The following is a 140,667-nucleotide window of genomic DNA, read 5'->3' on the forward strand; positions in this document are numbered from 1 at the left end:
TTATTTATAAAACAACAACAAAAATCTAGAATGGATGGGTTGGGGATTTAGCTCAGTGGTAGAGCACTTGCCTAGCAAGCGCAAGGCCCTGGATTCAGTCCCCAGCTCCGAAAAAAAGAAAAAAGAAAAAAAATCCAGAATGGAGTTATACCCCAGAATCTAGCCGCAGGACTAGCCAGGACCACAGCAGGCAGCCATATTCGCACCACCTTTCCCTAAGCCCCGCCCCTGTGCCCTAAGCCCCGCCCCTGCCAGAGGCAAGATGGGGAGAGGGTTCTGGGCGCAGCAGGAGCCGCAGGGCTTTGTACCCTTGAAGCACAGGGAATCACTCAGATGCAGCAGGGGTCAGGCAATGCAAAGCTAACAGGCCACTTCCACTGGCAGAATCAAGCTCCAGTGTACATAGCCAGTCACCTGGACCTCAGCGCAGTACATCGGTGACAGGAGAGGCTGGGACAAGCCCTGTAGGAGGGCTTACCAAGGGCTACAGAGTCTACAGGACAGAAAGGACCTATGGGATCTGTGGTAGGGACATGATGTCAAGGAAAAGGTAACAGAGGAAGGAAATGTACCTTTCCTCTGGACATAATCCCTGGGCACCGTGTCCTGTCCCTCGGCTGTGTGCCCAGTTCCTGGGGGAGCCATACACTCCACGGCTGATTATTCTGAAGGCCTCATCCGTGGCTTTTCACACAGTCGGGAATCAATGAATGCTCTGTGGCTGTGGCTTTCCCTTTGCTCTCCCAACCGCCCTAGGAGCTCCTTCCAGGGTTGAGTGGTGTGAACCTTGCAAAGGTCATACCGAACGAAAAGCAATCACCAAGGCAACAGTATCAGGAAGTATGGTCTCTGGGCGGTGACCAGGTCAGGAGACCTTCCCAATGGGCCAGTGCTCTTCCAAGAGAGGTAAAAGGGCCAGACCTAGCAGTGCATGCTAGAACTCAGAGTGCTGAGGCAGGAGGATGGTAAGTTACAGACCAGCCTAGCAACACAGTGAGAATCAAAAACCAAGGCTGGGCATAGTGGAGGCTCTCTGTGAGTTTGAGGCCAGCCTGGACGTCATAGCAAATCCCAGGCCAATGACTGTGGCACTGAGAGACCCTGTCTTTAAAAAAAAAAAAAAAAAAAAAAAAAAAAGATGAAAAATAGGGGAAAAAAAAGAAAGAAGATGGAATGGAGTCTACAGATGGATCAAAGCTGCCTGTGATCTTAGAAAAACAGGAGCAGGAAACACGTGCAGCCCGGAGGGCCACACATGGGCAGGCAGATGGGCGGTGAGAAGTCTGGTATAGAAGAGGGAGGGGGAGCCTTCGGGAGCAGTGGTGAACAGAGAGATCTGAGAGGGCAAGCGAGGGTCAGTCAGTCTCAGGGCAGGAAAGGGGGACCAGGCACAGCAGCCAGGAAGGGGAACCCCAGGCCAGAACAGCAGGGCCCTGACCTCCCAGGAGACTGGGTACAGATGGGTGGGTTGAGGCAGCTGCTCAGGTAATAGTGAAAGCATATAGGGCCCTTTCAGGGGCACCAAACACAGTGGGGACTCAGAGATGCCAGGAAAGGCCAGGGTGGCCGCGCATGTCCATGCTGCAAGTCTTTAATCCCACTCAAGGGAGGCAGAGGGAGGTGGATCTCTGTGAGTTCAAGGCCAGCCTGGTCTACATGATGAGTTCCAAGACAGCCAGGGCTACACAAGAAACTCAAAACAACAACGAAGGAAGGAAGGAAGGAAGGAAGGAAGGAAGGAAGGAAGGAAGGAAGGAAGGAAGGAAGGGAGAGATAGAGCATCCCCGATGCTGGGATGGGAGTGGGGGCATGGGGAGGAAGATTTTCAGAGGGCTGGACGCAGTGCAGGAAGTTTAAGGCAAAGTACACAGGGATTGAGGCAGAAAACACGGGAGCTGAATAAAAGTGACAGGGCCACCAGACGCTGCCCAGGAAGGAGGTGGTGGAACCTTAGCAGAGCCTCCCCAAGCGCAGTCCTAGACTCATCGGTCCCCCAGTGCACGAACCATACATATGTGAAAGACCCCCATATTGTGCGCACGCTTGGAGAGGCAGCTGCAACCCAAGCTCTCTGGGACTCTGGATAGCTACCCAGCAGGCTTTCCCAGACAGGAAGTGTGTGGAGAGTAGCAGGGCTCCCCGCTGGGGTGACTCAGGCAGCACGCACAGCTGTGGGAGGGGACAGGCAGCTGGGCAGACTACATCAGACTTCCTGGAAGTGTTCCTCACTGACATTTCTGAGGGCACACGGCTTCGGAGTCACCTCTCCTGATGACTTCAGAAGGCTTTGATGGCCACACCCGGAGCCCACACCTCTCACGCACACGTTACCCACCACTCCCTCACCAGAGCATGCCCGTTCCTGACACACTGCGGAGTACAGAGAGGGCTTCCTAAAGGCAACAGGAAGTGATGTAATCCCAGGAGACCTGCCAGGCCTTCCATGCTCTGTGGGGGAAAACACAAGCATCAATTTCTAAATGAACCAATTGTGATGGCCGGCCAGAAAGTGTCATGCTCCAGGAGACCACAGACTTCCGTATAAATGCATCCACACTCGAAGGGCTGGCAAGCGAGACGCTCTAACACCACAGCGGGAAAAGTTAGTGTAACGCGCTAGAATTTAGTAAAAATTACGAAACTGAGGTCCAGCCAGACGGTTCCTCAGGTTGAGAGGCTGCGAGGCCAATGAGAGGTCTCCGTCCCCGAGACCCTTACGGTGGATGGAGGGGCTGATTCCTGTAAGCTGCCCTCCGACCTCCACACACATGCAGTAAATAACATATAATAACCCATGTCAGCCAGGCATAGCGGCTGACACCTTTAGTGCCAGCGCTCAGCAGGCACAGGCAGGTGGGTGCCCAGGAGGTCAAGACCAGTCTGGTCCACACAATGCGTTTCAGGACAGCCCGGACGGCATGGTGAGACTTCATCCCCAAACCAAACCAAACCACACCACATTAACACCAGAACCATCGACCAACCCTCTGTGTGTGTGTCTGTCTGCCTGCCTGCCTGCCTGCCTGCCTGCCTGTCTGTCTGTCTACCTGTCTGCCTGCCCGTCTGTCCTGGCAGGCTAACACATACCTGTCATCCCAGTACTCAGGAGGTAGGGGCACAAGTATCAGAAAGTCACTGTCAGCCACACAGCAAGTTTGAGGCCAGCCTGAGACACATAAATCTAAAGCACACAACTGCCAAAAGCAGGCCAGGGAGGGGGCTTCATGGTGAGAGCTGGGCCAGCTGGGGGGGGGTCATGGTGAGAGCTGGGCCAGCTGGGGGGGGGGTCATGGTCATGGTGAGAGCTGGGCCAGCTGGGGGGGGGTCATGGGGAGAGCTGGGCCAGCTGGGGGGGGTCATGGTGAGAGCTGGGCCAGCTGGGGGGGGTCATGGTGAGAGCTGGGCCAGCTGGGGGGGTCATGGTGAGAGCTGGGCCAGCTTGGGGGGGGTCATGGTGAGAGCTGGGCCAGCGGGGGTTGGGGGAGGGTTTGATGGTGAGAGCTGGGCCAGCCAGAGAGGGTGGGGGTGTTGGTGCCACTCTAGGGGGACACTTTTCCAGGGCTTCCGAGCAGGAGCACCAGACCCTCAGCAGCCCCTTCATCCACAGAGGGCTTGTGATGCCCGGGTGGTACCGCATAGCCCTGAATCCTACTGAGCTCGGCCACATGGGACCCTGGGCAGCCTCTTGTTGCTACTTCAGCTCAAGGACATGCACAGCACAGTTGTGTGAAAGACACACGTGAGCATGCTCAGAGGGGGCTGCTGAGACCATGGAAGCTTGTCCAACATCCCCAGTGAGCTCTCTGGTGGCTTTCAATGAGTCTGCGGCAGGATTTCCCAGGAAGAAAGTGTAGAAACACCCCCACATATAAAACCCATAACACTGTTTAACGTATAAGGCAGGCACAGAGAGCCCCTTGGGCTGCAGATACCGAGTCTGAACAGTGTGCAGATGAGTGCAGCTCCCCACACAGAACGGCAGGCACACTCAGGACATGCTGCGGGTTCTCACGGATCTTATATCGTAAAGGGAAACGGTGAGATTGTGACATTTGCGGACAAATGGATAAATGGGAATCATTAGGTTAAGTAAAATAAACCATTCGTAGGCAGGCAAATAAGGAGCTGGATGAAGTGGAGGCAGGGGTTTGGGAGTTCAACCTCATTCTCTCCTACAGAGGCTGTGGGAGAGCGTTTCAAAAACACAAAAAGTAAGGGGTTGGGGATTTAGCTCAGCGGTAGAGCGCTTGCCTAGCGGCGCAAGGTCCTAGGTTCGGTCCCCAGCTCCGAAAAAAAAAAAAAAAAAACCAAAAAAAAAAAAAAAATAGAATCAAAAACACAAAAGTAAATAAATTAAAAGACAAGACAAAAAGGTTGCGGGCCAGCCCGGGGTGGCCACCTTGCCCAAACAAAAAATCCACCCGGGCCCCCCTACAAAAAAAAAAACCAAAAAAAAAAAAAAAAAAGCTAGTTTTCTCTTGTGTGCAGAGTCTAGATGCAATCAAAGTATAACCAAGGCTGTGATCAGGAAGAAAGTGATGGGGGGCAGAAAGGAAGACCATGGGGAGGGCGAGGACCATGGGGAGAACGAGGACTAGCCACAAGGAGGGGAAGGGATGTGGGGAGGAGGTAAGAACAAATTAGATTGTCCTGAACTTATAAAGACACCCTAATTAAACCCGTTATTTTCTCTGTTTGCTTCAACAATACATCAGACACAGAGAATGGTTAACAATGGTAATTAACAACACAGAATAGTGAGTGCAGGAGCGTAATAAAATACTGTGGCTCCTGGGACATTCCATTCGGTTCTTTCCTAGCAGGGAGAATGAAACTGTAGACGAGGGACCCTGTAAATGCGGGTGAGAAACGGCTTGAGTGTATATGAGTAGAGCCCGTCAAGGAAGACCAAATATCCCACACCCCTCTTCTGCTAAAACCTCTCATCCAGCCTTGATACAAGGGCTTGTGCCTGGTCTTGTTGTAAGCTACTTGTCTGCCACCCAAGAAGCCCCCTCTTTTCTAATGGGAAAAGGAGGGAGAGGGGAATGGGAGGTGGGGCAGGGACTGTGTGGAGGGAGGTCAGGACATAATATATGAGAGAATAAACACAAACAAACAAGTTCTTGGGGCTGCTGGGATGTCTTCCAGAGGACACAAGTTCAGTTCCCAGTACCCACAGCTGGCGGCTTACAACCACCAGAAACATAGCCCCAGGCGATCCAAGCAGTCTGAGGGCACCCACACACATATAACAGATGCAGACACGTATTTAACACTTTCCTTCCCCTCTCCCCGCTCTCTCTCTCTCTCTGTCTGTCTCTCTCTGTCTGTGTCTCTGTGTCTGTCTCTCTCTGTGTCTCTGTATCTGTCTCTGTGTCTGTCTGTCTGTCTGTCTCTTTCTCTGTGTGTCTCTCTCTGTGTGTCTGTCTCTCTCTGTTGTCTCTCTCTGTCTCTCTCTTCTCTCTCTTCTCTCTCTGTCTCTCTCTCTCTCTCTCTCTCTCTCTCTCTCTCTCTCTCTCTCTCTCTCTCTCTTTCTCTCTCTCTCGGTCGTCTGTTGCCCGGGCTGACCTTGAACTCACGGCTTTCCTGCCTCTATCTTCTCTTTGCTAGGACAAAGCTACATCCAGCTGTGTTTTAAAAAAGAAAAAGAAAAAAAAAAAAAAATGAAAAAAAACAAAAAAGCCCAAACTATTCTTGGGCTAGAAAGCTGGCTCAGGGCTTGAGCGCTTGTGCTGCTGCTCTTATGGAGGACCTGAGTTTGGCTCTCAGCGCCCACATCCAGCGGTCATTGTCTTTAAAGAGCTCCAGCCCTGGGAGGCCCGGTGCCCTCTTCTGGCTTCCGTGGGCACTCCACTCACACGCCACACACACAAAATAAATGGTACGGATATTTTTAACAACTACACCCACAGTGCTCGTAATAGAACTTTCACACAGCTTTCAAAACACTGTCCCATTTATGTGCAGTGAAGGAGCCAAGACGTTTACAGACGATCACGTACCAGCAGTCCCTTTACAGGAAATGTTCCAGGGGCACACAGGGAGCTTGGCAGTTGCCGGGGGCTGGGCTGGGATAGACCCATGGGGATGTGAGACAGAGACAGAGGGGAGATGTATCAGCGAGATCCCCCCAAAGAATATCCACTGAAATAGTGAACCATGGTGATTTTGGGGAAGGTTCTAGGTAATTTTTTTTTCCTTTACATTTCTTATTGTTTCCCCGCTGAGGGAATTAGGCTGCTTTCCAGGGAGTCAGGCCTCTTTCTGAGATGCCTGGGGGCTGTGGGAGGAGCCACTGACTGCGAGCCAGTCTACCCACCAATCAGCAAGGGGCTTCTAGTTTTGTGGGCCAACGAATGGGTCGGGGAGCTAGCTCCCCAAACTCCCTGGAAAATACGCCCCGCCCGCCAGGCCACGTGTGGGAACTGAACCCCCAACCAGGCACCACCTGGCAGAGCTGCAAGGCTGGTCAACCTGCACATCTGCCTGCAGCGTGAAGCCATGGGAGGCTCCCACCGACTCCAGCACTGCAGAAGGGGAACTCCGAAGGGAAATTCCACCCTGCCTGGGGGCAGCGCACAGATCCCCGGGGCACAACCTATCTTGGAGGGATCTTGGCTGCTAACGGCAACTGGCACAATTCCCATTTTGGAGGGTGAGGGGGGAAAGTGGCAACACAGGAGCCAGCGATCAGAAAGGGACTAGCTCGACACGGGTGATGGAGTGTGGTGGCAATCATTCGGCTCTGGGTCCAAATCCCAGCTCTCCATCGCTCAAGCCTGTGTGGGGACTGAAGATGGCCACACACCCTTTGCCGCTCTTCTCATTGAGAGGTAGAGGCTGTTCCCATCCTTGATTTCGGACGGGCCTGGTGATGGTTGACCTCAGAAGGTTGCTAAGGTAAAGACTCTGGAGCTGAGCGGTGCCCACTGTGAGGGTGGCCTCCGGAGGGAGTGGAAGTCATGCAGAGACGGCCTTGGCAAGGCCGGGAGCAGAGCCCACAGCCAGGCCCAGGCACACCTCGGAGTCAGGAGAACCCAGCAGGCGGTGCTCAGCCAGCTTCTCTTGACAAGCCGGAGGCCTGGCTTCCTCGTCATTACTCGGGGAAGGCTAGCTCTGATGGCATCTGAGTCTCAACAGCTGGGGAGGGATGTACAGCCCTGTTCCCAGTGACTCGCTATGCCAGTCGGCCACACGGACAGCCTCGTCCCTACTACTGCCATCTTTGTTGGAGGGACCTTAAAAGTCAGCCTCCCCCACCTCCCTCCAGAATCCAGAGGAGAATCAGGACCCTGTCGCTCACAACTTCCCTGTATTTCCATGGCACTTGCCACCAAAAGACATGGCTTTCAAAGCCAGGCAGACACCAGCACTGTCAGCAACCCAACGGCTGTGTGAGCACACGTGTATCTTTGAAGCCATTTCCGGGGCTGCAGAGCATCAGTCTGTAATACCTTCTTGTGGCTGTTTCAGTGAGAGAAAGTAGAACATTAGCCAGCACTGGAGGGAAGTCAACAGTCATCCAGGTCACTGGAGATGTCCCTTCGCTGGGTCTCTTGCTGTAATTCTCTCCTTGGATACTCCAGCAAAGCCAGCAGTTTCTAGTCTTAGGCGACACACGTCATATTAGTTTCCAACAATGGCTCCACCCTGCAGCTCAGAGCAGCCCTGACCCACGCCGTCCACACCGAAGCCTGGTCATGACGCCAATCTTCAAAGTACAGAGATGGCTCAGGCTCAGCAGTTAAGAGCTCTGGCTGGGAAAAGGGCTGGTGGTCAGGCTGGGATGCGGCTCGGTGGGTACAGCGCCTGCCCTGGAACGTATAAGGTCCAGGGCTGGATCCCAGCACTTATGATGCCATGGGCCTGTTCTTGCACAGCAGAGGCAGGAAAACGAGGGGTTCACTGCTAACTTCAGCTACATACTGAGTTTTGGGTTAGTCTGGAATACATAAGACCTTGTCTCAAAAATAAAGGGGAAAAAGGCAGACTTGAGATGGCTCAATGGGTGACCAAGTGTGACAAACTGAAGGAATTCCATCCCTGGGACCACCCACATAGGAGGAGAGAACTGACTTCCACAGCTGTCCTTTGACTGCCACATAAGGTGCTGTGGTATGTTTGTGTGTGTGCACAAACACATACAAATAAACATAATTTAAAATTCTAAGGAGTAGGGGTTGGGGATTTAGCTCAGTGGTAGAGCGCTTGCCTAGGGAAGCGCAAGGCCCTGGGTTCGGTCCCAGCTCTGAAAAAAAAAGAACCAAAAAAAAAAAAAAAAAAAAATTCTAAGGAGTAGACAGCAGGGTTAGAGAGATGGCCGTGGTGAGGAGCCAATCCAGCCAATCCAGGCGACCTGGGATTGGTTCTCAGCACTCATGTGGTGGTTCCCAACTGTCTGCAGCTGCAGCCTCAGGGGATCCGCCTGCTTCAGCCCTGCATGGGTACCAGGCATGCGCGAGCTGCACAACTTACATGCAGGTAAAATGCTCGTGCATATAAAATAATTCCTTTTTTATGTAGAGATCCCCTCACATCCACAGGAAAGCAGGGACGGTGTACCCACAGAGGATGAGGCCACTGTGGCAAAGGAATGAAGAAATGCTTTCTGGCCGGCAAGGATGGCTGAGACATTCCAAGTGAAGCCCGGGTGGGGCAGGGAGCACAGCAGCCGCCAGGGCAGGGAGCACAGCAGCAGCCAGGGCAGGGAGCACAGCAGCCCCCAGGACAGGGAGCACAGCAGCCACCAGGGCAGGGAGCACAGCAGCAGCCAGGGCAGGGAACACAGCAGCCCCCAGGACAGGGAGCACAGCAGCAGCTACCCCAAGAGCACTAAGGTCAGAGTAGGGTCACACAGGGGTGTGTCCTCTAACCCAGCACTGGGGGGCTGGCAGAGGCACGGGTCACTTCAGTTTGGGTGAGAAGGAAGACAGAGGAGAAGGGAGTATGTCCTTGTTCCTGTGTAGCACTAGCTCAGGACAGAGGGCAGAATGGTGGGTTCTGGGGCAGACGGGGCTGCAGGGGGCAAATGGGAGTGAAGGTTTAATGTGTAGGGTTTCACTGTGGGAACTGTGAAAGAGTCCCGGGGGTGGAAGGTAGACGAAGGCAGACACTATGGACATAGTCACAGCTCCTTAAAAAGGACTAAGATGAAAGGCTGCACAGGGCACAGACCACGCGAAAGCCTCCATGCACGCGGATGCTCACAACGGAGGAGGAAAGATGAACAGGAGATGAGGGAGAAAGCACCCCAAATGTCCATCACTGGCAAACAAATGCGCACTAGAGAAACAAACGCCCGTGACTCTAGCATGAGAGCAGTGGGTCTGTCCTGAAGCCGTCTGTATTCGAGGCCCAGTTGCACAGAGCAGCTAGGGTAGAATAGAGAACTTAGTGAGCAGTAACTCGGGAGTATTGGCAAGAGGTGGATTAACCACAAGGTTACACAGTGGCCCAGCTGATTAAGGGATACCAAAATACAAAGGCTGTGTGTGTTCACTCGGGAACACAAATCACTGAGGCCGGGAGCAAACCTGCCACCGCTGAGATATATAAACAATTAATTCAACACATAGGAACAGAATGAGGTCGGGGCTGGCCTGTGGCTGTTCACAGAGCGCTCGCCTGACATTCGCGAAGCCCTGGGTTTCATCCCCAGTGCCACATAAAAACCAAGCTTAGTAGAGGGATAAACCCAGTATTGGGGAGGCAAGGCCAAGGTCACCCTGGCTTGGTAAGGAGTTCGAAGCCATCCTGGGTTACAAGAGGCCCTGCTTCCAGAACCAGGAGTGGGCACCAGCACAGAGTAGGATCGCACGGGCAAACTGGAAACAGGATGCCAGGCCAGCTAGTCTGGAGCACACAGCCTGTGACAGAAACAAAAAATCCCAGACCTGAGGTCAAACTCGATTAAAGACAGCTAGTCTGCCAAGGCCTGTACTGTGAAACTGACCTCAAACCTGCACACAGAGCGTGTGCCCCCCACACATACACACACACACACACACACACACACACACACACACACACACACACACACACACACACACACGATAGTTTTTCAGAAGCCAGGTAAGTGGCCGTACGACCCTCACATACAGAATAGAGACCTATGAGGGATGTGAGACCAGTGGCATGGGGTGGGCAGGGCCTTTGGGGCTTACCTCTCGGAGGTATGGGCCTGTTTTGGGGTAAGGCAGATACTGTGCAATTACATGGTAGAGCTAATCACGTGATATATTAAAAATCACCTTAAATTGATGAGTTTTATGTCAGGCACATCTCAATTCTAAAATGCTAAAACATATTAACAGAATGGACTGGGTGTGGCCCTTGGGGAGACACGGTGGGCAGAATCAGGAGTTCAAGGCCATCCTCTGTTACACACTCAACTGCAGGCCAGCCTGGGCTACCTGGGACCAGTATCAAAAGACTACACTACAGAACAGCTCATAGTGTGCCCTGCAGTGGGGTGACCCAGAATGTGCTCCCGTCTGTTCCCCCGAAAGTGTGCTTGTCACCCCCTTCCTAGCTGTCCATCTACCCCTTCCTTCTTCCCTCTGGCTCAGCCCTGGGCAGAATCACAGCCACCTTTTCCTGGCAGAACACCACCTACTTAGACCTGCCAGGGACCATCTGGAAGCCAAGATGCCGGCCCCTGAAGTCACCCCAGACAAGCTGCCCAATGGCTAGGCCTGCGGTTACTTACAGCCATGTGTCAGCCGAGGGATGCGGTTTCACATGGGAATTTAATTATAGCTCTGGAGGGAGGAGGAGGGAGGCGGGGCAGGCTTGGAGGGGATGGACGGCAAGCCATTGCACTGGGCCTGCAGCGTGCACGCAAACACACAGCTTACGCTAAGTGGAATCCTGGCACAAACCAGGCACAGGCCACCATGGCACACAGAAAACCTGGCCGAGTTTCGCTCGCTGCCCTGCTTGCTGGAGACCCCAGTCATCTGGTAGGCTCCCTGGGAACATCACTCCCAGGTCTCTCCCTGGCTTGGAGTTTTTCCTGGCAGGGAAGCTGAGTGGATCTATAGATCTGAGCGGTCCCCCACCTCAGTACCACATTCAGCTCTCTCTCTCCCTACTCCCGAGGAAGCGTGACAGCTGCTGCCAGGTGGAGAAGGTAAATGTGGAGAAACAGAGAACCACCATGGAGGACTACGGCAGGGTAAGGTCCATGGCGGCCTCCTCCTGGTCAGCAAGAGCTCCCTGCAACCCTAACTCCTTCAACGGCTGCCCAAGAGGGAGCAGGGGACCAGGCCTCACCCTGTCAGTTGGCCACACTTACTCAGCCCAGAGACCAACCTTCCATCTCAGGTTCCCCTCTTCTGAGCCCCAAGGAATGCTTCCTCAAAGCTATGAGAGAAAACCTTCAAATCAGAGGGGGAGGGGGACCTTTTCTAGATTGGCATGGAAAGAAATGGGAGTGAACAGGAATAGCGCAGAAAGATGGGGTCATGAGAGTGGCCGGCGAGAACAGGTAATGGAAGCGGGTATATTCCATACATTACATACAGTGGGTGAAGATGCCCCGGGAACGCCATTGCTGTGTGTAATTATCATATGCTAGGAAAACACAAACGAACACTAACCAGGCTTACACAGTCTGCGAGACTGCAGCCACAACTGGCTGCAGCTACCTCACTGTCGCTGATGGAAAGGGGAACGTCAGCCTCAGCCCTAAACAGAGTCTCCCAACTCCCCATCGACCCAGCCAGCAGCACATGACTTCTCTACTGTCTGAACCCTCTGCATGCAGCTTCCCGGCCTCGTCCTTAGCCAGAGGTGGAGCCCAATATCCTCAGGCTACAGGATTTCCCTGTAGCAACTCCCTGCTTCCCTTGGGAGGGGCCCTGTGGGGTCCCCAGGCTGTCACCAGGCGCAGGGTGATCGCACAGGCTGCTGCTCTCTGTAGAGGGTGCAGTACTAAGCTCTGTTCAGCTCACCCAAGGCTGCACGTCCACCTGCAGTGCGGGGCCATGTGGGGACAGCCAGGGTACAGGATGGACAGAAGGACAGCTGCTACCCCACGGAAGGCACAGTGACCTGCACAAGGCCACCCAGGTAGATCCAGCTTAGCTCCTGCAGCTGCTCCTGACCACCACGTCCTGTTCCCCCCAAGTTCCCAGGCAGTGAGCTAGAGTGACCGGTGCCTGAGCGACTTCTTGCTCAGAGTCCACAGAAATGGGAGTGAGTGCTGCTCAGCACACCTGTCCCTCCAGCCTCCGGCCACCGGACCTGAGGTCCCTAGGGTCCACAGTTTACAGGCCAGTAAGAACAGTTCCCAGAGACAAGCCAGAGCCCCTGCCATTCCTGCTTTCTACTCTGGACCAGAATGGGAAAACAGAAACAGAAAAGGGTGCTTAAGCCAGGTGGACAGGTGAGATGTCTCAGTAGGTGGCGCCTGCCACCAAGCCTAACCACCTTACTATAACCAACCCCAGGACCCACAGAGCAGGAAAGGATTGACTCCTGCAAGCTGTCTTCTGACAGCCACACAAGTGCTATAAACAATTAAAAGTAAGGTATGCCAGGGCAGGCACGAGGGGGCAAGGGAGAAGCAAACATGAGAGAGGAGTCGGGCCTCTACTTTAGGGAGGGCTGGCATCTTGGAGCAGGGCAGGCCCAGGCCCCATACTGCTTCCAGTCTCTCCTCACAAGCCTGAAGTCTAACTAGCACATTAGCCACACACCCACGGAGCCCCGCTGAGGGGACACTGTCAGGACAGGCAGTCACTGAACGAAGAACAGAGACTCTGAAAAGCTCAAAATGATCTCAGACTCTCAATACCCTGCCCTTACAGGCTGCAAGGGGCAGGGGTGTGTGGAGGAGGGTGGGGTTGTGGAGCAGGTAGGTGGGTGCTGCCTGGCTCAAGGGAGAACCTGATGAAGGCGATGCCCTCTTTCTCCTCTCCCCAGACGAAGACATCCTAGCCATCTTTGCTTTCCCTTCCCTTATGACTTAGAGCACAGCCTGAGCCCTGCCCCCCTCCCGACAAGGCTGGCCCTCAGTTACTTGTGTTTCCCTGGGTGTTGGAGCGGGTCCAGGCAGCCACTGATCACTGGGCCTCCTCTGCCTACTGACTGGAATGAGAGCCTGCAGGAGGCCTGCCAGAGCGCTGCTTCTGCTCAGTGACCAACAAGGGGCTGACTGTTCTCAAACCAACACCAGTCCAGTGACTCAGACAGGTGATTTCCACCTAGACCAATGAGATTCGGCTGTCCATCCCTCCTAGGAAACATTCACGGCTTTCATCAGTCGGGTTCAAATCCCAGCTGTGCCCTATCAGCATGCATGTCTGTCTGTCTGTCTGTCTCTCTCCCTCTCCCTCTCCCTCTCTATCTCAGGCACACACGCTCACACGCACGCAGGCAGACTCACTCATACATATACACACATGTTGACACAGACATACACACACACAGACCCACTGACACACACACTCACTCATACATAGACAGACACACACACACTCACACACAGACACACACTCAGACACACACACACACACAGGCAGAGTATAAACACACTGAGGTGTGGAAGTGCACACTGAGCACTTAGCCCAACGTGGACAGGCACTCTCCACCCAGCCACAGTAGCCACCAACAGCTTTGGAGACTCAAAACAAGCAGCCCAGCTCCTGAAGTCACCATGGCCCTGGCAGGGGCCAGCCAGAGGTGGGAGAAGGGAGCTCAACTCAGTCCATCGAGGGAGGATGGTCGTGCCCACAGGGAAAGGCACAGTGAACCTGGGCTTAAATGTCCTATGCGTGAGTGCTCCTCTCAGACACAGCCACCCTATGGAGGCAGCCATACTGGGTGTGGGCTTGCCGAACAGCTCTGTGGCCGGGCACTGCAGGGCTCCATCAAGGAGCTGCACTCTGGGCAGATGTCACTGCTGGTGAACAGTGACCCCCATCCAGGGCTGGCTGCACTGCAGATCTCTGACTCCTGACACACCTCGGCGGACACACTGATGGTCTCACGAGGTCAACAGAGAAGATGGGAAAGAGGGAAAGTGGAAACTGCCGTCCCAGGGAAGCCGCTCGCTCAGGAAGGCATGGCCTGTTCATGCACACTATCATGCCCTCAGGGGTGTGAACGCTCACAAGAGTGAACAATGAAAAGGTGGCTGGGCTGACAGGATGGCCACCTGACAGCCTGAGTCTGAAGTCCCACTCCCATATGGAGGAAGGAAAGAACCGACTCCCACAAAACGTCCTCTGATCGCTACACACATGCTATGCCCATGAGTAGGACATTATCAATCAATAACCAAATATCTCAACTGAAAAAAAATAAGCATGTGGTCCTCACAGTGGTGGGGTCAGGGTGGCCATCCCACTCCACACTTGTAGGGCCCAGGCTAGCCCTGGTTGGGCACACAGATGCCAGCAGGGTCAGGCGGTTAACCAGACCACAGAGGAAACTGTCTACAGCTGAGCACACACAGCACTGGGCCAGGGCAAATCACACTGTGTGCTACACTACGCTCAGCATAAATGGCACCTGCTCCAGCTCACCGGCTTACTTAGCTGAAACCTGCTCTTGGTCAATGGATTATCAACGGTTTCCCTCACAAACCCTGCCCTGTCCCTCCTCCCCTCTACTCCTGCTGGGGAGCAGGAGGGGAGACCAATCCCCGGGTGAGCTGTGCTCTCACCCTGCTATTATATGCCTGCTATATATGAGATTCTATCAGAGGTGGAAAAGGGATGGGTGGGGGTTCTATTGACAACCCCTGGAGATGGGGAAAAAGGGCAGGCATAGAGGTGGTATCACAGCTGAGGCTGAGCAGGGTGAGCGAACAGTGGTTCAAGGAGGTGCCACACATACGGTGTGAACTGGGTGACACTCCTGGGTACGTACGGAGCAGCAAATATTCCAGAGAGGAAAGGAGGCAGGTGCTAGGGAGACTGACACTCAGCGCTGGAGGTCAGAAGGCCCAAACTGGTTTCCCTGGACCAAACCCAGCATGGTCGCACTTCCCTGAAGGCCCTTGGTGAGCCTTTGTCTTTCTCAGAGGCAGAGCCACATTCCTCACATTCTCTGGCCTCATCTTCTGTCTTCAGAGCCAGAAGCAGAGCACCTTGCACGGAGGTCACACGCCCGTCCTGGGCCCACTCCCTCTGCTGCCCACTAACAGGGACGCCTCCAGTGGTGCAAAGAACCCATCAGGTAATGCGGAACAATCCCTCAGCTCAAGGGGGCCCTAACTGTCACATCTGAGAGACCCACCTGGTTGTCAGATGGCAGCTACAGCCCTTCAGAGACTTACTCATCTCTTAAATGGCAGAGGCGACCCAAGGACACTCAGGGAATGCAGGTCCTGTTCGGACCAGAATCACATGCTTACTAGTCAGATGGTGGAGGAGAGGGCCTGTGTGTGTAGGCTTTGGGGACCCCTGATGAAGGAAGGGCTTTCCAGCCTCCCGAGGGCTCCCCCCGAGGACTTCACTGTAGGATCTGCACTGGCCTCAGGAAGACATCTGTGCTGACATCCGGGGCTCCCCGACTGTCCTCGGGGCTCTTCTGCCATGGTGAGCTGTCAGAGTGTTCGGGGCCAGGCAAACCCATTTTGGATCGGGGTGACAGGGACACATTCTCCCTGCAGCACACTGCCTAGGCGGTCAGAGCACCCTGATCCTCCGCCGTTAAGGGATGGGTTGGTGTGTAGCAATGTGCAGAGCAAATGTCACCAACTGTCCCAGGAATGTGGCTTCTGCAGACACCAGGCTGGAGAAGCACACAGCCGGACACGAGTGCCCTGGGAGATGGCTGTGTCCTCACTGGGACATGTTATTCTCTGTAAACCACTCTCACCTTGCCAAAGCCCCCCGGGACCTGGTGAGGTGACATTAAGGGTCAACTTCCCACACAAGGCCTACCCGTTATCCTTACCCAGTGTGCCCAGCTGGCCAGGGATACTCAGGGAAATGGCTGAGAGGTGGTCCTCAGCTGATTTGGCCCTAAGGGTACATACTTGGTGATGTCTATACATTTTGGGTGTTCACCGGCCTCTAGTGGACAGAAGTCAGAAGTCAGACACTGCTAGCTTTACACACACACACACACACACACACACACACACACACACACACGCACGCACACGCACGCACACGCACACAGGACTGACTCCCCCAATACACCCAGAAGGCTGAGGGGCTAGCCTGTACTCAAAAATGTTAAAGCAGGGGAGGGGGGCAGGATTACAGCTCTGGGCCTAGAAATGTTTAGGCATATAGAGAAACTGAGCAAACCTCCCTTCCTTGAAAATGGAGATGAGCGGGATTTTGGGTTCCAGAAAATTCCAGCACAGTGTGTTTATGAGGTGTGCGAGAGAGAGGTCTAGTCTGCTGTGCTGCCAGTTGGAAAGGTGAGTTTGTCTGTAGAGGGGAAGCCAAGTTCTCTGAGCCTCAAAGGTCAGGACTCCTGGACACCGAGGGCCCAGGCTGTGCCACGGAGCATACAGGACAGAGGCGTGAGCTCAGGGCCAGGCAGTGCCCCTGACACTGTGAGCTTCTCCTAAGCAGCCCTCCGAGGGTTTCAAAGCTGTGTCCAGATGAGCTGTAAAGAACTCAGTAACTCAGGGAGAGCTGCTGAGAAGATGTGCGGACCGGGCTGATGCAAGATGCAGAATGTGGGTCAGGAGAGAAAAGGAAGGGGCGCTGCTGTGTGCTCCACTGGCCCCAAGACTGGGTGACAGGCGGTAAAGACACTGTTCAAACCTGGCTCCCCAGTTCAGAAGTCCTTCCTCAACCTAGACCCCAGCCCACTGAGGCAGATGTACTAGGGAGGGCAGTTCCTTTTACTCCTCAGGAGACGCTGATGAAGGGCTGGGGACAGCAAACCGTAAGCCATGGTTAACTTGGCAGCCAGCCTCCTGCCTGTGTCCCTAGTTGCCACTCTCCAACATGGCTTCAGTCCTGTCTCTTCCCAGCCCTCTCCTTCCTCCTGTTGTTTGTGATGCTTGGTCCCATGGAGCCCAGGAGGGCCTCAAACTCCCTGAACTCCTGAGCCTCCTGCCCCCACCCTTCATGTATTCAGACTGCAGGTCTGTGCCGCCAAGCCGGGTGCTGTAAAGGACAGTATCCTCCAGCCACACTGCCGCCATCTTTAGGAGCTGGCCTGGGCCTGCTTCCCAAGGATCTTCACGTCTGGGCTCGTAGACTGTTAATACTCCCTCTTGGAAGTGGGTCAGGGGACGCTCACCCGAGGATCCAGACACCCCTCCCAGCCAGACGGAAGTCATTCTGCCCTGGTCCCAAGGCCTCTGGGGACATATAGAAGATGCAGGTGGAGGAGGATGGAGGGAGGGGATTCCACCCACACAGCCATGGGGGCATCGTCGTCCGCACTAGATACAGACCTACTGTGGCTGCTTTGAGAACATCCATGCTGCCGAAAACCCCTAACCCTGGCTCAGTAAGCAGAGCCTGATAAAGGTGCCACTGGCGGAATCACACCTTGCTTTGTCACTGAGACCGTGGGGGACGGGGGGGGGGTTCCAGTTTCCCAAGGACACTTAACACCACCTGGCTAGTGTCTGTGCCCGCTTTTTAAAAAAATATTTTTAAAGACTCGTTTTATGTCATGAATATGAACGTCGGGAGTAGTTTGTCCACATTCATGTCCTCACAGCAGGCGCTTCCACGCCTGGTGCCCTCAAAGGTCCCAAGAGGACATCGAAGGCCCTAGAATTGGAGTTATGGTCAGGTACAGTCGTGAGCTACCATATGGGTGCCGGGAACAGAACCCAGGAAGAACGAGTGTTCCTAACCACTGAGCCACCTGCTTCCTTGCCTTGATAGGGTTTCTCTGTGTGTACACTTGAGACAATTACTGGTGTTAAAAATTATTTTGTCTGCTGGGCGGTGGCACACACCTTAAATGTGTGGAAGGAGGGCAGACAAGCAAAAAAAAAAAAACCCAACTATTTTGTCTGCCTGGTTTTTCACTGTTTAATGAAAGGCCCAGTTTTATCCGTGCCTTAGCCTTGACAGCAAAGCTTAAACGTAGCTGCCTCTCACGCGCATGAGCCCTTCGATCTCTCCACGCATCGACAACCCTGAGGGGGCTGGAGGTCCCTCCTCACTCTCTGGGCACTTGTCTGGCTGGTGGACAGATCAGAGCCAGTGCGGGTGACCAGCTGTATCCACAGGGATGACTATGGGAGCGGGAAGACCTCCCTCCTCCTCTGAGAGCCCTGTATGGTCCTCCCCTGCCCTGCCACCTCCTACAGTATTAGTACTCCTTCTCCTCCAAAACTACCAGCGACTCCCCACCACCCAAACACCCCAGAAACACCTTCCCTCGGGACTCGGCGTCCTCGATGAACTACCAGTGTGTTCCAGAATGGAACCGATGTGAAAGTACTTTCCTTCTGCCAGTGACTGGAGTGCAGGCCAGTGACCTTACCACGGCCTGCTCTATGGCTGTGCTGAGCTCAAGGAGGTCTCTCCCTCTCCACCTCATGCCTGGGTGCCAACCTCCCTCTGATGTGAACTGGTCCCGTGACCAGAAGAATAGAGGAGATGACACTGTGATTCCTGAGACCAGGTTATGAGAGAGCTGGCTGTCTCCTCCATACATTCATCCTGGGATGTTTGTGTTCAGAGCCTAGCCACCATGCTACGAACAGCTGTTGTCCACATACACACAGACTCAGATAGACAGACAGACAAGTGTAATTTAAAACATTAAAGGTGGCTAGATTATGTGGTTCATGCCTTTAATCCCAGCGCTCTGGAGGCAGAGGCGGGCAGGTATCTGAGTCTGAGGCTAGCCTCGTCTACAAGGACCAGGACAGGGCTACACGGGGTCAAAAAAAAAAAAAGAGAGAGAGGATATCGGGGTGTTGAGGTCACGAGCTTGAAAACTACTATTCCTATGGTGATGTCAGAGCCTAGCAACCTTGTTTCCTCAGCCCTCGGGCCGCTGACTACAGATAAACCACCAACCATCACACCCTGAGCCCCTGCCAGCCCCCTGACATCGGAAGACATATCTCATGCGTGTCTTCTCTCCCCAGCCAGGCTCCTCAGCCCTGGACTAAGTCAGCTTAAGGCAGCCCCAGCCCCAAACTCTTGAGATTTGTACAGAAGCCCCTCGGGTTGCGTCTCAGTGGGAAGGCTCATTCTGAACTGCAGCCATTGAGGCTCTGCACGGACAGAGAAACCAGCGCAGCTCTCCCAGCCTGGAAGACTTCCTCCTCCTCCCCGTTTAGGACCTCCAGAAGCCTCGGCCCACCTCTTCCTCCCTCACACTCCCTTCAGAGGAAAGGGGCTAGATTCGGGTCTGAGAACTGCAGGGGCTCTTGCCCCAGACCTTCCAGAAGGATCCAAAAACAACCTGACCCTTGTGACAGGCAGCCAGACCCAGGCTGGTCACCCTGTTTGGCAACAGGAAAATCTGCAGGCTGTAAAACTCAGAGAAAGGGAAGTGGGTCCCACAAACAGACCCTGGACCCCTGAACATCAGAGATTAAAACAGGGCCAGGTTTCCCCTGCCCCCAGCAGGGGCCCACCATAACCCTGCCCGCCAAGGCATCAACACAATGACCATCAAACTCCCTGGTGTGCTCCTTCTGAGAGTTTCTAGAACCTGCCAGGCATCCTGAGAACAGGGAAACAGTATGGGAAGCCGGAGGCATTGTTAGAGTCTGCTGGACACCCAGCAGCGAAGGAAGAGCCCTGTTACTGCCCCACAGACCCGGGGGCAGGGATTAAACGACTCTATCGTGTCCCAGAGCCGGGCGCACACCTCGAATTCCAGCTCGGGAAGGAGAAGGGTGAGTTGGAGTTCTAGACCAGCCTGGCTACAAACCAGAAACAAAACAGCAACTCATCTGTTGGACAAATGGAAGAGCTTTGTAAAGGAGTGTTCAGTTAGTGACTCAACAGACACTGGCTACCCTCTGTAGCCGGCAGCCTCTCAGACACGAGAGAAAGTGCGTGTTCTTGTGGGTATGAAGGTGAGAGACTCCACACTCCTAAAAGATCTACTGAGCCGCACACACTTGACGAGCAGCCGTCATGGTGATAGGTGCAGATACCGCACTGGTGATCAGGGACTTGGTCTGGTGACCCCTGCAAGGCCAGGAGCCTGTGGAGCCTTGGCAGTCAGCCGGACACCCGAGTCAGTGAAGCGGGCTTACCTTTACCGTGGGTTTGTCCTCATCTGTCAGTGAGCAGGAGCCTCTGGGCGAGTCCCACACGCATAACCACGCTGCTGCACAGCGCTGCAAGGTAGAAAGGAGCCAGTGTCGGTAACTGAGTGGTGCCGGGGTCCGATAAAAGAGCTTAGGAAGTTCTAACCGAACCCTGGGACTCAAGAACCGATGGTCCCATATGACCTCACACACACACACACACACACACACACACACACACACACACACACACCACCCTGGGAGACTTGTCGATCTCAGACTGAGTCAGCAAATATTTCCCAATCCTGGAAGGAGCCCGCACTGCCAAGCAAGCAGACACTGGCTCTTCGGATCTTACCTGGGTGGGGCGGAAGGAGCCGGCAAGGTAAGAAAGAGGTGGTGCCTAGCACCCCACTAGCTCACAGAAGGAGAGGCCCTGAGTCACACCCCAGTCACCAGCCCTGAGTTACGAAGGCCCGAGTGAGAAGACCCACATGCCTGAAACCCAGGCCCATAGGCCTGCGAGGCCCCAGCCAAGTACCCAGCTCTCCTCTGACTCTCTGGAATCCAGCTGCTAGGGCAAGCCACTCCTCCCCTGGCTCTGTCGGCATACAAACATGCCCAGTGACATCAAGCCATCTCCAAGAAACAGCCACAGGGCAATCTGGGACGACATGGCAGAGACAAGGGCACTGGGCACAAGGCTTCGGACACAACGCAAGCCAGAACCTGGCAGGACAAACAACCTTGTGGGATTGCTGGCAAGGGAAGAATGCTCCTAATGCGGGCAATGCCATGAGGCTACTCCTGGCATTACCAGGCCCGCCAGAGCCACTAGAAGGGGTACTAGAGTACACCCACTCCACCAGCCAACATACAGAGGGCAGCAGGGCTCAGCCAGGAGTCCAACACACCTCCTGAAGAGACGAGACTCATTGTACCAGGGCATACCAGGCTCAAACCCTGGGGACTGCTTGCACAATAGCCGGGCAGCTTTGTTCTGTCCAAAATAGAGGCCTACCAGCTTCCGAGGCCTATCTCCATACTGACTATCCTACCAGGCCTTTGGGGAAGAGAATAGGGGACCACAGGTGGGGCTGGCATTTGTGCCAACTCAGCATAGAGCACTGTGATTGGCTAAGCAGAGACAGGGCAATAATAGGTGGTTTTATTATCAAGGGTGGTAGGTAGGGGGACTGAAGAGATGACTCAGAGGTTAGGAGCACTCATTACTCTTTCAGAGGCCCAGGTTTGGTTCCCAGCACCCACACAGTGCGTACCAGCCAGAACTGGAAATCCGGGAGATCCAACACTCCCTCTTTCGACCTCCAAGAGCACCAAGTACACACGATACACAGGCGGTATAGCCCAGACCTATACTCAGGTAAAACACTCATGTATAAAATAAAATGAATAATGAATGAATTAATTTTAAAAAAGGACTGTCAGGCAGAGTCTCTGGGGAAACAGAGACTGGACTAATCATTACCAAGCACTCAACTGTACTCCTCAGGAATGACCTGGGTGGGGTGGTATATCCCAGCGACCCCAGCACTCTGAAGACAGAGCAGGAAGACTGCCCTCGGTGAGGAGGCTAACAGAGTGCCCTCAAGGCCAGCCTGGGCTACACCGTGATAGTGTCTGTCTCAAATTTAGAAGGGGAGGGACAAGATGGCTCAGCGGGTAATGGCACTGGTCAACTGGCCTGATGACCTAAGTTCAATCCCGGGGAGCCACACACCAAAAGGAGAAACCGACCCCCAAAACTTGTTCTGCATGCTCACACAAATAATTAATAAATGTAAAAAGATATTTAAAAACAACTTAAAGGATGTTTCTCACAGGAAAAGATTCCTTCTAACCTCCTCCACCCTACCACCACCCCCACACACACCCGGTGCTCCATAGAGGGGCCTTAGGGATCAGAGGAGAGGAGACTAGCTCAACCCGAGGCCAGCCACAGTCCTCCTGCCTTCACAGAAAAGGGTCAGTGCATGCGGAGATTACAAAACTGTAATGTCTGGACAAGCTGGTTCAGTTGGCTCCCTGCTGCGGCTCCAGAAGGTGGCCTGTCCTAAGGCCAATTCTGGCACAAAGACAGAGAGTGCCATCCTCAAAAGAGGAGACCTAGAGACCTGGTGCCAATGTAACCGTGCGCTCTCGCTTCTGAAGTGAGAGTGGGTCAGACTCCCACCGTCTTCAAAGATCATGTGAGCTAAAGACAGGTATATGCTCTCTCCTGAGGATGCCTCCAGGGGTCCCTGGCCAAATAAAGAGGCTCAACCCCGGACCCGGCTGAGCTGTTGATCCATGTGGCTGGAAGCAGACAGCCCAAGTTCCTTTGCAAGGCCTCACTGGTGCAATCCCTCGGCCTGCCCGGACAGATACCAAGGCAAAAGCCCAGACCACACCTGGGCAAAGGGAAAGACGTCAATTGCCTCTCCCAGCCCCAGTAAATACAGCTGCCCAGGAAAAAGGGGGAAAGGCACCAGAGAACCATGTCCAGGGACCCACACGAGAGGCACATCCGTCAGTGAAAAGACATGAGAGAAACTCTGTCCCTTGTACAAGACATCAAGATTAAGGGGACAGATGACCAACAGCCCAAGGGCTTGCAGGCCCACCGTCCATTTAAAAACTCAAACGGGAACGTATTCTGGAACTGGTAAAGTAGATCAGCAGGTAAAGGTGCTTGTCGTCAAGCCTTAATGGCCCGAGTCTATTTCCAGGGCCCACAAAATCGAATGAGAGAGCCAACTCCCAACTCCAGTAAAGCTGTCCTCTGACCTATACACACCTGCACCCCACCCAACATCCACACCCTGCAGAAATAAATAAATGTAACTTTTACACACACACACACACACACACACACACACACACACACACACACACACACAAGCATTGTAGAGCCAGTACAGGGAGGAAAAACCAAGTTAAAAACCACGGTCATCCCTGGGCACAGCTTCTGGAGACTCCTCTTAGCTTATGGGATAGGGCAGTGCGTAGAAGGAAGGTAACGACAGCACAGACAGCTTTAAGTATCATGGTTTAAATACATTCCATAATATCCCAAATGAATCCTGTTTCCTGGAAGGGGAAAAGAGTTATATGAAGCCTCCGGCTAGCTACCGCTGGCACACACCCAACTCAGAGCCGTCTCTCCCCAAGGGTTCCTGGAAGTCAACAGACTCATAAAGGGGAAGTATTGTAAAGCTGAGATTACAAGGGCCTACCAACTGGACATTCCCTCCCAATACAACAAACACCCAGTAAACCCTGTGACCCGAACAAATCTGGTCAAGCTGGCCCTCAACACCCCACTCTACCACCCTTCCAGCTCAACTGAAGGTGAAAGGGAAGCCTATCGTGCACCTCTGGATTCTCCCCAAGCAGGGGGCAAAAAAACCTAGAAGCGAGGTGGTCGGATGACAAGAGGTGAAAAGGACAGGAGATCAGAGCCGAGCTAAAGCGGGGCCTCTGTCGGTAGCCAGGTTAGAAGAGGCTCGGATAAACCGGACTGACTCCCAAAATCCTGGGGAAGATGGGGAGGGATCGGACAACTGGAGAAAACAGGGGTCGGAGATGAGAAGAGAGCACTGACCGACAGGGCAAGGATGGAAGGCTGTCGAGGGAGGCAGGAAGGATCTGCAAGGAGGGCCTGGGTAGCGGGACACCAGAGAGGCACTCAGGAAGGGGGTCAGAAGGGAGGTGACATGGGGTTCCCGTGGAATTGGGAGGAGATGAAGCCACGGGGCTTCAGAGGGGTCAGGGTGGGTGGGAGGAGGCAAGAAGGCCGGCTCCGAGCCGCGACGGGGGTCCCCGCGGTGGAGACCCTGGGGGTGTCGCCTCTGCGCGCAGGCCGAGCATGGACGAGCCGCAGCCGCGCGGAACGCGGCTCTCGGAGCCCCTGACCCCACCGTCCACCTCGGCCCGGGCCGCGCTGACCTTTCCCGACCCGAACGGACCTGTTCCAGCCGCCTCTCCCGCCGCCGCCGCCGCCGTCCCGCAGGCTCCGCAGAATCCCCCAGCTCCTGTCAAAACTTTTCCCATTAATCCCCAGCTCCGCCGCGGCCTGCGGCGTCACACGCTCCCAGCCCCGGCCCCGCCCCCGGTTTTCGTGACGTCACCGCGCCGCTCTCTCCTTCCCCCACCAAGCACTAGCCCCGCCCCCTTCCGCCGGGGAGCAGCCAATCGCCGCGCCTCCTGGAGCGACTCCCTTGATTGCCATCGCTCCGCCCACCGCACGGCTGCCCCCTCGCGCGTCTGCAGCGCCCTCTGCAGTCAGATATGGGAGCAGCCTCTGAGGAAGGTACTGGGGAGAAGTTAGGGCAGGTCGACCGAGTCCAGCAAGCCTCACGAAAGGATATTTAAAGCTCGAAAAGAAGGTGGAGGTCATCTAGTACAACCTCCTTACCCTTCCTGAGAGAACTAGGCACAGACTTCTGTGAGCAAGAAGCAAAGCCAAGGGCGGCGGGGGAAGGGATAGAGAGACAGACTGTAATTTTCAAAGGAGCTCAGGAGAGATGTGGTGGAGACTTGGGAATGAAAATCCAGACACATACGTTTTACAAAATATCTATTTTTATACGTCTGGGTGTTTTGTCTGCATGTCTGTCTCTGCGCCACGAGCGTGCAGTACCTGTAGAGGCTGGAGGGAGGGGTTGGATCCCCTGCAAGTGGAATTCCAGACAATGGAGAACTTCCATGTAGATGCTGGGAAGCGGTCTTCTGCAAGAGCGACAAGCGCTCTTCACCCCTGAGGCATTCTTCAGCACCCACAATTTTTTAATTTGAAAAGAACCCCCCTTCCCCAGGCAGTGGATGGCTCAGTGGGTCATCACTTTGCCTCCAAGCCTGAGCCTTGAGTTCAGTCCCTGGGACCCACACAGCGGAAGAACTGCCTCCTGAAGGTTACCCTCTGACCTCTACACACCGCATGTGCCCGTTCATGTACACCCACACACAGAAAAGAAAGATCTGGGAGGCGTGGGGGCACTGTAACTCCAGCACTCGGGAGGTGGAAGAAAGTTCAAGGTCATCTTTCACTATGGAGAAAGTTCTAGGCCAGTCTGTGCTATGTGAGGCCCAACAGGAAAACAAACTAAAAGAGAACTTTTCTCCCATTCAAGATTTCTGTCACTGGGGGTTGGGGATTTAGCTCAGTGGTAGAGCGCTTGCCTAGCAAGCTCAAGGCCCTGGGTTCGGTCCTCAGCTCCGGAAAAAAAGAAAAAAGAAAAAAAGAAGATTTCTGTCACTGGATGTTATGGACCTACCTGTAACTTTGTCCACCTAAGCCAGGGGTGGCCTTCCCGGGGCCCAGAAGAGGAGCCTGTCACCCCAACTCGCCCCTTATCATAGACCACAGAAGGAATGTAGCTAGAAGGGAATCCGGTAGGGGCTGGTTTCATCATCGCAGAGTCAACAAAACTTGACTGGCAGGAAAGTCAGGGGGCACCTCCCTCCTCCACACCGCCATTAAAGTTACCCCTGCCCTGCCTGGCACTCCTTACAGACCATCCTCAACTCTTGCTCGCTCGATTTGAGATTCCCACACCACCTTTTCCTGCTCTGTTTCCGTGTGTGTGTGTGTGTGTGTGTGTGTGTGTGTGTGTGTGTGTGTGTGTGTGTGCCTGTGCTCACACATACATGCACTTGGAGGACAAACAAGGGTACTAAGTGTCCACCAAGGGTATATATATTTCCACGTTGTTCTTTTGAGGCAAGGTCTCCTGATGCACGAGCAGCTCTGGTTCTGTGGGAACAGTTGTCAGCGGTCGAGCCTGGACCTGCAGTTCCAGGAGTGCTGGGGACCACACCCTGCTTTTCCATGTCTGCTGGGATCTGAACTCTGGTTGCCCTGCCTACTCTTAACTTCCAAGCTGTCTCCCTAGCTCCCTTGGTCCTCTGAGACTTCAGTAAAAATGGCCTGCGGGTGTCAAAGATTTCTGCCGGTTTTTTGTTTGGATAAACTCTGGTGTAGGATCTCAGGCTGGTCCTGAGCTCCTGACCTTCCTGTCTGCAGTTCCCACGTGCCGGACTCCTCCATCCTGGGTTTATGTGGCTCTGAGTGCGGAACAAGGGCTTCACGCATGCCCAGTGAGCACGCTACGGATTGAGCCGTGTCTCGAGCCCTCCCCTAGACTCTTTTTTTTTTTTTTTTTTGGTTTTTTTCAGAGCTGGGGACCCAACCCAGGGCCTTGCGCCCCTAGGGCAAGCCCTCTACCACTGAGCCTAAATCCCCAACCCCCTCCCCTAGACTCTTAACGTTCGTTTTGAGAATGTCACACCTGCGCGTTATGAACTTTGGTCATATTCATGCTCACTCCTCCCAACTCCCTCGAGGTCCAGACAGGTGTGAGCTCTCCTATGGTTGCTGGGAATCGAACCTGGTTCCTCTGGAAGAGCAGCCAATGAGCGAACATGTGGCAGTCAGGAGGCACAACTTGTAGGAATCAGTCTTTCCGCCGAGTGGGTCCTGGGGCTTGATGTCAGGTGGTTAGGCTTGGCAGCAAACGTAAACACCCTGGGCCATCTCATCTGTCCCCCTTTTGGTTCTTAACCATCTCACCTGCCCTCTTCTCGTTTTTTGTTTTTAAGATTCATTTATTTTATGTGTATGAGTACACTGTCACTGTCTTCAGACACACACCAGAAGAGGGCATCAGGTCTCATTACAAATGGTTGTGAGCCACCATGTGGTTGCTGGGAATTGAACTCAGGACCTCTGGAAGAACAGTCAGTGCTCTAACCGCTGAGCCCCCTCTTTTGGGTTCTGAAGAACTCTGTCTATGGGCTGGTAAGATGGCTCCGTGGGTAAAGGTGCCTGTTGTTAAGCCTAAAGACCTGTTCACTCCTCAGGACCCACATGGCGGAAGTAAAGAACTGGTTCCCACAGCTTTTCCTCTGACCTCCCCATTTGTACCATGGTGGTGAACTTGTTCATGTTCATAAATATTTAAATAAATAATTCAGTCAGACTCTTTCTGATACTTGGATCACAACCTTGACTGAAACAGTATCCCCAGATCTTCCCGTTGGTTAGATTTGCCCTTGGGGACAGTTGGGTAGGGAAAAAAAGCAACGACAGGATTCTGTCAAGTTTTTCAGTCCTTTGAAGCCAGCCATTGATCTCAGCTACCCAAACCTGCCCAGAGATGCCCAAGGGCCATGTAGCTGGTTAGAGAGCATCCTGCTCACGGCTGTGTCAGCCTCTGTCCTGCAGGTGGCGACAGGTCACTCTCCCAGACCTCCCTCTTCCGCTTCTCAGGGTCAGAAGTAACAATTCAAAACAACCACTTTCTGGGTCTGGGTGGCCTCTGACCACAGGCAGCCCGGCACAGAACGCTGAAGAGCCCAGAAGAGACTCCATTTACCACTGAGGAAACAACGGAGGCACAGGGGACAGATGGCGATCTGGAGTCTAAATTCTTTGCAGGGTTAGGGATATCAGAAGACCCCAAGTTTGATCACAGCAAGGCAAGCATAAAGATTTGCCTTAGCCACATGATAGCACACATCTGCCAGCCCAGCACTCGGGAGGTAGGGGCAGGAGGAGCAGCAGTTCAGGGCCAGCCTCAGCTACACAGCGAGTTCCAGGTCATTTGGGGCTATATGAGACCCTGGCTCAACGAACAACCCCTAATCTGTTGTTGTTGTTTAAAAAATAAACAAAACACAAAACAAAATCCCAATCTCGGGGTTGGGGATTTAGCTCAGTGGTAGAGTGCTTGCCTAGCAAGCGCAAGGCCCTGGGTTCGGTCCCCAGCTCCGAAAAAAAGAAAAAAAAAATCCCAATCTCTCAGTTTTACCAATGAAGACTCAGGAGCCAGATGCCGGGATGAAAAGCTTGGGTTATATGTGTGCACTAGGGCTGAGCCACACCACAACAAGAAACAGGTTTTGTGGGCTGGAGAGATGGCTCAGAGGTTAAGAGCACTGTCTGCTCTTCCAGAGGTCCTGAGTTCAATTCCCAGCAACCACATGGTGGCTCACAACCATCTATTATCAGGTCTGGTGCCCTCTTCTGGCCTGCAGGTGCATACACGCAGGCAGAAAGCTGTATGATGTATATATAATAAATAAATAAATGTTAAAAAAAAAAGAAAAGAAAAGAAACAGGTTTTGCCAGTTCACTGTCTCTGGGTTCACAGTGGGATCAAATATCCTGCAATACCAAATAACAAACTTTATCTTACATGTGGTCGATGATTTAGATAGTACATGCCGATAATCCCAGCTCTGAGGAGGCTGAGGCAGTTCCTGGTATTTCACGTTCATAACCAGTCCGGGCTATAGAATAGGAACTTTTCACAGAACTTAATAACAAAGATTTAGAAATCCACTCATCAGGCTGGAGAGGTGGCTCAGTGGTTAAGAGCACTGACTGCTCTTCCAGAGGTCCTGGGTTCAAATCCCAGCAACCACATGGTGGCTCCCAACCATCTGTAATAGGATCGGATGCCCTCTTCTGGTGTGTCTGAAGACAGCTACAGTGTACTCACATATATAAAATAAATATTTCTTTTTTTAAAAAAAAAGAAAGAAATCAACTCATCTTACTTAGCGTTTTTCTTGTTGTGATGAAACACCATGACCCAAAATGCAAGTTATCAGGAAATGGTATATTTGGCTTACACTTCCACATCACTGTTCATCTATGAAGGAATTCAAGACAGGAATTCAAGCATGGCAGGATGCTGGAGTCAGATGGTGATGCAGAGGCCATGAAGGGTGCTGCTTACTGCCTTGCTTCCCCTGGCTTGCTCAGCCTGCTCTCTTATAGAACCCAGGACCACCAGCCTAGGGATGGCTCCACCCACAATGGGCTGGGTCCACCTCCCTTGATCACTAATTGAGAAAATGCCTTACAGCTGGATCTCATGGAGGCATTTCCTCAAGGGAGGCTCCTTTCTCTCTGATGGCTCTAACTTGCACAGTTCCACAAAACTAATATAATCTGTCAAATCTGTGTAGTCTTCAAGAATCTTTCTGACCAGGTCTTCCTTTACCTTTCTTTTCTCCTCTCTCTCTCCTCTCTTTCTTTGGTTTGCTTTAGAGTATGGATGGATGGAAGGGTGGGTCTCACTATGTGCCTGGCTGTCCTGGAACTCACCAGTCCACCCGGGCCACCCTTGAACGCATAGAGATCTGCTTTTGATTTTTATCATAACCTTCTTCCCTCCCTTTTCTGTTTTTGCTTTGGTGATGTTGTGTTACCGTTTTGAGACAGGGTTAGACATACTCCGGGGTAGCCTCAAACGCCCTCTGTAGCCTCCGATCCTCCTGCCTCACCAGCTTACTTATCATTATTGCGTGTGCACGTGAGTGAGTACGTGCGTGCGTGCAGGAGAGCGCATCTATCCTGAAGAGCAGGAGGTCAGAGGACAGCAGCGGCTCCCAGGGACTTTGAACTCCTGCCTCTCAGGGATAGTCTGCTCTTGCAAGAGGGTGAGTGGATGCAGGGATGGTCAGACTCCCTTTTGAAAGCAGAGACGGTGGGATTGAAAACACGGGAAGACAATTTCAGTCGACAGTGCTTGGGAACTGAAACGGATCCAACTTTCAGTTGACAGTGCTTGGGAACTGAAACGGATCCAACTTTCTCTCTCTCTCTCTCTCTCTCTCTCTCTCTCTCTCTCTCTCTCTCTCTCAAAATGAGCAAGTAAAGATGATTGAAGTTCAGGATGCCTTCTCCACACAGCATGGATCCAACTCTTTATATTGGACAGATTCCCTTCTCCAGTGAGAACATTAATCTATTGACCCCACCTGCTCCAATAGCCAAATCCCTCTGTGTGTGTGCGTGTGTGCATGTGTGTGTGAGTGTGTGTGTGTGTGTGTGTGTGTGTGTGTGTGCGCGCTAAGTCAGAGACTCAATAACATCAGATTGGCTTAAACCTTTTCCCTTTATCTGTATATTCACTCCTTCCACTTTTTTTTAAAAAAAAAATGATTTTGTTCATTTTATGTGAGCACACTGTCACTTCCTTCAGACACACACCAGAAGAGGGCATCAGATCCCATTACAGATGGTGGTGAGCCACCATGTGGTTGCTGGGAATTGAACTCAGGACCTCTGGAAGAGCAGTCAGTGCTCTAACCACTGACCCATCTCTCCAGCCCTCATCCCCCTCCCTTTTTTTTTTTTTGATCCTTCTGCCTCCATGCCTCCTCCTGCCCCCTCAGTACGGGTATGACAGCCCCATGTGGGGCTCAGCAGCTACCTTTCTTTTTTTTTCTTTTTTTTTTTCCTCTCGGAGCTGAGGACCGAATCCTGGGCCTTGCGCTTGCTAGGCAAGCGCTCTACCACTGAGCTAAATCCCCAACCCCAAATATGAGTCAGGATCATTATCTCTTTTTTTTTTTTTTTAACATTTATTATGTATACGTCATACACCTTTCTACCTGCATGTATGCCTGCAGGCCAGAAGAGGGCACCAGACCTGATTATAGATGGTTGTGAGCCACCATGTGGTTGCTGGGAATTGAACTCAGGACCTCTGGAAGAACAGACAGTGCTCTTAACCTCTGAGCCATCTCTCCAGCCCCAACAGCTACCTTTCTTGTACCCTAAGTATGAAGTGTTTCTCTGGGCCTACTTGTTCCACGGCACCATGATCTTCGTGTTCGTGGGACCCTGAGGGCTTTGCCAGCTTGGTAGCCCACACCTGAAATCTTAGTATTTGAGAGACCGCCATCAGGACGATGGTGAGTGCGGACCAGCATGGGCGAGGGTGAGCCCGAGGGCAGCCTGAAGCATGAATTAATAAGTAAAGAAGTGTGAGCGAGGGCTGTGCTGGAGAGGCAGCCCCTGAGCAGTGAGCGGTAAGAAGGAGACATTCATAAAGCCCTGGTTGCCATCGTTGGCTCTGCAGAAACAGAGCAGACCAGGCAAGCCCAGGCAGCCTCCACTCATAGTCCCGGTACCTGCTTCCCTTTCCTCCAGTTTAGTTATTCCCACAGCACACGGAGTTTGGACTTCACGTCTCGTCCCTCTGCTCTGCACCTTCTCACGCTAGCGGCTGTTTCCTGGCACTTTAAACGTCACACACTTCCTTGAAAGAGCATCGGGTGCACCTGCAGGAGCTGCGAACTTTGTGATCAGATATCGAGAAGCAAGCTCCGGGAGGGTGGGAACCCTTCCCCCGATAATAGCTCACGCCAGGGCGGGAACCCTGGTAACAGCTCACACCCAGCATAACGCCTGGCCCATGGTAAGGAATCACTGGGTTCCATGCTGGACGGGCTTGAGCTGCAGTCGTAGCAGTGTCCTCACATTCTAACCGCTCCACGCCCAGTCGTGCATTGCACTCGCTCACACAGCTTTCTCAGGAGCAAACCCTGTGCCAGGCATTGGGGACAGCATTGAGGAACACATGTCCTTGCCTTCAAGGACCTCCAACATTTGGAAATGAGGAGGAAGGACTTCGTGGTGAGACCTAGAAGAGGGAGAGGGAGAAGCCGAGGCTATACCCCTGAGGTAGAACTGTAGCAGGTCTTCTTGGCTTGATGAGCAAGGCCCTCGTGTCCCACAGGGCACAGGGACAAGTAAATGTGACCCACAAAAGTCAAGCTGCAGGTCCAGGGTGATGGCTCGACAGGTAAAGGCACCTGATGCCAAACTTGGTGTCTTGAGTTTGATTCCTGGTACCACATGGTAGAGAGAGAGAATTGACCCCTGAAAGTTGTCCTCTGACATCTACACGCTCACCATCACACACAGAGAGAGAGAGAGACAGAGACAGAGACAGAGAGACAGAGAGACAGACAGAGACAGAGATACACAGAGACACATACAAAGGGACAGAAAAGACACACAGAGATACAGACACAGAGACAAAGAGACATACACAGAAAGAGACACAGAGACAGATTTAGAGATACAGAGAAGAGACACACAGAGAGAGATACAGAGTGAGAGAAAAAGACAGACACAGAGACACACAGAAAGAGACAGAGACACAGAGAGACACAAATACACACAGATAGACAGAGTCAGGGAGACAGAGACACACACACACACACACACACACACAGAGACAGAACACAGACAGGGACACACAAAGAGATACAGAGCGAAAGAGACAGACACAGACAGAGAGACACACAGAGAGACAGAGACACACAGAGACACATAGAGACACATACGCAGACAGAGTCAGGGAGACAGAGGCACAGAGTCACTCACACACACACATGTACACACACGGAGAGAGAGAGAGAGAGAGAGAGAGAGAGAGAGAGAGAGAGAGAGAGAGAGAGAGAATATAATTAAATTAACTCTTGGATATAACTGAGCCTGATTGTCCTTACCTGTAACCCCAGCCCTTGAAAGACTCAGGGAGGAGCTTGCTGAGTTGGAGGGCATCCTGGGCTACACAGAGTGAGAGCCTGTCTTAATCACTACAAAGCCTTCTGGACAGCAGCAGGAGTCTTGGAAGGGAGCAACACCCCTGCTGTTTGGAAATCCCACCCAGGGAACAGAACTGGAAGAGTGCCAGGGGAGCTCTTATTTAATGAGGAGCTGACAGAAACTGGCGTAAGGCAGTGGCCACTGGCCATAGCACCACAGGGGTACTGACTTATTAAATGTGGGGGCAAATGGAGAAGTCAATGGTTCGAACTCTGAGCTATGAGGACGGGGAAGGGGGTTGTATTAGTGACCTCTGTGTCACTGTGACACTGACACAAGCAACTGAAGGGAGGAAAGACTTCTTCCGGCTTAGGTCTCAGAGGACTCTCACTCCATCATGATGCGGGCGGCATGGGGAAGTAGGGCCATCGGAGGCTGTCTACGTCTGGGAGGACAGCAAGCAGAGAGCATAGAGTGACTCTCTTCTCAGGAGGCTCAATGAGGGGACAGTCTAGACACAAACCATTCTAGAGAGAGTTACAAGGATATAAAGAACGGTGATCCCAGTGGACGTCCCAGGCTTGGGATGAGGGATATAGAAGTGGAAGCAAACTCCGTGGAGTCTAGAACCTCAAATGTCTTGTCTGGGAGAAGCTCAGTTAACATAACAGTCACTCAGCACTTAGGGTTTCGTTGGGAATGAAGTAATGTGGGTGGCCTCAGGGTAGACAGTAAATGCTCAATAAACACCTCAGACACTAGTAATGACGGTGCTTGCAACTGTGCCAAGCTCGAGCTCCGCTTAGGAAGCTACATCAGGGGCTATGATCCTCTCCATAGGCCCATGTGGGGGGATGAAGTTCACCTGTGAGAAAGTAGCAGAGCCGAGTTCATCCCACAGTCCGTGTTCCTTAACTGCCTCACCACACCTGCTGCCCCAGAGACCTAGAACTTGAACTCAAGGTGGGGGGAGGGATAAATGGAGGGAGGGAGGGAGGGAGGGGCAGGAGCAGTGGGCAGGTGTGAGCAGTTTTATTTGGAAATATGTCTCCGTGACTCAATCTGGAGGGAGGGGCGTGTGATCTTTTTTTATTTTTTTTAAGAAAAATTTATGTTCCGGGTACAGCATTCTGCCTGCATATGTGCCCGAAGGCCAGAAGAGGGCACCAGATCCCATGACAGATGGTTGGGAGCCACCATGTGGTTGCAGGGAATTGAACTCAGGACCTCTGGAAGAGCAGACAGTGCTCTGAGCCATCTCTCCAGCCTAAGGGGCGTCTTGGCCGTTCCTCATCTTTCCCAGCTCTGGCCCCAGTGTTCTTTAGGCTGAAGCACAAAACCATATTCTCAAGTATTAATATCCCGGACAGCCTCCATGGTCTCGGCCTGCTGAGAATGGCAACCTAGTCCGATCCTGGACTGGCTTTTGGTCAGCAGGTGGTAGCACCAGGACTTTACCAGAGGCGGGAGTCACCCACAGGTCTGCTGGGACCAGGTCCGTGGACACAGCATCGGAAGAACAAGGGGGTCTCATCGGAGGCTAATTTTCTGGCGCTGCATCCAGTTTCTCTTCCTGAGAGGCCAAAGCCAGGATGGGAGTCTCGTCCCCACCATTGAGGGACTTCTGTTCGCTGCTGTTGGCCGAGAGGGTTCTGTTGCCTTGGGACCCCCAGCGGGTCAGGCGCTTTAGAGAGGAGTCACGGCGGGCGAGCGGAGGGGCCTGGAAGCCAGTGAAGGAGCTGCTGGTGGTGGGACGCTTATCTGGTGGAGAGAAGAGACGGACAAAGGGGGAAAGTGAGTCGGAATGGGAGAAGAGAGGGTCGTGCCTCGGCCCTGGGAGTCCTTTGACCTTTCAGTTCCACCTCCGTGACCCGGGAGATCTGGCAGCCTCCCTTTCTCCCTCCCAAACCGGGGAAGGTTCACCTCCAGGCTCGATCGGATGCATGAGCCTGTTCATCTGGACGTTCCAGTGTTTCACGTTGGTGCTGGCCTGGCGCAACTTCCTCTGGGCAGCCTGCGGGGCAAGGTAGTGGGAGTGGGTCAGAACTGCCATCCGTGGAGTTCTGCTGTCCCCGTCAGGCTCAGAGGCCCTGAGAATCTGATCACAGCTACCCAGCTCCTCCCTAGGAAGGCTGGGCATGGCCGCGCATGCCTGTCGTGCTAGCCCTTGGGATGTAGACACAAAGGGCGGTCAAGGCCTGTGCTACATAATGAGTTAGAGGCCAGCGCGGGTTGCAGGAGCTCCTGCCCCAAAAAGGGTGGGGGAAGGGAATTTGAGAGTGTTAAGAGCACTTGCTGATCTTTGCACAGGACCCAGGTTTGGTTCCCAGCACTATGGTAACTCCAGTCCCAAGGGGATCCAATGCCTTCTTCCAGCCTCTGAGGAGTCTTGCATGCATGTTGGGCATATATATATATATATATATATATATATATATATATATATATATATATATATATATATCAACAGTCTTCACCATCATCACCACCACCATCATCATCATCAACATCTACCGAGCTGCTAAGATATGCTGAGTGCCTTTACAACCTTATCTAACTTCCTAGACAAAAGTTAACAACAGGGGTTGGGGATTTAGCTCAGTGGTAGAGCGCTTGCCTAGCAAGCGCAAGGCCCTGGGTTCGGTCCCCAGCTTCGAAAAAAAGAAAAAGAAAAAAAAAAAAAGTTAACAACAGTCAGATTTGAAACACGTTCAATGTCCTACCCAGGAACATAGGCTGGGTACCAAAGCACTCAAAGTGCTGTAGGACAAAATTCTCCTGGACCTCACAGGAGAGTCTGCTCCAGCATTCAGAGCCCTAAGCAGGGGTCCGGTGGGTGGGCAGATCCATCCCTTCCCATGTTAACATTTCTGTGTTGTCGTAGGTGGCTGTGAGCTGGGTGCTGGGGGCTAAACCTGGGTCCTCCGTAAGAGTGACAAGTGTTCTTAACCACTGGGCCACCTCTCCAGTATCTGTGTTGTTTCTCCAATGTCTCTGCCAGCCAGACAAATACATACATACATACATACATACATACATACATACATACATACTTTTTAAAAATTTATTTTTAACTGGCCTGCTGGTCGTAGAATGAGTTTCAGGATAGCCAAGGCTTCACGGAGAAGTTCTGTCTCGAAAAACCAAAGGCAAGGGCTGGAGAGATGGCTCAGTGGTTAAGAGCACTGACTGCTTTTCCAGAGGCCCTGAGTTCAAATCCCAGCAACCACATGGTGGCTCACAACCATCTGTAATGGGATCTGATGCCCTCTTCTGGTGTGTCTGAAGACAGCTACAGTGTACTCGCATACATAAAATGAATAAGTCTGGGGGCTGGAGAGATGGCTCAGTGGTTAAGAGCACTGACTGCTCTTCCAGAGGTCCTGAGTTCAATTCCCAGCAACCACATGGTGGCTCACAACCATCTGTAACGGATTCTGGTGTATCTGAAGACAACTACAGTGTTCTCATATACATTAAATAAATAAAATATTTTTTAAAAAAAATGAATAAGTCTAAAAAATTTTTTTAAAAACAATAAAAATAAAAAAATACATAATTAGGCTGGAGAGATGGCTCAGTAGTAAAAACACTGGCTGCTTTTTGAGGACCAGGGTTGGGTTCTCCCACCCACATGGTGGCTTAGAACTGTAACTCCAGACCCAGTCGATCCAACAACTAACACCTTCTGGCCTCTGTGTGCACTGTTCGCACGTGGTGCACAGACATTCATGCAGGCAAAGCACACATACACATACATTTTAAAAAGTTTTACAAAAGATTTTTTAAAAACTCCACCAAAACAACGACAATATACCAAACTAGAACCTTTTCTACGGGCATTCAAGCTCTAGGAAGTGTTTGGGGGTGGGGCGGGGAGGGATTCTACCCAGGTTTATAGCATATTGGCAAACCAGCTGCATGAGATTCGGCATTTGCATACTAAATGCCACGCATAAAATACACTGCTTCCTCTCCCGGATGAGAGACTTCAGACAGTTATTAGGCAATTTGTAGGCGATAACACAGCCAGCTGAGGATAATGCGAGTTTGAAGACAGGTCTGGAGGTGGGAGCTATGACATACTGGTTCCCCGATCTTCTACGGGTTCCCCGTCGGAATCTCACCTCCACGTCCTCGTCCGCCCTCTGCCGGTTCTGCCGCACCTCCTCCAGCTGCTGCTGGGCCTGCTGCAGGGAACGGCTCTGCAGCGCCATCTCCTGCTGAAGCTCCTGCTTCTCCTGCTGCGCTCGCTCGATGTAGCGCTCTTGCTCCTCCTTCAGATGCATCAGCTGCTTCAGCTTCTCCTCCTCCTCCTCCAGCAGCCTGCCGGAGTGCACAGGGACGTCTCAGAGCCCAGGAGGGTCCGCGTTGGCGCTGGCAGGAAAGGTTCCCTTGGCTACCGTGCCTACCTGGTCTGGGCGAGGCGCACGGCCTCCTCATCCCGCCTAGCTTTCACCTCCAGTTGCAAAGCTTCCTGCAGCCGCTCCTGCATCTCCTCCAGCTCCGCAATGCGCTGCCGTTGCCGGGCCGCCTCTTCCTTCTTCAGCTCCATCTCAGCCTGCATAGAGGCCCGGGCCTGTGGGGAGCGCCGAGCCGGTCAGTGGGATGCGGGAGAAGAAAGGCAGGCTACTGCCTCTCTCCAACTCCCCAACCCTGGCTCTCTAGTTGGGGTTTCCTGATCTGAGCTGTTCCAGACCCTGAATCTTTAGATTATTCTTGCATTGACTTTAGAAAGGATAATTAGATGCTTGCCGGGGCTGTAGCTCGGCTTGCCTAGTCTGCCCACGGCCCTGTGTTCGCTACCCAGCCTCGCACAAAACAACACCAGTTATAATTACATGTAATTAAACATTATAATATGTTCTATTGCGATAAACCAACATTAAACGAAGGTAATCCCTTCCTAGCTCCTACCCTAACAATTATAATATTATTATGGTGGGTGCCAGGGACGGCAATTATTAAAATAACCCAAAGTTATTGAACTCTTATTTTTTTCCGAGACCAAGTTGCTCTGGGTAGCCCGGGCTGTCCTGGAACTCACTCTGTAGACCAGGCTGACCTTGACCTCAAAGACATTCTCCTGCCTCTCCTCCCGAGTGCTGGGAATAAAAGCGTGTGCCGCCACCACCCAGGTTATTATTATTACTATTAATTATTATTTTATTACTTTATTAAGGTTTTTATTAGGTCGTGTGCATGGGTGTTTTGGCTGCATGTAAGTCTGTGCAGCACATGAGAGCACTACCCAGCGGCAAGAAGAAGGTGCGGGATCCAACGGCTGGCTCTGAGCTCCCAAGTGTGTGTACAGCTCAAGTTGGGTCCTCTGAGAATGCAGCCAGTGGTCCTAACTGCGGGGCTATCACGCGAGACCTACTTTGTTCTTTGAGACAGGATCTCAGGTAGTTCAAGGTGGCCTCAAACTCCCAAAGTAGCAAGGATGACCTTGAACTCTTGCCTTTCCTGCCTCCACACCTGCCTGGCTTTATTAAATTCCTTCTATCTTCCCAGAATCCTCATCCCATCCCCATGAATAGAGTTCTGGTTCCTGATACGGAGAGACTCAGTGCGTGTCTGAGCCCTCACAACTCTTGAGGAGGTGTAATGGGCGCACGTGCCACAGCATGCCTGTGGCGGTCAGAGGACAACCTTGTGGAGCTGGTTCTCTCTGCCCATCTTTTCCGGCTCCAGGAACGGAATTCGGGACTCTTGGTGTGGGTGGCAAGCACCTTTACTTTCTGAGCCAGCTCCAGAATTGATAATTCTCGATTTTAAAGTCAGATGTCTCTGTCCTTCACACGCGTCCCATCTTATGGTTCCCCAGCCTGGTTTTGCTAAAATTTAGTTCAAGTCTAGATTGATTTCATTCCAAATTATTTGCAATCACGAGGTCTTAAGCAGCTTCTTCGGCCCAAGCCCTGCCCTCAGAAAAGAATTCTGAACCAGGTCACATTCTACCAGCGGTTTTCCCTAGCCTCTACCCGGTGTTCCGGCCCCATCCCACCACCCACAACATCCAGGCCTCACTCCAACCTATTCCCCTAAGGGCCCCTCAGGCCCCGCCCACAGCATCTTTCAGCCTCTATCTCCCCTCCATCCTTCAGCCGTTGGGCTCCACCCTATCTAGGCCCCTCCCATAGCATCCTCAAGACCCTAAACTATACCCTGCATCTAAGCTTCGCCAAGTACCTAGGCCCTGCTCCCCGTCCTGTCACTCCCCTGTCACGGACCCCACCCCAACCCGCCCCAGGCCACGCCCCCCGCATTCTCCCGCCCCAGAACACGCCCTCTTCCTAAGCCCCGCCCCGCAACTCGGCCCCGCCCTCTGGACCAGCCTCACCTGCTCCGCCTCCCGCAGCTGACCCTCCAGAGCTTGTTGCAGCTCCCTGTGCTGGCTACGGCGGCGCTCCTCCTCCTCCTGCAGCAGCCGCTCCGCCTGCCGCTGAGCCTCCTGCAGCAGCTCCAGCTCCTGCAGCTTCCTCTCCTTCTCCTCCTGCAGCTGCTGCAGCCGCAGCAGCTCCTCCTCCTTGGCTGCCCGGCGCCTCTCGCGCTGCTCCCGCTGCTCCCGCCGCTTCTGCTTCAGGTCCTTGTGCAGCGACGTCTTCCCCTCTGCCTGTAGCCGGATCGCGGTCTGGATGGCTACGGGTAGAGCGGGACGGAGTCAGCCCGGGCCCAGGCCACCACCGCAAAGGGGCTCCAAGGGTCACTCGGGTGAAACGACCCAGGGCCAGCTAGACTCAGGCCCGTACTCACCGGCCGTCCACTCCTGGCGCTGGCGCGTGTCTGAGGCGCTCATCTCATACGTGCGGCTGGCAGTCTTTACACAAAACATGCAGCGCTTTCCTTCGCGGTCCGGAAGCACCTAGGAGATGTCCCAGGCCAGGTGACTTCGCTGAGAAAGGAGCCACATCTGCCCCAGCAGTGCCCCACCTCCACCTTCTTCCTCCTCCTCCTGGCTGACCATCTTCTCTGGGACCTTTCCCACCCTGCCCTGAGTATGCATGGTCTGCGGTGGATGGGTGCGTGCGAGCCATTTTCATCTCGGTATCTCTCCATAAGGTTTAGTACATAGTACATTTTTGAACCTGTGCCCGGGGCCTCAGCACCTACAACTGCTGGTCTCTTAAATGTTACTCTTCTTCGAAGGTTTGGGGGATACTGATAATACAGTGGTGTGTGCAGACAGTGGTGTGTCTGCACTAGTGTTTTCTGTCTGTCTGTCTCACCGCAGGCATCCTGCATCAGAATGTGCATCTCAGAAGCCCAGGACTGTGTATGAGACCCCCTATCTGGACTGGAGAGATGGCTCAGTGGTTAGAGCACTAACTGCTCTTCCAGAGGTCCTGAGTTCAATTCCCAGCAACCACATGGTGGCTCACAACCATCTGTAAAGAGATCCGATGCCCTCTTCTGGTGTATCTGAAGACAGCTACAGTGTACTTACATATAATAAATGAATAAATCTTAAAAAAAAAAAAAAAAAAAAGAGTGCTTGCTTACTGCCCTTGCAGAGGAACTGGTTTGGCTCCCAGCACCTACGTGGCTGCTCACACACAAAACTAAAGTTTAGGGCAGGTGGGGGGGTGCAGAGCTAAGAGTATTGATAAGGCCTTGCTAGCCACGGGAGTTTAATAATACCCAGCAATTGTGCCAAGAAGGCAAGTTGAAATTGAACAATTGGGGGCTGGAGAAATGGCTCAGAGGCTAAGAGCATTGATTGCTCTTCCAGAGGTCCTGAGTTCAATTCCCAGCAACCACATGGTGGCTCACAACCATCTGTAATGGGATCTGATGTCCTCTTCTGGTGTGTCTGAAGAGAGTGACAGAATACTCACATAAAATAAACAAATGTTAAAAAAGAAAGGAATTGAGCCACTGTGTGTGTGTGTATGTGTGTGTGTGTCTGTCTGTCTTCTATCCATGGATTCAATGGAAGCAGGTTTGGGGCTGATAGCGCAAGCCGTTCCCTAGGGGTAGCAAAAACTACACTCAGCACCCACGCAGGTCATAAGCCCCAGAGGCCATAACCTAAAATGACCATGCTACTAAACGGTCAGGGTATGTACGAAACTGACTCCTAATGACTCATGGGTATTTCCTAGGCTGGGAAGCTTCTGTGGTCAGTAGATGGTGGGCACAGCGTAAGAGACTGCAGAATGCTCGGCCCTAAAGGGGACATAGAAACCACAAACTCCCTCCCAAGGTTCAGGGATCACTTCAGAAGGGGATGAAAAACCTGCAAGAGCCTGAGGCGGCTGGTGACTACAAGGAAACATTGTTTTCTGGACATGGCACGGCAGTTTTGACGGCACACATAAAGCCTGTGCAAACCCAAGCCAGACCCGATCCCAGCAAGGAGAGGGGAGTTGGGCACACTATCCCACCCCAGGCAGCGGTGCTACTGGCAAATTGTTAGTTGCTGGGAGAGGAAGGGTTGGTCTTCTCTAAGAGTGTAGCACTTTGTAAGGTGCAAATTATCTTGAAAGATTTTTTTTTAAAAAAGATACAAAGTATCGACATAGTAGAGCAAGGGGAGGGGTGAACGGAGGAAGAGTTGGGGAATGGGAGGTGAACATGATCAAGAGAAGTTGTATGAAATTCTCAGCTATGAGAAGATCTTGGTTCAGTCCCTAGAGTCCATCTGAAGGTGGGTATGATGTCATTACAGGTGGGCATTATGTCATCACAGGTGGGTATGATGTAATCACAGCTGGGTGTGATGTCATCACAGCTAGGCATGATGGTACGTGCTGCTTTTTTTTTTTTCTTTTCTTTTTTTCGGAGCTGGGGACTGAACCCAGGGCCTTGCGCTTGCTAGGTAAGTGCTCTACCACTGAGCCAAATCTCCAACCCCGTAGTACGTGCTTTTATACTAGCACTGAAAAAGTGGACACAGGCAGATGCCAGAGATTGATGGCCACCAGCCTGTCTTACAAGGCAAGATCCACGCCAGTCTCAAAAACAAACAGGTTGCGAGAGGCGGGCGGTAGTTCGGTTGGAAAGTGCTTGCGGTGTAAGCATGCGTACCTGAGTCCTAACCCAGCATCAAGGAAAACAGCCAGGCAGGATGAGACATGTTACAATTCCAGTGCTGGGAGGCAGAGAGAAGAGAGTGCCAGGGTTTTGCTGGCGACCAGCCTATCTAAGTCAGTGAACTGGGTCCTAGTGTGAGAGGCTCTCTCTCAAAAAGTAAGGCGAATGGCCCCTGAGGATGACTGGAACACAGACACACTCATGCACACATGTGCATACATGCGCATGCACACACACACACACACACACACACACACAGAGAGAGAGAGAGAGAGAGAGAGAGAGGAACAAACCAAAGCAGTTACCTCCTGAGGATTGACACCCTAGTTTAAACTTCGATTTCCATATATATGTGTATGTACACCTACGGGAACATGTACACACACACACACACACACAAACGATCCCAGCGTTTAAGAGGTAGAAGCAAGAAGAGCGTTGGGAATCGAAGGTCAACGTTGACTATATAGTTCAATGCCACACTAAGAAACCCCGTGTCAAAGGGAAAGGGGAACGGGAAGATTGGCCGCAAAGTGTAGGTCTGAGTCAGGCCCTCGGAAGTCTCTGTTGAAGTCTAGTAATCCACCGGTGGCTTCTGCATCTGCTGGGTGGTTTTAGGATTCTAAGTGCTGACACTGGACTGGTACGGTGAAACACCAGTCTTATCATTCAGGAAACACTGCGTTTGACCCCTTACACTACAAAAGGAAACGGTGCCCACCGTTGATGAGCGTGGCCTTGGGGCAGCCAGGTGGGTGTGAGACGCATTAACCTACTCTAAGCGGAAACCTCTGCCCACCAGTCTTTTTTTTTTTTTTTTTTTTTTTTTTTTTCCGGAGCTGGGGACTGAACCCAGGGCCTTGCACTTGCGAGGCAAGCGCTCTACCACTGAGCTAAATCCCCAACCCCTCTGCCCACCAGTCTTGTTCCCAATACCGGTCCGCACTCTGCGTCCTCACCTCCACACAGCAATGCGCATCCAGGGGGATGGTGCCTCGTTTCTCCTTGCATTCCTCACTCCCAAAGTAGCAGAGGCAGCTGGGTTGCAGCTGGAACCAGCGCTCGGTCCAGTTCCTCCTCAGGTGCCCTCGTTTCCACAGATAGCCCTGCGGACAGAGGTGAGGCGGTGAGAGGCCTCCGGGGTCTCCATCACCCCGCCGGCTCCCTAGGGTCCCCTCCGGGGCTCCTGGCTTGCCGGACCTGTTTCAGGACGTCTTGGATGAGCTCCTGGTAGACTTCTTGGATGGCCATGCTGAGGGAGTCCTGCCCCACACCCCGCAGGCAGCGGCCTGAGTTGAAGAGCTCCAGAAATTGCCAGACGCTGAGCCCCCCGGAGGTCTGGGCTGATTGGGCGTCCTGGGCCAGGAGTTCCTCCAGCTCCCCGAGGCCCATCTCTAAGCTCAAGCTCCCAAGGAGCTTCTTCAGCAGATACTCAACCTGGAAGAGAGAGGGAGGCCAGGTGACCTCAGCAGACTCCAGGGCAAGGGACAAGGGCATGGGGAGGAAACCAGGAGAGAGGTTTTTCTTTTTCTTTTCTTTTTTAAAAAATATGCACTTCTTCTTCTTCTTCTTCTTCTTATTATTATTATTATTATTATTATTATTATTATTATTATATTTTATTTATTATATGAGTACACTGTCTTACTGTCTTCAGACACACCAGAAGAGAGCATCGGATCTCATTACAGATGGTTGTGAGCCACCATGTGGTTGCTGGGAATTGAACTCAGGACCTCTGGAAGAGCAGTCAGTGCTCTTAACCGCTGAGCCATCTCTCCAGCCTGAGAGAGGTTTTTTCCAGGGGTCCCACAGCCCAGACATCCTCTGTCTTCCCTGTCCTAAGACCACCTCCTCTCTGCTATAAACTAAAAGTAGGGTCATGGTGAGCTTGGTGGTACATGCCCTGCACTTGCTTGGGACACAGAGGCAGGCAGACCCCTGTGAGGGTTTTCTGTGAGGTTTTCTTTTGGGTTTTTCAAGACAAGATTTCTCTGCCTAGCTGCTCTGGCTATCCTGGAACTCGCTCTGTAGACTAGGCTGGCCTCAAACTCGGAGATCTATTTGCCTCTGCCTCCCAAGTGCTGGGATTAGAGGTGTATGCCTTCATGGCCTGGTCTAGATCTCTGTAAGTTTGAGGCAAGTGTGTTCTATATAGTATGGCCTGGTATAAAGAAATAGATAGATAGATGATAGATAGATAGATAGATAGATAGATAGATAGATAGATAGATAGATAGATAGAGAATTGGGTCAGGTGGGACTTGAGAGGCCAGGCAGAGTGGCAAATCACCACATCAGACATAGTATAAGAACTCTCCTACCTGGCCAGGGTGGTGGTGGTGCACACCTTTAATCCCAGCATCCAAGAGGCAGAGGTAGGTGGAAGGTGGATCTCTGTGAGTTTGAGGCCAGCCTGCTCTACAGAGTGAGTTTCAGGACAGCCAGGGCTACACAGAGAAACTGGTCTTGTAAGAGCAAAAAGAAAAAACCCTTCTACCCGATGCAGTCAACTTTGCGTATGAGGAAAACTAAGGAGCCATGTGGGAAGTGACTTTCCTTCAAGTCCCACAGCACACAGGAGGCAGCCAGGACTCCATTTGGATTTCTGATTCCAAAGCCAATCTCCAACCCTTGAGAGCCTTCCCTTGTGGGAGATCAATGGGACCAGGGTTGGGGGTAAGCAGGGCAGGCACAGGAAACCCATGGTAGACGAACAGGAAGTGGTGGTTGGGGTACATCCTGCTTCAGTTCGTTCTCACGGCGGCATGGACCTTTCTACTCGCTGAGGGACTGCTCTGCCTCAACTGGCAAGAACATGCTGAGAGTGTCCACACTGGCCCCAGCAACTTGGGAAACTCTCTTTACGGATGACACTCTGGGGGGACCACTGGGGGTTTAGTAGAAAGTATTCGTTCAGATCTCCTATTTCCCCCAGAACTAAGGAAGCAGAGCCCAGGCTCCTGGCCTCTTCCCCCAGCATGCTTTGTATCGTTGGAGTCTGTTTGGCTCTCCAGTTTTAAAAAAAAAATAAAGGAAACCTCTGGGGCCAAAGCCAGACTTGCTTGCCCACCTTGAGTAACTAGGGAGTTACTTACTGTCTGCACACTACTTCCCTTTCCCTGAACAAAGGACTTTTCTAGAGTACCCGTGGGCCTAACCCTGCTGTTCCATCGAATCCCGCTGCGGGATCTGAATGGTCTTTAAAAGCTTAGCAGTGTGCCGGGCCTTTATGCTGCCATAGAATGTAAACGTCTGTGGCTCGTTTTCTTCCTTCAAGAACTTGGCGGAGTCCCCCGATGGGAAATGGGTTAATGGTAAAGTTAGGGGATCTGCGAATGCCCAAAGGTACTCTGTCTTCCTCTAAGGCTTTGCCAGGGGTTGGGCCCCCAGTGACTCCACCCTCTGGCTCTGACGTCACCCTTACCTCATCCGGAACCATGATCAGCGGGTACTTGTCCTCAGACAGGAAGTTGAAGAGGCACCAGAGACGGAAAGCGTCCTGATTGGAGAGCAGGCTGTTTCCGTTGCCTTCAACTCGGTAGTTCTTCTTGGCCGTCAGTGTCCAGCACAACTCATCAAAGTGCTCCTTAACGAAAGCCCCCTCCTCCACCTGCCGTGAGGCATGCGAGTCAGCCAGCTTCCTCATCCTCGTGTGCTCTCAGATGAAGCTCCAGCCTGGCGTCTTGAGTTCGTCTACAGACACCGCCCCCCCACTTCCCCGTCCTGCCAAACCCAAGGCTGAACTCAAGTTGGCTCAGACGCTCCAGTGCTTCCCACCTTCACACCCTAGCTTCTGTGGCAAGAATGAAACTAATTTCTCAGCCCATGGGAGAGAGGAAGGGAAGCCCAGGGGATGAGAACCTGCGAAGACAGGAACAGCCGAGAAGAGTAGGGTGGAAGTTAGTGTGGGCTTAGGCAGGGAGACATAGGGAGCTTAAGAGAGAGGACAGACAATAGAGGGGAGGTGGCTGCAGTGGTGATTGGAGATTGAGGGGCAGGAACAGACAGCATAGACAGAAATGCGAGTTTCCTGGGGGAGTGGAGTGTTTGGGTAGAAGGCAGGGTATTAGGGTGCTGGGGGAGGGGCGCTCCCCCGCGAGCTCCTCACCTTGTCTAGGATGTACTTGTTGAGGTAGGGCATGTATCCTTGACTGGACACGGGGCCGTCGTCGTCATCCCGGAAGTGTTCCTCCAGGGCCACGGGGTCATGAGGGATGTGAAGGACCGTGTACAGGTTGTGGGACAGCACCTTGGACAGAGCGACAGGTTGCTTTTCTGCATCCCAATCCGACTTTGGCCAGAAGACCGAGTCCACCTGGTCTGCTCACTGGCCCATGCCCTGCCTTGGCTGAGTTCTCTGTGAGCAGCATCCTACTCAACACACACAAGCAGACTCTTGTGTCCCTCGTTCACATCACTGCCGTAGCAACCATCCCTGTCCGTCCCCAGGTGACAGAGGAGAAACTCTGAGGGCCCACTCGGCTGGCAGAACTGGGATTCAGACCCGGGAGGACACTTCCCCATTATTTTGTTGTTATTTTGTTACACATTGAGAGCCCAGGAGCTGGGTTTCAGACCACAGAGGACTCTTCCTGGTTATTTTGATACACTTCAGGAGCCCAGACGTGGTGAGATTTCAGAGCCCAAGGTCTGGTCACGAACGAGGGCTAGGCTATCTATCTGCAGGGAGTAAGTGGGCCATTCTGGGGCAGGACCCTTGACTTCGTCACTTTTTTTTTTTTTTTTTTTTTTTTTTTTTTTTTTTCCCGAGCTGGGGACCAACCCAGGGCCTTGCGCTTCCTAGGCAAGCGCTCTACCACTGAGCTAAATCCCAACCCCAAAAAAAAGAAACAATCATTTTTTTTTTTTTTTTTTCGAGCTGGGGACCCAACCCAGGGCCTTGCTTCCCTAGGCAAGAGCTCTACCACTGAGCTAAATCCCCAACCCGACTTCGTCACTTTTAACCAAAGACTCAATATTTAGGGTGCCATGTGCATGTAGGCAAGTGTGATGTGAGGAGGGGCCCCCTGAACAGGGAAGCGAGCTAAAGAAGGTTCAGAAAATGCCCGTGAGAAATGGTCAGTGAGAAATGGTCCCCCATGAGATGGAGAAAAGGGAGGAAAGGTAGCAGAGTGGCAGTGATGGCGTGTGGGGTGGGGTGGGTAATGGCTAAGGAGATTGGTGATGCTAAGACAAAGGGCTGATTTGAACTAGAAGATTTGGTTAAAAAAAGAGGGGGAAGGGGTTTTGGGGGAAATTCTGTTACAATGCTTAATCACCGACAGTGTGGTTAAAATAATGTTAAAATTAATAGTCACTTATTGGGTGGGGAATGGTAGAGCATGCCTTTGGTCCCTGCACTCAGAAGGCAGAGGCAGGAGGTCTCTGTGAGTTCCAGGCCATTCTGGTCTACATAGAGAGTTCCAGGCCAGCCATGGATACACAGTGAGAGACCCTGTCTGAAAGAAGAGGCTGCCATGGCTCCCCAGGTACCAGCCACTGCATAAAATGACCTAAAATTTCTTATTACATTTATTCATCAGGCTTAAGCCAAGCTGTAGATGCAGAGGTCGGAGGACAACTTGAAGGACCCAGTTTGTTTTTTTTTTCCTTCCACCATGTCAGGCTCGTCAGTAAACACCTTTACACACTGGGTTGTCCTTCCAGCCCAAATTGCTGTTTTAATTAAAGAAAAAGAATGTAAAGGCATCACAAGCATGGTGAGCAGACATGTAGTGAGCAGACATGCGGTCCTGGCATTTTGGGAGGAGGAAGGAAGGATCAGGAATTGGAGGCTAGCCTAGGCTACATGAGACTCTCAAAAAACCAAATAAATAATTTGTGTGTGGTGTGTGTGTGTGTGCATGTGCATGTGTGTGTGCATGTGTGTGTGTGCATGTGCATATGTATGTGTGAGTGTGTGTGTGTGTGTACTATGCTAAGGGATGATGCCAGTACCTTGCTAATGCTAGGCGAAGTGTTCTACCACTGAGCTGTTCTCCCAGCCCCATTCCTGGAATTCTGGCTGTGAGAGCCAGTAAATACCCTTTCCCTTAAACCCTCTGCGTTTCTCCTTATGACTTAGATTCAGGAAAGTTCTGGCTAATTTATCTGTGGTCCATCTAAGGGGTGTTGTTAGCTCAAGGTTCAGCATTTAAAAGTCCAGTGACTGCTTCAATAATACAGTGCAGGACACCCCCAGTCTTTTTTATTTTTATTATTATCTTTTGTTTCGTTTTTGAAATGGGGTTTCCTTCTGTAGCCCTGGCTGTCCTGGAACTCTGTAGACCAGGCTGGCCTCGAACACACAAAGATCTGGAGCCTCTGCCTCTCCAGAGTGCTGGGTTCAAAGGGCATCACAGACTGTTTAAAATGACGGTATGGGGGCTGGGGAGATGGCTCAGCAGTTAAGAGCACTGACTGCTCTCCCAGAGGTCCTGAGTTCAATTCCCAGCAACCCCATGGTGGCTCACAACCATCTGTAATGGGACCTGATGCCCTCTTCTGGTGTCTGAAGATAGCTATAATGTACTCATATACATAAAATAAATAAATCTTTAAAAAAAAGAAAAAGAAAAAGAAAATGACGGTATGGGGGTTGGGGACTTAGCTCAGTGGTAGAGGGCTTGCCTAGCAAGCGCAAGGCCCTGAGTTCGGTCCCCAGCTCTGAAAAAAAAATAAAAAATAAAAATAAAATAAAATGATGGTATGCACCTGAGAGTCCCGTCTGCTGTGTCTCTTCTCAAAGCACCTACTTGAGGATGCTTCCTGGAAAGCCCCAGCCAAATGGCTACCCTCTAGTAAGGACGGGGGGCATGGGAAGGCATGTGTGGTCTTGGATAAACCCCTTCACGCTCTGAGCCTTGGTTTTGCTTTCAATAAAATGGGCTGTAGCTGCTGTGGACTGTGAGATGTGCAGGCTCGGGTCTGCACGCAGGGAATGTGACTGTCTAGTGCGGAAAGTGGGTTTGTTGTTGTTTTTTAAAATCTATTTGTTAAAGATGCAAAAGACAGTAACAGCAAACACTAAGGAAATGGGAGCTTTAATAACCTACCACCAGCATTGAGTTAGTTTTAGATATAGTTGTGCATATAACTTTAAAACTATATGAATAGGGGGTTGGGGATTTAGCTCAGTGGTAGAGTGCTTGCCTAGGAAGCGCAAGGCCCTGGGTTCGATCTCCAGCTCCAAAAAAAGAAAAAAAAAACACTATATGAATAGATAATAATATATAAGTATATGTATATTGCATTGCCAAGGCTGGCCTTAAACTCACAATTAACCAAATATCACCTTGAATCAACGTCCTCCTGTCTCCACATCCCAAAGCTGAGAATACAGAAGTAGGTCACCATCACTGGCTACATTAGACATCTTCATAGTGTTCAGGAATCTCTCATTTTAAAATCGGGTGTGGGCAGCAGAGATGGCGCAGGTTAAGAGCACTTGCTGCTCTTCCACAGGACCTTAAGCTCAGTTCCTGACGTCTACATCAGGTGGCTCACAGCTGCCTGTAACTCAGGACATCTGAGGGGCTGGAAAGATGGCTCAGTGGTTAGAGCACTGACTGCTCTCCCAGAGGTCCTGAGTTCAATTCCCGGCAACCACATGGTGGCTCACGACCATCTGTAATGGGATCTGATGCCCTCTTCTGGTGTGTCTGAAGACAGCTACATTGTACTCATAAAATAAGCAAGTCATATACATACAAACATACATACATACATACATACATATATATGTCTTTAAAATTGGATGTGACCTTTGACCCAGAATTTCTTTTATTTTTTTTTCATTTTATGAAGGTTCATCTGACTTTTAATTATGTGATGTGTGTGCCTGTGCCTATCTACGTGTGGGTATGTGCGGATAACTGTGGGTCCCCTCAGAGGCCGGAGAAGGACATCAGTTTCCCTAGAGCTGGAGTTATACAGGCTGTGGTTGGCTGCCAACCTCGGCTGGGTCTTCAAGAGAATATGAACTCTTAACTACTTAGTTATTCCTAGGTCTTAAATACCCCTTTAAATAAAAATAACCTAGACGATGGAAACCTTATTTTAAGTATATGGGTATTTTTTTTGCCTGCATATCTGGCTGTGCACCGTGTGTATGCAGTGCCTGCACAGGCCAGCAGAGGGCGTCAGATCGTCTGGAACTGCAGTTACAGACAGTTGTGAGCCCGTCCTGGGTCGGGTCGTCTGCAAGAGCAGTTGGTGCTTCAAGAGCCATTCCTATGGTGTGTTTGTTTTAACATTAATTTATTTGCGGGGGGGGGGAGGAGGAGCGTAAACACCTCACAGCTCTTAGAAGTCACTCAGGCGGCAGACACAGATTCAGGGAGGACATCCACCGAGCTCTGGGGGAAGGGTTTGGCTTAGAAGTTCCGAATGGGTGACACCCCGGAACTCGCAAACGGGACAGCGCAAGATCATTTCATAGCACAACTTAATGACCAGGCAGAGTAATGATAGCTGTGAAGGGTACACTTTGTTGTCTAAATCTATTATTTTAACAGCTCGTGTGTGGTGCTCAGAGGACAACCTATGGGGAGTCAGTTCTCTCCTTGCAACAGGAGGGATGCCCTGGATCAAACTGGCGATGTGAGGCTTGGCAGCAGGCGCGTTGACCTGCTGAGTTCTTCCAGCCCGTCTGTTGTTTAGCCCTGGAATAAGCATTGTCTTTATGACAGAAAAAAATGGGGGAGGGGCATTTAAGACAGGGTGCCACTCCGTAGCCTCCCCGTCCTACCTCACTCAGTGTTCTGGTGCTGGGATCAAAGGTCAATATCATCTTGCTTCTTTATAGAACTGGAGTTACGAGGAGGAAGTTGTAAGTCACCATGTGGGTCCTCAGCTCTTAACCACTGAGCCATCTCTCCAACCCATTCCTGTTCCGTTTCTAGAGACAGGCTCTCAGCTAGTCTGGGCTGGTCTCAAACCCATCCCGCATGACCTCGAACTCCTGATCCTCTTGTCTCTCCCACCAAAACGTGTTCTCTAGCATGGCCAGCTTAGGCAGTGCTCGACTAACCCAACCCTGGGCCCCGTGCACACTTGCACAAGGCCTCCGTCCACTAAGCTGCGTCTCCAGGCCTGTTCCCTTCCTCGGATGTTCACTTGTATCCACCTACACATCCCGGTTTCCTCATCTGCACCCTACATAACTGACTCCGCAGAGCCCAGGGCTGGGGCTGTCAGTCGTCTGGATGAGGAGGTGGGACTTGAGGCTCTAGACGCTTGGGGCCCTCTGCACAGAGAGGCTGACCTCAGACTGCGAGACTTTCCTACGCCTGAAAGTGGGGTGAGGGGCGGGACCGGGCAGGAAAGGAAAGAGCAGGGGTGGGGCAGGAGCTCACTGCAGATCTCAATCAGCACCCCGGGGGCCAGGAGGTAGGGACTCATTATCTGAGCTTCTCAGGTAAAGAAATGGAGGCTTGGGAGGAAGTGAGGTGCCCAGGGTCTAACTTCAAGGTCCCCCATGTTGGTCTCCACGGGAGCAGGTGAAACTGAAAGACCTACCCCTCCCTGACTCACAGTTTCCAGGGGGTAGGGTCTGGGTGTCTGCATTTTCTATGTGCTGTCATCTGGAGTCCCTCAGTCCCTGACCTCAGAGTGGACAGCCCTGTGCCTATAAGGTTCCTCTGTAGGTGTGGGATGAAGCCCTTCTCCCTGGGGACCCAGGAAATTGGCTGTTGTGTCTACACTGACCATGAGAATGGAAGGTCTGGCTCTACAGTACCCAGCCTTCAGATCCTGGACCCCTGTCCGGGGAGGTGGGGGGAGGGGCGCACACAAAGCTGGAACCCCACAAAAGCAACAGGCAGTGACCTCGAAAAGCAAAAGCAATCCCTTCCCTAAACAGACTACTCTGTCAATTTTTCCTTATTGGTTTGGTTTTTCTTTCTTTCTTTCTTTCTTTCTTTCTTTCTTTCTTTCTTTCTTTTTTTTTTTTTTTTTTTGGATAGGATCTTACACTGTAGCCCAGACTGTCCTCAACTTCTCAGCAATCCTCCTACCTCAGCCCCCACCCCATCCCCGGTACTAGTGGTGGGGATCACAGGTGTGACTTCTACATAGGTTCCAAGACATTCTCTTAGAGGATACAGCCAGGCATGGTGACATAGGCCATTAGCACCTGGAAGACGCAGAAGTGTGAGTTTGAGGCTAGCCTGGGCTACACTGAGTGCTGGGATTAAAGGCAAGGTACTGTGGCAAGACCTCCCAGTCTGAGTCCACCAGGGCAGGACAGTTCTTCTCACTGGTCCCTTTCCACCGTTCACACCAAGCTAGGCAAAAGTCGAACTTTCTAAAGCAATGAAACGCAGTACAGACCTGCAGGAGGAAGGTGCTTGTCCTGATCCAGCTAACTGAGCTCAATGTCTGGGATCCTACCTGGTGGAAGGAGAGAACTGGCTTCCTAAGCTGTCCTCTGACCTTTACATGTACACTGCAGTCATCACACACACACACACACACACACACACACACACACACACACACACACACACACACACACGTAAATGCAATAACATGTAAATAAGAAGAGTGCTGGGCAGCCTCGGATAAAACAATCAGAACAGAGCAAACAAAACCAAAAAAGCAAATAAGACTTCATGGAAGAAAAGCGCGTTTCTCCCGCCCTCCACCTCCTACCCCCAGAAAAAAAACCAAACCACTCTCCATCCTCTGGGTTTGTTTGCATCTTGATTTTTTTTTCTTTTTTTTGAGACAATCCCTGGGGTGTCCTGCTTCAGCCTTAAGGACTGGGATGGCAGGTGTGACCCCACATACAGCCCCTTGGGCTTTTCTCAACCCTTTCCTCTCTTCCTCTGGCCTCAGCAGGAAGCACCAGGCTAGCCAAGGCAGCCCTCCATGAGCACTTGGAGGGGAGAAGAGGCGATTCAGACATAGCCTGATCTGGGGTTGGGACGGGGGAGAGGGTTTTCTACAGTTTCCTACCTGTCCGAAGCAGAGAGTACCAAGGCTAGGACCATCTAAACCCAAGCCCTCCCCTCATCTCTACAGGAGACAGGGTGTACCCCGCTGGTGTATCTCTCTGTCCTTTGCTTCTTCCTCTGCCTTCTGACCACTTCTCCATTACTCTTCTCTGCCTCTCCCCACCTCCAACAGTGTTATTACTTCCCTCCCAGCCCAGCATCCACCACAGAGGGCCCCCAGGAGAGAAACCCTTCCCTCACATGCAGGGGCCTTGGCATTTCTGCCTCACCTCCACGTGGCCCCAAACTCTCTGTTTGAGAGTGGACAAGTTTCCTGTGGGGCAGGTGTGACATTTACTGTTAGTCCTGTACGGTCAGAGATGTCACTGTGACTGGGCTGTACTCGAGCTGGGAGGTGCGCAGTGAGCACTCTTAGAGAATCTTCCCCAGAAATGCTCAACCTGTGGCTGCCGGGGGAGTGGGGGGTGGGGTGGGAATGGGGCCAGTCAGAAGCTAACCCAGAGGCGAGGGGTGGGGGATGGGGGGGGGGGGTGGGGGGGTGGGGAATGGGGGTGGGGGGGACTCTAGTTGGGAGGCCTTCCTGACTGATAACACCAAAAATTAGAACTGCCTGAGGGCTGTACCCTCTGCACATAGGTCACAGGGAGAGCCTAGAGAGGGGTCAGAAGTCACAGAGATGGAACACAGTGTCCAAGAAGCCATGTGGTGGGGTACTAAAGAGACAGAGTCAGGGGGAAGGTGAATGGGGTCACAGTTTCTACAGGAGTGGTATCTGGACGATCTAGTTTTCTTTCATGGGCAGAACTCAACCAGGCGGGATGAGGGGGGACTTACATGGGAAGGGCTAACCTGCCTCTCTAGGGAACCAGAGGTGGTATTGGACTCTCTCCTTCCTGGGGAAGTAGAACATCAGTCGTTAGATGCTCCCAAATCCAGCTAAGGGGGGGGAAGGTGGGGACATAACTAACTGGAGCATCTGAGTTCTTAGGACCCAACTTCAGCAATATCGGGGTTGAGATGGAGGTGGGCCTGGCCTATTCTGTCCCGTTTGCCTCCCAGGCTTCCTGTCTTGGTTGTGAACAGTGGAAGTTGTAAATAGCCCCACTCTTCTGAGGGGAGAGTGGGAGGGAGACACAGCCTCGCGTGGAGCATTAGATGAAGTATTTACAGAGACTGACTGGACCCCTAGCAGGGTCAGAGAGTTGAGGCTGCTTTTACACTGGGCTCCGGGTCTCCCTGGCTCCTGCAGACTCCAGACCTCTGGTGTCTCCCCCTACATCCCCTACCCCAACCCCAACCCCCTGGGAAAAGGACACCTACCCAGGAAGGAGAGAGAGCTGTCCAGGCCTAATGGTTTTAAGATGATAGGAGTGGTACAGTGGCAGGGGGTGCGGGGGGGGGGGTGAGTTGGGATGGGGGTGGTCACTGAAGAAGGAGTTTTCTCAGGCCTGGCTTCCCCTGCTACCCTCAGCCTGAGGTCTCAAGGCATAAGATAAACACCCCAACCTGTTGTGTTCCTGTGCTGACAGGCAGAGCAGGACGGTGAGCCGTGAGCCACAAACACTGTGGAGCCTTGGCCATGACCCCTTAGCTGGCCCACATTAGCCCTCGCTTTGCAAATGGAGGAGGCTCTCGGCTCCAAAGGGAGTAACTGGCAAGCACTAACTAACTGTCTTTCTTCAAAGCCATGAGGAAGCCACAGGGAGGAGCGGGGGTACGTGCCCAAGCATGACGCTGGGGAACCCACAAGGAGCCTAGGAGGGGGCCTGGCTACTGAAGAAACTCAGAACTTCGCGATGCCACCTCCACTGTCTAGTCAGGGTACTTGGTTCTGGACAGTGGGTTCTGGTGACACAAACCTGGGGCCTCTGGGAAGCATCCACTGAGCTCCGCTGGTTTTGTCACTCCGCGTCAGACTCCACCCAGGGCCAGGGCTGCTGGATGGTAAGGTGTCTGCCGGTAGCAAGGGCTTCCGTGGCTGACTCCCAGGGGTGGGAACTGGTGTGGTGAGTCAGCCTCCCCTGAGCCCCAAGGATGCCCCCTCACCTTGAGTTGAGACTTGGAGACCTTGCCGCTTTTCTCCACGTCCAGTGCAGTGAAGGCGTACCAGATGGATTTGAGCAGCTCCTTGCGCAGGGCCATGGCTGAGGTGCCCGCCCCGGCCCAGGGGCGGCTCTGACACCAAGATCCGGTTTCAGGAAATGCAAACGGCTGCAGACCGCAGAGAGAGGCCCTGGCGCGCTGCAGAGCGAGAGCTCCACCTGCCTGCTCCCTCTTGCTTCCAGCGCCTGGCCAGTTGTTCTAGCCACACTCCGCTTCTCACTCCTTGCAAGGGACCAGGGCTATCCTTCCCCGAGATAGAGCCCCTCCTTGGCTGGGCCTGGCTCCCTCAGACTTTAGAAGTCTGCTTGTCCCAGTACCTTTCAAGGCTCCCGGTGTTAGCTCTAGAGGAGGGGGCTTGACAGTGAGGCTCAACCTCAGAGGTCCTGGCAGGGGCAAGCCAGGGACAGCCTCCACTTCCTCAGATGTGATGCCCACATAGATCATGGTGGCCATTAAATTTCAATGAAGCTTTGTGGAGGCTAATTCTGGAGCATGCATGCACGCGCGCATACACACACACACACACACACACACACACACACACACACACACACGCACACACTCCCAGGGAAGCACCCCTATCCCCTCCACTTACACAGGGCTGACATCCAGAGTAAACAGAAAACAGGATTTGGGGACACACACTATAGCTTCTCTCTTGGGAGTTCTAAAACTTGAGGAGTTTGAGACCACCTAGGCTACAAAGAACAATTCTGCCTCAAAAACAAACAAGGCCGGGTAATGGTGGCCCACACCTTTATTCCCAGCTCTCGGGAGGCAGAGGCAGGCAGATCTCTGAGTTTGAGGTCAGCCTGGTCTAATAGAGTAAGTTTCAGGACAGCCGGGGCTACACAGAGAAACCTGTCTTGGGGGAGAAAAAACAGGAAAAAAGAAACCAAAAAACCTTAAAAAAAAAAGATCCCAGATAAGCAACAGCAAATGTGGGCTTCCTGGGTAGCCCAGGAGAGGATGCACTTATGCACCTGGTCCTTGATTTCCTGGCTCTATTCTCAGGTGGCAGGAAGGGGCTGGGGTTCATTAGAGCATCGTATAGGAGGGAGGAAGAGTCATGCCGACTCCTACGACGTTCCTACACAGCTGTGGTTAGCGGTACAGCTGTTCCTCATGAGGCACCTCCAGCACCTGTCCTGTTGCGGCCGCTCTGGCCTCTCTCGTTCTTCAGTAGGGTTCCTAGATGTCCTGCCCACTCACTGGGTTACAGAGCTGGGATGTCTGCCTGGGTACAGGCATTGGAACCTCGGTGAGGGCGTGGGGGATGGGGAGGCGGCTGGGAAGGAAGGGCTCAGGTTCCATTCAACAAAGGCAAGGCAGACCCAGAATTCTCCGGAGCCCAAGCATCACCCCCTGATCCAGCCACGGTCACTCAGGACCTGTTTGGTGTAGATGTGGGCAGAAGCCTATCAGCGGCTCTCAGAGCTCTCCTCTCCTAGGGCCTCCTCCTGCAGGGACCTCCTGCAGGGACCCATGGAGAGCCCCCTGCCTGCCTGCCTGCCGGTGGGCATTGGGGCTATGCAGGGAAGCAGGCCCTGCTGCCAGGGCCCAGTGCTGAAATGACAGAGGAGCCGGGGTGGAAACTTGCAAGTTTTATTAAATACTCAATTCACCCGTTTGCCACCGCCACCCAGAGCAGGAAAAAAAATAATTATCAAAATAGGATTAAAAAAAACCAAACCACAAAACAAATTAAACCCAGTCCCCAGCCGTCCAGGTGTGGGCCACTCTCTTGTCTCTCTGCCACAGACAAGTGAAGAGGCACCTTACGCCAGCCACAGGCCCCTGAGGAGTTAATTCTGACTGTGGTGGTGGGGAGTCCCTGGTGGGTGGCATCTTGGCCACCTTGCTCCCAGGAGATGGTTATTGCTGGGAGGCGCTGGGCTGAGAAGCTGCCGACCTTTCCCCTGGTGGTATCACCAGCCAGGGTGGAGGCCAGTCCTCGTCCACCTAGTCACCTGCTCCCTGAGAAAGGGGGTGGACAGATGTGGGGAGAGCATTCTCCCCAGGGAGGGAAGCAGGTGTCTGAGGCAGCCTGGTGACCAAGCTCAACGTCCACTGCCTGCTGCCCGGCCCTCAACTTGGGTGTAGCCCACAGCCCTTTCCACTAGAGGCCATTTCCCTGTTGCCTCATCACCCCAGAGGCCTACGCGGCCATCTTCCTGGGGTCAGCCACAGCCGGGGCCCCGTTGGCAGGGCTGCCTATGAGCATGGTGCCCTCTCCAGTGTGGTGTGGGAGCTGGTCCTCTTGGGCTCAGCAGCCGCTCTCCGTGGTTTCCAGGGTCACGGCCCCTTGCTGCATGGCAGAAGTGGCTACGCTTATGACCTCCTCCAGGGTCTGCTGATCCTCCAGCTGTGGGGAGGAACGGCGGGTGAGAGGGTGAGGCCTCCTCCCAGACCCCACAGGCCGCCTGTTCACTCCGCCTGGTCTCTCTGGGTAGCCCTGGCTGTCCTGGAACTCTCTCTCTAAACCAGGCTGGCCTCGAACTCAGAGATCCGCCTGCCTCTGTCTCCCATGCACTGGGATTAAAGGCGTGGCCACCACCGCTCTTTCCTATCAGGGCTGTACTAGAGGGAAACTCTCTGAAACTCCCTGATAAAGAGTCCTGTTAGGTATATCTTGGGTGGACCACAGGCTGCTCTGTGCCAGAGACACGAGCTGGCTGACAAAAGACTGACTAGAAAGGGCCTTGGAGAGAGTTTGCTCCAGTCTCTCTATCTCCCAGGTGAGGAGAAAGCCTTAGAGCTTGAACCACAGGTGCTGCCTCAGTCACCCCAAGGTGAAGGACTCCCCAGTCTCCCTCAGGTCCTCGGTGTAGGCAGAGGGGGCCTGAGCTCTCCCCTCCCCTCCCCTCCCCACCCCTTCCCTCACTGCCCCTCTCCTCCCCCTCCCCTCATTATCCCCTCCCTCCCCTTCCCCCCCTCCCCTCCTGCCCCTTCCTTCCCCCTCCCTCACTGCCCCTCCTTCACCCCCTCCCCTCACTGCCCCTCCCCTCACCCTCCCTCCCCTCACTGCCCCTCCCCTCATCCTCCCCTCCCCACCCCCCTCTCCTCACTGCCCCCTCCGGTCAGGATCCCACTCCCTTCCTCAACCCACCTGCACAGCGATGTGTGTTCCGTTTGCTGTGGCCAACAGTGCCACCTGTTGGTGGTGAAGAGATGCCACACTCGAGTCCTCGGTCACCAAGGCCCCAGAGGTAATGATTGTGACCTGAAAACACAGAAGCAGAAAGACCTTGTACCTGCTGCCACTGGGGCTGGGAACGGGGAAAACCACTGTGGCCACTCCGAAAGCCCGGGATTTAGAACTGATTACATTTGGATTTTTTTTTTCTTCAAAGTGCAGGATTTTCTTGGAGGCTGTCAGGGCGGTAGTGTCAGCACTGGGGACTGACCTTAGGGACTTGGGTGTACACAGCCACTGAGCTATACCCCTAGTCCTAGTTTTGTATTTTTTTTAAAAGATTTATTCATTTATTATATATAAGTACACTGTAGCTGTCCTCAGACACACCAGAAGAGGGCAGTAGATCCCATTACAGATGGCTGTGAGCCACCATGTGGTTGCTGGGAATTGAACTCAGGACCTCTGGAAGAGCAGTCGGTGCTCTTAACCACTGAGCCATCTCTCCAGCCCCAGTTTTGTATTTTTTGAGACAGGGTCTTGGTAAGCTGTCATCCAGGTCCAAGTCGCTGGGATTACAGCTGTAGGCCACTGCGCCTGTCCTGCACGCTGTCTGAAGATGTCTTTCAAAGATGAAGGTTGCTGAGGGGACTGGATTTGTTTGTTTGTTTGTTTGAGACACGCTCTCTTTGTGGTCCTGAAACTGTTATAATATAGATCAGGCTGACCTTGTACTCAGACACCTTCCTGCCTCTGCAGGAAGTTCTGGGATTAAAGGTGTGCATCACCGCACCTGGCCTTTGAGGGGGACTTCACATATGTCAGATGGCAGCTCTTTTCCTGAGCTGGACCACACACCTTGCTTAGCCCAGACTGACCTTAACGTTGTAGTCCCCCTGCCTCAGTTCTCCTGGTAGCTACAATTACAGGCCCAAATCACTAGTCCTGGCAAGGAGACTTTTTATGGTATCTTTGTCTCCTAAGAAATCTTGGTTGGTTTGGTCTGAGCATTGAATGCCCTCTGATCCCCATGACAAGGTTTTACAGAGAACAAGGAAACGGCCTGATCTTACGGGCTGAGTCTGTGTGCCATCGGCGCTGACCATGGTGACCGTATGTGTGCCAGACGTGGCCAGTTCTTCCTGATGACCGGGGATGGTAAGGGTAGTGCTTCCGTGCTGTGTCACCACACTGATGGCACTCCCCAGGGCCTGCAGGTCTTCTGGGGACAGGCTGACCTGCAGATAGGAGGGAGGTGTGCTGGAGCAGCAGGGGAGGTCCACCTACTGCCCTCAGCAAGCTGAGCTCAGCTCCCGGGCACAGGGGTGGGAGCGAGTGCTGGGCTGGGCACAGGGATGGGAGCGAGCGCTGGCTGGGCTGGGCACGGGCACAGCACAGGGCCATGGCTACAGAAGCAGCAGCAAGGCTGCCCACTGGAATTGTATTTCCCACACTTTGCCTCTGTCACCCGCTGCATGCAGGTCAGGGCCTCCACCTCGAGTGTCCTCCTCTTCACTTTATAGGAAGAGGCACACTACACAAAGAGGCATGGCCAAGGGGCAAGGTAGACTTCCGGCTTCAAGACCCTCAAGGCCTGATGTGACCCCTCTTAAGCACATGCATGGCAGTCAGATGAGGACACTGGGAGGAGCAGGTCTGGGTGACACACTGGTCCCCTCAGATGCAGCTCTCTAAAGTCCATAAAGGCAAGACAGGTGCCCGGGTGGAGGTGAGGCTGAGGACCTCAGGGGCCATTGTGACACTGCTCCACCCATCCCCAGGGCTTCTACCTGCTGGGTACCATCCTGAGTGATGAGAGCCACCTGGGGGGCCCCATCTTCCTCCGTCACCATGGCTACTTGGGTTGGGATGTCACTGCTCTCTTCTTTCACTTCCGAAAGGTAAGCAATGTGGGTTGGTTTGGGTGGGGGGCTTTCCTCGGCGGCGGAGGCGGCTAGGAGAGGAGAGCCCAGGCTGTCACCCGCTGCTGGACTCCGGCAGAGGCCTGTGAGCCCCACCTCCCGCTCGCTCGCTGCCCCCTCACCCTCTAGCTGCTGCTGCTCATACAGGGCCTGCTCGCTCTCCTCCGTGGCCTCCAGCTCGCCATGCGCGCTGCGCTTGTGCATGGCCAGGGTGGAGGTCTGCCGGTAGGTCTTGCCGCAGCTACTGCAGGTGTAGGGCTTGCAGTGCGTGTGCACCACGTGGTGCTTGTACAGGCTCGAGTACTCCGTGAAGCGCTTTCCGCAGCCAGGCACCGTGCAAACGTATGGCTTCTCCCCTGGGGACACTGGGCTGTGAGGGGGGTGGGAACTGGGGCTGGCAAGGGGGAAGCTAAGGGGATAGGGTTGGGGGACAGGGCGGTGACAGGAAAGCCAGGGGAGAGGGCAGGGGCTGAGAACTGAGACTGGGGGACAGGAGTTGGGGGAGAAGGCCTGTGGAAGACAGGAGGGCACGAGAGTGGGACCTCTGCACCCAGAGACAAGGCAGAAAGAGTAAGGGGGGCTCAGAGAAGGGGAGTGACGTCAGACACTGCAATGTTGGGGTGCAGGGTTAAGAGTCACGGGCGGAAGAGGGGAGACAGTGGGGCAAAAAACGAAGTGTCAGGATGGGAGAAATGGCTGAGAAATGATGGAGAGGTGGACAGGGGTGTGGCGCTGGAGGTTGGACACCAGAGTCACGTGCAGAGTGGATGCTTGGAGGAGATGAAGGTGACATTTCCGTAGGAGTGTGGCTAGGAGCTGTCCTACTCTACAGAGGTGGGCAAGACCCGTCAGACTAGACCCAGCTACCAAGAGCGGTGCTGCTCGCCGTAGGTGAGACAGCCATCTGGGGTGACACCCAGTCCAGCCTGGAGTGGGCTGAGAGGTACCCTGGACCAGAAGCCTACGGGAGGGCCTGTGGGGCCTGGGGAGGGTGGAGCTCACATGCCAGCTGGCCCACCTGTATGGATGCGCACGTGATTCTTGTAGTTGGTGGCGCTGGTGAAGCCACGGCCACAGTGGGGCTCGGGGCAGGTGTAGGGCCGCTCGCCTGTGTGCGTGCGCACATGTACCTTGCGAATGTTCGATGTGGTGAAGGAGCGGCCACAGCCCTCAAAGGGGCACCGGAACGGGCGTTCACCTGGGTGGACAGGGATTCGAGGGACAGCTAAGGAGGACCAGGGAAAGGAGGGAGGGCTGCAGGCTCTGGCGTCAGTGGGAAAAGCCGAGTGAGCCAGCCCCGGCCCCTGGCATGGGATAGCGGGGCCCGGCCTACCTGTGTGGGTCCGGACGTGTTTCTGCAGGTCCCCTGAGGTCTTGAAGGCTTTGCTGCACAGCTCCTCTGGGCACTTGTATGGTTTCTCACCCGTGTGAGTACGAACGTGACTTTTGAGCCCATAGCCTGTCCGTGTGAGGAGGATTAAGAGAGGCCAGTGGAGCCTCATCCCTGCCTACCTGCCTTACTTAGGGGACCTCCATCCTGAGTGACGGTCCAGGAAGCGCCACAGCCCTGGGACAGCCTCTATTCCATCCTGCCCAGGAGAAGCCTACAGTGCCCTGGAGGTACTTTCTAAGGCCAGATAGGGACATTCCGGAACTTGGGGCTCAGGGAGCCTAGAGAAGCAGAACCCGAGAGTCCTTGTTTCACAGAGCAAACAAAGCTGGAGAAGCCACAGGCCTCCATAGTCGTTAGCTGGGGCCTGCCAGAACTGATACGAGGCAGTCCTCTCCTGAGCCTGGCCTCTCCTGCAGGCCCTTCAGAGAGCACGCACCTCAGTGGTTTCTCTGTGCTTGGCCACCTTTGTAGAGGCCCCCAAGTGGATCTAGAACCCTCTGTCGCCTTCATCCAGGTGTTACCTGTTGCGAAGGCCTTTCCACAGCTGGGGAAGTCACATCTGTATGGACGGTCACCTGTGTGAGCGCGTTCGTGGACCTGTGAGGAAAAGCAAACCCGTAGCTCAGTGGGATGGGACTGGGCAAAATCCTCCCCACCTACGCCCCCTCTTTAATATTTATTTATACACTGTGGCAGACACACCAGAAGAGGGCATCGGATCTCATTACAGGTGGTTGTGAGCCACCATGTGGTTTCTGGGAATTGAACTCAGGACCTCTGGAAAAGCAGTCAGTGCCCCTAACCACTGAGCCATCTCTCCACTCAAAATGCTAATTCTCTTTCCTCCCACACTGTGTCCCGGCTTCCTCTGCAGACACTTCTGTGACTGTGCCTCTTCCCTCCAGCAGATGACATGGGGGAGGGGCCAGGCCAGTGCCAGAGCAGCCTCACAGGGAAGACGGGCCGGGCTAAATGCCTTACCTTTAAGTGATGGGCAGTGGTGTAGAGGCGGCCACAGCCCTTGTAGCCACAGCGGAAAGCTCGGTCTCCAACTTGCTGCCCTTTGCCATTGTGGGAAGCTGGGCTATCGTGCAGAACCTGAGGAAAGAGATCTTGGTCCCTATATGTCCTCCTGAGGGGATGAGAGGGAGGACACAAGACCCAGCTGACAGCCTAAGACCCGAAGAACAGAATGAACACGGTTGGGGGAAGGGGGACAGGACAGGAAGGCAGAGACCTCCATTTCCTAACACAAGCACAAAACCCTGGGAAAGGACCAGAAGTGGCATGGGGCATGCCACACCTCCTTCTGCCCCTTCTAAATGTCCCCAAACATTGTCACCAACTGGGAACCAGGGGTTCAAGCATTCTCACTCAAACCCCACAGCACGGCACAGCCCCTCATGGCCAAAGGCTGGACTCAGGTGGCTCTGAAGGGGGGGAACCAGACTGGAGCTCCTTCCTAGAAATGTATTTTTACTTGTGTCTGTGTGCATGTGTGAGTGTGTGTGCGTGTGTGCGTGTGTGTATATGTGTGTGCATGTGTGTGCATGTGCATGTGTGTGTGCATGTGTGAGTGTGTGTGTGCATGTGTGTGTGTGTGTGTGTGTGTGCATGTGTGTGCATGTGTGTGGAATGTGTGTGCATGTGCATGTGTGCGTGTGTGCATGTGTGCATGTGCGTGTGCATGTGTGTGCATGTGTGTGTGTGCATGTGTGTGCATGTGTGCGTGTGTGCATGTGTGTGTGCGTGTGCATGTGTGTGTGTGTGTGTGTGTGTGTGTGTGTGTGTGTGTGTGTGTGTGCATGTGCATGTGTGCGTGTGTGTATATATGTGTGAATGTGTGTGCGTGTGAATGTGTGTTTGTGTGTGTGTATATATGTGTGTGAATGTGTGTTTGTCTGTGTATGAATGTGTATACATGTGCATGTGAATGTGTGAGTATGTACGCATGTATGTGTGTGAATGCACACACACGTATACACACACACACACACACACACACGCACGCACGATGTGTGAGCATGCATCTGAGGCAGAGAAACACATCTAGACTGGCAGGGACAGCCAAGCAGGCACGCTCCATGAGAAACAGGGCTGGCATGCAGCCCTGGAGCAGCCCTGATGGGTAAAGGAGGCTGGGTGTTCCGGGCATCTGGCAGGATCTCCTGGGTAGCAGGGTTGCCCTGAGGGCGGCTGACCACACACACTTAGGAGGCTGGGGCTGATCAGTGTGTCTTCTCCCAGCAGGAGACCCTGCTGAGGAGGGGCAGGCACCATCATCAAGGGACTGGAGTCAGGGCTGGAGGTGGTGGTGGCAGAGCCGTGCTGACCTCGAGGCTCTTGCTTTTGATAATGTCTAGTTCTCTTTCGGCCTCACATCTGGCCATAGGGGCTGAAAGGAGATGTAGCCCGAGTGGCCTGGAGTAGCTTTGTGCTTCCTTTTGAACAGACAGCCATTCCCCTCTTTTCTCCTACAGCTTAGAAAACTAAGCTCTCCCAGCCTACAGGCTAACCGCTGTTTAGGAAACTCTGCCCGGTCCATCCAAGGCTCTGCGGTCTAGCCTGGAGCAAGCCCTCGGCTCACAGGTTGCTGCCCTCAGCAGGTGTGGCCCCAGGCCGAGCAGAGCCCATCAGGCCTCAGTTCCCAAGACTCCCAGCTGCTCTGGCTCGCAGGCCTGCTCTCTGCCTCCGGAAAGCAATCAATCTAGCACGTCTTACGTCGGTGGACGGGAGAACTAATAAAAAGACACAGGCAGGGTTTCCCAAGAGCAGAGGATTTGTCCCGGCAGCTTGAGATGGCTACGGCTCACTTCCTGCCACTCGGAAGCCACTGCGCCTTCCAGCGGCCCCCCTTCTCAGCATAAACCAGTGCACAGCTGTCTGTCATGGCCCCACTGGGTCAAAAGAAAAGGAGAGGAGAGGGAGGAGCTAGGGCAGATGCGCCGAGCCCAGGGTGGCCCAGCGTGAGCCCAGGCCTGCCACTGCTCCCTAGACAGGTGAAATTGGTTTGGTTTGAGATAGGATCTTGTGTGGTCCAGGATGGTTTCAAGCTCCTGCCTCCACACGCCAAGGAGAGGTGGTGGGCAGGTGAGACCCTACTGTCCCAAGCGGTGGCGGTGCCCGGCACTCACCTTGCTCGCATACTGCTCCAGGGCCACCACCGTGTCTGCGCCAAAGCCCTCCTCCTCCTCCGCTGCCAGGTCCTCCAATCCCACCTCTGTCTGCACAGCCAGGATGGTGCTGTCCGGCGGCACAGACACAGGGTGATGGATGTAGGCGGTGGAGCCGTCTTCCAGCTGCACAGCCTCCAGGGCGCTGGGGTCATAGCCCTCTACAGGGCACACGAGGTTAGGCCTGATGCCACACGGGGGAGACCCAGCTGAGACGCTGGCTCAGTGCAGAGTCTCTTCAGGGGCCTCATTGTGGTGACTTTCCCTCCTTGGTCCAAATGGAGCTGCCTCTCAGAAGGACGAGGCCTCCCGGGGCACACTGACTGGGCCCCTGGAGGGCCTGGTCCACTCTCCTCTTGACCCAGATTTCCCCAAGGGCTTCCTGCCCAGGGTCTGGCCAGTCCCCACCCCACTTCACTCAGTCTCAGGAGGAAAACCAGAATCTCTGCTCTGAGGGCCGGACCCACTCTGGCCTTGGCTCCCATCCCTTCGCCCGGCTCCCCAGCCCTCTTGCTCTAGTAAAGGTGGCCTCCCGCACCCGCTCCTGCACCGGCTGGTCCCGTCTGGAGCGCTGAGTCCACCCTGCCACTCCTCTTCCCTAGGCTCCCAGATCCTTAGACTGTGGACCTCGCACGGCTCTACTTAACGCAAAGTTGGGGCTGTGAAAAACTGGGCAACCCTGAATGTCTCTGAACGTGCATCAGCTAAGAACTGACGCCACACGAAGTGTGCGGTGAATCTGAGGTGTTTCTGAGGGGCTGGTAGTGTCGCATCACATGACCGCCCTGCGCCTCAGTTCTGAACTCACTGCGCACACTTTGTGTTCTGCACGCTGTCCCCACACAACACAAACCAACCCCGGCCGAGACCTCAGATCTGATTCTGTATTTTCATTTTCCCCCAGTTTCTCACTCTGAATCATTATTGTTTAATGGGAAATAACTACAGTATTTTTCTATGGTCACCGCTCAGCAAACATCAGATCAGTCTACTTTCGGATTATATTGTGTTTGTTATCGGTTTGACTTTTAAAAGCCGCGGTGTGCCCTGGGTTCGGCCCCCACCTAAGAAAAAAAAGAACCAAAAAAAAAAAAAAAAACAAAACAAAACGCGGTGTGGATTGCTGGGTTGAATTTCATAAAAACTATTCGGTGAATTCTAGCTTGGGATAGGACAGGATTTCAGCCGCCTTTGAGACGACTCCTAACATGCACTGCGGTATGTGATGGCGCCATGTGATGGGGCACTGAGCTTCAGTTAGGTCTGCAAGGTTGACGATGCACTACGGCCCCCATCTGTCGTCATCCTTTAGCTAAGACCTCAGTGTGGAAATCTGCACTTGCCTTCAATGACAATGAAGTCAGAACTGTCGAAGAACTGGGCTTTTTAAGATTAAGAATGTGTGTGTGTGTGTGTGTGTGTGTGTGTGTGTGTGAGCGCCTGTGTGAGCTTATGTGTATCACTGTGCCCAGGAGCCTGAGGGGGCCAGAGAACACTGGATCCTGTGAAACTGGAGCTCCGGCTGACGCCTCCTGGTTGTGTGTGCCTGGTCCTCGGTAAGGACAGTGCGTGCTGCCACCTGCCTTGTCACCTCTAAGACCAAGGGCTGTGAACTTCTTTATGATCCATTATCAGTTTGTATAGCAATTGCACATAACTATATGTCTAGAGATTAGTGAAATTTCTTGTGTAAAAAGGTGTGGTCAGAAGGGGAAGCAGCTGCTGCAGCCCGGTGCCCCGTGAGTCTATCTGCCTTGCTCAGAGGCGCTCGCCCTGGGTCTGCTCACTGTACAGCCATTCGCCCATGACGGCTGAGCTGTGGTGGGGCGGGGCTGTCTGCTCTGCTGTGTGGGCTCCAGCACACACACTGGGTTCTAACTCACAGAGATCCTTCTGCCTCTGCCTCCCGAGTGCTGGGACTAAAGGTGTGCACCACCGCCTATGGCCTAAATGATCACTGTTTAGTGCATTAGAAACTTCTACAGACAGACCCACTCCATAGCCACCCTGCCTACTCCAGAGCTTCTTTCTCTGTTAAAGACGACTGAGTTTCCTTCCCTTGGTTTGTGATAACGCACCAGGGTCCATGCTGATGTTCGAGTCTCCCTGCCCCCGCCTGTGGTTTGCCCGGGGAAGGTATGGGGAACGTAGGGTAAGCAAGCAGGGTTGTATCCCGGGAAGAGGGAGGGTGCTTGTGCTCACCCCAAGCCTCTGCCCGGTCGGTCCCTTCCCTCCCCAGCAGCCATGACGCCCATGGGCCCACCTTTGGGTGTGTGGTGTATGTAGGCCATGCTCCCGTCCTCCAGCTGCACAGGCTGACCATCTTCGAAGGGGAAAGACTCTGCAAGGAGAGCAAGGCCAGTCCTCCTCTGGAGCTCGTGGCCGCGAACGCGCTTGTGGGGGCTGCCAGGCCCCCCTGCGCTCGGGGTGTGCCGGGGCACCTCACCTTTCTGTATCGTCACCTGGTGGATGTACGCGGTGGTCCCGTCCTCCAGCTGGATCACCTGCCCTTCAAGCAGCTTCTCCCCTGGGGATGCGGAAGCAGGGAAGTTGGCCAAGGTCTGCCACAGGCTGGCCCGGCTTGGTAGATGCCTGTTTGGTCTCTGAGCCCTTGCCTGTGGTCTAAGCAAGGGAACATCCACCATGTTCCCTCCTTCGTCACCTCTTAAGCCTCGGTCTGGAGGCTCTGAGGGGAAACATCCTGCCGTGAAGTAGCCTTGTGTGCCACTCAGCAAGGAGCAATTTCCTTTCTTCCTCTACCCATGCCCGTGAAGACGGGAACCTCTAATCTAATGGTGATCTGCCGAGGCTGAGCTAAATGGAGAACAAATGTCCTGAAACCAGGGAGGATCCCAAATATGGAGAATTCAGATACAGGCCCGACTACTCGTTAAACACATTTCCTCATTTCCCCAGAACAGTGTGCCAAAATCTGGGCCTCCAACAGGACGTGCGTGGGTATGGGCGGTAGCTATGGTGTGCTGGAGCCGGGACCTACCTCCCGGTGTGGAGCCCAGGCTCTCCCACTGTGTGAGCCTGAGCCTGTACTCAGCTGGTGTCTCAGCTGCCTGTTCCTTCAAACAGTTCTCTCTTTCGAGTGCAGGGGCTGTGTGGACTTCGTGAGCTCACGGAGAGCAGGCCAGGCGTGTGCTCAGCCTCCACAGGCTTCAGTGTTCACTTTGGTGAGTCCGGTGTACAGTGTGAGAGACATGGGACCCAGATTGGTGGTGTTCACCTACCAGCGCTTGGGAAGTTGTAGAGGAGGCCCAGGGGGTCAAGGCCAGCCTCTGCTACAGTTTGAACTTGAAGCCAGCCTGGGCTACAAGAGACCCTTCTTCAAAAACAACAACAAACCCCAAATAAACAAAAGAAATGGAAGTGAAGGGATAGAGAGGTGTGGGTGCATGTGCGTGTGTGTGCATGTGTGTGCATGTGTGCGTGCGTGTGCTTGTAGGCCAGAGGTCAACCTTGGGTAGTGTTCCTCAACAAGCCTTCCCCTTGCCTTTCAGACAGCATCTCTCATTGGCTGGCCAGGAGCTCCCAGATTCCCATTGGCTGGTGGGCCAGAGTCCCCAGAGATCCTCCTGCCTCCACCTCCTGGCTGAGGGATATAACCATGCGCCGCCTCACCCAGCCTTTGACGTGGGCGCTGACGGTTGGACGTGGGTCCTCACACCTTATGTGCTACCTGAGCGAGCCATCTGCCTAGCCTGAGTGTGATACTGTGGGCCCATCTACAACTTACCTCACTGTCACATGATCTACGCAGCCTCAAGCTCCACCCCAGCCCGCCCACCAAAGCTTTTCTGGAGACCAGATCCTGCTCTGCGTCTCATGCTGGCCCGGGATTCCCTAACCAGACAGATGAAGACCTCAGAGTCACTGCCAGCCTCCGGCTTCAGTCTTCTAAGTGATGAGGTTAGAGGTCTGTGCAACAACATGCCAGGCCTGCTCTTCTTTTCCAGGCCTGGGAACTAAACCTTTAGCCTTTGCCTGACAGGCGAGGGCCTCACCCGTGAGCTAATATCCCTAAACTTTGATGTTTTTACACAGGGTCTTGATATGTGGCCCAGGCTGTTCCCAAATTGGCAATCCTGTTGCCCACATCTCTTGTTTTTTGGGGGAACCACAGGTGTGGGCCTGGACTCTTTTCTCTTCTCTTAGATGGGGTCTCAAGTTGCCCAGGTTGGCCTTACACTCATTACAGAGCTGAGGATAGCCCTGAATTCCTCCTAGGTTCCTGCCTTCACACCTAAGTGTGAGTGAGCCACCAGGCCTGGGTGGGCTCTTGGGATCAGGGCGGGAGGACAGAAAGACAGCTGGGGCTGACAAGTCCACGCAGGAGATGTGTTTGCCCTTTCTTTAGACGTTCCCTGATGGAGAACTGGCAGTGCAGTGAGGAGAAACACTGGCCGACTTCTGACTCAACCATCCTTGGACATTTCCCCAGCAGGGGACCCCCAAGCTCAGCCCTAGAGGGGTCTCCTCAGGTCCTGTTACGCACAGCGTGGGGGTGACTCATCAGTTAAGTAGCTGTGCACAACCTTGAATGTCAAACGCCCTCCTCATTTCCAAAGTTCTGGAAACTGTAGGAGGTGGGCCTAGCTGGAAGAGGTCAGTCCCTGAGGGTCCCGTGCTGTGTGTGTGTGTGTGTGTGTGTGTGTGTGTGTGTGTGTGTGTGTGTGTGTGGTTTTTTTCCCCTTAGTCCCTTTCTGCCTCATTTCCTCCTTCCTGTCAGCCATGAGGTGAGCAGCTCTCTCCCACCAACCACAGGCTCCTGTCTGTCGTGATGTTCTGCTCAAGCACAAGGGGCCGAATGACTGTGGACTGAACACCTTAAAACCACGAGCCGAAATAAACCTTTTCTCCCACACATGGCTTATGTAAGGTATTTAGTTCGTCACAGCAAGGAAGAAGGAACTCACACGGAGAACTGACCTGACAGTGTGGATCTTAAGTCTCGGGAACTCTCTGTGGAAGGAAGGACTTTGGAAAAGTAGGGAGAGGCAAGCCAGAGGCGGCTCAGGCTGCTATGAGCAGAACTTAGTCGGCAGTTCCTGCCCTTGTTCAGAAGACCAGGATGCCAAGAGGAAGCGGGCAGTTGAGACTAAGCTCCCGTGCTTTCAGAGGGGAACAGGCTCTAGTGGGAAATGGACCTGAGGGCCATGAATAGTACATTCTGGCAAAGAATACTCTGCATGTCCTAAGATTTTGAGTAAGGCTGAATTTAAAAGCAAGAGTAATTATTTGATGGAGGACTTTTTTAAAATTTAAACTACATTTAGTTGAGTGTGATTAAGTGCACATATGTGGGTACACACACATGGGTACACACACATGAATGCACACACACGAATGCACACAATGTGACCCAGTATGGGAGGCAGGAAACAGACCAAAGAAGAATGATGGGAGAAAGATATAAATAGAAGGGCTGGAGAGATGGCTCAGTAGTTAAGAGCACTGACTGCTCTTCCAGAGGTCCTGAGTTCAAATCCCATACATGGTGGCTCACAACCATCTGTAATGAGATCTGATGCCCTCTCCTGGGGTGTCTGAAGACAGTGACAGTGTACTCATATACATGAAATAAACAAATCATATATATATGCATATATATGTATATGTATATATATAAACAGAGAAGTGGAGGAAGCAAAGACTTAACTTTAGAAGGTTTAAGATTCTGTTCTTTTGAAACAGGCCTCCCAAAGGCAGAGACTACAGGCGTGTGCCTGGCTGCCAACCACTTCAATCCGTTCACTAGAAACCCTCTGTGGAAAGCTGAAGCAAGGGAAGTGACAAGGGTCTAAGGAGAAACCACAGCCCCACCTAGAAATCCCAAATTCTTTCTGACAAACTGCGCCAGAGGGACAGGATGCACAGTGCGGGGACAGAGAGCTCAGGCTGCAGAAGTATTCCTGAGGAAACACATCTTCAAGAGAACAATCCTAGGCCGACTGTGACTGGCCTCCAGGAGCCACCTCAGGAGCTTGCTGACGACATCGAGGGCTGTCTCACTTCATTATCAAGAAACAAAATTTTCAGCCAGGCGTGGAATCCTAGCACTCGACGCAGATCTCAGAGTCTGAGGCCAGCCTGGTCTACAGAGTGAGTCCAGGATAGCCATGGCTACATAGAGAAACCCTGCCTCAAAAAAACAAAAAACAAAGCAAAGCCCACAAACTTACATGACAAAGCACTAAACATGGCAGATGTTAATCTAAGTGCGGCCATCTTAGTGTATTGAACTGAAGGAGGGCAGCAACGTGCGCCTCATCTGAAAACCTCAAAGTCTGCAGAGCTCGGAATCACAAGTTTTAGGTCAGGAAACTGCAGGCTCCAGTCTACACAAACCCTCCAAAGCTCAGGTCACTGAAACCCGGTGTATGTCTGCTCCTAAGTACCTGCACAGGGGAGGCCCTATCTGTCCTTAAAACTTTTTAAAATCTTATTTTTACTTTTATTTAGGTCTGTGCGTGCATGCGTGCATGCGTGCGTGCGTGCGTGCGTGTGGTGTGTGTGCTCTGTGCACGTGGGTTACCTCGGAGACCGGTAGAGGGTGTCGGATCCCATGGAGCAGCCACCATAGGTGCTGGGAACCCGACTCAGGTCTTCTGAAAGGGCACCGCACGCTCCTAACCACGGAGCCTCCACACCCCCATCTGTTCTTAAGTACTCTGGAGGATGGACTTCGTCTTTAATGCTATGATTATAAACACATGCCCCGAGCGGGCTTGAGGACACGCTTACACTCCTGAAGAATCTGTTGCCTATCTGTGACACGAATTTCTCTGCGAACCCAGTGTGTTTACTTCGTGCCCACTGGTGTCAGACACTAAGGCATACATTGTACGCTGGGTGCCATGGCTGCGCCAATGTCTTGCCAATGGCAGAGACTCAGAACAGCAACATTCGCTTCAGTCAAGATGGTGACCTGCCCCTATCCAGGAAGTGCCCTAAGCTGGAACAGGAGTGTCTGAAAGCAGGAAGCCTGGGCTAGCATATGCTCATTCCTCCCTCAGGGGTTTATTCTAACTGGTGCCCTTTCTGTCAGGGGACCCTCAAAGGCACAGTCAGCTGCACCGGGTGGGGGCCGGCGGGCAGGAGAACAGGGCGGTGAGCTCCTGCGGACGGACATCTGAGGGCGCGACTCTGAGGTTCCCGCAACGCTCACCTTTGATGGCCTGCTGGACGTAGGCTGTTGTCCCATCGCTGAGGGTCACCGTTTGCAGCCCCAAGCTTTCCATGACAAACTGCAGCTTGTGCCTTCAGACATGAAGTTGGTTTCTGGTCACCAATGAGGTCAGAGATTTCCTTCTGGGTCACCAATCTGAGAAAATGGACAATGTCAAAAATAAATAAATAAATAAATAAGCAAGTTCCTCATAGTTTCTTCCTGCTGCAAGCAATTAACCGGGTCAGCCAGCAGCACACAGATGCTGTTTCAGAGAACCAAACTGGTTCCTGTGAAAAGCGTGTGAGACACACACACACACACACACACACACACACACACACACACACACACACACACAGTGTTAGTTCTAAATGGTGGGCATAGAAGCATGGTGGTCAAGACATTTGGGAAGTAAAAAATCCCCCAACTGAATGAACCATTTGGAACTCGCTTCCCATGAAAGGCTGGCAGGCAGGCAGCCCCTCGGCCTGGCTGGCTGTGCTTACTCAGACCTCATCCATTCACTGCCTCTGCTGACCTCTGTCAAGAAAAGCAGGTCCCTAATGGAATTCACAACACTCCCACTGTGATGGTTTCTATATGCTTGGCTCAGGGAGCCGCACTATTAGGAGGTGTGGCCTAGTTGGAGTGGGTGTTTCACTGTGGGCGTGGGCTTAAGACCCTCACCCTAGCTACCTAAAGTCAGTTTGCTGCTAGGAGCCTTCAAAACCAGTACCACCTGGGTGACTTTTTTTTTTTTTTTTTTTTTTTTTTTTTTTTTTTTTTCGAGCTGGGGACCAAACCCAGGGCCTGGCGCTTGCTAGGTAAGCGCTCTACCACTGAGCTAAATCCCCAACCCCTATCTGGGTGACTCTTACACATGACCAAGTACAGCTGCAGCATGAGGTACAACCTCGACTCTCTCTGAGCACAGCTTCTTTGTGCTCTCAGAAAACACCTCCCAGAAGATTTCACCTCAGTGATGCTGGTCTCTTCTTAATCACCGCTGATTTCTTAGCTCCAGCTGACCAGCATCAATTGTCACAGTAGTCCCTTCTATTCTTGACTCTGAAGCCAGAGCCACGTGGGCTGAAGCTGCTGAGTTCTGCTCCTTGCAGGAGCTGGAACACGGCCCTCTTGTTCTACTACATTCTCACCAGCTTCCTCTTTTCAACTCCTTCACTGCCCAAGCTTGGCTGTCCAGGATCCTGCTCTGCCTTGAACGCAGAGATCTGCATGCCTGTCTCCTAGATTAAAGGTGTGTGCCTAGATATAAATTTACCTAGGTAGGATCTTGCCCCAAAGTCCCACTCCCTTAATCTGCTATCTCCTAGAACACAGGATCCAACTCCATTTCACTTCCTGGTACCTCTTTAATACTCAAACTACATATTTTATATTTTTCCTTTCTCATATTGCTACACTTGTTTAAAATGCTTCTCATGAGACTAAACCAGAGAACAAAGTCTATGATGGGCGTCTCTGAGACTTCCCAATTAATCTGAGTTTCTTCACCTTAGCCTCTGGCAGACTTGAGACAAGGGCAAAAAGTAGCCACATTCTTCACCAAAATACCACAAAAACAGTCTCTGCACCACATACTGAAATCCTTCTCCACTGAAACCTCTTGGGCCAGGTCAGCACAGTTCAAATCACTCACAGCAACAAAGTCTTCCATACTCCTACTAGGATGGTTCATTAAGCCCCACTTAAAGCATTCCACTGCTTTAAAAATCCAAAGTCCCAAAATCCACATTCTTCCAAACAAAAGCATGGTCAGGCCTATCACAGCAATGCCCCAGTCCCTGGTACCAACTTCTGTCTTAGTTAGGGTTTTACTGCTGTGAACAGGCACCATGACCAAGGCAACTCTCCCTTTAAAAAAACATTTATTTTAAGTATACGAGTACACTGTCACTGTCTTCAGACACACCAGAAGAGGGCATCAGATCCCATTACAGATGGTTGTGAGCCACCATGTGGTTGCTGGGAATTGAACTCAGGACCTCTGGAAGAGCAGTCAGTGCTCTTAACCGCTGAGCCATCTCTCCAGCCACTCCCCCCCACCCAAGGCAACTCTGTTTTTTGTTTTTTTTGTTTTTTTTTTGGTTCTTTTTTTCGGAGCTGAGGACCGAACCCAGGGCCTTGCGCTTCCTAGGTAAGCGCTCTACCACTGAGCTAAATCCCCAGCCCCCCAAGGCAACTCTGTTAAGGACAACATTTAACTGGGGCTGGCTTACAGGTTCAGAGGTTCAGTCCATTATCATCAAGGCGGGAACAATGGCAGCGTCCAGCCAGGCATGGTGCAGGAGGAGTTGAGAGTTCTACAGTTTCATCTGAAGGCTGCCAGCAGAATACTGACTTCCAGGCAGCTAGGATGAGGGTCTTAAAGCCCACGCCCACAGTGACACACCCACTCCAACAAGGCCACACCCACTCCGACAAACCCACACCTTCTAATAGTGCCACTCTCTGGGCCAAGTATATATAAGCCATCACAGCTACCTCAGGGATGGCACGTCCATCTGCCCAGCGGCGGGTCATCCCTAAGTCCTCTGCTCCTAAAAGTCAGGCTACCTCTTACTCAGAGACTCCTAACCGTGTCCTCAGACAGTCTTGCCTGTTTCTGATTTATTTTCTAACAGGCCGTGAGGCTGTCCTTTAAAAAAAAGAAGCAGCAGCACAAACCTAGATCTAAATATGCAGCTTACTCCAGAAGCTGTGGTCCTTCCTCTTCCTGGTGCTCACAGCCCTGGGGCTCACCTCCTTCACCATTTATCAGTGTAACCTGGGTTCTACCCAGGGCTCTCCTGGCTTGGGGTGGCTTCTCCAGCCCCACGTGCTGTAGGCTGTACACAGGAGTGACTTGCTAAGCCCCAGCCGCATGGAGTCTACTGTAGACCCCCATATGTGACCTGCCAGGAGCCCTCAGGCCCTGCTTTTGGTCTCGTTAAGATTCTCTAAAAAGGCATTTTCCTTTCCTGCCTTCCACCGTGTGGGTCCCGTGGTTCAGACGCAGGTTGTCCGTCTTGGTTGCAAGTGCTTTTACCCACCTAGCCATCTTCATCATCTCAATTAAGGTTCCGCCAGACTGCCTACTTTAACCTTGCAACCCTCAGATGAGAGGAGGGTGTTTCTGTCACCAGGTATGTGTGGCAGAGGGCAGAAGTGACAAGCTGAGGCTTCGGGCCTCAAGGATTGCAAGATCAGTACCTCAGTGTCACTACAGCCCATCTTGGGACGTGCTGGCCTGGGGCGCTCCATCCCAAGCTAGAACAACTTGCTCACTAAGTTACTGGAATGCGCTCTGCTCCAGGGAGCGGGCAGCATCAGCAACAGCCAGCCACACACCGCTGGGAGCCAATGGGACTGCAGGGACGTGGGCGTGCTCACATCTCTACGCTCTGGTACTGTTATGTTCCCTGGTTTAAAAGCATTTTCTCTGTGTGTACGTGTGCATGTGGGGGTCAGAGCACAGCTTGAGGGAGCTGGTTCAATCCCTCTGCCATGTTGGTTCTGGGGACTAAACTCAGGTTGTCAGGGTCACTGCCTTGTCGCCCCTATTTTCTCTGTTTCGTAGTTTAGTCCTGAGACATCAAATAACTTCTTCCTCAAGGTTGCAGAGTGTGAGAGGAGGATTTGAACCCACACCGTCTGATCCAGAATGAGTATTCAAGTTCTCCACTATGCTGCCAAAGAGAGGGTCTCCTTGGGGGCTTAGAAACCCCGAGGCCACTAAACAAAATACCCTTGTGGAACAGGGGCCTGTCTACATATTTTTGTTGTTTTTTTTTTTTTCTTTTTCTTTTTTCTTTTTTTCGGAGCTGGGGACCGAACCCAGGGCCTTGCGCTCGCTAGGCAAGCGCTCTACCACTGAGCTAAATCCCCAACCCCCTGTCTACATATTTTTAACCAAGTTGTCTAAGGCTATTAGAGATCAAAGGTGACTGGCTTCTGGGAAGTCAGACCCGAGCCATGTCGTCTAGGAGTGACCCACCTTGCTCAGATCTCGGGTCCTGACTGGTCCCAAGCTTCTCTAAAACTCTCAACACCCATTCTCTTAATCAGGGAGACATTCTTTTTGGTAACCCGTTTTACTATAACCACAATACAGGAGAAACAAGGACTTGGCCTAAATAGAAAACAGGCCACAGGCTGAAGAGACAGAATGGCCTCCAGCTTCTACGGCTGGGCTTGTAGCGCCTGCAGTGACAGGTGGTTTAATTTAGAGTGTCTGCTCTCCACAGGGCTATGAAGTCTGATGGCTTACGTTCTAATCCGGGAACTATCTCTTAGAAGCTGTGCAACCTTGGGCAAATGAACGACCCTCTCTGAGCCTCATATGCTGCAGCTGAGACAGCAAACTGCTTCTTTGGTTATTGTGAGGGCTCTAAATGAGGTCCTAAACCCTGCCATTCAGACAGGGCAGGTCCACGGAAAGCGCTCTAGAATGGAGGCTAGTTCATGCCCTCATGAAGGAACTAGACAGCTCTCTGCAGAACTGGTTTCTGCCTTCATTGGCCTCCCTGTCTGCTTCCTTGCCCGTTGGCCCTGATGGCCTTACAGTCCTCCCCAGGGCTCAGGCTAAAACAGTGATGGTGGACACACCCTTCCTTCTATGTGCTGAACGCTGCTCAATGTGCTTGTGTGTACTGCCAGGCTTGTGTGTGAGGAGGCTACTGAAGCTAGGCTGTAAAGTGACTGGCCCCCTGTCCAGCCTACGTGTGGGCTTCCTCACTTCCTACTGTAAAGCTCTGTTACCTCACACCAGCCCTCTAGGTCGGCCACAGGAGGGGGAGAAGAAAAAGCTGGAGACCCAAAGAAAACCGAACCTAACCTTCTCTTCCTCCTTCCTTCCTTCCCCCTCCCTCTTTTTCTCTTTCTTTCTTCCTCCTTTCCTGTCCTGGGTCTTAAGCCCAGCATGTGGCTCACATGCTCACACACTCAGTGTTCTGCCACTAGTTGCCTAGGCCAACAAAACACATCTCCACTCCTCTGTCTGGCCTCGCATCCGCATCCGGGTGAAGCATCTAGCTTAGGCCCCTCTCCTCCTCCAACCTCGAGGTGCATACCCTGGAAGTGGCTGCCGCTGTCCCCTCACTTCCCCAGCCTTTGAGGGCCTTCCTAAGGCATGTGACTGACTTCAGGCCTTCCTAAGTCATGTGACTTTGGGACTGCCAGGCACGAGCCTTGGCCCTCATTCTCCTTCCCTTTCCTTTCTTCCTTTTGCTTAAGATATGGTCTAACTGTGTGGCCCAGGATGGCCTTGAACTTGTGATCCTTCTGCTTCTGAAGCTAAGATTACTGAGTCTTGACCCATCCAGTCTAAGGAGTGGGAGCCTTGATGGGCAGCCACCTGCCTTTAACCTGTAAACTTCAGCCTCCCTTTCTCTTCTTTAAATGATGGCTCACTCTGACTCCTCCTCCGTTAGCACTAAATTCACAAGCCATCAATGAGCAGACCTCAGAGGCTGTCTAGGCAGTTTCTGTCTGCCTTGGGCATTTCAGATTCAAGATGGACGGAGGAGTATGCGGTTTACTGGCTCCTGGGAATGGTGAGGAAGCACTCCTGACTTCCTCAGAGCAGAGAGTTCTGCTGGCTCCACTTTTAAAAACCAACTCAACCTGTTGGCTGAGTGCAGAAAACCCCCTGGTCGTGTTGTGCCAATGCATTTCCTATTGCCAAGGAACCGGGGAGGCAAGCTACTGAAAGGCTTTGCAGATGGGTGGATTGTCTCTAGGTCCCTCCACAAAGCCTGCAAAAGGCAGGAGACTGAAGAGGGCATGCGCACTTGGTGTTCTGCACTTTGCAAAGGTTCAGATCTGATCTGGCCCACATCCAAACTTCTCATGGATGGCAAACATTAGTCCAGGAGGGACAAAGGCTGGTGGGGACGAGGGGCAAACAAATCAGAAACAGATTTGGGAGCACTGCACTAACAAAATGGTTCTGCATCTGCTGATGTACACAGAAAAGGACTTTGGTGCACATCAAGACCCGAGCCTAATTTTGTGGCTCTCTAAACCATGAAGAGAAAATGGGAAATTAGTAAGAGAAAATTGTGCTGCTCAAAGCATCACACTCACACCTGCAAAAGGTGTGGTGGCTTTAAAAGCCCAGCTCATGCTCTCATGGCTATGTGGCTGCTCTGACTGTACAGATGAGAGCTAGTCACAGCAAAGGCAGTGGCCAGGTAGATCGCTTCCAGTTCCAGAGCACAGGGAATGCAGGCCCCCGCCATTATGGAACAGAGACCATTTCAACTAAAATGGAATCTTGGCTACACAATTAACTGGGTTTAATGCCTTGACCTGTGAACATCCCAAATAGTGCTCATGGCTGGATCTCACCCTCACTTTCAGTTCAAGAGTGTCATGGCATTTTGGAAGATTATACTAACTCTCAGTAGAAATGTTCGACTAATAGACAAATTAGCAGAGGTATAGACTGGAGGTAGCAGAGTATACCTTTACTTTTATTTAAATTTTCCCCCATTGAACACTCGATTAGAAGCTTCATACACTGTTATCATTCATGGTGCTGGAGGGTGCTCCCCATGCTACCAGAGGAGAAAAAGTAATGTCAGCCTCCCCTAAGCTACGAGTCCTGCAAGCTACAGTAATGACCGGTTTATAGGTATAGCCACTGGTGCAGGGGTGGCATAGTTTTGTGGGTGTAACCATTCTCTGAGTGTCACCTTTAATTCTAGCACTTGGAGGGCAGATGCTGGGATATCTCTTTGAGTGCAAGACCATCCTAGACTACAGCAAATGCCAGGCCAGCAGACGTATACAGTGAAACCCTGCCTCAAAACAAAACAAAGCCAAAAAACAAAAAAAAAAAAAAGAAGCAAGCAAACATATGAAAGAAAGAAAGAACAAAAGAAAGAAAGAAAGAAAGAAGGAAGGAAAGAAAGAAGATATTAGAACAATGATAAAGGTATTTAGCTGTGGTCACCACTGGCTTGACAAGTGGTGTTTTTGTGAAAAATGACATATCCCATCAGCATCAGGAGAGACAGGGATACCCCATTAACACCGTTTAGTAATGACATCAAAGTAGAACGATATGCAAAATCTTAATGAGGTAGAGAAAGCAGTTTTGGCTTTAGAAGGAGAGAAAAAGCCAATGGATAAAAATGCTTGTTAGGAAAATCGATAGTTGGGGAAATTTAAAAAAAAAATATAAAAATATATTAAAAACACAGACACGGGGTTGGGGATTTAGCTCAGTGGTAGAGCGCTTGCCTAGGGAAGCGCAATACCCTGGGTTGGTCCCCAGCTCGAAAAAAAAAAAAAAAAACAGACACAAACTGTGTGTGGTGGCTCACACTGCAAACCTACGAGGCAGACAGACATAGAAGGACCTGTGGACTTCAGGGCCAGCCTGGTTACATGTAAGCCAGGGCTACAGAGTGAGACCTATGTCAATAACAATAAAGAAGGGGAAAGGCTTGAGGAGACAGCGGAGGTAACTGAAAACCTACCAGCCCTGAAAGACTGTTAGGAAGCTGAGCGCCCAGAACACTGGCAGCAACCTGCACATCCAAGGGTGTGCCCTGACATGACATCTCATCTCCTGTCACGGGGACAGGGAGAGGGGACGGCCACTGTGGAAAACAGTTTGGCAGACACTTAGGTTGGGGCTGGCACAGCCTTCCCATGTGATCCAGTGGTTGCTCCTATTATCCTGAACTGAGAATACATCCACAGACGTGATCATTCAAAGCCCAAACTCATGGAAACCAAGATGTCCTCAACAGGCAAACTGTGGAACGTCCCATTGATGGAATATTTGGTTTTAAAAATGTATGTCTGTGCGAGTGTGAGTGTGTGTCTGTATTTGAGTGCATAAGTGTGTGAGCGTGTGTGACATGTGTCTGAGTGTACGTGGAGGTCAGAGGCTGGAGGCTCACATTGGTGTTTTTCTCATCACTCTGTACCTTACTTTCTGAGACAGTCTCTTGGGATCCTGAAACTCACGGGCTGGAGTAGTCGACAGCAAGCTCTGAGGGCTGGAGTGTTTCCAGCTCCACAGTGCTGGAGCGACAGGCGCACAGCAGTGCAGCCGGCTTTCATGTGGTATGGAGGCCCTCAGGCCTGTTAGTGTGCTGACTACCATGCTCCAGGAGGGGCAGGCCCAGTCTCCAAAGCTACGCCCTCAGGTGGCATCGGTGGGCCACATGGGGCGAGTGCTCCCTGGTTGTTACTTTTTTTTACCTCAGCAGGTAAGATTATAAGTCATCCTCTTATAAAGGTAAGTTACAGCCCAGCCTGGGCTACATGAGACTGTCTCAGATCGGGGGCAGGGTGGGCAGAATTCCTAAACCCCCTTCTCTTAGTCTGACTTTACAAACTCGCTCCTCAGTAAATGGGAATCAGGAGCTGACCCCAGTGTCTTTACCTGACACTTTCAATCCATCCATCTATAGGTACCTGTTTCAAAGTGAGGCCGAAATCCAACAATATCTCTCTTACTCCTTCACTGGGGATCCAAGCCATCAACTTTCCTTTTCTGGACCACTGCAAGAGCACCCCCAACACTTCCTATTAAATGAGGCTTCTACCAGTCCCCATTGCAGGAGCCAATCGGTGCCTGTCTCCACGCTGCCCCAACACAGCCAAGTCACAACACAGCAGCCAGAGGGACTCTCAGAACGATAGCCAAATCATGCCGTGTATCTGCCTGGACTCCTCTAGTGACCGGTGGCCTGTGAGACCGAAGATCTGCTTCCAATCCACTCCCCACCTCAACGGCCCCTGCTTTCCCCTGCTCGCACTGCCAGTCATTCCGCAGCTGTACTGGCCGGCTCCTCACGTTCGGGGCCTTTGAGCTTGCTAGTCTACTGTTACAGAGATAAACTTCCTTAGACACAGACACCAGGCTCACCCCTAACTTCTTTGTTCAAATGTCACCTTTTCAAAGCAGCAAGTTCCTTGCCACTCTGACTAAAACAAGAACCCTGGCCACCCTCTCTCCTCTACTTGACAGTTTCAAATGTCTTTTTTTTTTTTTTTTGGATAGTCTTCTATCCCAACAACTAAAAGAGTGCTCTGCACACAGCAGACACTGACCAAGACATACAGGATGGGTGGGTGGATGGATGGATGGACAGGCGAAAGAATGAATAAGCACCCATGCCTTCAGGATCTCCCAGTATGTTGGAAGGAGAAACTCCTTGCCGAGCCTGGCCTCTCTAACCCTCCCACTGCCTCACCTGAGGCAGTCAGCTATTTCCCACAAGAAACCACCCCTGAGCTGGGGAGAGGGCAGCACCAGGGCAACAGGTTCTAGTTGCTAGGACAATGCAAGTCCCAGACCGCAGGCACAGGCTTCTGCAGAGTGCGGAGTTTTAAATGTAGCCTTCTGATGTCTCACAAACAGGAGAGGCCAGATGTAAGTTAGGCCTAAACAGTCTGCTTAGCCTAGGTGGGTTCTGATTCAGTCATAGAAGCTCATTTGACTGGGGGTGTTTTCTGAGGAACGGGATGAAACTTTACGTAGTCATCCATCTGGTCCCCAACCCCAGCACCACACCCCCACCCCTGATGTAGATTTCTCCAACACACGCAAAAGCCGACCCCCCAACGATTTCCAACAGCCAGCTAGCGATCGGTCCTCTGCTCTCACCTAAGCAGTTCACATAGCCATTTTCTTCAAAACAAGTCTATACGCATCAGTCCCTGGCTGTTTCCACTAACACCCTTTAAAAACTCTATTCTGTGTATGTGCGCGCTCGAACCCCCACCAGCATGCCTTAGCATCCGTGTGGTGGTCAGAGGACACCATGGAGGAGACAGCTCTCTCCTGCAGTATCGGTCCTGGGGTTCAAACTTGGGTCATCGGGCTCATTACCAGCGGAGCCATCTTGCCTGGAGTCTAGTGTCTCCTCAACTTACCCAAGTGAACAACCCCAAACCCAGCATTTCTATCCACTGTCTCATGGGAACCATGACTAAACAAGGAGGCGGCTGAGTTCCTCGACGTCTGACCTGCTAGCATGCTTACTAGGGCTGTTCGAGGAGGAAGCGGCCTCAGAATGTGTTCTATCTGCCTGCAGGTGACGCAGAATTTCAGAGTCCCCTCGGTGAAGGAAGCAATGGCTGACTACCTTCGAAAGACAGGAGGGATTCTGGGTCCACTCGGTGCAGAATGAGGGGGAGGATCAAGATGTCAGAAGATAAAAGGATTCAGCCTCTGCTCTCAAGGAAGTCACAGGGAGGAGAGAAGTAGACACAGAAGGCAGACTATGTCCTAAGCAAGATAAAAGCAACCTGGGGGGCGTGATCCTCCCGAAATCCACCTTGCAGGAGCCTGCCATTTTGCCTTTGGCCCATTGTGGCCGTGTAGCCAACACTGGGATATTGGTGACCTACAGAGAAGACGGTGGGGCATATTTCTCTGCTACTCACATTCCGGCTTCCAGTGGGAGGGGAGCCAAGGGCTTAGAAAACAAGAGGACTAATTTCAGTGCCAGGGGAGGGTGACAGCACACCCTCTCCTCAGAGGATCTGCAGCGGCTTAAGAAAAGAGGCTAGGAAGGAGAGTGTGTTTGGGGAGACATAGCCAGATCTGAAGGCCTTCCAAGGGCTCTCTCCTTCCTACGTAAAGACAGAGAGACTCTCTAGCATCTGAATCCGTCAGATGTTGCTGGGGAGCGCGGTTCTTGGGACAAACCAGAGGTTTAGGGGTGCCTCTCCTACAGGACGGAAAGTAGGAGTCTCAGAATCTCAAAGCCACGGGCACTGTAAGAGCAGAGCGGGGCCCGAAACAGAGACACAACAGTCAGTCTGTCAAGATCCCTGAGGTGAGGACGTCTACTGATAGGAGCAAGGAAGGAGGAAGCAGGGTACTGTGAGAGATCAATTTCTCTTGATGAAAAGGAGAGGGGTGAGACGCTGGATCTGGACAGGGGCGTGGGCACAACGGTGGGGTCCTGGAATGGCCAGCATACAAGTGTATGAAGGGCGGGACTGTGCTAGGGCAGAAGCGACTCATTTCTCAGATGCTAGGCAAATGACAAGGTCACTAGGAGTGCTAATTTAGAGGTCTCAGAGAACAGGATGTGGCTGGGGATGGCAAAAGTTAGGGGAGGAGCTAGAACGCAGGCTGGAAAAAAAAAAACAAAAAAACCCAAAAAAAACAGGTTCCCCATAGCACAGGGGCATGTAGATTCCTCAGGCATATGCACCCCGAATGGACTGAGGGTGACGTCAGTGACATCACTGAGTGAGAGCCCAGAGCTCCAAGGGCCCACACCCGAGCCAAGCTCAGACACAGGAGCTGAGAATATAGTTTAGTAGTAGAGTGATGGTTTAGCAGGACGGCTGTTAGGGTTAACTGGGCTCAGAAATGTTACCCTGAAACACAGCAATCCGAGGGTGTGAGAACCAAGGTCTCATCTCCTCTGAAGCAGGTCATAAGACCCTCATGTGCCTTCCTGTACCCAATGTGGGGGGGGGAGCACCCTTATTTTAAGGTCATAGGTAAGAGCACAAACATTTGGGGCTTGTCATGTTACCCCACCCCCCATTCACTGCATCTTCCTGGCCACGTGGTCTCCATCTTCCCAAGCCTAGAATAAAAATGTATGGATCTGATCTGCAGGTCTTTGCCTCCTTAATTGAAAGTTTCCCACTGAGTAAGTTATGCTAAATAAACTCGGATGCTTTTCTCCTGTTCGTCTGTCTTTTGTTACAGGAGCCTCAGGGTTTTTTTAAAAAGGTATGTCCTTCCCAAACAAGGGGCAAAGGGTTCGAGGGTCACGAACAGGATGAGAAAAGTCACTGAGTCACGGGACAAAGAGGAGAAGAAGCCTCTGAGGGTCATTAGACGAGCGAATGTTGAATTTAAGAATTCTTGGAAAGCAAGGAGCAAGGGCCCCAGAGAGGAATCTGGAAAACCAGGAAGTCAGGCTATGAGAGACAATGGAGTGGGTGAGTTTCCTGGGACTGTTCGAACGTATGAATTCCAGATTCCTTTATTTAAAGCAACTCTCAGGAAAAGGCAGGGAGGGAGGGAGTGGTGACAGAAGGAACTAATACCTCGGGCCTGTGAGAGGTAAAGCTCGGCATACAATAGTTTCTGGGGCAGGGGTATCTTACTAAGGAGCTATGAAAGGTCAGAGTGAGAAGTGAGAGGCAGATGGGATTCCAAGATGGCAGCAAGTAGTGACTGGCACGGGTCAGGTGCTTGGTGTCTGTGGCGTCCCCAGCACCCAGTACAGTCAGACATTCACTAAAAACAACAGCTCTACCGTAAAGGTTTCCTGTAGGGGAGCAAGGGTCCTGAATGTTTCTGCACGTGTTACCTCAGGCATTTTATCCCCCTCACTTGGCACAGTGGAGACTAACGGGTCAGAAGGGCTTTAAATGCTATGCCAAAAGTTCCACAGCTGAAGAGCCAAGCTTATATTGTCAACATCCCAGTGAGAAGCTCTGTGCCGCACTGTTTTACAAACTGATAAGAGCCCAAACAAGGGGGACGGGTGTTAATCGAGCGTTGGGTCACAGGAATGAAGAAAAACCGTTCAGTAAAGCAAGTGGACCCCCCCCCCACCTCCGGGGTGAGGTTACAAGGACTGCATTTCTGGGGCAGGGTACAAAAAAGTTCGCTATTTTTGTCTTGACTAAGAATTGCATAACTTTAGGCTGGAGAGATGGCTCAGCGGTTAAGAGCACCGCTCTCCCAGAGGTCCTGAGTTCAATTCCCAGCAACCACATGGTGGCTCACAACCATCTGTCATGGGATCTGAGGCCCTCTTCTGGTGTGTCTGAAGACAGTTGCAGTGTACTCATATAAAGTAAATAAATAATTCTTAAAAAAAAAAAAAAGAATTGCAGAACTTTAATAGGAAGAAACATGTGGGATCACCAAACTTAATCTCATCACAATTTTGATCAGAAACTCAAGCCTGGCCTAAGGAAAGGACCTTTGCCAAGGTTCCCAAAGCCCAACATGATAGAATCTGAACGTGAACCACACACTCAATCCAGAATCCTTCGGTGCCTCAACTGATACTTCAAACTCATTCCCAAACACACTTCAGAGCCACGATGGTGGCGGAAGTTATGTATGTGTTGATTGACACTGGAGGCTGGGGGTGGTCAAAGAGGGAGGTCAGTAGGGTGAAGATGACCGTGGTGTTACAGGGCGAGGTATGTGGATGAGTAGGTGGGAAACGGCTCGAGTCTGGCTTGCAGTAGCCAGGAGAGGACTAAAAGGGTGTCCACAGAGGGTAGGTCAGGGGTCACTAGGGACTAGGGGGATCTTGGAAGCCGTGTGATGATTGTATCAGAACTGAGACTGGTGGGTCCAGAAGCAGGGCTGGGGTTAGCACTCAATGAATCAGGGGGTCACCTGGTGAGGTCTGGGGTCCCGAGGATGAGGTGTGTGTATGGGGTCAAAGTGGAGGAGGCGGGCGCGGTCACGGGGTGGGGTTTGGGAGTCCTGGGGGAGGAGTCTCCGGGCGGAATAGAGGGGCAGGGACCCTGGGTGGGGGTGGGGCCAGGCCGCCGTCCAGGGAGGCCCAGCCGCCAGGCCAGGGACCGAGGAGGGTGGGCACGACGGGCTCGGGACCTTCCCGGGGCCCCGCGTCCGCCCGGCCTCCCGCCTCGGGGCACGGTGGACCCACTCTTCCCGCGGCCACCAACCTGACAGCCCCCGAGGGCGACTCCGCCGACAGACCGCCATGCACCGGGCCCTGCCACCAGCGCCGGCCCCGCAACCCGCCTGCGCCATAGCCCGCCCGCCCGCGCGCGGCTTGCCTCGCGCGATATCCAGGTTCCAGGGCGGCCGCACTTCCCTCTCGCTCCCGGCACGGCCTCCGCCGGGCCCCGGAACCCGGATGACCAGCGCGGGGCCACGCTCCAGCCCGCCCCCCTCTGCCGCGGCGGCCGGCCTGCTTATCCCGGTTCCCGGGCCCCGGAGCCCAGGCTGCCGAGTCTCCTCGGGCGAGCCTCGGAGCTAGCTCCGCCCCGCTCTTCTCACTGCTGGCCGCCGGGTGACGCGGCCTCGCCAGCCCCGGCGCCCGGGGAGGGCGTGATGACGTCATGACGCCGGGTGGAAGCCGCGGTCGCCCTAGCAACGGGGAGTCGCTCCGCGGCAGGCTGCTCAGGAGGAAGCCATTGCAGATATCGCTAGGTGGTGACTGCAACAGACGGTGACGAGGAGCCTGGAGGGGATGGGACTCCGAGGGACGGTTCTCCCCGCGCTCTATGCAACGGCGCCCCGAGGGATGGCGCCCTGGCAGCCATCTCTGCTGGACGGTCCTCCCCCTGGGACTTCGCCCTGAGGGACTCATCTCTCCGCGCTCTGACAGAAGGTGAAGGGGCTCAGCACCCTGGGGGATTGAGGGACAGAGGGACAGAGGAACGGTCCTCCCTGTGGACGGGATGGTCCTTCCGCAAGTACTGCACTCCGAGGGTCAGTCCTTCCTGCACTTTGTGGGAAGATACCCGAGGGGTGAGGTGGGGTGGGGGAGGGACAGCGTCAAGAAGGATGGCGCCCTGACAGTCCTTCCTGCGGAACAATCCTCCCTGCAGTACTGGCCTTGTCCCATGTACTGGGGCACAGTGCCCTGGGGAACGTGACTGTTTATGAGGGTTGGTGCATCCTTCCTGTCTCCCGAGGAAGGGCCCTGAGGTTCCCCTCTGCTGGACTGGTCACCCAGAGGGATGATCCTCTCTGAAGGAAGGTTCCCTCAGCGCTTGCTAAGGAATAATCTTGCAGTACTGCCTTCCCTGAGAAATGACATTCTGATGGTCGGACCCCTGAGGGACTGCACCCTGAGTGTCTTCTCAGGTTCTTGGGCGCTCACTCATTCCTCCATCAGCACCCCCCAAACCAACTGCTCCCCTTGATTAGGTAGCAGTGTGAAGAACAAAATCAAGTGCCCCCTTTTCTTCTCTTTTTCCATAGTTTTGTCTCTTTTTTTTCCCTCCGGACTCAAACTATCTCAAGGTGGACTTGAACTTATGATCCCTCTTGCCTCATCCTGGCACCCAAACTGTAAAAGTTCTTTTATCATCTCTCCTCCAAGCAGGGAGGAATTGCGATTTATGATATTCTCAGAAACTTGAGGGAAAATGAGCTTCCGGCTAGATGAAGGGGGAGGAGCCTTGGCACGCGGCTGTTAATCCTGAGGTCTCAGAGTGGTACTGGGATTTCTACCTGGTGCCCTAGTATATCCCCAGCCCTGCTGTCTGAGCACAACAGGCACAGGGCCTTTCCAGGGTTTCACAGTTTGGATTACTGGTTAGAAATGCGGCAAGAAAGCCAGACGCGGTGGCGTATAAGGCAAGCCTGATAAACCTTGGAACCGACAAGGTGGAAAGAGAGAACCTCCCCCCCCCCCCGTCGTCCTCAAAACCACAAAGGCACAAGGTAGCGTGCACGCACACACACACACACACACACACACACACAGCTTGCACACGCATGCATGCTCACAAATGCACTCACGTACTCAGTGAAGAAATTCAGGATCCCTTTCAGTTACCTGGTGAGTTTAAAAGAGTAGGATTCAGAAGGAATATTTATGTCTGCTCAGCTCCGCCGACTTCTACGACACGGACACGCATCTCTTCTTTGCAGATGGTACTCGCGGTTCCATGTCCTCTCTGTCTCACATTTAACAAAAACTCAGAAAGCGTTTGTCTTAAGTAAAAGATGAAAGTTAGCATCTCGCTACGTAGCCTCGGCTGGCCTGTACCTTCGTCTAGGTAGATCAGGCTAGCCTCCAGCTCACAGATCTGCCTGCCTCACCCTCCCCAAGTGCTCAGATCAAAGGTGTCACTATTCCCAGCCAAAGCAGTGGTTCTAAGACATCTCAGGCCGAAGCATTGGCCGGGAGGGAAGCTGTTGTGGAGTGGGATTTTATTCTTTTGATATCGGGAGCCAGATTCAAGGCCCTGTGCACACTAGGCAGAGCGCTACGAGTGAATAAAGGTCAGAGAGGGCGCTGTCAGAAGACGGCTCTCGGCTGCTGTGGTGTATCGACCTTGGCTCTGGCTCTTGTCCTGCGGTTCTAGAAATGTAACCTTCTACCACACCAAGTCACACTCACAGGAAGTCAGCGCACATACGATAGAACGCTAGTGCGCTGACACCTCTAGCCACCAGTGGAATGGATCCTCCCCCTTGTTGAGAAATCTGTTTGGACAGTCAGGTAGAATTACATTTGTGTGAACTCGGGGCGTGGCGGCTACTGTCGTCAGGCAAAGACAGCAGCACTGCCTCGCTTGGCACAAAAGAGCAGTTCAGTGATGGTGGCATGGCCTCACCTAGCTTCGTGACATGTTAAGGAGAAAGCTCAAGATTCTGCTGGGCCAACCCAAATGACTGTTTCAGCGGCCATTTCCCCTGTCCCTCAAGTCACACTAGAGGTGGCGATCTGTCTGTCTGTCTGTCTGTCTGTCTATCTATCTATCTATCTATCTATCTATCTATCTATCTAGATATCTATCTAGATATCTATCTGGATATCCATCTATCCTGATCTGAGGCTGTCATGTATAACGGTTGGGGACCGCTTGCCTTGGCCCATAGGCAGTGTGGTGACAGTGGTAGTTGCTGACCCAACCTGAGTTTCAGAACTTTGGTGTCCAAGACCATGTTCCATTGAAAGAGCTGTCAGAAGTGCTAGGAATGGGTACCCTTCTGTTTGTTTGTTTGGTCCACTTTAGTTTTTAAGACAGGGTTTCTCTGTGTAGCTCTGGCTGTTTGGGAACTCACTCTGTAGACCAGGCTGGCCTTGAACTCACAGAAGTCTACCTGTCTGTGACTCCCAAGCACTGGGATTAAAGGCGTGAGCCACCACCGCCTGGTGGAACGGGACCCCGAACTACGAATATGTCTGAGCCACTTATATCCTGCCCAGCCTCTACAGATTTTACTGTGGTTAAGAGGAATCATACTGCAGACATTTATTTTTATTGTTTTGCTTTTGTGTTTGATGAGTATGTGTGTGAATGTGTATGCGTGCACATGCGCGGAGAGACATTAGCCGCCCTGGAGTTGAAATTTTAGGTAGTAAAAAGCCTCCTTATGTGGGTGCTGGGAACTGAACTCAGGTCCTACGGAAGAGCAGCAAGTGGTCTTAACTGCTGAGCCGTCACTCCAGCCCCAGGAGAACAATACTTTAAACAGCCACCCAACCCATCCACCCTCCCCCTTTTTTTTGAGACAGGTTTTTATTATATATCCCTGGCTGACCTGAAATGGTATAGATCAGGATCAGGCTGGTCTCAACCTTAAAGAGATCCTCCTGCTTCTGCTTCCTGATACTGGGATTGAAGACCTAAGCTGCCATACGCAGCAAAGGGAAGTTCTTGATGATGCTTTTAAAGCTAGACAGGGACAAGAATTGCCAGATATTAAAATCATTAGGAATAAGATAAACTGTGGGAGGAGGGAGCCAGTCTTGTCTGGCAGTGAGAAGACACTTTTTGAGTCTTTAACACCCCCTGCCCCCAGCTATATGTAGGATAAGCCGTTGAGGTAGAGGAAAAGATGTAGGCTAGACCTCGGAGTTTCATTTAGTATTTTAATAATATAAAAAAAGACAATACAAAATCCAAACATTCCTTTTTACAAGTTTAGATACATATTTTTCCCCCAAGTGCAAAATACTCTGTGTACCACATTGCTGCTATCTGTTGTTGACTGAGATGCTCGCTGTGTGGGAGGCGGTGGAAGGCAGATATAAATACAGTATTTTGAGATCTTTTTCTTTTGCATTAAAAAAAAAGCCATCCACGTGATAATTATTCTCTGAAAGTTCCAACTTACATAGAACAAAGTTTTGAGCTTGTCTGTCTTGTTTAAGCTGATCGCAGAACTGGGCTTCTAGTCCTTCTAGCTCTCAAAGGATTCCTAGTCGAATGAAATAATGGCAGAAAGACAGAGTGTGCCAGCTTTGAGACAGGTCCAATGTCAAGGTTTCCTTCGTGGTGTCTGCTTAAGAAAAGAACCAGGCAGGGTAACATGCTCTGCTCTCCTGCCTTGAAGCTCAGGAGCAAATACAGACCCTTAAATGTGCTATAGCTTTCTCTTACACACCGAGATACGACTTCCTAATCCATTTAAGAGTCACCTCAGACACGCACATGGAGAACCCTTCACAGACTCACTCGTAGGAGCCAGAGCCCAGACCGTACCACTGAACTTGAAGCAATAAACCTGTCCTTTCCACCTCCCGGGGAAATGAGCAGAGGGAGGCCCGATGGCAGTCCTCGAAGGGTCACCGTAGGCATAGGGTGGGCAGCTAAAGTCCAGGCTCTGGTCGGACCTCTCCTGTTACCTCAGGTCTGACGACACAAATAGAGGCAGAGGGCTAAAGAGGAGTCGAGGTGCCTGCTTGACGGTCACTCGCTCGTGGAAGTGGCTTCCCACACTGGGACTCAACTCAGGGCAGGTCTCGAACTAGGATGGATGAGGTGCCACAGTTATGTGACCCCGAAAGCACCAGAGCTCACAGAGAAGCTTCTGGGTCAGGTCACGAAGGGTTCCTGTTCACACAGTCTCCCCAGCCTCCCACTTCCTCCTGGAAACCTCTTTCGTCCTACCTGTGCAGTCCTAGAAAGTCCCTGAGTTCCTAACTCCTCATTCAGTCCACTGAGCCCCGAGAGTTGGTGCCTCAGGGCCAGGATCCTCTGTAGCTCTGCCTGGATTCCTAACTGCCAACTCGGTTGACAGCTCAAGTGCTCGCTTGATCTCCTCCATCCTCCTTGACATCAGCTAAGTCTAGTGGCTGCTCTCTCCGTATGATGGATCTCATGCGCCACTCCATCAGCCATAGAGTAAATGATTAGAGGAAATGTCCGTGCGTGTGTGATGTGTGACGGGAATGCAGAGAAGCCACACCCTAAAGGCACACATTGGGAGGCACTGTCACGGTGTGGCTTTCCAGGAGCTGGGCAAAATGGCAGGGAGAGAGGACCTGCAGTTATCCATGCTCTTATTAGGATGATCAGAGTTGATCCAGGCTGTTCTGGAGCGCTTCTGGGGAAGCACAGACATCCCTCTAAATGCCCATTCACCCCTTTGTATGAAGCCATTTAACAGCTTTACAATAGCCTCTGACCCCCACCCCACCCCGACCATGTTGGCTAACATGTCCCGGAAGCTGGCCTTGTTTGCTGTGTGTGTGAGAATGACTATTTGGTAGTTGAAGCTCTTGGCAGTTACCTAGAGTTGGACCTGAGGACTCATGGTGGCTGTCCAGGACTCCAGCCTCAGGGGAAGGAGAAGGAACGATTGGAGACTTTACAGGCAGCAACTGGGTTAAGGGTAGAGCATGGGTAGAGCCTGGGCCCGGGCACAGACGCCATTCTTCCTTTTGAAACAGTAGTCGAAACAGGCTTGAGTCAGCTCCAGGAGGCAGGCGGCCAGTGTCAGGCACAGTGTCTGCTTCTTGTTCCTTCACCAGCTTCATACATGGCTAACTGTCCAAGTTCAGGCTGCTCCAGCCTCTGGACGTCCTGGGAGCTTTCGCTGGCCATCCTGATGCTCTTCCATGGTATGTCAGGAGAGAGCATGAAGCAGGAAGACAGAGGTTGTCCCTACTCGCAGAAGATTCCTGACCAGTTCCATCTGCATCTGTGACCGTGAATCCACAGAGAGAGACACAAGGAAGGCAGCATCAGCTCAGGCAGGAAGCCTCCTGCCCCATCACTTCACGGAGCTGGCCTCCAGTGCTTTGGGCGCCTCTGAGGGCTTGCACAGCCGAGGGCTCTGAAGTTCTGGGCGGCCTCAGCTAGGACAGAGACAGATGAGATGCTCCGGCACTTAAGGCTGCAGACAGTCAGACTGCTGTCCTCCACTCCCAACACACCTCTCCTGGGCAGCTATAAATAGGGCTATGCTAAGAGGAAAAAGAAACAAACAAAAACCCCTCCCTCTAGACGACACAGAAAGACTCAAAATGATTGCACTTCTCAGATGTGGAGAGGGTGGGCAGGCGGCTTGCCAAGGGCACTCACTCACTCCTCCTGCTGCCCACAGCCTGAGGCTAGAGGTAGGCAGCTCCAGGCTGACTGCAGAGCCCATCCTCTTTGGTGGAGCCCACAAGCCACCTGGGGCTACAAGGGAAAAACAACTGTGGAGCGAGGTCCAGACCTGGAGAGCCAACAGCCAGGTTTCTCTAGGGACAGCACTTAGCAGGCTCCCCAGGGGGCCCTCAGGTAGGGTGAGGGCACAGCTGGCACAGCGGGCTGGCAAGGAAAGGGTTAGTGTCTGAGGCTGGCTTCCACTCGTTCTGCAGGGAGCTCCTTTAGGCTATACATTTTCTTTGTTTTGGGCAATGTTTTGAAAAGCTGCTTTCTGTCCTGCAGAGCTATCTGAGAGCTTTGTGTGTCTGGGGCCCCTGCCTGCTGTTCTCCCTTCCCTGGCAGGGCTTTGCCAGCCCAGCGGTATGGAAACTTGTAAACCCTACGGAGTCAGCCCCAGGCAGAGCAAGGAGCTCCACAGATGAGGACACCGACTGTGCGGGCACCCCAGGGCTCAGAGTGTACCCCAGCAGCGCAGTCGGGATGAACCTGCCATGTCAAAGGCGTCTTTGGCAGGACTCCGGGCTGGGAAGAGTCACTCTGGGGATCACGGGCTGCTGAGGGAGGAATCTTTTGGCTCCTGGCTAGCAAGGCACCGCAGTATAATGGCAGAGGGTAGAGGGTGTCTATTCCTTCACCCCTGGGGGGAACAGACAGCACTGAATGACTTTTCCAGGAGAGAGACAGAGGAAGACAAGGTAACTAGAAAGACAGGAGGGGAGAGTGCCTGGTGTCGTGGTCTCTCTCCTCCAAGAGGAGAAGGCAGTTTGTTGTCTGAGGTCGGGGTGCCAGCTCTGAGGGCCAGGGAGGTGGGAGCTCTGAAACCCGGGTCTCGGGGCCCACAGGCACTATTTGTAAGGCCTCAGGAAGCTGGAGACCTTGGAGCGCAGTAACTTGATGAAGGACTTTGGCAGCATCTCCTTGTGCTTCTCTGTGTACTTGAAGTAGTTTTGGGGGTGGGCCAGGACCTCAAAGAAGGCCTTGATAAGCTTCTTATCCTGCAGAAGATGGCAGGTGGCCGTTGTCAGCTTGGGTGGCAGGTGGGAGAGGGGAATACTCAGCAGCCCTCCTCCTGTCCAACAGCGGCTCCCTCCCACCGAGCGTGCCCAGAGGTGAGCCCTGGCCTCCTGTCCCTACCACCGGCTCCCTAGAACCCTGCAGCCCAGGTAGTGACAGAGGCCTAGTCCTCCACTGCTCAGGCCCGGCCCTGACTGTTTCCTGAGCTACAGCCAACTGTTGACTCTCCCTTCAGTGTATGCCCAGCATCTGACCAGCTTGCCATCCCCACAGCTGTCACACGGAGGGAAGCCACCGTAATCTCTCGCCTGGGCTGTTCCAATGGCGGGTCTGTTCCTTTCCTTTGTTTTATGTGATGCTAGGGTGGGGCTGAGGCCCTCATACACACTAGGCTAGTGTTCTTTCTTCTCCTAGATTTACTTAGTTTATGTGTATATCACCTGTGTGTGTGCACCCCATGCATGCCTGGTGCTTGAGGAGGTCAGAAGCGTGTCAGTGTCCCTGGAACTGGAGTTATGGATGGCTATGAACCACTGTGTGCGCTCTGGGAACTGAACCCCGGCCTCTGCAAGAAGTGACAAATGTTCTTAACTGCTGAGCCGACTCTCCAGCCCTAGGCAGTTCTGCTGTTAGCAATTCTAGTATTGCTGTAGTAGAGTTCTCTTCTATTCCATCACTCTGTGATAGCAAGTCTAGTAGTGAGCTCTGTCCTCAGCACTTTCGTTACTTGAGATAGTATCTCACTCAGTTGCTCAAAGTGGCCTTGAACTTGCTTAGTAGCTCCAAATGACCTACAACATGCCATCCTCCTGCCTCAGCCTTAAGAATAACGAGGATTAGAGGCATGAGCCACTGGGCCTGGGTTTGATGCCCTTGTTTCTATCCTTGGTCCACCGTAGATTTTTCTCCTCACAACAGCCACAGTGGGGTGTTTAATTAGTCTACTTTATGTTTGAAACACATGTTCTGTTCTCTGCTTTCCATTTGCTGAGATGAGATGCTGTTGTCTTGGGTGGGGTAATCTTAAACCTCTGGGTTCCAGTGACTCTTGTGTTTGAGCTGCCTCAGGAGCTGGGCCCACAGGCAGGTGCTACCGAGTCTGCTGCAAGTTTATTCTCTTTATAGCGAGGACAGTAGTCAGCCCCAGGAGCCACACCAGGGCCTTGTGCCTGACAAACGTTTCTCTGCCATGGATTACACTCCAGCCCTGGTTTCTTTCCTCACTCACAGTAAAAGCCAGGTCCCTAGTGTGCACGCTAGTTATGTGTCACTTGTGTCCTGCTTCCCTCTTCTCTTCCTCACCTTGTGGAAGAATGGCAGTCTTGGGGACATTAAATACACTGCACTACTGCTGTACTCACTGGCCTGGACCACTTCTTGGCCATCCGACAAGTCCTTTCAGAGCTTGCCTTCATAGGTCTCCAGCCCGCCTCTCTATAGTGCCAGGCACTGCCCCTTAAAACTCCTCTCTAGGCTGGCGAGATGACGTATCAGGAAAGGCCCTTACCACCACGCCTGACAACCTCAGTTTGATTCCCAAGACCCATGGCATGGGAGGAAAGAACCAACCCCTCCAAGTTGTCCCCTGACCTCTACATACACACACGTACACACAACCCCATGCCCTCAGAGACCCAGCAACACAGTCCTGGTTTCTAGGTTGCACACTAAGACTTCTAAGATAGTTGGGGCTTCCGGCCTCTTAACTCCACTCTAACTAAGACGATTGTACTATATTGTCCTTGTTTTGAGACAGAGTCTCACTGTGTGGCCAGGGCTGGCCCTGAAGCTGACCTAGAACTCTCAGAGATCCTCCTGTCTCTGCCTCCCGAGTACTGCGATCAAGGGTGTGTAGCCCCAGCTCCAGTGTGTTTGCACCGCTTTGTGAAATACAGTTGCACAGTGCATTTGGCTGTTTTCTTTTTTCTTTTTTTTCGGAGCTGGGGACTGAACCCAGGGCCTTCCACTTGCTAGGCAAGCGCTCTACCACTGAGCTAAATCCCCAACCCCTCAGGCTGTTTTCTTAATCCTTGGGCTCAAGTGATCCTTCCGCTTCAGCTCCTGAATAGTCGGGGCCACATGTGTGCACCTTCACAGCCAGCGACACTTGGTTTGAAATAATGGCTTGGGGCTGGAGAGCCAGCTCAGAGGTTAAGAGCATCTTTGTCCTTGCAAAGATGTGGGTTTAGTTCCCAGCACCCATACTAGGTGGCTCACATGGGTTCAACGCCATCCCCAGGGGGACCTGACCCCTCTGACCCCTCTGTGCTCACGTATACACAGTCATACAAATAGCTATCATTAAAAATAGCAAAGTAAAAAATAACAGTTGAAGGGTCTTAGTGTGCAGCCCTGGCTGTCCTAGAACTCCACAGGTAGACCAGGCTGGCCTTACACTTGGAGACCCACCCACCTATGCCTTCTGAGTGCTGGGATCAAAGGTGAGTCACACCATGGCAGGCGAGACTCACAGACCCCGGTAGTGATTGTTCCTCCATGTTAGAAATGTTTCTTTTCCTCTGGGCCTGTGATCCCACCTGGCACTTAGCTGGAAGCAGGGGAACCTGGAGTTCAAGGCCAGCCTGGACTCTTAAGACTCCGTCTCCAAGAAGTAAACAACACATCATTGTACAGTTTACCTTCTCTGCGTCTCTCGATGGACGGGCATCTCCTGCCCTCCCCTCAGGGTGATGCAGCATGCTGACACTGGCTCTGTGAGCTGGGGATGAAGAAAGTGCATACTCACAGAGCCAGGGGCAAGGCACGCTATACTTAGTGCTTTGCCTGCACACTGGTGCTCGCCCGTTTACGCCAGCACCGCAGTGACGTCACTTGCCTTTAGGATCTCCTGGTGGTTCTCAGAGGCGTACAGCCGGCCATCCCGCACTATATCTTCCACCAGCTGCTCATAGTCCTCTGTGAAGCCAACAAGGTTGGGGACTGAGCTGGGAACTGTGCTCTCCGGTTCCCTCGCAAGTCCCACCCACCCCGCCACCTCTCCTGTCCTTGCTCACCATCGTAGGTCACGTAGGGAATCTGAAAACCACGCGCGCTGTTGGCCTCGCTGGTCTTGAAGTTGATCCAGAGTTTCCTGGACCGGGCGGTGAAGGCGATGGGCCGCTCGTATGTCTGGCAGGTCTCATACGTGGTGATGGAGGATGGGGAGGCTGGCGAGGCAAACGTTAGGTCAGAAGAGTAGTAGGGCTGTGAGCCATTCTGACAGAGGCTCCCCCCGCCTCACAAACACACAGCTGGCTGCACACCCACTTCCGTCATCAAGGCTGACTACTGCACAACCACATGTGTGTTAAAATTGACATTTACAGGACGAGAACAGCAGACAGGCTAGGGTTAGACAGGCAGCAGCACTGGCAAACCAGCCCCAGGACTGGCTTCTTCACTGCAGCCCACCAAACCTGCCCCACACGTCCTCTGCTAGCTTCTGTCCCACAAGGCTCCTATCCTATTTGCTCTCATTGGTTCCCAACCAGATTCCAACCGCCCACACCCGAGCCAGCTCTGCAGTCACCCACAGTTCTTTCTCATGACCAGGACGTCCCCACACTCGTCCTCGGACGGCAGGAAGATTTCAGGGACCACAATGAGGATCTTGCGCTTGGGTGGGGGGTTGATGTTCCAGATGCACTCCACACCAGCTGGGTAGTTGCCCGGGTAGTTGGGAGACTCGATGTAGCCAGTGAACTCACCCAGCTCCCCGCCACACTGCCTATCTGCAGCCATAGCCCAGTGGGGAGAGCAAGAGAGAGATGAGTCAGTGGGGAGCCACGCTGAACAGGCTGAAGAGCTGGAAGGTGGAGAATGGACGCGGATGGTGGACCATGCTCTTCGGAGTTCTGGGTCTACCCTCTTCCTTGCCCATCCGGTGTCTGAAAAGATGCTTCCGGCCTCACCCTGACAGCTGGCCGCCGGCCCACCCACTCATCAGCCCTGCTTCTGCTTTACCACCACCCCCCTTTCCATGCACATGGCTCCAAGATCTCTCCCCACTTCCCACAGCCTGGCTGGCCGCGTACTCTTGCACTGGGCCACACTGGTAGAGCCATCGAAGTCCGTGCTTGTATTTCCTGGGCAGCGGGTGCAGAAGTTCTGGCGGAAGTCTGGCTGGTAGGAGCCCACGGCACAGCGGATACAGCGATGGATGCTAGTGTTGTAGTAGTGGCCCGGGGAGCACTGGACTGCAGGCCAGAGGGGAGAGGGCAGAAGCTGAGATGGAGGAAAGTGGGCATCTGGGCCACAGAGAGGCAGGCACATTTGTCACAGAGAATCCTGACATCAAAGACTCGCAAGTTTCTTAGGGTCCCTACCATTCCCAGCCACGGTCTAAGGCCAGGGAAGAGACTTTCCAGAGTGGCTGGCTACAGCACCCTCCTCTTCCTGCAGGCCATGAGCCCATTAGGGGACGGAAGGGAATGGCCACCCAATCTGGACGGGGTGTCGGGGTGGTTAGTCGCTTTGTATCCCCAGGGCTGGCTCTGAGAACAAGATGGAGTAGTTAGGCAGGCAGCTGGGTCTCCCCTTTTGGGGGTTAGAAGGTCGGATAACAGACGCAGGCCTGCAGAGGGGTTTGGAGATTTGTGGAGGGCAGCTGGGGACAGGGAGGCCTCGGGAGTAAATATAACCTGCTCACCTTTGGTGTCACAGTCCTGGAAGGAGACTGCCCCCTCGTGCTTGGTAGTGAGGCCTCCGCCACAGGGGAAGCACAGGGTTCGTCCTGCTTCGGGCTGATAGGTGCCACGTGGGCAGGGCTGGCAGGGCTTAAATCCATCCCCTGAGTGTTGACCAGGTGGGCACTGACCTGCAGTGAAGCAAGGTCCCAGCTCTGATGGGGTTGGCCCTGACTCACTCCATGGGATCACCCAGTCCTAGGGAGCAGAGGCTTACAAACAGGACATCACTAGGACACTGGCCTGGAGCCTGGGCCTGCCCTTTGGGAACTCCCATGCCCATGGGCATCCCAGTGCCCACCCTAGCCCATTCTGTGTTGTTTGTTCCCCTGGCACCTGCACACGTGGTGACGTTGGTGGCTCCAAGAGGCCCGTGGGCATCACTCCCAGGGCAAAGGTCGCAGGAGAGCTGCCCTTCCCTCTCCTGGAAGGTGCCCGCTGGGCATGGCGCACACTGCTCCGTCTGGCCGTGGTAATACGTTCCCTGCGGGCAGCTGACTGAGGGAGAGTCGGCCGCGCTAGCCACCCCCCATCTCCCACCACCCAGGCCTAAGACTCCCCTTCCCGCTCCTCTGGACATGGGAGATCTATTAGGGAACGAGCGGAATCCTGCTCGGAGCGATAGGGACGTCAAGTCTGTGTGCAGGAGAACTGCTGGCCCCGCCTGGTACCCTAGATTTCAGCCTGGGACTGGGAAAAGGAGGCCCGTGGACAGGGTCTTTGCTACCTCATGTTTTGAGAGCTTCACCTGAGGCAAGGGGTCCCGCTCTGCTCTGAGCCAGGGCCAAGCTGGGCTTCCCCACTCCCACCCCCTTGCCTCCCAGCCAGCTCCCTTACCACACTTGGTGCCTGCTCGGTGCTGCCCGGGTCGGCAGACCTCCACTAGCTCTGCTCGGTCCCCAGCTGCCAGGCCTGGCTTGTGGGCTAGCTCATAGTCAAGGCCGGCCAGACGCAGCAGGAACCGGTCCTGGTTGATGGACTTTCTGAGCATCTTCAGGGACCCTTTCAGCCTTCGTTCCATCCGCTGTCGGAGGCAAGTCAGCCCACAGCCAGCTAGTGATGGATGGATGGATGGACGAGTCGGAGTGAGGAGAGAGCGCTCAGAGCAGAGGGCAGCAGACAGGGCAGCCCTGGAGTTTGCTACTTCCTGTTACACAGGCCCAGAGTTCAGATGCTCCCTCCCCTTGGCTTTTCTCACTCTTTCGGATCTGGGCTGTGTCCCCTCCTCTTTGGCCCTCCACCCAACAATGTCCTTTGGCCTACCTGTCGTTTCTTCTGCTCTGACCTCAGCTTCTAATTCCAGGGTAAGTCGGGTAACCTCCTTGCCTGGAGGGGTCCGGGCCCGTCTGCCCTTGCCCTTCCGAGAAGAGTCACACTTAAGATGGATAAAGGTGACCTGGCAGTCAGAGCAGGAGGCACCACCTAGAAACAGAGGCCTTGTCAGCCCCAAACAGTAGCTCCCACTGTAGACAGAGTTCTCCCTCCTGGCTCTCAGGGCTCCAACCTCTCCTGGGCCTTAGCCTACAACAGCCTCTCCCATTTCTGCCCACAGCTCAGGGCACAGGTGAATCACTGACAGAGGGGCCGAGAGGTGGTGGGAGTTTGGTGGAAGCCATGGGAGGAAGGTCCAGACCTGGCCCCGGGATTCTGCCGCTGGCCTCCTCCGCTTTGCCTTTGTTTCGCAGATGCAGACGACATTTGGCGTCCTTGATCTTAAAGGAGGCCCTCTGCTTGACTGGTAGCACTGCAGCCTCTAGAGGGGTGAGAGACGCTTAGCACAGCCAGGGCTGGGGACGGCTGCTGTGGGAGGGCGGCTGCAAGCTGAGCCATGAGGTTTAGCTGAAGCAGGATCATGAACGCCAAGGGCAATGATGGAAGGGCTAAAGAGCTAGGCTTCGAAGCCAGAGTAACACAGGAAGTAGAGGGAAGGCAGGCCAGGAAGTGGGAGGGCTTCTGGGTAGATGCTCACCATGGCAGGAGTTGGAGATGGTGCTGTTCCCCGGGTGAATGGCTCGACCTGCAGCAGCTTTAGGGCTCGGGGTACCGCAGCTCACTGTGAATCCGTTCTCCGACTCTGAGAGAAGGGGACTATCACAGCTCTGACCCGCCCCTCAACCCCCAGTGGTCGGAGTGGTCCCCGGGAACAGAGGAGCTGTGGAACAGCCAGTCTCCCCTCCCTTCTCCCCAAAGCCCCACCCTCCCTATACCTGGTAAGAACCGGGCCCGGGAGGGGCAGGTCAGGGCACAGGTGTCCTTCTTGCCCGAGCGACTGCAGCTGAGCATGGCTTTTGAGGCTCCAGAACTACTCTGGCATTTCACTGGCTCTAGGAAGGGAAGCAAGGTCTGAGATGTGGAATCCCTCGTCTACCTGCTCCCTCAGACGGCTAGTGCGGAGAAAGACCGTCTACATGCCCAAGGAGACACGGCACATTTAAACCAGAAATGTCTTGTCTAACCCAGCTGGCTATGCTCCCCCACCCTTCTCCCCTCACACCTTCCCACAGACCCCAACCTTCCCCTGAAATAGCATTGCCAGGTCTGTCCAGCAGAGGGCGCCACACACCTGTGCAATCCTTCCCGTTCCAGTGGAGGCGGCCCTGGCCTGCCGGGCAGGTACACTGATAGCTGCCTGGGGTGTTGATGCAGCCAAAGCGGCAGCCCCCCTTATTGATGCTGCATTCGTCCACATCTGTGGGAGGAGTCGGAAAACACTGCCAGTGGTGCAGGCATAAGAGCCAGGGACTGGGCTTCGAGGGAGGAGCTGAGCTAAGCATGGTGACTGACTACCTTATAGAGACGACTGTGTATTTACAAATCTGTCAGGTAGGTAGGTCTCATGTTAAACATTCTCGCAAATATATGAGAGGGTTCTCTGGGCTGTGAAGACCTCAAACTTCCTTCCCTTCTCTACATCCCCAGTCAAAGTCGCTGTTGAGCAGGGGCCAGTCCAACCAGATGAAGGTTTCAGAGCCTTCCGCTCTCTCCCTCTCACTGAGCCACAGACTGAGGGCGGTCTCTGGGCACAGCCAAGGGAATGCAGGGTAGAGTTAGGCATGGGAGTGTGCCACCTGCAGCCGCAGCCCTTGAGAAGTGAAGGCAGGAGGGTCGGGTTCAGGGTCACCTCTGACTACACGTGTGTTCGCGGCCATCCTGGGCTCCGTGAAACCCTCAAACAAACATCTCGCTGCCAGGATGCTACTCTCTGGTACCCTGTCTCCCAGCTGGCCTTTGGAAGCTGCCTTCTGTTTTACACGTTGGATGACACATGACTCGTGCACCCAGTGGTTTCTCATTACAAGCCAGCATGGGAACATCAGACATTTGGGATGTGAAGGGGCGAGGAGCTGGGGCAGCTTGGAAGCAGGGGTGTGAGCTTCCTGGCTTACCCCCACAATGAGAGATGCCATACAGAAGGTATCCTCGATGACAGAGACACTGGAAGCTTCCCGGAGTGTTGACACACATGTGGTCACAGGTTCGATCAAAGGAGCACTCATCTATATCTGGAACAGCAAGGAGTCTGTCTTGGGGCACCTGAGCCATGCTCAGGTAAAGGACTCTGATGCTGAAAGAGACCCTGGACTAACTCCATGTCCGTGGCTGAGCACGGGCAACTCCCTCTGTGCCCTTTGTCTGGGGGTTTTGGGTTTTTGTTTGTTTGTTTGGGTTTTGTTTTGTTTTGAGACAGGGTTTCTGTGTAGCTCTGGCTATCCTGGAACTCACTCTGTAGACCAGGCTGGCCTCGAACTCACAGAGATCTGTCCGTCTCTGCCTTCCAAGTGCTGGAATTAAAGGTGCAGCACCACGGCCCAGCACAGATGTGTCAGGGTCTGGAACCCGTGGGCCATGCTATAGCATGTGCAGCCTAGCTGCAGCAGGCCACACCTGGACAAATCCGGATTGTGGTTAAAGCTCTTTCTCCCCTTGCCCAGCTGTGTGCTTCAGAATGGAGCTGGCCTGCAGGAAGGAAGGTCCTTTGCCTGTCTGCAGCATAACCCTGGCTGTAGAGACGTTCCTGTGTCTACGGTCGCTTGGACTCCGGTGTCCCCGAAGCCCTCTCCCCTTGGGCAGGCTGCTCACCCTGGCAGCTCCTCTCGTTGATGAGAAGCTTGTAGCCCTTCTTACAGCTGCATTCAAAGCTGCCCACTGTGTTGCGGCAGATGTGGTCACAGCCCCCGTTGTGTAAGCGGCACTCGTCTATGTCTGGGGACGCAGACAAAACAGAACGGAGGACAATATTGAAGGGTAGGAGCAAAGGAGCAAGATCTCTTCCTCACAGAGACAAGGAAAATCAAGGAGGGCCCTGGCCTGTCCCTTTTAACTTGGCTGTCACCTTCTGCCCCATGCCTTCCCTGCTTAGGGCATCTGGTCATTAATGACACCATCTCTTCTGATGCTGAGTCTAAGCCGACAGGGAACAAGTGTCCAGAGTTATGGGAGCAGGCGGTCACTTGAGCTCCAGGCTGCCCCACATCCCTTACTGTCCAGCTGACAGCCATTCCCAAGACTTAGGTAGGGTTCTCCTTTCCTGTCACAAAAGCTGGGCCCTGGTCATGTGGAGAGCTAAAGGGACTTACTGTAAAGGGGGCAGCCTTCAGAGAGGAGGGGCTGGTCTGAAGAGGCTGGGTAGAGAGGACTTCTGAGAGAGAGGGAGGAAGGCTGAGGACGAGGGAGATGGGGGGCCAGGCAGGGGACTGGACTGGCGCGGTCTGGAGAGGTAGTAGAGGGAAAGGGGCAGCTTCCTTCCTGAGGTCAAGTTCCCCAAGCTGGTGGCAGACGGGACCCAGGCTACTCACCACTTGTGGAGGGGCGGGGCAGGGACTTCTCTTGGCCTACCTGCCAACAGCCCTTCCCAGCAGGAAACCTCTCAACTGCAGCTGGCTGACCTGCTGCCCCTGCCCTCCCCCTTCTGCAGCTGTTGGGCCAAAAGACACAAAGAAGGAGCCCAGCACTACTCAGTCCCCACTCCTCCCCAGTGGAGGACCCGATGGACATGAGGAGTCAGCGTTTTTCAAAATGGCTACCCTCCCCTTTTCTTTCCCATCTTTCCCCAAATCCCAGCTAACTGGCAGGAGGGGTGGTGCGGGACGGAAGCCATAGGGAGAGCTAAACCAAAAGGTTCCCACATGGCAAATTCTTCTAATTATTACAACCCACTCATCTCTGCAGTACACCTAAGAGCCAGGGTGGTGGAGGAAGCCAGGACGGCATAGCATGGAGAAACGGGATGAGAGTAGGGACAGGGAGCCCAGGCCAGGGGGCAGCAGAGTGGTAGCTGTGCCCTTTGGACTGAGGTGAGAGAGGCTAACAGGAAACAACCTTAGCTCTGTCACTAAAGAGCAGTAAGAGACGTGGCAATAGAAGTATTCTCTCATCCCAGGGATGTAGAGGTCTCTCTGAGGTCTCACCTTTGCAGGTCTTTCTGTCTGGCTGCAGCATGAAACCCACAGGGCAGCTGCAGTGGACACCAGTTGCTGCATCGTGACACTTACTGTCACAGCCTCCGTTGTTGACGGCACAGGTCTCTGTTGAGGGAGAAGTGGGTGGTAATAGGGTTAGTAGCCTAGAAGAATGCCAGACTCAGGTAGCAGGGGCCTGAGGGAAGGCCTCAGCCACCTCGCTGGGGTCAGCAGGAGCATTAAGCGGAAGCTCCAGCCTCCCCTTCCTCCCGACGCCCACCCCTCACAAGTGCAGGAAGCGCTCGCTCCGCATCCCTGCCCCCTACTTGATTGAAACAAGGTGGACAGCAGTGAGGCAGGTACAAGCCAGAGCTGTCAGGCAGGAATGTGCTGGGGGCAGGGAAGCAGGAGATGAAAGCCAAAGAGGGCTTGAGCCTCTCCTGTTAGCATCAGGGCCTGCCAGGGAGCAGAAGGGGCAGCAGCCCAGTTTCTTCCTATCTCCGGGATGGGGGTGTATGTTGGTGGCGGACCATCTCCTAAAAGGCCCGGTGGAAAGAGCATCTCAAGACCCCAGGGCTGCCCATCAATCCATCCCCCTCTGACATTGCAGCCCTGGGTTCTGCTCCTTTATCTCCTTCCCAAATCCTCACGTCTTCTAGAAACAGGCTGGCTCTCTGAGTCTCTGATTTTCTGATGAGATAATTGGGGGGGGCACTAAAGGAGAAAAATCCAGAGAGAGAGGAGAGGAGAGGAGAGGAGAGGAGAGGAGAGGAGAGGAGAGGAGAGGAGAGGAGAGGAGAGGGGAAGACAGAAGAGAAAACTCAGAGCCTTGTTCAGCCAGGTCTCTCCTGTCAGCTCAGTTGGCTGAGAGGCCAGAGCAGGAGAACAGACTTAGTCGGCACTTTGGAGGGGAGTTCAAGGGAAAGCCATCAGCCCCAGGAGAGCAAGGGCCTGGCATGGGGACTGAGTGCTGTGGCTTGTCCTAAGTACCAGGCCTTCTCACTTTGGCATCCTAAGGTCTGCATGGGACAAGAGACAAGAGTTGTTCTAAGAATGAGGATCTCCAGGCTCCAAAAGAAGCCCAGCTCTGCCTGGAAGTCCTTGGCCTGCCCTGGTCCCTGCTAAAGTCCAGGCTCCCCCAAAAGTGCTCTAAGTATGGAAGGAGGGCTCCCAAGGCCTGGAGTAGCACAGTAGTAGGGACAAGATACTGTCTATGTGTAGATCTTGGAAGCATCCAGGATTTGTGCAACCGAATTCACATGCTATTCACCCCAGACTAAACCAAGAAGCTGGGCAGAGTTGCCCAGCTCTGCAGGACAGTGACTAAGTTCAAGGAGGGGGCCACAGCTCGCCCTGTCCCTCGTGCCAGGCACAGACCACATGCTAATCACATCCGAGAGAAGGAAGACTGTCATTCCCCTCCTGCAGAAGAGTGGCCCAAGGGTCTGAGGAGACAGAGCTCACTTGAGACTGGCTGGTGAGGTGACAGAGCTAGGATCTAGACTCAGGTCTACAGAACCCAGAGTCAGGTAGAAATCACCAGCTAATGCTGGTGACATGCTAACAGAAGGAACCCAAGAAAGATGACCCACAGAGAGCGTGGATGGCATCAAACTCTGATACACTCACTTATCAGTGGGACAGTGGGACAGTGGGCAAGAGGGCCCTGGCTGCACTGACCGAGGGGTGTAGAGGGCTGGGAGGAACTGGGGCAATGAGAGGCAGAGGGGGAGGCACGAGGAAGGAAAGCCAGGAACCAGAAAGATGAGCAGCACAAAGGTTCCTAGGTTCACCTGATGGGCCCAGAGCGCACACTGCCAGAGGAGCCCTTCTGGGCATGCAGTTAGTGGGAGCCCCAGCGGGTTAGCCCTTCCCTAGCAAGCCGGTGAGTGCAAGCGGAGAGCAGACATATTTACCATTAGAAACGGCCTGAGTGGGCCCGTGCTGCTCTAGGCGCCTTTCCCCTGTTTGACATTGTAAAAAAGCTGTTTAGATTTGGGGCAGGGCCCACCCCACACCCTCCACCCCGAGAGTCCAAACCACTAGCCCCATATGGTGATCCCAGGGCTCCCAAATTAGCCTCCTTCCTCAGCCTTGTCCTACCTGGTACCCTCAAAAAAAAATCAAGCCCCATCAAGGGACCATAAACCAGAGATGCCAGGTCTCGGAGAGAGCAGCTGTGGGTCCAAGCCCACACAGCATGTCAGGCAAAGGTGGCATGGGATGTCAAGTTCGCATTTCGCCACCTCTCAAATCCTTTCTCCCCATCTCCCCACTCAAACTGCACGTCCCCATAACCCCAGACATTTCCTCCTGCCCAGGCTTCAAGAAAAATGAAGTCCAAGGCAAGTAGGTTCACTCCCTCAGGGCAAAGGGAGAAGGATGGAAGGGAGCAGCCTCACTCGCTTGCTCTGTCCTGTCTTGTTAGCTGCTGCCCAGAGGATTCTCTGGGTCAGGGAAGTCAAGCTTGACAACAGGCATTTTCAAAAGGCAGCCATGTTTGAGAACATTGGAACGGAAACCCAAGAAAACCATGTGTCCCCCCCCCGGGTCTCTGTCCTGCCTCATGCATCTTCTCCCTAGGGACTGCATGCAGTTTCTTCTGGAAGAATCTGGGGCTATGTGGGTGTGTCCAGGGTGGTGGGAGGTTTGCGAAGCAGAAGAACTAGCCCTGTCAGGAGAGTAAGAAGGGGCTGGACCAGCACAGAGAAGGCAACAGAGAGACCTGAGCCTGTCTTAGGGCTCTGAAGAGGCAGAGAGCAGAGCAGGAGAGCTTAGACCTCGGCAGTACTTTGGAGCCATGTGTGGAGCCCATCTGCTGCCCTGTCCTGGGGCTGCAGTGAAGAGAGGGACAAGGGACGGACCAGTTCTTAACCTGAATTTGCCTTGGACACATGGGGCTTCACAGAGCCTGTGTGCCCACCTTCCCTTCCTCAGCCCGTGTGGCTCACCAGACACACACCTCCGTCAACATCAGTACCACAGAGCAAGCTCACACACCTCTGGCTGGCTTGAGACCCTGCCTCACCTAGCCAGAGCCCCTCCCTTCACCTCCCACTTCTCTAAGGAGATGTCCGGTAGCAAAGGGGTGAGGAATTTGAGGTTAGCTTTAAGGACTTAGCTCATTCGGGGTACCTGGAGACTGGTCAGGCCTAGGAACTCAGGGGAAGGGTCTCTGAAGGGGGGGAAGGCTGCAGCAAGGGAGGGGTGTGGGCAGCCACGGGCACAGTGGAGCTGGCTGGGAGGTGGGACTGGGGCATCAGGTGAGGGGTAAGAAGCAGGTGTGCCGGGGTGAAGAGGAAGGGGCTGGGGGGACTGAAGCCACCCTCCTTACTCAGCCCAAGGCTAACTGCTCTGGAAACATACTGTGCCCTGGCACCAGTTCCACAGTGGAGACACTGGCTGTGGTAATTCCCCCTCACCACGCTAGTCAGCCAGAGCCTGGGTCAACAGCTCAGCTGAAGTTATGGTTTCAGCCTTGGTTGGCCAGCACCCCTGCTAATGGCTGCTAAACTGGTGATGCTTCAGCATGGGAGGAAGAGGAGGGTGAGAGTCCCGGGGAGGGCAGACAGTCTGGCATGCCCTTTAGTCTCTCAGAGTGGTCCTTCAGCCTGTCCTCTTACTGGTTTCCACATCAGTAACTCTAGCACCTACATTCCACCCCCAGGGTCTCCCCCCAGCCCCACCCCCACCCCCCACCCCGCCAGGAGTGGCTTGAGTTGTTCCTGGCCCCACCCACCAATGCATGTCTTTCCGTCCGTATGGAGCACAAACTTGACGTGGCAGCCGCACCGAGGACCCTGCTCTGTGTCATCGCATGTGTGCTGGCAGCCACCGTTCCCGTAGTTGCAGGTCACTGCACAGAGGGAGGAGACCTGTCAGCCTGCTTGTCCCTCATGCAGCAGGTCTGCGTGGGGAGAAAGCCACCCCTCTCCCCACTGTGCCCCCCCAGTCCTCTTTCCTCCCACCCTGCCCTCTGGCTGCTGAGACCCCACACCCTCCTGTCCCCCACTCCCCTGCCTCACGTCTCACATTTACAGTCCCGTTGGTTCTTGGTGAGCTCGAAGCCAGGGCGGCATTCACAGGCAATGCCCCCCTTCGGAGTCTCCCGGCAAATGTGGGCACAGCCGTGGTTCTTGTTCATGCAGTTCATTCCTTCTAAAAAGGGAGGAGAGGCTGACGCTCCATCTGCACCTGGAGGCCTCAGTGGGGTGAACCAGTGTGGCTAAGGACCAACCAAGCCTGCTACTCAGAGGCTCTCAGCATCTAGGAAGGGCCCAGAAAAACTAAAACAGGATCTCTTCCCTCCAAGTGCACACTGAGACAAGAAAGCACTAGAAGATAAAACAGCCATCAGACCGAGGGTTTCTCTGTGTAGCCCAGGCTGGCCTCGAACTCACAGATCTGCCAGCCTTTGTCTACCATGTGCTGGGATTAAAGGTGTGAGCCACCACACCTGCCTAGACCACAAATTTTATTAAGCTCCTGCCATAGGCAAGGTGGCATGCTAGATGACAGGGACACAAAGGCAAATTAAACCCAGCTGCTGCTCTCAGAATATCAAACTCCGATGAAGGAATGAGCCATTGATCCAGGCTATGGAAGGGGACACAGGTGAGGCTGTCTCAGAGAAGCAGCAGCTTACAGACAAATGCTCACCAACAGAAACTTGCTTCACCTTGCAGCTGGGCCAGAGAATGCCCCAAGGTAGCTTCTGTCCATTCTGCAGACTTGTCTCTGTGTCTAACATGAAACCCTCATGCTGTGAGTCAGAGAAAGGGTAGAGGGGAGGAACCTAGGGTGTGGGACGGGGAGTGCTGAGGGAAGGAAGGTGGGGAAGAGAAGCCTGGGGACCTCAGGCAAAGGCCCTGGGCTGACCTTCTGGCCGCTGGATACAGGTGTGCTGGTTGTCACTGAGGAAGAAGCCATCTCGGCAGTGGCATTCGTAGCTGCCCATCATGTTGACACAGCTCTGCTGGCAGCCCCCATTGCCCTCTGCACACTCATCCACGTCTGTGAAGACAGGAGACTGGTGGGACTGTGGTAGCAGCATAGACTGAGGGCAGACTGAAGAACATGCGTGCGCGCGCGCACACAGACACACAGACACACACACACACACACACACACACACACACACACACACACACGTACACACAGGCCCTCCCTTAGCAAGCACTCCTTGTCCCTTGTCAGCTAAAACTTCCATGAGTGAGGATGCACCTCTGTCCAGAGCTAAGGTAGGGCGGGTAACACCCAAACCTGGCCAGCCAAGGTAAGGACTGGACTCCTCACCCACACTGAGGAGACTGGGTCTGACCCCTCCAACCTGCATTCTCTCCCCAGGGCCCACATGGCAGCCAACTGCCTGAAATTCCAGTTCCAAGGAACCCAGTGTCCTTTCCTGACCTCCACAGGCACATGTGTGGTGCACAGACATGCGTGCATGCACATGTGTGGGTACTAGTCCTGCGGAGCGGCAATGGTGCTGCACTCGGGACGGAGGCTAGCCCTGATGAGCAGCCAGGAACCAGGGAACCCGGAGATGGCTCTTTCCTCAGATAGCGGTATGGCTGAGGTGCCAAAGATGGAGGGAGTGGCCGCCGAGCCACAGGTCCTCGTGGGGCAAAGGCCATTTGTGTGGACTGGCCACAGCCTCAGCCTTCCTCCCTTCCCCCGGGCCTGGGCTCACCGCCATATTCCCTAGTTTTTCTCCTATTTTGGTTTTATTGGCAGTGTGGTGTGGAAGGGTGGGGAAGGTGGCCAGGCCTCACCCTGAATGGGAGAGGGGTAACAATAGGGTGTCCCATAAGTCACCCTGGGAGTCTCACATCTGCGTCTGGACTCTGTCCTTATCCTGGCCACTCCCCTCCCGTCCCTTATTTCTTCCTTGGGAAACTGAGGCCCTTACATTTTCTTGTTTTCCCTAAGAGTTAGAAGGGATGGTTGAGGCTATGAACCCTCACCTTAAACAGGCCTTTGTAACTCTGACCCCTCAGTACCTGCTTTCTCTTGACTATGGTTAGTCCTTGGTGATAGTTGGAGTTAGGACCCAGTGGAGGTCAAAGAACTAGAGCTGATGTTCACGGTCCCGTGGGCACCCCCATCCTGTACCCAGTACTTCAGATCCTGTCCCTAAATAGTCCCTCGGGTGACGGGAGAGAAGGTTCTTCCATAGTAGCCAAGGGGTGAGGGGAGGCAGCCCCTGGGAAGGGCCTGCTGGGGACCTGGGTGGAGGGACGGCTATGGTGACCGCATGCAGTTCTGCAGTGAGGGGGCTCCTAGGCCACGGTGCATCCAACCAATCACGTTGTTCTGGTCACTGCTGCCCTTCCCTTTGCTGACACATCTACCAGATGTATGAGAGAGGACCCCAGTTCCAAATCGCAAATCTTGTTAGAAGCTTCAGATTTTCTACGCAGGGGAAACTCTCACATGGTCTGAGTATCTCTCAAAGATGACTGGCTGCAGCTGAGTTCAGCGGCCCAGAAATTCTATCTGAAATAGATCTCCGGGACAGGTGATAGCGGGCCAGACGGAGGCTCCGAACTGGAGAGGGTGAGACTGAAGACAGGAAGGGAGTCAAGGGACAGAGGCATCCAGGGCTCTGAGGGCATCACCAGCTGCATTAGCAACAATGCCCCTGCCTCAGCACCTGCTCTGTGCTAAAGCTGCACGGGGCTTTTGGTTTTTTTTTTTTTTTTTTTTTTTCAGAGCTGGGGATCGAACCCAGGGCCTTGCGCTTCCTAGGCAAGCGCTCTACCACTGAGCTAAATCCCCAACCCCTGCACGGGGCTTTTGACACATGTGCTCCTGAAGAGCCCACACACTTTAGGACTTAGAGGGGTCCTAAACCCACCCCCGCCCCCAGGCAGTTTAGGGATGAGGAGTCAGATTCCAACAGGCTAGTTCACTGGCTCAAGGCCCCACAGCTTCTAGGTAGCAGAATCAGGATTTGTCTGAAGCTAAGTCATCCCATGCACGATGCTAAACCCGGCGCGCACACATGCTCACACACGCGCGTGCATTCACACTTCTAGCAGTGCCCCACCCCACCCCCATATTCCCTAGCCCGACCGTTTCATCCTCCCTGGCCAGTCTCAAAGGGGAGGCCGTCCTTGCTCTCTGACCGGAGCTCGAGCTCTTCTTTCCGCTTCTCTCCTGCTTCTCACTGAAAACAGCTCCTTCCACCACCCACCTAGCCTGCCTCACTCACCCAGACAGTTGTGTCCGTCGTGTGCCAGGTGGAACCCGTCGTAGCAGGTGCACCGGTAGTTACCAGGGATGTTGACACAGTCGTGCACACAGCCAGCGTTGTCCTCCCGTTCACACTCATCCACGTCTGCGCAGAGAGAGCACACAGGACATTGAAGGCCCCATGCAAACAGGCCATCTCTTCCTTTCACTTTTTTTTACTATGCCGTTCATATAAAGTTGGAAAGAGTGTCACCACTGAACTAGTACCCCCCAGGCCCGGAGGCAGCTGCAGTTCTGTGTACTGTGTCAACCAAGAGTAACATGCACTCTGTCCCCTGCAGCCTCGATTGCACTTGGACCTGCTATTCCTCTGCAGTGCATTTACAGCAAAAGCTATGCTTGCTCGTGGGCGAGTTCCCACCGGGGTCAACTGGTCCTGCCCTTCGCGCACGATCTTGATATGCTCCTGTTTCGGGGCTCTTCAGGCCTTAGTTTTGTAACTGAGGTGTGCCAGCCCCAGACAGCTATGTGGCTACAAGGCTATGAAGTGTCCCCACCAGCACGTCACCTTGGCTCTGCGATGCTCTGGTACCCACCAGAACACCGTGATCTCTGGGAAGATGCGGCTGTCCTCCTTGACCTGTATAGACTGCAAGCCTCTGGGAACCGTGGTGCAGCTCCCAAGGCATCAGAGTTAGTCTCCACTTTCCTGCAGGCTCCTCTTGGGCCACCCCCACCAGCCTCACCTTTGCAATGCTTGCCATCCCCCGTGTAGCCGGACTTGCAGATGCACTTGTATGACCGTGGGGTGTTCTGGCAGATGGCATCAATGTGACAGTGATCCGTGCCCTCCACACACTCATCTACATCTGGCACGGGCAGAGGAAGACACATTAGAACAGAACTGGTGTCTCGGGTGAGTTTTGAAGGTGTGTTCCCCAAAGGCAGAGTCCCCGTATGCCCGTGCACGCCTGAGGTCCCCTTGCATTCCTCTGAACGCTTCAGGAATTCGAGTGAACCCTCGCTGCTCAGAAATCCTCAAACCACGGTGACAGCTCCACCATGCGCTGAGACACTCCTCTTCAGTTTGAATAGCACACACTCGACGTGTCAGACATAGCCAGCCCAGTGCGGACTAGTTTATCCTTCTTAGCAGCAGACGTGGAGGGAGAGAGACAGGCACAGAGTCCCTGATGGCGACCCAGTGGGCACTGATAATGTTTTTCTAGACCCATACAGTCCAAGTTGGCCTAGACCTCATTACATAGCTGAGGCGGTCTTCAATGCCTGCTCCCTCTGCCGCCTGCTCCCCCACCCCATCGCCCAAATGCTGGGGTTACAGGCATGCCCTACCCTGCCCAGCTGCTCTCTAGTAATTAAGGAAGAAAGGGAGATGCGGCCTGTCTGGGTCCGCCGGAGAGCACGCGAGTCCTGCCTGGCACCACGCCGCCTGCTGTGATCCCAGCACTGGGGTACAGCTGCACACACGAGAACACAAGAGCAGAACTGGTGTGTCTGTCTCGGGTGAGTTTTGAGTGTGTTCCCCAAAGGCAGAGTCCCCATATGCCAGGTCCCCTCACCGTCCTCTGAACGCTTCAGGAATTCAAATGAACTCGGAGACCGGGGCAGAAGGATCAGGAGTTCTAGGTTAATGAGAAAAACCTAGGAGAAGATGAAGCCAGCTCCTGACTGTTCACCACACCCTTGTCCACCATGGCACCAAGGAGCTTTAGAAGAACAGGGCTCTACTTGGGAAGATTTCTCTTGGCCCTGAGCTATCAATGGAAGGACCAGGAACCTGGCAAGCCTCTCTTCCTCTATGCCCTCTCTTTCTGGATACTTGTGCGCCAACACTAATTGCTCCCTCTAGTCGGTGCGACAGACAGAGCCACACTAGAGGAAGAGGCTCCTCCAGAGGGGGGTTGGTCAGGGGGAGGGTGGTGGATAAGGACTTCCGATGGTCCAGGTGTGGTGGCACACCACTTGGGAGGCAGCCTGGCCTATAGGAAGAAACTGTCTCAGGGAAAAAGTGAAAAAGAAAAAGACTTTAAGCAGTTGGGAACAACAACATGGAACCCTAAAGAAGTGATGAAGACGAGGTCTCAGCAGAAAAGAGGTCCTGTGTGGCGGTTGTTACATTCAGAACCGCACAGGTGACTACCCAGCCAGGATACATGTCAGCTCAAACTGGTCTGTCCCATGAGGCATTAGGGATGAGCCTCAACCCAGGCCGCACAGCAGAGCCGACTCCCCTAAAAATGCCTCAGGCCTCAAAGACTGGACTCAACACATCTGATTCTAATGAGCAGCTGGGGTGAGAACCTTGTCACAGTCTGAGGAGGAAGAGCCCACATCTCCCCTACGAACTGGAAAAACACAGTGTGTGGGTTGAAGTCTGCCAGTAAAGGAGCATTAGTCCGGGAGCTGGTGTGACTCCAGAGCTTCCAAGTGAGGCTCGTCAGAACACAGACTCTCGGACCTTGTCGCCCACCCAGTGAATCCAGCTCCTTAAGGCTCCTCGGCTGAGCAGAGAAGCGTGCCACACCGGCAATCTCTGCGGTCTGTAGGTACAGCTCTGAGTATTAGGAGACCGTCTACACTTACCGCCCACCTCAGCCAAGCTCGGCAGTCACGTGCCTGCCAGGCCATCACCAAGGAAGAGAAAGGACGGAGAGCAGAGAGCCCCAGCAGTCAAGTACCTAAGCCAAGTAAGAGACACCTTGTGGATGGCAAGAGGCTGTTGGGGGATGTTTGACCAACTGATGGAATGGATACAAAAGCAAGAAATGTCCTGGGTCAATAAGATGGAGATGACAGTCCCAGGTTGAGATCCAGCTCTACCATTTTTCTGGGGAGGCTTTTTAAGTTTCCTTTTAAAAGTTTTACTATGTAGCACAGGCTGACCTTGAACTCATGACCCCCCCTCCCCCGCTCCAGCCTCCCTAGTGTTGGGAGGGCAGGTGCGTGCCACCACACCACACCCTTAGATTCCCACCCCCGCCCCCATACAGTGTGGGATGGCGGTGCCTCCAAGGCCGTTCACGAGTTAATCTGTACATGGGTAAGAGCTTGAGTGGATGAAGCTGAGGGCTGAGCACTGGGGGAATCTAGGTCCCTTCGGTCCACTGCGGTGGTAGCCAGGAGCCACATGTGACCCTTTTCATCTCAAAGACAGCTCTTCAGTCACTACCTTAGGCCAAATATTCGTGGTGGGCTGTGCAATGGGAAACGTCCCCATGGCACCGAGTTCACAGAACAGAAGAGTTAGCTCTAGGGGTTCTAAGTAAGGAACACTTCTGGGGCTGGCCCAGAATCATAGTGACTCCTCCAGAAGTCCCTCTCCCCAACCCTGTCAGTGGCGCCTGTCTCCATGTGCTGGGGCTTGGCTCCTGATGCATCAGGCTCTTCCCTTGGTCTCCCCTCAAGTGGCCCCCAGGACCAGAGCAGCGGTGAGGCCAACCACAGCAAGGGTATTCCTGCTGGCTGTCTCGGGCTCTTAGCCTCAGCCATCTCCCTAGTCTCAATGTTTTCTGCTCTGAGAGCTCTGGGAGGTGACCAAACCTGCTCCCACTTTCCTCAGTACCAGCTACTCCCTCAGTACCAGCTACTCCCTTGGCAACGGCTACTCCCTCAACACCAGCTAACCGATCCACCACATATCACCTTCTTCCCGTTCATGCTGCAGGCCCAACCCACTTCTGTTTTCCAAGACTGGCTCAGAATTGTCTGCCCTGACCCCAGTAAGCTCCTGGGCCCAGGGGGACTCCCCTCACCCCCCACCCCCCCCCCCCCTTTGCAGTCCCTGCCACTTAGCAAACTCTCTGAAGCTGTCTCATGTTCCACTTCTCCTGTGGCCGGCAACTGCTGAAGAAGGGACCTTCCCACTGTGTGGCTGACGTTTGCTGTCCTGAGGCACAGAGCAGGGAGACCGGGCCCTAAGTCACACACTTCCACCTCAGTCAGGTGTTCAAAGCTCCCTCCCGGCACACCTGCCAGCCCAGAATGAGGCCCCGAAGGGACCTCCGTGGCACACATGGGCAACCTCGGCCTATCCATGCTCTTAGAAGCTGTCTACCAGCTGCAAGCCAAGCGACACTTTCGGGCGCGAGTTCCTTTAGGCTAGTGGTCCTCAGCTCAGGCTGCGCACTGGGATCTAGGGACCTCTGAAGACCCACGGAGGTCTAGACCCAGTAAATCAGGACCTCTCTCTTCCAACTCATGTAAATAAGCTATTTGCCTGGGCTGGGAGACCCTCTGGAGGCAGCAACATGACACAGTAAGGGAAGAGGTTCTAAACTGACCACCACTACGGCAGTCCCCATGCAGGCTTAGGGCCATAGTTGAGTGGCCTTGAGCAGCCTCTGAACACACCCGCTCCCCCTCCCCCACAAGACCAGTCACAGCACCATCCTGGGAACTGCCACCAGCATCAAATGGGTTAATGCCCACCCAGCACCGGATGCCATGGTGTGTGCACACACAGTGGGTGCTTAGTACTAGCTTGCTGTCTTCTCTCATCCACTCCAGCATTCTCTTGGATGCCTGCTTCATGTTAACTCGGTGCGATGAATCCCTCAAGGCCATGGCTTCTGAACCTTTGAACCCACCAGAACTGCTGGCAGAGCCGTGCACACTTGAGCACTCAGCAAATGGCTACCAGGTACCTGCACAAGGGTAAGCACTGTGCCAGGGACTGAGGGCTCGGCCTCGAGTGGGACAGGATAACCAGGCAGTGAAGGTGCTCTGTGGGTATCTGTCAGACATACGGTGGCCGAGACTGTTACCTGTGGTCTACCCCGGGGAAGAAGCCTGCCCCTTTACTCTTGACCATTTGGCATTCTGGGAAACAGGGGTGTCCTAGGGCGTTTATTCTGAGGCGTAGGGAGCTTACCAGGTAAAGCACCATGGAACCTGAGCTGGGATCCCCAGAACTCATGTAACGCATCTCTTGTCAGAGGTTTCCTACAGCAAGATGGGAGGCAGGGACAGGAGAGTCCCCTCACTTATGGAGTGGTGAATGGGACAGACTGTCCCAAACAAGGTGGAAGGTGAGAGCTGGCCCCTGAGGTTGTCCTCTGACCTCCATATGTGTGCTGCGGCCGTGTGCCCACGCGTACACAGTACACACAGAGATATAAGAGCGCACACAGCGTGCTGGGGGCCTGAGAGACAGAGAGAGACAGAGATCTCGCCTCCCCTGCCCTCAGCTCAATACTTTGCTCAGCTTGAGCAAGAAACCGGCACAGAGCATGAGATGGACCCGAGCCGAATCCGATGGTTAAAAACCAGCATGTAGATGCTGGGACGCACAAGAGGGTACCCGGGTAGACAGAGAGCGATCGGGCAGACACAGAGGCAAGGAGGAGAGGGTGGGCGGACGCAGTGGTGGGCAGGTGTCGCCAGCCTTGGGATTCACTACTCTGGGGCCAAGCAGCTGGTCAGAAACAAAAACAAACACCAGGGGGTACAGGCTCCTGCTGTTAACAGCTTCAAACCACCAGAGGAAAACTCCAAATAAATATAATTAAAAACTTGTAAAAAAAAAAAAAAAAAGTCCTCTCTGTAAACCCGCCCCCCAGGATCTACCCCTTAAGCATCTTTCCACCCACCCCCCCCAGAGCCCACATAGCCTGATGCTGTACCTCACCCAGGGGTCCCTCAAGCCTGTCTCTCATCCTGCGCCTCCTACCCGCCAGCAACCCAGTTTGCTAAGTTTGCCCCATTCAGTAACCACAAGCAGACAGCCCCAGGCACACAGCTCTGAAATCCAAAGCCTGCAGCTCTCTGGGGCTACGGTTCATCACAGGGGGAAACCATTGGCAAACCAAGGCCCCTAGTGCCCCATTCAGGGGGTCACCCACCCACTTCTGAGAGCCAGCAGTGGATCCAGCTCTAACTACCAAGCAAACCCTTGATCTGAGGAGGGAAGGGGGCGGGGTGGGGTGAGGTGGGAGGGTGGGAGGAGACAGAGATCATTCGTGGCTACCACAGGACACAGAAACACACACACACACACACACACACACACACACACACACACTCTTCTAGGGTAGCTAGCTGCTCATGGGACACAAGACTGTCAGATGCTTGGGAAACCGAGGTGAGGGGCATTGGGTGGGGGGTGGGGAAGGAAAAGTACCAAGTAACCAGGCCTCCAGCAAGCAGAGGAGAGGTCCAGGTGGAGAGGGCCTGCCCTGTGTGTGAAAAACCAGGCCTGGGGCCTAAAGCTGACCCATATGAGTGAGTTCAGTAAAACTGGCCGAACCCTAGAGCTCCCAGCCATTGGGCTTGGCATTTGTCAAAACTCACACCCTACCTTCTGCCCACCTAGTGCCTCCCCAGTCAGGCCAGTGGGGAAGAGAGTGGCTAGCCTACAGACAGAAAGGCAATGTGTTTGCCCAGGTGAGGTGAGTAACCCATTCATCCCCTCCAAACACCCCCAGGGCTGACGTTTTCACCTCTCCCTGAGCTCCAGCACTCCACTCCTTCCCAGACTCCTGTCTCCCCAGGTCTGGGCCTCCCGTAAGCACTGCCAGCCTGCCTCAGAGCCGCTCCACAGTTTCCAGCCCTGACAGGAACCCTTTCTTACTGAGTGGTCATGTGCCCACACCCGCACACCGAAGCAGGCCGGGGCAGCAGAGACCAGGGTGGGTTCTGGCAACAAGCTTTTCCACCTCCATCTTCTCCAGAGGATGTGAAGCCATGCCCTCCCCTCCCCCACCCTCAGTTCAGGGCTCTGGATCAAGCCCCTCTCCTTCAGCTAAAACAAAATGCACACGTTGCCAACTTCCTCCCACCCCACCCCTCGCCCCCAGTCACCAGAGCGCCACGCACACGTGCTCACACACACGCACATGCATGCTCGCACACCTCACACTCCCCGAACTCACACTCCGGCCCTGCCTCCATTTACAACAGGTCCTAGCCGCTCACATCTCAAACCGGTTCTCATGGTCTCAGATTCCAGAAGGTTCCAGAAAGCAATTTCATCTGAGGGTTCCTGATGACTGTCCCCTTCCTTTACCTGTCATGGTTGTGGTGGCTCCCAGATCATTTAGTCCCCTCTCTCCATTCTACCCCACAGAGACTCAGGGGGATGCGAGGTGATGGGGGAGGGGGAGGAGGGAGAGGGAGGAACGTATATCCTTCTAGCTCTGGGCTTTCCCCACACCTAAGACATGCCAGCAAGCCTCGCAAGGCAGTCAAAGGGGTTTCTGAAAACTTTGTTAGAGTTGGGATGAGCTTAAGAAAAACAGATAAAACAGGCTGTAAGAGTGGAGTCTGTCCATCCATCTGTCTGTCTGCTCTCTCCTGTAGGGCCTCGGCGGGGCACAAGCAGTAGGAGCCACCCGCGCCCGCTGACACGGCTACGGCTTTCATTTCATATTTTAGAGGGAGGGGCTAGGAGGAACAGTCCCCTCACTGTAGACGCCGGCCACAGGAGCCGGGGGAAGCAGGGAGGAGAGGGAGCAGCCACATTAAAGAGGAAGAGAGGGGAGGGGGAAAGGAGAGAGACACACACTCCCAGACAGAGACCCAGAGACAGAGAGACACTGTTCAGCCCCGGATGAACGCCCTCAGTCTCGGGGACGGTGTGATTTCTAAACGGGTGACGTTCTCAAAACTCTATCCCTAACAAGGAAAGAAAACTACCAGGTAAAGCGGACGGTCAACCTGGCTGCCCCAGAGCCTGCCTGGGGACAGGACCAGTTCCCCTGGAGGCCCAAAGACCTTTTCATTCAGTTGCAACCTGAGCCCTAAGTGAGGATTAGGTCTTTTTAACGATAGCTGTCCTCCCATCGCTACCCCACCCCCACCCCCACCCCCCCAAAAAGCAAAGCAAATTAATGCCTTTAAGTTTACAATTACCTTGGTTATCCAGTCTGTCTACTTTAAGACACACAGACAGGCACTTGAAAACCACTCAAAACCATGTACCCGGCAAGCTCACCCCCCCAAGTCCCACCAGCTGACCCCCCCCCACTCATCCCCTGAGACAAAACCCTCAGCACTCTGGATTAAAGATCCCGGGTCCTCATGGAGGCAGAGGGGCAGGGATGTCCCAGTGTTGGTGTCCCTGTCTTCTGTGTTCCTCTCCCGTCCTCTTCTCTACTTGAGATCATGTTCTTGTTCCCCTACCCCGGTGCATGGCTTTGACCCTCCCAGAGACACAGATGTCCCAGGGGTGCAGAAGCCCCTTTCAAGACGCCTGCTGAGGGAGCCTGTAATGTCCAGACCCTCTAGAGCGCCACTGAGAAGCTCGTAGCATCAAAGGCGAACTCCTTAGCCCTGATGATAGATGGGAGGTATGTCGAGGGGGCACGGGAGGCCTCCCGAAGCCCACAGCACTATGGGTAAGCCTGCAAGGCTCAGACCAAATAGTTCTCATCTTCCCTGTAACATCTACCTGCAAGTCTGAGTCCAAGGACGGCTCTGTATTCCAGCAAACCTGTTGTTAGGCAACCTTTGATGGACAGGGTTTCACAGATTTCCTGAAAGGCAGGGTTAATGGGAGGCTCCATTCTAATCCCAGCTAGACTCAGAAAACCCAAAGGGGGCTGGGCACGGTCACTGCAACCTCATCAGGGGCAGGAGTGGCCCATGACTGAGATAAAGCAGGGACCCTGCGGGTACCACCTCTACTCCAGCTGAGTATCCCCCAGCACCCAGTGGGGGTGTCCAATAAAAGAAGGTGCCAGACTCCCTATCCCCAGCAGACGGGCTGATCTCCGGTCTCCGGGCTTGAGAGTTTTGGTTCTCCAACACCTGTCCCATTTAGGGGTCTCCAGCTGCACCTGGAGCCCCTTTAATAGGCTGCTTCTCCTCCTGCCGACCCCCCCACCCCAGACACTGGCTCCAACTTGAAAGGGGCCCTTATCTTGTCTCTAGATTACTGCACGAAATCTGTTCCTTCCTCAGACTAAACTCCTCAGCTAATTCCATGTTATGAGTAAGTCAGCGTGCACTACAAAAGCCAGCTTTGTTTACGAAAACACACAAGCAAATCCACTGTGGGAGAGGGGCTGTTCCAGGCAGCAGTAGCGGGCGGTCTGGTAGGAAGGCTGCAGAAACAGCAGTTTGGGGCTGGAAGGATGTTGGGGTGGGGTCTGGTACTTGACAGCTGAGGGTCTCTAGCGTTTGATTATGTTAATGGGACGGGTTGGAGGGGGCAAGGGAAGAGGCAGTGCTTTGGGAGAGGAGGGAGGCGTAGCACCTTCCCCCAACGGTGAAAAGCTGGTGGTATAGCCCTGCTTAAGACTCAGGCCCTGGACACACTGACCCGACTGACTGACTATCAGACAACTCAGACTTCCTCAACTCCCAAGTTCAACTTTCCTCCTGGCCCAGACACCTCTTCATCCCTGACTGGCTTCAGGAGCCCCCTAGGACAATAGGCAGAATCTACCTCCCGGGCAAAATCTCGCTAAGAGGAATTTTCTTTTTGTCCATATAAATCTCTTTTGGGTGAGGACAGCGTGGGGGGAGGGGTACAGCAGGTCAATGGGGGAGGGGAGGCTGTCCCCAGAGAACTGTGGGACACCAGCCTGGTTTCTGCCAGCGCAGCCTTGGGACTGGCTGGGTAGGGAGCTCGGGGTCAGGGACCGGGGCAGGAGGGCCTCCCAGTCTCTCTCTCTCTAATTCCTAGAGGGATCTGTCAGAGCTCCCAGCCTGGAATTTTACTTTGTTATTTTAATGCAATTCTGACCTGGATTTAAATGGAATTGGAAACCCCAGGCCTTAATAAATAAATATTATGATAGGGAGTGGAAGCCATGCGAGACGAAAGGGATCCCCCCCCCACCTCCAAAGGCAGAAACGCAACGTTCGTGCCAGAAGGCAGTCACAGACATTTTCTCCTACTGCCCCCTACTATTCCGTGACAGGCAGTCGGTTTCACCACGAAAGAGCCTGTTTTTCTTTAACATCCTTCGTCTTGATAAGACGGCAACTTGGAAATTTCGGCCTGACTCTGCCTCATGCGGGGTGGGGAGGAGATTACCAAGTGTATGGCGCGGTTGAAAACTTCCTTCCCTCAGCCTCAAGTGAAGTCCCTGGCAATGTTTGAGAGAAGATTCTCTCTAACCTCAGAGGAAGATGCTAGATGGTGGCAGGGAAGCCGGCAGAAGTGCATGCTCCCTTCTGCTGGCTGCCCCCCACCCCAGGCGCTATTGCTCGCGGCGCAGCGCCCGGAGGTCTAGCCCTGGCCGAGGAGTCGGGGGGCACAGGGCCGGGTCCTGACAGCCACGCACTTCCAGGCACCTGCCCTAGTTCCTCCGGCCCCGCCACCCCGCCGTCCCGCCGTCCCGCAGCCCCACAGCCCCGCGCCGCGCCTCCCTTACCTTGCGCAGCTTTGCCATGCTGGGCGGCGCGCGCGTGGACCAGCAGGACGAGCAGGCAGAGCCCGGGGACGCGCCCCGAGCCCATGGCCTGGAGCTCCGCGCGGCGGGGCCGCCGGGGGTGTCGCAGTCCCGGGGAGGGCGCGAGGCGGAGGGGGAGGGGACTGGAGGGCGCCCCGCGGAGGCTCCGGGCTGGGCGTGGGGAGCGCGCGGTGGGGAGCGCGAGCTGGCGCGGGGCGGCGGCCCGAGGGGCGGCCCGGGCTATCGCACCCGACGCCCAGCTTCGCCCGCGGGGAGCTGTAGCCGGAGAGCAAGCGCGCAGAGCCCGAGCTGGGACCTGAGAAAGGGGAGGGGAGACGTAGCGCCTAAACACGCCCTTTCTGCCTCTTTCTTCCTCCCTTGCTTTCTCGTCTCCCGGGCTCCGTCTGTTTTTCTTCGCCTTTCTCCTCCTCCTCCTCCTCTTTCTCCTCCTCTCCTTGCTCCTTTTCGTTTTCTTCCTCCTCCCCTTCCCACTGCCCCTCCTGCTTCTCTCCGTCCTCCTCCTCCTCCACCTCCTTTTTCGTGCCCTTTTTTTCTTTCAAAGGGGGCCTCGGCGTGGCGGCCGCTCCCCCTGCGCGCCCGGGCGCGCGGCCCCCTCCCCAGGCTGCCGGGCCGCTGCCTGCAGGAATTTACAATCCGGCGCTGGGGGAGCGGGCCCGGTCTCCATGGAGACGGCTTCCCCGGGAGCAGGGAGGTCAGGCGCAGACCGCGCACAATCAATGGATCAATGCAAGCCCCCGCTCCGCTCCAGACCAAACAGCACCGGGGCTCCGGCTCCTCCGCTCTCTCCCCGAGGGGAGCTAGCGGGGGAGCCGAGGGTGCGCCCCCCGCGCTCGCACGCCAGGAGGGCCGAGCGGCGAAAGTCTGCACGCGCACCTCGGCGGGGAGACAAAGAGGGCGCGAGGTGTCGGGGAGGCTGGAAGGGCTGCACCTCGGAACTGAGATGGGCTCGCATTCCGGGCCAAGTAACGTCCTCCGATCCTTTAGCCCTAAAGTCACTCCCACCCTCTGGACACAATCCTCAGACTCAGATGAGTCCGGGCTAAAAGTGCCCGGCTCCCAGGGCAGGCTCTGTGGGCGTTGAAGGTGGCCCGCTGAGACGCCCTTCTCGGTGTGACTCCTATATGCACTGTCTAGTGCTCAGCACACCGGCAGAGGCTAACCCACGATCATCTTGGGCACACACAAAGGCTCTGTACAGTCTCCAGACCGGCTTTCAGTGCTAACCTCACTGGCAGCAGCTAGGTTTCGAGTAGAAACACTACTGAAGGAGCGAGTTCCCCCGAGGCCTGGACACTGTCCCCCCTCCCCCTCCCCCCTCCCCCTTCAATTGATCTGAGCCAATTGTACCAGGCCTCAGAGTCCCGCTTCAGAGCCAATTTTGTGCAGGAAAGAAAAAAATCATCCCAGGGTACCCAGGAGAACTGGGCAATGACCAAGGTCTCCCTAAAGATGACTCAGTTCTCAAACCCTTGACATTGGCAGCGGGCTTCAGCTGGGGTGGGGGGTGGGCTCGGTCAGCAGACTCCTTCCTAGCCTGGGGAAGAGTTTAGCCCTCCGTTTAGCAGGGATTAAATGGAAGAGGAAGAGAATGAACACAGGCTTTGACTTCCCAGTCCCGGCTCCTGAGACAGATGCCTCTTGGCTTCTGATTCCATCCCGATTGGCCTCAGCGATTGGCCTCAGTTTCCCCGGCTACAAAGGAGGATGGGTTTGTCCGCTAGAGGATGCGGAGGGAACACTGCCCTGGAAACCAGGAAGAGGAATCCTCAGGCCCCTTGTACAATGCGAGAGATGGCGCGGGGGAGGTGAACACACAGGTCATGGGAATGGAGTGGAGGCCACAGAGAGGTTGGTCAGATGACCCCCAACGCGGTCCCTCCCAGCCCTGTCACTCCTGAGATTCCTTCCTCCCCCAGTCCTCTGGTAAACCCCTCCCTCTGGAGCAGCCGTGCCTGCTGCCACCAATTATGTGGAAGCCGAGAACAAGTTCAAACTTGTCATTCTCTTTGCCCCAAACAAGAGGAGAGAGAGAGAGAGAGAGAGAGAGAGAGAGAGAGAGAGAGAGAGAGAGAGAGAGAGAGACTGACTTGGAGGTAGCCAGACAGTGCCTGGGGAGAAGTGGGGAAAGCCTAGACACCCCAAGGTGGGGAGGGAAGTTGTCTCCCGCCCTGCCTTCACCTCTAATACATCCTGAGGCAGGCGGGGGTTTGCTCATTTCTCCCACCCCACAGCTAAGGTGGGCAAGGAGGACTCTCCAGGAGCTTGAGAGTTTTCTGGGGCCTTCTCGATTGTTCCCAGACCCCCTGAACATCGAGATGTCCCCCTGGGGTTTTCGGTGGGAAGGGCGTTGAGTGGCACGCCCTTCCAAGCCACTGCATCCTCTGGAAGCTCTGATGTTTGACTGCTGTTCCCCTCTCTTCCCACTTTCCCCGTTTCCCTCTGACCATCTTCTCCCCTCCTCCTCTACAACCCAGGGAGCTTCTCCCACAGATCTGCTCTCTGCCCGCAGGTAGTATACTCTTCCGCCCTCCAGAAGATTCTATGAGGTTAGTGTCAGGGGGTCTAGCCTGGGCACCGTGAGTTGGGGTGCCCTCTGCTCTGTCCCAGATTTCTGCAAACTCACAGCGACTCATGACCATCGGGAAGAAGCTCTGAGTTGTCAGCAGCTCCTGACAAAGTGTCCGTCCCCTCCCAACCCTCCCCACTCACTGCCCAACTGCATTTTAAAAATTTACTCTTTTTTTTTTCTTTTTTTTCGGAGCTGGGGACCAAATAAAAATTTACTCTTAATTAATTTTTTTTTTTTGGACAGTGTCTCATGTAGCCCAGGCTAACCCAGGATGACACTGACCTCCTAGCCCTCTTGCCTTCATCCCCCAAGGGCTGCCATGACAGGTGGCCATCCCCGTGCCCAGGGAAGCCGCCATCGGCCTTTGAACCTCATCTCCCTTGCTTGTGAGATGTACGTATTTCTTTCACAAACGTCTCTGGTAAGGGAGTTCTCCCGGAGGGGCCTAGCTGATGTCAGGGTCAGATCCTTTCAGGGGCATCCTCCTTAGAACCTAACCCCTGCTGTCACCGTTCTCAGCCTTGGCTCAAAGGAGAAGCCAATCCATGGTGCTAGCCTGACAGGCAATAGAGTCCATGGAGGACAGGTACAAGCCAGAATGGACCATCCCACCATCAGTGTCAAGCCCTGCCTGCCACCTAGCTGCCCTGGTGACTTAATCCCTTCTTGGAATCACAGCTGGCAAGTGACAGTGCCCCAGGAAGACAAGGTATACATGGGCTCCTGCCACCATGAGCCATAGGGCTAAATGAGTGTGTAAATATCAGCCCAGTTACGTGTGTGTACGTGCCCGTGCAAGCGCATATGTGTGTACACACGTGTGTAAGCCCATGTATGTACACATGTGTATGTGTGTGTGCGCACGCGTGCACACGTGTAGGTGGTGGCCAGAGGTCGACATCCACGCTCTTCTTCAATTGCTCTCAATCTTACGTTTTTGACGTATTTATTGTTTTTTTGAGGCAGGCTTCCATTTTACAGCCGAGGTTGTCCTAAAAGTCAGACCAGGCTGGCCTCGAACTCAGAGATCCTCCTGCCTCTGCCTTGCAGTGCTGGGATTATGGGTGTGCCCTGCAGCCGTTGGCTCTCAATAGGATCTTGCAGAAGCCCTCGACCATTGGCAGCATCTCCTCAGCCCTCCACCCAGTTACACATCGGACCCGCTTTATCCTCTCCACTGATCAGAGGTATAACAGCCTCTCAGGGTTCACGGCGGGGAGCACCTGGCACGTCAAGGCGTCAAGGCAAGGCGTCCGTACAGGTCACGGTTGCCTCCTCCAGAACCCAGGCAGGAACAAAGGCCCTAGTGTTGGATGGGTGATAGAGTCTAGGAGGGCCTGGGACAGCCAGCCGGGGTCAGCCTAGGCTTTGATGTTTGGGGTACTGGCAAGGTCAACTGGGCTAGTGCCTTACCACCCCTAACAGGTCCCTGTCTGTCACACATTCCTTCCGAGAAGGTTCCAAAAATTCCACACATTCCAGCGTACTGCCTTTATCTGTGGCCTTCCTTTTTACAGAGGACAGAGAAGGGGCTCACCTGACCCTCCGGCCCTGCCTCCTTGTGCCCCCTGCCCCACCTTAGGAAGCTGCAGATGCCAAATTAGAGCTCCCAGCACTACTCACTGAGGGAGGCTTACGTGCCAGCCCTCTCCTGCACACTCCAGCCAAGGCCTGGGAGGCAAGAATTTTAATTAGTACCTCAGCGCCATAGACCCGGGTGTTGAACTTCGGTCCCCCCCCCCCCCCCGCCCCCGCACATGCTGGGCAAGCACCGAGCTACACCCTAACCCTCCTTCCTTACATTTTGTTTAGAGCTCACTAAGTTCTCAGGGCTGGCCTTGAACTCACTCTGCAGCCCACGACAGCTTTAAACATGTGATCTCCCCACCTCGGCAGAGAAGCTGGGGTTGCAGGCCTGAGCTATCAGGCCTGGGTGCAGTCCCATTCATACTGAGAGGAAAACTGAGGCTCCAGCAGGCAGACTGACTTGCATCAAATGCTACCAAACCAGGGCAAAAGCCGGGAGAGGGGGGTAAAGACATGACCCACTCCCTAGGTTAGCTGACGAGAGAGGTCACGTGATATGCCCAAGGTCACCCAGTGTATATAAAGGAGTAGACACAAGCAGGGCTTATCCTTTGATCTTAGATCAGGAGTAATTTTTTAAAGTTTTATTTATTTATTATATATAAGTACACCGTAGCTGTCTTCAGACACACCAGAAGAGGGCATCATCAGAACCCATTACAGATCGTTATGAGCCGCCATGTGGTTGCTGGGAATTGAACTCAGAACCTCTGGAAGAGCAGTCGGTGCCTCTAACCACCGAGCCGCCTCTCCAGCTCCTGTAGTAATCTTTGCTCTCAGGGTCAGAGCTGTCAGAGGTGGCTCCTGCTTTCCCTCTTCCTAATGCTTGATCAACCACCCTCCATGTCAGGATGCTGTGGGATGGTTGTCCCTCACCCCCACAGCACTCTCCTATCCCCCACAGCAAGAGAATTAGGGACTGTGGTCCCCGGTCTGAAGCTCAGTGGTTAGAGCCTTTGCTCTGCATTCACAAGGGCCAGCACCACATAATACAGAGGCACCACGGCCCACGCCTGTTACCCCAGCACTCGGAGGCAGGCACGGAGGCAGGAAGGGGCTAGATGGATCGATGGATGGTTAAGGGTGCTTGCTGCCTTTGCAGAGGACCGGAGTTCAGTTCCCAGCACCCACAAAAGGTGTCTCGCAGCCGCCGTAGCTCCAGAGGCTCCAACACCCTTTTCTGGCTTCCGAGGGCACGCACTCAGAGCGCACTCGAGTGCGCGTGAGTAAAGATAAAATCTTTAAGGAAAGAAGGGAGGGAGGGAAAGAAAACGCGGTCCGTGCCGGAACGGAGTTAGCACTGGGTTGGAAGAGCCCAACGAACCCCAAAGTCTGAGGTCTTAGCGGGCGCCGAGGACACGGTGTCCCGGTGACCTTGAAGGGCCCAGGAGGACAATGCCAGAGTCATAGGACACAGGAACTAGAGAAGGATTCCCGGACAAGGTGTCAGCTCTACCTTGACGAATTTTAAAAAGACAGACATAAATCCACAAATAGATATATGGACACAAATCAATGGAGGGTAAGTAGAGGCTCGTGGCCAAAAAGGAAAGAAGGAGGAAGGGGGGTCTTCATTAGGTGACAGCCAGGTGGCTCTGATCAGAGATGGCTCAGGATAGGCAGAATCAGTGTGTCCCAGCCCTAGGTCCCAGGATCCGGTCACACCTCTCCTAGCCTTTCTTCTAAACATTCAATGCTCCGGTCTCCTCGCCCGTGTCTAACCCCCCTCCCTGTCCATCTCCCTGTACCTGAGTCAAGGTGACACTGGCTTCCTCTCCTCAGATCTTTGCATGAAGAGAACAGAAATTTCCCAACCTCCAACGGCCAGGTGTATCTCCAGCCGCCCCAGAGACAACGCCTGCCCCCCCCCAGAGGAAACTTATTTCCCAGTCTCTGCCCTCCGCCTTGTCCCCTGTTTTTCCAGTCAGCATCCTTCACTAGCACGGACATCCCGTCCCCTCCCTCTGCCTTTGGGTTGGAAGAGAGGTCTTTCCTCTTAGCCAATACCATATGTGCAGACCTGCTCACCCCATAGATCAGCCTTCCGCCCCAGCTTCCTCCCCCTCCTAACACAGCGTAAGCCTCAGCGAGAACCCACGCCAACCTCTCAGGCCCCCCGGGCTTCTAGCAGGAGCCTGCCTGTATCGGTCCTGACCGGGTCACCCCTCGCTCTACCGAAGCAAGGTCCCGACACTGCCCGGGAGCCAAGGTCTCCTGTGGCTTCCACATGCATTTTCCACCCTGGGCTGCCTGCCAGGTCTTATCAAAGCTTGACCTGTCTGCGTCATCCCCAGGCCTCTGGTACAATCTTCTCTCCCATCTTGGAAGCCCCTCCTTTCCCTGGATCTTCTCCTGGCAAGTTTCACGTTAGAGCAGTTGGCATGTGGAACTTGGATACCCCCCCTTCCCTCCCTCCCTCCCTGACCTTTCATGATGGAGAGCCATGGCCGGGAAAGGAATACAGACTGGGCCATCCATTAGTCAGTCCTGAGCGTAAATCCTTGCCTGGTCAAGGCGGGGACTGGGAGAGGCCTCTCCTCTCTAATCTGTGCCTCCTTCCCTAGGAACTAGATCTAGGCTGCTGGGGTGAGGGGAACAGCGGTGTAGCATGTGGAAACCCTTTAGCCCCCTCCTAAGCCTGTCTCACTAAGTCCCCTGACCACCTCCTGCCCCTCACTCAGTCTGCAGGCTCCTCCCTAGGTCTTCCCACTTTTTTTTTTTTTTTTTTTTTTTGCCAGCTCCTATTTTGAGACAAGATCTTGTTTTTCCTGTTGTTGTTGTTTTATTTGTTGGTTTTCATTTTTTTTTTGTTTTTGTTTTTGAGGCAGGGTCTCTTTGCATAGCCTTGACTATCTTGGGATTTACTGTGTAGAGCAGGGTGGCCCTGAAACCACCAGATCCAGCTGCCTCTGCCTCCCGTGTGCTGGGATTACAAGTGTCTGTGCTACATCACGTTCAGCGTTTGGGGCGGGGTCTTCCGTTGACCTGGTTGACCTCCATACAGAGCCGAGGATGACCTTGGACTTGTTATCCTTCTGCCTCTACCTCCCCAGTGCTGGGGCTTCAGGGGTCCTGCATCACCACACCCCATTCATGAGGGGCTAGGGGTAGAATGAAGGTTTCACACATGCCATGGGAGCATTCTGCCAGCTGAACCTCGTGCCCAGGCTTCAGTGGTATGAACTCAACCTGGCCCTTACTCCTGTCATTGCCTGCCCCTGCCCTCCCTACTTCCTAAGAGCTGAGCTGAATGACCTCATGACCCCACTCAGTGGTCATAGCCAGTCGGTGTCCTTAGCTCTGATGGCCCTGAAATCCATCCCTTCTTCCTGTCCCGAACCTGCAGTGTCTCCCAGGAACCATTGCCAGACAGGATGACTTCCTGATGCCTCAGCATAGTTCGGTGGCCCTGCATGCCAGCTCTGAACCTTTCTCTGTGACGAGCTTTGCTGTCACTCCCAAGCTACTGCGTACCCAGAGCATAAGCTCCTGCCAGACAGCCGGTCACTGCTGTCCTTAAAGATCCAGCTTCAGAGACATCTAATCTCTGAAGCCACCTTACTACCCCAGCAGATTGGAACTCAATGGCCCACACACACACACACACACACACACACACACACACACACACACACACACACACACACACACACACACTCACACACACACACACTCTCACACATATACTCCCGTACACACATACTCACATACTCACACACATTCATATACACACAGCACTCACACACACATACACTCACACATATTCTCACTCACACTCACACACTCACACTCTCTCACACACACTCTCACACATACTTTCACACACTCACTCTCACACACACACTCATATACACTCACACACATATATATACTCACACATATACATATATACTCTCACATACACTCACACACACTCTCACACACACTCACAACATACTCACACACATTCTCACACACACACACTCTCACACTCTCACTCTCACACTCACTCACACACCCACACCCACATGAAGGCCCTGTTTGTGTTGTGCCTGTTGACCTTCCACAGGTCTGCCAGGCCTCTCAGGGCAGAGTGTTTTTTGGTCTCCACTGTAGCCTCAGCCTCAAGCACATGTCGGCCAGTGATGCTGAACAGACACTCGTTGTGTTATTGAAAGGATAAGGGAGTGGATGGCTGTGTGATGTCTGTCATCTAGGCAATGAGTTCAGGGTCATCTTTAGATATCAGGGCAGCCTGGGCTACATGAGACCCTGCATCAGAATTAACCAAAGGGGAAAAAAATACCACGAAGGAACAAGGGGTGTCCATGGGAACCCTCAGTCTAGGAAGAGCAGCCCTCATCATGGTCTCCCTGCCTCTCCTCAGCTTGGAGATGACACAGGTGGCCTAACAGGCACAGGGCAGCCACGTGTCCATGGAGTGGAGGAGACCAGGGAGAAACAGGGGGTCCTTGTATTCCAGAAGACAAAGATGGGAAGCTAGAACCTCCCAATACAGATATCAGAACGCCCCCCAAAGTTTGGAGCACTGGATGGCAGCGGCCTGGATTCAATAGTCTGAGGCAGGAGACTGGCCAGGAAGAAGCCTGATGCCAGAGACCTGGGGTGAGAGAAGACAGAGCGGGTCCCATAGACAGATCCCAGCTGAGCTATGAGCAGGTGGAGTCCTAAGTGGGAGCCTCCGAGAGTCTCCACTGCTCTGCCAGAGATCCGCATGCTGACGCTTAAAACGGTTGCAGACAGTCCTTTTGTGTGTTCGAGAGAGCATCTTATGCAGCCCAAGCTAGCCTCTGACTCTATATCTAAGGACAACCTTGAAGTCCTAATCTTCTCACTGCTGTCTCCCAGGTACTGGAATTTGCAGAGCATGCCACCACACTGGTTTATACAGAACTAGAGGCTCTGTATACGCCCTGGGGCTTTGTGGGTGCCAAGAACCTTCTAACCACCGAGCCACTTCTCCATCTCACTTCTCTGAGATGAGCTGCCTCCCAGGTCTGCCCCTTTGACCTCACATTTAAACAGCCCCATACAGGTTATGGACAAGGCCTCTGGTCCGTGGCCAGTGTTCCCCTTGACGGTCCCACCCTGAATGGAAGAGGCACCTCACATAGGCTTCATTGCCTCAGTCCAGGCTCCCTATGTCTCACCCCACACCCCCTCCCTTCCAAGGGAAAGATGGAGGGGTAGCATTGGACCTCTGTCTCTTACCAGTCCCCATCCTGTGGGTGTTAGCTCAAAAGGAAAGATGGAGGGAGAGTGGGCTGTTCATGAGCTTCAGTGCACAGAGGACAGCTGGAGAGCTCCCAGTGGCTCCTGCTGCCTTCTCGCAGGACAGCTATGGACCAATAGTCCTTCTGGAAGCATCTGAGAAAACCAAGAGAGGCGTTGTTGGCGTGTCTGCTCCGAATGTTGTATTGTAACCAACCTTAGCCAGTTTCTATTTTTTTTTTTTTTTAATTTTTGGCAAGAGGTCTCCTCATTGACTTAATACTTATTTAATTTATTTTTCTTGGAGACAGGGTCTCACTATGTAACCCAGGCTGGCTTCAGCCCCAGCCTAATCCCAGCCAGGCTCTGTGCTGGCAGGTGTGTGTGCCCCACATCCTCACCCTGTCCTCCGAGCTGACCTTGCAGAACTAAATCGGGGATTCCCTGGGGTCCTACTCTGGTCTAGGAACATCCGATCTTCAGGAAGTCACGGCGGGCTGGGGTGCAAGCTCTTCCCGTTGTCCCTGAACCCCAGAGCACTGCGTTGCCTCGGGATCAGGAGCAAAATTGCTCAGGTCTGGAGTGCCAGGCTTTCAACTCCTGGGTCTGGCCCTGCTGAGCTGAGCGTCTTCTAGGCTGCGATGCCGACCATCACCAGTAGGTGCCGCTGTCCAACATTCCATCCTCGGGCCCCGGGGTGAAGTTTTACGTGAGACCCTGGAAGCCTCCTCCAACGACCACTGGCCTCGAACACAGTGCAAGTGCATTTTAGAAGCGAATGAGGTGTTCTCTCATTGGGGAAGGAAGATGTATCAATTGTAGGTGTCTCTTTATAACCATTGCTTGATCTTCAACCTACAGTTGTGCACTTAAAGGATGCGGAGATTCAGAATGACTCCATGGGTAGGAAACACGCCTAGGACTGATTAGCATACGGGGCAGGACGTGACGTGACCGTATCCATAGACGGAAGCATCAACATAAAACCCTAGTGAGAAAATGAGGCAGACAGATGGATTGCATCTGGAGGGCTGGGGCTTACGGAGAGACGGTTTAATAACATCTGTCCTCAGAGGCACTCAGGGTCCCCACCTGTGCAGCTCAGGGGACGAGAGGAGAAGGGCATGGGCCAGGTGAGCAGACCTTGTGGGAGGAGAATGTCTCCCCGAAATTAATAACGGGATTGAAAAGGACACGTGTGGGGCTGGGGAAGCCCAGTGGTTAGAGAATTTTGCCTAGTGTGCATGGAGACCTGGGTTTAGTCCCTAGCACCACCCCCACGGTGGGCGGTGGTGCACACTCAGGAGGTGGAGGCAGGGGGATCAATTCAAAGGGAGAGAGACTGACTTAAGGGAGTTAAAGGTGCTCTGAGAGACAGGATGGACCCGAATAAACGCGGGAAGCAGGGGCTGACACTGCTGGATCCGCTTTGGAAACTTAAAACGCCATATTTCCCTGCACTCAGGTGGTAGAGGCAGGTGGATCTCTGTGAGTCCAAGGCTAGCCTGGACCACACAGTTAGACCCTGTCGCAAAACAACTCCAATATCATTGTGTGAGTTCCAGATTGTGTGTGTGTGTGTGTGTGTGTGTGTGTGTGTGTGTGTGTGCACTTGAGCGCACAGGGGTCATCGCTGCATATTGGACTCAGGCCCTCAGGTCTCTACAGCATATGCCTTTACCTGCTAAGCCCCTGATGAGCAGGGAGGAGGTGGAAAATAGAGAAGTCACGGATGAGGACACCAGATACGTAGGGAAGAGGCACTGTGCTGGCTTCTCCAGGCCTCCGGTTTCAGGCCTGGCAGATGGCTTAGGACAGTGTGTGGTGGATTTGCCAGCGTCTTCTGCTGGCCCGTTTGTTCTCTGCCTGTCTATGGGAGAGGCGGACATATAGACAGTGGCAGTGGCCTCCTAGCTGGCCTCTGGCTGGTAGGATTCTGTCACGAGGATTTGTGGGCACCAGAACTGGCCTCTCAAAGTCCCCACGAGAGGCCTCTATGTGTGAGCTAAGTCAGCTGTGTCCTTGTCGCACACATTCTGGTAGGGGAGAATTAGCCCTGAGGGGGAGAGAGAGCACTTCCCAACCCCAAGGCCCAAGGGCAGGCCCAGCCCTCTGCTTCCACAGCCATTGGAAGTTAACCTAACACGCACTGTCACCGTTAATTAGACCGGGGGTTCTTCCCATACTTGGGCAACTGAGGGTCTTGTTCACGGAAGGACGGATTCCTTGGCACTGCTGGGGTGTGGACCCTTCCCTCCTAACGTTTATTGGCTCATTGGCAACATTAGATGCTCCTGGCTAACAGGGTTCTGGGACACTGGCCTCAAGAGCTCCCATTGGTGGGTGTGTGCACAGTGGGTGTGTGCACAGTGGGTGTGTGCACAGTGGGTGTATGCACAGTGGGTGTGTGCACAGTAGGTGTGTGGATGGTGGGTGTGTGGATGGTGGGTGTGTGCACAGTAGGTGTGTGGATGGTGGGTGTGTGCACAGTAGGTGTGTGGATGGTGGGTGTGTGCACAGTGGGTGTGTGCACAGTGGGTGTGTGCACAGTGGGTGTGTGCACAGTGGGTGTATGCACAGTGGGTGTGTGCACAGTAGGTGTGTGGATGGTGGGTGTGTGCACAGTAGGGTGTGTGTGGGTGTGTGCACAGTAGGTGTGTGGATGGTGGGTGTGTGCACAGTGGGTGTATGCACAGTGGGTGTATGCACAGTGGGTGTGTGCACAGTAGGTGTGTGGATGGTGGGTGTGTGGATGGTGGGTGTGTGCACAGTAGGTGTGTGGATGGTGGGTGTGTGCACAGTGGGTGTGTGGATGGTGGGTGTGTGCACAGTGGGTGTGTGCACAGTAGGTGTGTGGATGGTGGGTGTGTGCACAGTGAGTGTGTGCACAGTAGATATGTAGACAGTGGGTGTGTGCACAGTAGATGTGTAGACAGTGGGTGTATGCACAGTGGATGTGTGCACAGTGGGTGTGTGCACAGTGGGTGTGTGCACAGTGGGTGTGTGCACAGTGGGTGTGTGCACAGTGGGTGTATGCACAGTGGGTGTGTGCACAGTGGGTGTGTGGATGGTGGGTGTGTGCACTGTAGATGTGTAGACGGTGGGTGTGTGCACAGTGGGTGTGTGGATGGTGGGTGTGTGCACAGTGAGTGTGTGCACAGTATGTAGTGTGTGTGCACAGTAGGTGTGTGGATGGTGGGTGTGTGGATGGTGGGTGTGTGCACAGTAGGTGTGTGGACGGTGGGTGTGTGCACAGTGGGTGTGTGCACAGTGGGTGTGTGCACAGTAGATGTGTGGACAGTGGGTGTGTGCACAGTGGGTGTGTGGACGGTGGGTGTGTGCACAGTGGGTGTGTGCACAGTGGGTGTGTGCACAGTGGGTGTGTGCACAGTGGGTGTGTGCACAGTGGGGGTGTGCACAGTGAGTGTGGGCATAGTAGGTATGAGCATAGTGAGTGCGTGGATGGTGGGTGTTTGAACACTGTGTGTGTGCATAGTGGGTGTGTGCACAGTGGATGTGTGCACAGTGAGTGTGTGCCCAGTGGATGTGTGCACAGTGAGTGTGTGCCCAGTGGGTGTGTGCACAGCGTGGGGGTGTTCGAGGTCAGAGAACAGCTCTGAAGAGTCAAGTTTAGTGGCAAGCCCTTTACCCAATGAGCCAGCAGTCCCGAGGCAGAGGCAGGTGGATCTCTCTGAGTCCGAGGCCAGCCTGGTCTACAAAGTGAGTTCCAGGACAGCCAGGGCTACACAATGAGACCTTGTCTCAAACAAACTAAAAAGGGCTCTTGAAGTTACGAGAGAAGCTCTCACCCCGACTCTTTCTCTCTTATTTTTGACACGGGGTCTGGAGTATCCTGGATTTGCTGTTGATAACCTTGAACTCCTGACCCTGCCTCCACCCTCACAGGGGGACATTACAGTCGTGAGCCAACATGACCACCTTGTTTTAGCTCGTGGCTTCCCCATAGAAGATTCCCGGTCACTTCCACTTAAGGGCTTCACTCCCGTGTTAAAATGGAAATATCCCAAACATGTAAGTCATTTACACGTGTGTAGAAGTTGGCAATACTGTCATGTAAGTATTGAGGTAATTGGGACCCCCAATCATACACAAACCTTTACCCCAGTATCTTTTCCCCAAGTGACGCTTTCTGTGGTGTCCTGCAAAATTCCATTACAAATTCACCTCTAGTTAAGATTAAAAATGCATAATTAGGGTACGAAAGGCCACTCCCCTCCCACCTTCGGCCTCTGTTTGGCCAACCAGACTCCTAAGAAGATACCTTGCTTTCCTTCTTGGAGACAGTTCTCCATTCACAGGCTTCCCACTGTCGGCATGGCTCAAAGGAGGGGGAGGGAGAGGGAGGTGGGGAGGGGGGGGCAAGACCCAAGCCCTTAGCTCTAGGTTGGTCCATCTGCCTGGCAGTGAGCGATGGCTCTTGGTGCTCATGGGACAGTCATGAGCTTGCTGGGAGCACAGGACACAACACTCCTTCTGTACCTGTATTCTCAGCATCCTGCTGGGAGGTTAGGAAGGGGTGGTGCTGGGCTGGTGGGAGAAAACCCTCTTCCGCTCGGATAGCCCCGCCTTCTTTGAGTTCTTTCAGTGTCTCCAATGACCCTTTGGGGGCTTGGAAGGAAAACTGAAGGTCATCATCCTTTGGGAGGCTAGGCTAGCCTTGGCTACTTTGTGAGTTCCGGGTCAGCCTGGGCTACTTCAGACCGTTTCAAACACAATAGAGGGAGGGGGAAGGGAGTAGGGAGGAGAGAGGAAGGGAGCAGGCTAGGCAGATGGCTTCGTGCTTTCCATATAAGGACCAGAGTTTAATCCCCCAGAATCCATGTTAGACATAACAACAGCCAGGTGGCAGTGGCACATGCCTTTAATCCCAGCATTCAAAAGGCAGAGGCAGAGGCAGGCAGATCTCTGTGAGTTCAAAGCTAGCCCAGTCTACAGATCGAGTTCCAGGACAGTCAGGCTACACAGAGAAATCCTGACACTACCTCCGGTCTCCACGTGCATGTACACATACCTATACAGCACACTCAGAGAAAGAAATGTTTCTTGGGAAGGGAGTCAGGACTATGACAGTCACCCAAGGGAAAACAGAGAGCTCAGAGCAGGGAACGGATGGTACTTGGAGCGGGGTTCAGAAGCGCCAGCGCTGCGGCCACACAGTACCTGTTCACCACGCCCCACTGTCTCTCTGTACCTTATGCTGATCACCTGGATCGGTCCGATTAGCCAGGACCCATCAAACCACAGCAGAAATCAACAGACTAATGCAACCGACAAGGAGCCCAGAGGAGCCCAGAGGAGCGGGGGCAGCCTCTACCCTCTCTTCCTCTTGATGTGTGGCCTTGCCCAAGGCGCAGACCTCAGAGGACCTCTGCGGCCTCCTTGGGAGAGCAGTGGTGTACCTGCCCAGCTCTGAGCTCTGGAGACAATGAGTGTATTCTTCTGAGCAGTAACAATGATAATTAGCAACTGTAACCACTGGGGCTGCAGTGGGGCCCCTTGGTGCCATGACAATGAAAGGTTTTGAGGTTGGTTTTTTTTTTAAATCTCTAGGTGGGGGAATTTTTTGGCCTCGTATTGATCTCTGGGGTTGTGCAGTTGATACCGGGGAGGCAGGGAGGCCTGGGGCGTCTTTAGTCTCCCTTCAGCACCATTTGATGAATAAGCCAATGCCTGCCTCTTCCCCCAGTGGCCTTCAAGTTGCCTCTTTCTTTCTTTCTTTCTTTCTTTCTTTCTTTCTTTCTTTCTTTCTTTCTTTCTTTCTTTCTTTCTTTTCTTTTTGTTTTTATTTTTCCAAGACGGATGTCCCGTAGCCCAGGATAGCCTAAAGCTCTCTATGCAGCCATAGTTGCCCCTGACTTCCTGACCCTCCTGCCTCCAGTTCTCAGATGCCCGGATTACAGACCACCTTCTTACTGGAGGTGGGATTCAGGATTTCTCAGGACTCCTGCATCCCATCCATTTAAAGAGACAACAACCTGGAGATCTTAGACATTTGGGCCTTGGCTACAAACCAGCCTGAGCCGGTGGCACTGAGTCCCTTCCACCTATCCCTCTTAGTGGGCTGATTGACGGGCTAGGGCGTGTGCGTGAAGCCCCCAGGGGTGATCCCAGTGCAACCAAGCCAGCTCCACTTGAATGTGGGATCACTAGGTCTCCAGCTTTCAACCATGGGTCATACAGTGACCGTTGTCAGCATTACTAACACGGACTGGAAGTTTGTTTGAATAAAGCAGATAGCGGACTCACTCTCCCCATTGACTCCTCGAACTGACAGAGAAGCTCCCGTTGGGTGGGATGTGGCTCAGCTTGTCTGACTGCATGTGGCCCTAGTGACATCCCCAGCGTTATGAACGTGGGTTGGGTGATAGCCCTGAAATCCCAGCACTGGGCAGTTGAAGCAAGGTGGTCAGGAGTTCAAGGTCCTTCCCAGCCTGTGATTGGAGGCAAATTCAACACTCTGGTTCCTAGGAAGGTCAGGTTCTCCTTCAGCACAGTGCCAGGGTAGGACTGGGACTCAGGAAAGATGGGACATTTGTACTGGTTTGAATGTGATGGCCCCCATTAGTCTTGGGCAGATGAATACTTGTTCCCCAGTTGGCCATCTTTGGGAAGAAAGAAAGAAAGAAAGAGGGCTGGAGAGATGGCTCAGCGGTTAAGAGCACTGTGTGCTCTTCCAAAGGTCCTGAGTTCAAATCCCAGTAACCACATGGTGACTCACAACCATCTATAATGAGATCCGGTGCCCTCTTCTAGTATTCTTAATCATAATAAATAAATAAATCTTTAAAAAAAAAAAGAAAGAAAGAAAGAAAGAAAGAAAGAGGAAAGAAAGAAATCCTTTGATTGGCCATGTCCAGGAAACGAGACACATTATAGTAAAAAGTTTAGAACAAGAAAGCTCTAGGTGTTCCCATGGGAAGCAGCATTGTCCATGAGGTAATGGACGAGTCCTCTTGCGGTCTTCAGATGGGAGGGAAAGACAGTCAGGGTGTCCTGAGGAAATGCCTCCCACCCTCCTGTTCTTTGATCCCAGAGAAGATGCTTAACAGGGTAACAGTGAGTTCAAGAAAGAAGAAGCCGGGATTGGGGATTTAGCTCAGTGGTAGAGCGTTTGCCTAGAAAGCGCAAGGCCCTGGGTTCGGTCCTCAGCTCCGGGTGGTTGTGGGGGGAGAAAGGAAACTGCCAAGGGCTGAGAACACAGCCTGCTCAGTGAAGTCTGAGTGTGACAAGATACAATGAAAACGTTTAAGTCAGTGGTATCAACCTTCCAAATGCTGTGACCCTTGAATACAGCTCCTCAGGCTGTGCTGACCACCACCCCCCCTTAAAAATTATTTTCATTGTTACTGTGTAGCTATAATTTTGCTACTGTTGTCTTTTTTTTTAAAAGAGGTATCTCTTTTTTTAACATTTATTTATTTATTTATTTATTTATTTATTTATTTATTATGTATACATCATACAGCTTTCTGCCTATATGTATGCTTGCAGGCCAGAAGAGGGCACCAGACCTGATTATAGATGGTTGTGAGCCACTGTGTGGTTGCTGGGAATTGAACTCAGGACCTCTGGAAGAGCAGACAGTGCTCTAACCTCTGAGCCACCTCTCCAGCTCGCGTTGTGAGTCTTAATGTAAACATCAGATAGGCAGGATATCTGATATGCGGCCCCTGTGAAAAGGCCATTTGACTCCCCAGAGGGGTCGAAACCCACAAGTTGAGAATGGCTGATTTAAAGGCTGTTACTTCAGAGCCAGGTTCTCAGCTTTGGGGACATCTAAGGAAGATTCAGATTGGTTTCCCATGATAGGGAATCGGGGAGTCCAAACAGGCTGTGGTTCCCAGCACTCGGGAGACAGAGGAAGGAGGGCAAGTGTTTGAGGCCAGCCTGGGTGACTTGTCAAGGTACTGTCACAAAAACGAAAACCAAAATAAGGTATCTCTTTACATTGCATATATAGGATTCAAATTTAAGGGCAACCAGGCCCTGATAGATGGCCCAGTGGTTATGAACACTGGCTGCCCTTCCAGGGGACCTGAGTTCAAGTCCCAGCACTTATATGGTGCCTGATAACTTTCTGTAACTCTAGTTCCAGGAGATGCAATACCCTTTTCTGGCCTCCTCGGGCATCAGGCGCACACGTGATGCACATGCAAAACATATACACAAAATAAAAATTATATTTAATTTAAGGGTGACTGAAAGACAATAGGGAGTAGAAAACAAACTCGAGTTGGGGATAAAGGTCGGTTGGTAAAGCTGACCCAGTATGTGCAAAGCCCTCAGTCCACCCCCAGCATGCACAAAGCCCTCGGTCCACCTCAGACATGCGCAAAGCCCTCGGTCTACCTCAGACATGCGCAAAGCCCTCAGTTCATCCTCAGCACAAATCAACTTGGTGATGAACACCTGTCACCCCAGCATTTGGGGGATGGAGGTAGGAAGTCAGAGCTATCCTTGGCTACCGAAGAGAGACTATCGTCTATCTGTATGGATATAGTACCTGTCAGCAATACATCCGATGGCTTATGGCTTAAGCGGGAAATAGGCGAAACATCCAGGAAGCAGAGAGAATTCTGGGGTAGAGCCATGCTCAGGAGACTCGTCCAGGGAGATGCGACAAGATAGACGCACGGTACCTAAACACAGGTAACCAGCGACAGGCAGAGTGCAGGTGAAAATAAATGGGTTTCGTAATGATCTAGTTAGAGAAGAGCCTGTCAAATAATCTACAAGTATATTTTGAGTCCCAGTGTTTCTGGGAGCATGGGGCTGGGAGGAGAACCAGACCTAACTTTTTTTTTTCCTTTTCTTTTTTTCGGAGCTGGGGACCGAACCCGCTGAGCTAAATCCCTAACCCCCAGACCTAACTTCTACAGGCTACATATCCAGTGTAGGGCTAGCCTGGGTTACACAATAGCCTGTCTCACAACAAAACAAATGGGAAAGAAAACGCCAGAGGAAAGTGAACCAGTCTCATGAAAAGCAGAAAAAGCACAGAAAGGGGAAAATCATTGAATAAACAGAAGAGGTCTAAAATTACTGCTAATGATACATGTCTCTCTCCCACACAAATAAATAAACGTTACAAAATTTTTAATTAAAAACTATTCTTCTCAAGGGACTCAGGGGTAACTGGAGAAACTAAAACAACTTCCTGGCCTGGGTTCAATTCCGGGACTGCACGTTAAAGGATGAATGCCTTCAATGTGGTGGCACTCGTCTCTAATCCCAGAACCTGGGATGCAGAGGCAGGTGGATTGCTGAGTTGGAGGCCAGCCTGGTCTACACAGACCCAGGGCAACCTGCTCTACAGAGTGAGTTCTGGCACAGCCTGGGCTACACAGAGAGTCCCGTCCCCAAAACAGACTGTGACACATATCTGCAACCCCAACACTCCTACAGCAAGATGGTTTAGAGGCAGAATTGACAAGTACAGGGGTTGGCCAGCCTGGGTCTGTGCCATGAGATATCCCATCTCAGCAGGGTGGCAGGTGAGAACCAACTCTCAGAAGTTGACCTCTGACCTCCACGTAACACTAGGACATGTGCAGACCCACACTTACACTTAGATCACACACACACACACACACACACACACACACACACACACACACAGACCTTTTAATAAGAAAAAAGAGTTGTGCCTGCAGAGGTCAGAAGAGGGCATCAGATCCCATTACAGATGGTTGTGAGCCACCATGTGGTTGCTGGGGATTGAACTCAGGACCTCTGGAAGAGCAGTCAGTGCTCTCAACCGCTGAGCCATCTCTCCAGCCCCCAGGGAGATATTCATTCTCTGGCCATTCCTCGGAAGCCTCAACAGGAAAGTCCCTGTCACCCATCATGTGATGGCTGAAATATAAAAGGTAAAGAATCGCCTGTTTGAGAAGCCTCGGAACATTGCTGCTGCCCACACGGCTCCTATGGTAGAGTCTGTCTGACATGCACGAGATCCTGGCTTCCATCCCTGCTGTTGTAAAAGGGAGTGTGGTGGGCCTTGCCAGAAGGTGGAAAGGTCAGGGTTCAAGGCCACCCTCAGCTACATAGTGAGTGTGAAGAGGCACCCATTCCGACTGAGGTGTTGTGTCTGCTTCAGGGTTCCATGGAGTCTAAACTGGCCTTGAAGCCACTGTGTAGACCAGGCTAGCCTCAGCCTCCTGAGTGCTGGGATTAAAGGCATGCACCACCGGGCTGGTGACCCTTTTAATTTTACAAATGAGGAGACTGAGGCCCAGAGAGTCTGCCATGGAGAGAAGATTCAACACTGAATAGCTGGGGCAGGGTTGGGTAGAGGGGGTTCCGTTGGGGCAGGGCCAGGAAGGGTCAGGAGGTGACAGCCTTCTCTGTGCTGCAGGCAAGGCATCGTCTTGTAGTACTGGCCTCTCTGGGATGCAGGGTCTGCCCCAGGCTTGACCAGCACAAACACACAGTCCCCTGTCCTCCTGTCCAGGCCAAGTGCCACCTCTACTTGCCTCCGGCTACCCTGCAGAAGGAGGCCTCCCATCCCTTGGCCCAGGGAAAGTCCAGGACAATGCATTCAAACCGAAAACATCTCTGTCTTTCTCCCCAGAACAATGGCTGTTAACGAGCATGGAACTGGAGCAGAGAGAAGTGAATTCCAGAGGCTGAGGGCCTGCATTTGTGGGGTACAGGGGTGCTGGGGAGAGCTTTTCTTCACCTTCAGCCACTACCATTTCCCCCAGAGGCATATTCCCAGGAAAACCGCTGGGCCCTGCCCCTCACCCTCTCTGAGGACTCAAGCCTGAAGAGGACTGGCACCCCCTCGCCAGCCTCACCCTGGACACTTGCCACCCACCGGGAAGTTAGCGACTTCAATAAGCCAACCGTTTAAAACAGCTCCCTCCACACCCCCAGCAGGGTAACCCGCTTCCAAGACCGTCCTGCTAGAAGCTCAAGGGTGACCTGGAGGTCAGCGACAGATCCCCACTTCCCTTACCCCTGGGAACCCCACAAGCTTAATCTCTCTCTTTTTGTTTGTTTTTGGGGGGGGGTAGTTGAGACAGCGAGTCCTTGTCGTGAGCAGGAGATGACGCATTTTTCTGCAGCCACAAGCCACTTTTGACGGGTCCACCCCATCGGGGAGCAACGGAAACCTCGTCCCACCCAGCA

General features: G+C 53.4%; 3 protein-coding genes and 1 long non-coding RNA gene across 5 annotated transcripts; all 4 read right to left on the reverse strand.

Annotated features, from left to right (window-relative positions):
• Nucleotides 1-2,100: 2,100 nt before the first annotated feature.
• LOC116886888 lies at nt 2,101-24,251 on the reverse strand. The gene is made up of 3 exons (XR_004386193.1): nt 24,130-24,251; nt 20,168-20,251; nt 2,101-2,448 (listed from the first exon to the last, which is right to left on the reverse strand). It is a non-coding gene; the product is annotated as an uncharacterized LOC116886888 (long non-coding RNA).
• A 9,357-nt stretch (nt 24,252-33,608) lies between these two features.
• On the reverse strand, nt 33,609-54,667 carry Def6 (DEF6 guanine nucleotide exchange factor). The gene is made up of 11 exons (XM_032888535.1): nt 54,560-54,667; nt 45,664-45,804; nt 44,980-45,165; nt 42,753-42,989; nt 42,512-42,658; nt 39,273-39,381; nt 38,860-39,158; nt 36,929-37,095; nt 36,644-36,842; nt 34,440-34,530; nt 33,609-34,277 (listed from the first exon to the last, which is right to left on the reverse strand). Exons 1-11 carry the CDS (start codon nt 54,653-54,655, stop codon nt 34,057-34,059), a joined length of 1,893 nt encoding a protein of 630 aa, XP_032744426.1. The 5' UTR covers nt 54,656-54,667; the 3' UTR covers nt 33,609-34,056.
• A 1,538-nt stretch (nt 54,668-56,205) lies between these two features.
• Znf76 (zinc finger protein 76) lies at nt 56,206-85,288 on the reverse strand. 2 transcript variants are annotated; one of them, XM_032888320.1, is made up of 14 exons: nt 85,188-85,288; nt 71,418-71,573; nt 66,687-66,767; nt 66,504-66,581; nt 64,202-64,401; nt 62,049-62,165; nt 61,589-61,664; nt 61,008-61,133; nt 60,693-60,872; nt 59,797-60,030; nt 59,543-59,706; nt 58,826-58,990; nt 57,726-57,839; nt 56,206-56,981 (listed from the first exon to the last, which is right to left on the reverse strand). In XM_032888320.1, exons 2-14 carry the CDS (start codon nt 71,488-71,490, stop codon nt 56,883-56,885), a joined length of 1,707 nt encoding a protein of 568 aa, XP_032744211.1. In that variant the 5' UTR covers nt 71,491-71,573; nt 85,188-85,288; the 3' UTR covers nt 56,206-56,882. The 2 variants fall into 2 exon arrangements, with proteins under 2 accessions (XP_032744211.1, XP_032744210.1); XM_032888319.1 differs by lacking the exon at nt 85,188-85,288 and adding an exon at nt 85,074-85,176.
• A 5,377-nt stretch (nt 85,289-90,665) lies between these two features.
• Nucleotides 90,666-120,192, reverse strand: Scube3 (signal peptide, CUB domain and EGF like domain containing 3). The gene is made up of 22 exons (XM_032888321.1): nt 120,108-120,192; nt 110,514-110,636; nt 109,787-109,912; nt 107,449-107,583; nt 106,603-106,728; nt 106,310-106,426; nt 102,580-102,696; nt 101,252-101,374; nt 100,558-100,674; nt 99,735-99,860; nt 99,379-99,495; nt 99,141-99,245; nt 98,805-98,924; nt 98,435-98,593; nt 98,009-98,224; nt 97,508-97,669; nt 97,135-97,302; nt 96,521-96,682; nt 96,020-96,217; nt 95,501-95,653; nt 95,323-95,402; nt 90,666-92,467 (listed from the first exon to the last, which is right to left on the reverse strand). Exons 1-22 carry the CDS (start codon nt 120,190-120,192, stop codon nt 92,318-92,320), a joined length of 2,985 nt encoding a protein of 994 aa, XP_032744212.1. The 3' UTR covers nt 90,666-92,317.
• Between the last annotated feature and the right edge of the window lie 20,475 nt (nt 120,193-140,667).

The sequence above is a fragment of the Rattus rattus genome, chromosome 18, assembly GCF_011064425.1.
Source record: "Rattus rattus isolate New Zealand chromosome 18, Rrattus_CSIRO_v1, whole genome shotgun sequence".
Classification (NCBI taxonomy): domain Eukaryota; kingdom Metazoa; phylum Chordata; class Mammalia; order Rodentia; family Muridae; genus Rattus; species Rattus rattus.

Coding starts and splice junctions, on each gene's coding strand:
- Scube3 (XM_032888321.1), bottom strand. CDS start 120,192: ATGGGCTCGGGGCGCGTCCCCGGGCTCTGCCTGCTCGTCCTGCTGGTC. Junction 98,925..99,140: donor CATCTCCAACTCCTGCCATG/GTGAGCATCTAC, acceptor TCACCCCTCTAG/AGGCTGCAGTGCTACCAGTC. Junction 96,218..96,520: donor CAGTGTGGCCCAGTGCAAGA/GTACGCGGCCAG, acceptor CTATGGCTGCAG/ATAGGCAGTGTGGCGGGGAG.
- Znf76 (XM_032888320.1), bottom strand. CDS start 71,490: ATGGAAAGCTTGGGGCTGCAAACGGTGACCCTCAGCGATGGGACAACA. Junction 60,873..61,007: donor ACACGTCCGGACCCACACAG/GTAGGCCGGGCC, acceptor CTGTCCACCCAG/GTGAACGCCCGTTCCGGTGC. Junction 59,707..59,796: donor TGAGCAGCAGCAGCTAGAGG/GTGAGGGGGCAG, acceptor CTCCTCTCCTAG/CCGCCTCCGCCGCCGAGGAA.
- Def6 (XM_032888535.1), bottom strand. CDS start 54,655: ATGGCCCTGCGCAAGGAGCTGCTCAAATCCATCTGGTACGCCTTCACT. Junction 45,805..54,559: donor TCTCCAAGTCTCAACTCAAG/GTGAGGGGGCAT, acceptor GCTCTGTCCAAG/GTGCTGTCCCACAACCTGTA. Junction 34,278..34,439: donor GCATCCGATCGAGCCTGGAG/GTGAACCTTCCC, acceptor TCTCTCCACCAG/ATAAGCGTCCCACCACCAGC.